General features: G+C 29.1%; 1 protein-coding gene across 3 annotated transcripts; it reads right to left on the bottom strand.

The window, feature by feature from the left end:
- Positions 1 to 6574: 6574 nt before the first annotated feature.
- Positions 6575 to 117904, bottom strand: LOC103580134 (brain tumor protein). 3 transcript variants are annotated; one of them, XM_014440720.2, is made up of 3 exons: positions 117490 to 117904; positions 76248 to 76330; positions 6575 to 13792 (listed from the first exon to the last, which is right to left on the bottom strand). In XM_014440720.2, exon 3 carries the CDS (start codon positions 13771 to 13773, stop codon positions 11419 to 11421), a length of 2355 nt encoding a protein of 784 aa, XP_014296206.1. In that variant the 5' UTR covers positions 13774 to 13792; positions 76248 to 76330; positions 117490 to 117904; the 3' UTR covers positions 6575 to 11418. The 3 variants fall into 3 exon arrangements, with proteins under 3 accessions (XP_014296206.1, XP_008560007.1, XP_053593432.1); XM_008561785.3 differs by lacking the exons at positions 76248 to 76330; positions 117490 to 117904 and adding an exon at positions 56619 to 57572; XM_053737457.1 differs by lacking the exons at positions 76248 to 76330; positions 117490 to 117904 and adding an exon at positions 35893 to 35907.
- Between the last annotated feature and the right edge of the window lie 9759 nt (positions 117905 to 127663).

Genomic DNA, 127663 nt, shown 5'->3' with positions numbered 1-127663 from the left:
ATTCAAGCGCTCGTACAATGTGTGAGTTATACTTTATTTTCTTTACAATTATTTTTTTAATAAATATTATTTTATTTTCTGGAGACGATAAAAATGCACTTGTATTTTAATAATTACTTTTCTTTTTTTAATTATTTTTATTCACAATCACAACATTCAACGATTAATAACACTTTACAAATATAACACGGAGAATCTATTGGAACGAGCTCGGCAGACTTTATTTTCATTTAAACAACAACGGCCATTTCTACACTTTGAATTTTTATTTTAGTTTTTTTTAGACATTTGTATCACGAGATTTTTAGGTACTGGTTTATTTTTTATTTTATTTTAAATTCTCTTTCATTGCCTTCTTTTTTTTTTTTTTTTTTATTTCTTTTAGACTTTATCCCTGAATTACTTTACTCATTATTTTCGTCCGAGTCACCAGAATCTCAAGCTTTTAATTCACGAAATCAAATGCTAGATTTTTAATTCCCAAAAAAAAAATTTCGTCCATTTCGTTGTTCCTTCTCATAAATTTTAAACATTTTAATCCCATAATAAAATTAACCAGATATTTTTTTCTTATATACTATTATTATTATTATTATTATTATTATTATTGATATTATTATTATTATTATTATTATTATTATTATTACTATTATTATTATTATCCTTAAATACTAATAATAATTATTATTTTTTCCACGTTTTCGCTCTAAATCTTGGTCTTACTTTATCCGCAATCTCGTGGACTTTTGACATTTCATTATTTTTCATCAAAAGAAAACATAAAACATTTACAAATAAATTTTTATTACTCCTCTCTTCTCCTTATCCCTCTTTCCTCTTCTTTTATTATTATTTTTCATAAGCCTCGAGCACAACGATATACAAGCATTAAAATATCATATATATGTCCGTTACACGGTTGATACATACAAATTCCTACAAATATTTCTGTTCCCAGATTTATATTATTATTATTATTATTAATTTTTTTTTTGTCATTTTTAATATTTTTGTCAAAATTTAAAAAAATACATATATCTAATCCGACAACGTGGGTCTACTGTAACAGATCGTATTGATTTTACAAATTCCATGTACATCGTAATTTTTTTTTTTAACACCAAGACCCACGTGTTTCTAACTATTCAAAAATTATCAAACAACGGTCATCACTTCTCACAACTGTCACAAAAATCTTTTTTTTTTATCACGACATTTTAATTTTATTTTTTTTCAGCCATATCCTAAACACTTTAGTAATATCCCTTCTTCAATTAATAGATTTTTTTTTATAAATATATATATATATATAACCTACAGTGATAATCACGATAATAGTTCAATGATTTAATATAAAATTATTATATATTTTATTAAATTTAATCAAGTAATAAATAATTACCATTTATTAAGGTAATAATAATTAATAAAAATGAAAAAATATATTTAATAACCACGTGGTCGTTAATGACGTGCAGAATAATTTTTTTAAATAATTTAATTAATTAATTAATTAATAAATAATAATATAATTAAAAAAACTAATAGTACATAATATATCGATCGATTGTGCCTCGATTATTTATTTAATAATAATAATAATAAAAAATATTGACATTAATCAACGTTAATTTAATAATAGTTAATTAATAAATATATAAAATTTATCATATTTTTTTTTTCTCAATAATTTTTAATGAAAAAATTTGACAACTGATAATTATAATAAATAATTATGACATCAAGTCATTAATTTATTAATTAATAATTCATAATTTTAAATTAGATGATCTTTCATATTTTTCTCCAACTGGTATCCCTGCACCCCAATTTGATATATTTATGACTTTTTTTTTTTATATTTTTTTAATTTTTTTTTTTTTTTTTTTTTTTTTTGTTTTTTAAATATTTTTTTTTGTCAACTATATTAAGTTATTTTGAGAGGCCATGACTAGACATTTAATCATACAAATAAATGTGCTTACAATTTAATAATAATTATGATAATGATAATAATAAATATTAATTATAACAAGATGACGGGCGGCATCACGATTATTTGCCACAAAAAATAATCGACTTATAAATACTACAACCCTACTTTCAATTTTTTTTTTTTTTTAATTTTTTTCAGTATTTTAGTTTTCATAACTTGGTATTATTAGATTTTAAATCTTAAATTAATTAACGTTATTATTATTATTATAATTATTATATTCTTACATTGTAATGCGCGTATGTTTTGTCCGTGAAATTAATTACAAATAAAATAAAAATTAATTAATAAATAATTAAAAAATAATGGAGAAATTTCTCCTGACTTATTGAGTTGCTTTGGGATCGTTTCATTTTTTATTTAAATATTTATTTTTTTTTTTAAACCTATTCTAATTATTTAGACTTATATTTCATTTAATTAACGTTTATCATCATGCATATATAAACAAATGCTATTCTATAAATGAATTTATCAGTAAATACGCTAAATTGGTTACAAGTCTGTACATACTTAAAATTATTGCCAACTTATTTAATTTTTTTTTTTTTTAATTTTCGATTCTCTTTGTTTAGTTTATTTATAAATTATAAATAATATATTTGTTGCTTGTATATGTAACAAGTGATGCAAATAAATAAACTCCTTAAAGTATTCCCAGGCAATTATTTATATTTTTTTTCTCTATTTGATTGATTGATTGTTATTTAGTGAAGCATTAAAGTATAACTTTTGCATTTTACCATTTTGTTAAAAAAATTTAAGAGCTGAAGTACTTCATCCCTTTTCATATTTACTTTGATTTGTCAGTCTTACCGAAGATTAAAGCATGCGTTTCTTAGTATATTATATTTTTTGTTTCATTTTTTTAAAATCACGTGACTCGCTTGTGTATTCAAACTTTCCTTACTAACCCATATAAATAATAATAATAATTAATTTACATTTGTGGCAACAATAAAAACATACTTAAGTAAAACAGTTCGTGCTAACAAATATTAAATGTTTTTTTTTAATATTACACTGACATAATTATATATATAAATATATATATATATATATATGTAGTCACGTGTCACCAGACAATTGACTTACGTCAAACAATTGTTTCGAAAAGTCTAAATATTAAAGCGAGTCACAGAATAATTAACTTTGATAATATGCCTAGGCTCTTAAACATCAAAGGGTATCGTAAGGACGAGGGTAGTTTTATAATTAAGGAGTAGGTGGATAAATTATTCAAGTGTGCGTGTGGCTTTGTGTGTTTCTGATATTGACGCTGTCTCACTCAACGCATGCTCCCCATATGTCATTATCATATCATATCATACATTTATAGATTTTTAAAATTGTAATCAATAAATAATTTAACCTCAATAATGGTCGTCAGTTATTCTTCCTGTTATCGCGTAATAAAATAATTAACGCAGAATATACTATACAGGGTGATACAATAATTGGTCGAATTTAAAATGGCCGCGGTCATAGTATTTGAGATAATATTTAACTTTAACGATTAATATTGTGTCGTTTAAAATGGCCGCGCTTCGTTTATTCAAAATGGCGGATACTTGACCACCGTAAGAAAAAATATTATCTCGCAATATTACGGAAAGCATTTAAACGTTATGAGATTATTTTATCATCAGATAAGTAGGTTTACTTACAGTAATTATTAAATGTTAGTATATATATTTTTTTCTATATATATAACCTTAGAGTCTATTGTTAACGATCCTACAAGCGATTAAAATAATATTATTGTTATTATTAATATTATTACTCAATCAATATTTAATACCGTTAATAGGCATCATAAATCGCTATACGATAACTAAGCATGCAACAATATGGAGCGGTACAGTTTAAAAATATTAATTCCAACTTATTAGTCATTATTCAATTTTAAAACCCTTTTATCTGTTAATCAATCGTGTAATGATAATAATCACTCTTATTTATTAATCCCGTTGAATTTAATTTTAAAATCACTCGACTCCTTCCAATCGTTATTTACTTTGTTTTTGTTTTTTTTTTTTTTTTTTTTTTTTTTTTTAAAGTACTTGGGCCCAGGAAGAGTGTAATTGTCAAAGAGATCGCCGCCCGTCGGTTATCAAGCTCCATTTTATTTATAATACGAGCCTAAAATGTCTCGGGTTTTATTTAATTATTAAAATTTAAATATTTTATTTTTATCCTACTTCTAGAGCTATCAACGCACGTCTTACAAATAACTTATCAACTTGTCAATCTTAATCCATCACTCAAATAATTATCTTGCAATTCAGCGTACTCGGTACATACACATGCGAACGTACAAAAATATATATGTCATCTATCCGAACGCTAAATACCTAAAAAACGTCGTTATAACCAGTAATTCATTTGCCGAGCGCCAGAATGCAAGTAGTTATTTTTTTTTTTTTTTTTTTTTTTATTATTAAGTTTTATTTATCCATTTTATTTACTTTATCATTATTATTAGAGATAAATAGTGGAGTAACCCTCGATCACCGCCGTTAATTTTTTTTTGCCTTATTTAATATTAAAAACACCTGCGCTCTACACTGTAAAAAGGCGGGAATAATTACGGATTTTTATTCAAATCCGAATTCACTTGGAGTTTTTAAAAAAATTATCCCGCGGAGTAAACAGAGAGTTTGTCTTGTCATCGGAATGGATATGATTTTATTTAAATTCCGATTACGAGTTTTAATATTCAAATAAACCTGGAGTTAATTTCACTCCGAGGAAATTAAATAAATAATCACCAAAATTTTTTACAGTGTAGTAGAAATTGGCGATACGCAAACTGTCACTTTATTTTTTTATGGTTAAATTTATCCCGAAATTTTGTTATTTATTTTTTTATTTTTCAATAAAATTTTCTAAAAGATCCTCATACTTTTATAAATCTCGGCTTGAGACTTAGACAGCTGGTGAAGAAAATTTTATCATTTTACGTTGCTAGGAAACACAAAGTGATCGTTGGACGTGATCGCCTATTTCGTCGCTTCCTGTTTTTTAAATTTTATTTTATTTATTTATTTATTTTTTCTTTCATTTTATTAAATAACGCTCACTCTTCTGAAAATATTTGTATAATAAAAAAAAAAGTAACGTTTCTTTTTTGAACCGAGCTTTGAAAATAAAAAGTTTTTAAAGCTGGTAAAAAAATTACTTGATCGTACTGTTTTTTGGGAATAGTAATTGATAATTAGAAAAAATTGTCTTCAATTAAGCCATTGGTTTTAATCGCGCCGAGATGTAGATTAAAGAGCCAAAATTTTTAATTATTTTATTTAGAAAAATTAATGAATTATTTCAAGTAAGAAAATAAGATTTCTTATATTTTATTAGTGCCATTGATATTAGTAATTAAATAATTATTCTAATTAAAATAATAATTAAAAATTTGGCAGTTTATCAGAATGTTTTATTGAGAAAAATCCCAAACAAAGAAAGCCTTTTTTTCTTACACTGAAAAAATTAACCATTAGTCAATTGATGTAAAATTGATGACAAAATAATCAGTAGTGAATAAAAGTTCAAATATTAATTTATTTGGTCATCAATAATCTATGTTTTTATTTAAAATTTATCAATACATATATTAATGGTCTTGAAGTCAGTAATGAGTGTAAATGTATCAGATATGGAACAATTAATTAATTGTAAATAAATAAATAAATAAATAAAAATAATTAAATTAAAAAAATGCGCGAACTGATTTTTCAATTATCTTTGTACGCATTTTTTTATTTTTATTCTACTTACATTTTATTTATTTATTCCTTAATTCAAAAAATCGCCAACTATCAGTTACATTCAAACTCGTAAGTCAGTAGACAATTAAAGATTCTGATTTTATTTGCAATAAATCGATTACAAAAAAATGCACATGTAAAAATTTTAAAAATCTATGGGTGCAATTTTTTAAAAATTATTTTTTTTATAACTTATCATTTTAAAATAAATCTAAAAATTATTAGACGTCAGCTAACAAATATTAAGTTTTCTTTTTTTTTAATATCCAATTAATTTTTAAAATTATTTAAAATAATTTTAAAATTCAAGGGAATACTTTTCTTTTAATAAACTCTCAGCATTTCATTATTAATTGTCACAGTAATTTAAAAAGTATAATTTTATCAGTGTAAACTTTTTTTGTTCAGGATTTTTTTCACCGGATATCGTTTATCAGTAGTGTTAATTAATAGTAAGTCATTAGTAGTGAATTAAAAGAATTAAAAGAAAATAAAAATAAGCTAAATACACTACAGGTTTACTTACTTGTCACTGGAATGGATTTTGGGTACAACACACAGCCGAGCAATTAAATAAAATACCAGCAAAATAATAAACTAATCTATTAAATAAATATAAGTATAAATATAATGCAAACTAAATATAAAGAGCTAAAAGTAAATAATCTATTGGAATGTAAAAATCACCACACTAATAATTTAAAATTCATTCCAAGTCAATGCATCTATAAATGCATTATTTTACATATTTCTATATATATAAAAAAAAAAAATAATTTGTTTACAATCGATATTTAGCTTTCCAGACAAATCGAAAAAATACTGGAGTTAGGAGAAAGTTTTGATCAAAGGAAGTAGACGGTTGCGGTAATTGGGTTGAGGTTCTGCACACACGTGGACAAAAAATATGCATTAAAAAAAAAAATAAAAACACCAAGATATGTAATATGAACTGAAAATATTATTAAAAAGCATTTTACAACAAAAAAAAAATAACTAAAAAAAACAAACAAAATACGATTTACATTTAAATTAAGAACAATTGAGTTGTATTATTTAAAAATAATAACATAACAAACCATACAAAAAAGAGAGATTGACATTCGTTGTAGTTTTTTTTTCTTAAATTATTCTGCATTTTCGCAAAGCTCAACAGTTTTTATTCCTCAGTATAAAACGTAACTATTATGATTTATGTACTTTATTATTTTTAATTCTCTTTTATTTATTTAAATCAAGTGAAACAATAGAAATAATAATAATAGTAATTATTATTATTATTTTAAAAAACGGTTGTTTTAATATTTTTAACTTCTCCTATCTCCTATTTTACATGCCAACCCCTAATGGGGATGATGTTCGACGGCTAGCTGGCGTAGGAAAAATTTAAGACATTCAATGGCTTTTTCAATTGTCATTTAATTTCCCATAACAATTTAGACCTAACTAATTAATACACAATAATATTAATAATAATAATAATAATAATAATAATAATAATAATAATAATAAAAATGACAATAATCAATAATTAATAACCAATAATTTCTCAACACTTAGACAAAATTCACGCTGCTAAATTAATAATTTAAATAATTAAATAAAAATTAATTTGAAATTTTACTTTTAAAAAATAATATGTAAGCCAAATAATTTTAAAAATAACTAAAATAAAAATATATTTAAGATTCAATCTTTGGCTTGACGTCAGCTTCTAAAATATTTTTTTATAGGCCGTTATTTGTTCTGAATTTAGTGTGATATTTAACGGACATGGATATGAATAAATGTTTTAATAATTCCAGCGTGAATTATGTAATTTTTTTTTATTTTGCTACTTAGTATTTTCAAAAAAAAAAGAAAATAGTAATTTAAATCATAGCCGTGATAAATAAATAACCGGATAAAAATATAAGTTTCAGATGGTGGAAGTTATAAATGTGCGATTACTCATTTTTTACGCTTATGAAAAATAATTATTAATTTTTTGTCTCAATTAATTAATGGACGTGATATGAAAAATTGCAAAAAAAAAATATATGTTTTATTAAATTACATGTAAGTGAAAATATGAATGGTTATAAAAAAAAAAAATTTGATTGTTATGATAATTGAGTAAAAAAAAAAAAAAATAAAATAAAATCTCTCAATTTACCGTTAATTTTTTTTCGCGCACGTCAGGGACAAGTCGCACATTTCAACATCTCCAATGGGATATTCAGTCAAGGGATTTAAAATTATCCCGACCAATTCACCGAGAGTCCTGACTCAAGGTCTTAACATCGACTCAGGACTCTCGGGGTTGCAAAAAAAAAAAACCTATTCCAATTTTTTCAACATTTCCCTTAACACACAAAAAAAGAGCCGTTCTGTCGACCAACGTCGTCTTTGAGATCCAACGACTCAATATCTATTTAACTTTTTTTTTTCCATCATCATTATTATCCTTTTTTTTTTTATCTCTATACTATTAAACCAAATGGAAAGCGTAAAGTTTTTTAGCCAGCCAGCCTCGCAGTCTTATTGATACCTTACGATTTTATTTATCTTTATTATTATCTATTATCTCAACTATTATTTTAAATCCACAAAATACCACTTAAGATTTCAAACTTTAAATTCATAAACTGAACAAAGTATTTGTTCATTAATTGTAAAATCGCAAACGGAGATTTTATTTCGTTAATTTTTTTTTCTTTTTTTTTTTTTTTTATATAATAATAAAAAATAATACAATCATAATAACTAGCAATGATAGTAGCAATAATAATAATTAATAATAATAATACATAATAATAATAATACACAATAATTAATAATATAATAATAATTAATAATAATTGTAAATTGTAAACATGCATGAAGTCAACGTGACAGGTAATCTCACATCACTTTAACGTGACTCATCCAACAAAATATATTAATACTATAATGGAAAGAAAAATAATAATAATAATAATAATAATAATAATAATAATAATAATAATAAACAGCACAATTTGTTCATTAATTAATATACTGTTGAATCCTGAATAATTATAAATCGCGGCAAGTTAATTGCTTGAGAAAAAAAAATTAATAATTTTAAATTCTCATGAATTATTTAATTAAACATTTAAAAATAATCGGCAGTGAAAACCGTAATTATTTATTATTAATAATTAATAACAGGGGTAAACATAATAATTAATAATAATAATAATATTTAAGTGCACAGAACAAACCTTAATTGTACTTAAAATTCACTACAACTACGGACTACAAAAAATAACACTACAGATAAAAAATAAAAATAAAAAAAAAACAATCAAACGATAGGTCTAAGCTTAGATGAGGAGAGACGATTGGAAAAAGTTATTTAATTCCTAGTGTAAAAAAATAATAATAATATTAATTAATAATATAAATAAAATGATAACAATTGTTATTTAATTTTTTTTTTACTCTAAATAATAATTATTTGGTCCAACAGATAATTTTTTTATAATTACGGTTAATTATAAAAATTTTTTGTCGTCACATCCTCAAATTATTCCTCAATTCAGACGCTTGGAAAAAGGTTTAAGTTAAAAAAAAAAAACATATTAATAGTATTTGAAAATAGAGAGAGATTGTCACGCAATTAGATACGAGAGTAATAGATTATATTTATTTAAAATAATAGTAATAGTTATAGATAATTAAAAAACTACTAACATTAACGTGAAAATTATTTAGTTTTTTTTCTTTAAATATTTTTATCTAAATGCAAATATTCGTACATCTCGGGCGCGAGTATCACCATCCGCATCCACGGGCTCCCATCCGAGGTAATATATTTTATTTAATTAATTAATAATTATCTATTTAATAATTAATAATAATGATATTAAAAAAATAATAATAGTAATAATAACGCGTAGAAAAAATGGAATAATTAACATGATTAATCAACGACTTGTGCCGTCGCTGGACCCTTCTCAGTGACTACCAACGACCGACTTGCGTCTTATTGAGGAACGGGAATTTTTAAATATTTTTAACTTCTAGGGCGCAACAAAAAAAGTAACAGAGGATTTTAACGGACTAATGGCGTAATTGAAGCTCGTTAATTAAATCCTTATTATTTAATACTCACATCTGTTTTTTCGTATAGTTTCTCACATTATTAACGTTAACGTATCTCGCGGGCCTTAAATACTTAATAATAATTTAATTATTGACAACAAAATGAGTCGAGATTTGGGAGAGTTCCGGCAAACACAAGAGCGAGCGTTAATTAATTAATTAATTATTTTTTTTTTTTTTTAAATTATTTTAATAAACAGAGATCATACAACGAAACGAACGACAGCTGATGACGAAGGCTCTCGAGGTTTTAGATAATCGGGGGCACGCTACGAAAATTAAATATTTCGATGATTAAAGGGGCCGGGGTGGGGGGTTGGGTTAAGGATCGAGGAAGTGTAAAAAAGACGGGAAGCTGAGGATAAAGAATTGAGTTTGTCAAGTGTACAGAGACCTGTCTCGGTCCATAAACCGCATCCATAAAATTCGAATCCTTGGGAATTTTGGTTTCGGGTAAAGTTTGAGTTTGGGTTTTGAAGTTTAAGGAACCGGGTCGAGTTATCAGGAAATTGGGGTAATAAGGGCTTAAAGGGAGTGACTAGCGGCGGCGAGCTCTACAACTAAACAACAACAACAGTATTTTCAGTTATAACAACATTAACAAGTAAGTTTCGCGCGTGTGTACGACGTGTGTCTCGGTCGTGTCCGAGTCCGCCTTTTCTTTCATCGTATTTATTATTATTATTTTTAAATTTAATATTTTACATAATTTTGTTTTAAATAATATACTTTTTTTTTTTTTTTAAATTGTTATTATTTTTTTTTCTCACATTTTTCACTTACGGAGCATCGTCTTGTGCGTCAGTCAAGGATACTCTCGTTTTATCTTCATACGCATTTAGTAGGCTGAGTTTAGCGCGCACGCTTTCTTACTTAAATATTGGACCAATGATGATGATGATGATGATGATAGATAATTATTATTATTATTACTCAAGATGATTATAATAATAATGATTATAATTGTGGAAATTAAAAATCGTGACGCTGCTAAGAATCCCTGGTGTCACTTCCACGGGCACGATGGCTAGCCAAGCAGAATTGCGGTCGTCGAGATGATCCTGATTCTGGGGATGGTAACGTCGGCTCGTCGTTGATAATACCATTGCTACGATCAAGTCGTTTTGGATCGTTGTCGACTCTAACTGGTAAACTGGACCACCGGGTCAGGTTTACAGCTGCGTCGGAATTATGAGTGCGTTGTTGTTGATGATGGTGGTGATAATGATGATGTGGCTGTGGCTGCGGCTGTTGCTGCTGCTGCAAATTTTGATGCGGTTGCGGCTGCTGCTGATGATGTTGGTGATGAACTCGATGTAGTCGGAATTTGTCTTGATTGATGTCCGTCTTGGTGATTAAATTCGTAGATGGACGTGCCGACGGTGTGCACGTATCGGGGCTGGACTCAACGTTACCGGTTCGCTTATCACGATTATTTTTTGACTGTGATTGTTGCAGCGGCTGCTGTTGTTGCTGCTGCTGCTGATGATAGTGGGTTTGATTAAGCGGATTCCGGTCGCGGTGAGTCGCGGCCCATCACCCACGGCTCTACATACCAATAGGCGGCACTTGAATGTACCGGTAGATGTAGAGACGATAATCCTTGCTGGCAAGTACTACAGATCCGTCATCCATAAGAGCAACGTCAAAGCACTGGGCGTGTTTTACTTTACTCTCCAGTGCGGATACTAATTGGCCTTCTTGTGTGAAGATTGTCAAGTTGAAATTATTGTGATTATCAGCGATAAGTATTTCACCAGCGGCATTTATACCAACGCCAATTGGGTAATTAGTAATACCTTCACCGCCAATTTGCCGTAAGTAAGTACCATCATAGCCAAATACTTTAACACAGTGAGCGCGATTGTCACTGATAAATATTTCTTGTTTGTCATTTACCACGACACCGTTTGGAAACTCGAGATGCTTTGAGCATCCAAATTTCTGAAGCACATTTCCAGTTTGATCGAATATTATAACACGCATTACTTTGCACTCGACCACGACGATACGACCCTTTGAGTCAACTGTAACACCACGTGGATGCTGAAGAATATTCGCACCAAATTTACGCACAAACTGTCCGTACTGATTGTATATTTGAATTTGATGAGTGGGTGAGCGTTCTGTGACAATTATATCACCGGAAGGACGTACAGCGGCAACACGGTTTGGGTAAAGAAGTTGTCCGTCGCGTTTTCCGCACTCGCCAAACTGAAACTTGAATCTGCCTTCTTTGTCAAATATCTGGATACGATGATTATTCGTGTCAGCAACAATAATATTTTGTGCATTGACGGCAACACCCGATGGCTCAGTAAATTGTCCCTCCATGACGCCAAACTCTCCAAATTTACAATGGTAAATCATCTTTTGACGTTTTATTTGTGACTTTGGTGGGAATACTATTGACGCGGACATTAATTTCGATGTAAGATCCAGGACGGAGTCTGCAGAAGTTGGACCACCACCGCCATTAGTGTTAGCTATTGCATAGTGATCATTTGCGTTAACAGAATAAGCATCACTGCCACCTCCATTGCTCCACTTTTCGTATGGATTATTCATGCCATTTAGATTTAGATCGGTGATTGTGGTGGAGAATGGCCCGAGGCTGTTTGCCGTGCTGAACCTCTTTGATATTACATTGCTCTCGAAGGACGAGGGTGAGGTTGATGCGCATGTCGATGTGGTTGACACTAGGCCATTGCTGTAAGGCCGATCTAGTAACAAACCGCCGAGAGATCCAGCACTGCCTGGACCACTGCTAGGATTGCTTCCACCGCCGTTCCCATTTGTTAGTGCCGTTGGTCGTGCTATTGGTGGCTGTTTACTGGGTCCAACACTGTTGCTGTCAGCGCTGCTGCGTACGTAACCGAACGTATTTCTCACACCCACTTGAATAGCCTGATAATTACTGACGAATTCCAAATCCGAATGGTTTGTTATTTCAGGCGAATAGCTGAGCAACTGTTGTAGTTTAGAGTCCAACAATTTTTTAACCATCAGTACCTCGGTCACGGTGGTAAACTTGGTCAGTTTGTCAACAAATTCACAAGTCTGTTGAATTTTGTCGACCATTTCATTGGCTTTTTGCGTCACTACACCCAGCGATATCTGTTTTGCGGAGAATACTGATTCCAATTCTTTAAGTAATTCTTGTTTACGTTCCTCCAACATTGATCGGTAAAATTGGAAGGTATCATTTATTTCATTTTGTGCTTTGTGATACTGAATTTGTAATTTAGCAACACCTTGATCGGCGGATTTTATTGCCGTACGTATTTCCGAAGCTTTGGCTCGACAATCAGCAACTGTTCTTGTCACTAATTCAAGTTGCTGTGATCCCACTTCAGAAATGTGACCGCAATCGTGAAGTGGTGCTGGATGGTCACTCACTGTGCACTCTTTACAAACAGGAACATTGCACGACCGACAAAAGTATTTAAGTGGTTCGTTTTTGTGACGTAAACAGCAAAGTGTTTTTTCACCATTGGTCGTTCCATTGCTGCCGTTGGTGATCATTAAATTTCCTCGGGATTCAGAATGACCCTCTAATTTTGAGTCACCGAGATTTAGAACCCGGTGGCCCTCGAAACAGTGCATAAATTGGTGTGCCATTACGCAATTGGGACAAAGAAAATTAGCACAATCAAAACAACGTGCTACTGCGTCTGATTCTGTTGATTTACAACCTGTACACCTTACTCCACGTCCGAGACGACAGTTACAAGTTCCGTCGCCCGGTTTGCCTGTGTCCAGGCAGATATCACAACTGTCGACGTCACAGATCGCTGAGTCACTTGCTGGCGGTGAGCTCCCGCTCACAGTCACCGGGGACAACGAAACCAGGGAGCCGAGGGAATTTGCGCGTGATTCCAACGAGGGTGTCGGGGAGGCCATCTTCAGTCAACCGGCATCCCTGAAACAAAAACATCATTTTTTAATTAGCATATTTTTTTAATAATTAACAATAACTAATTATTCATTCAAATAAATCCTCTTAAAAGATTTTTCATTATTATATTTTACCATCGTTTTGTTCATTCAATAACGAATGACAAGAATATTTTCATTTGAACCTACTGTGGTAATTACGTTTAAATAACTGATTGAAACATAATAAACTTTTTAGTATAGAAATTCCATTGTCCTGCAGAGATCAATTGTTTGATAATTTAAATAAAAATTTATTGTTTTAATTGAAATTAAGCTTCCTTTGTACAGAAACATTTAATTATAGATTAAAATAGCTTATCAATGACCATTTAAAGAATTGTTTTAAAATAGCTTTAATAACAAACCGATCGGAAAATAATTTAATAAAGTTTATATAATTTTATTGCACAACAAAATGAAGGAAAAATTAGAGGTAAAGAATTTTAAAAATTAAAAACGTCTTTCTCAATGTTTATTAGTTTAATTTATAATAAAGACAGAGTGTCCCTGGTATTTTGCGACGTTAGACAGACTAAATTGACTAGATAGAATTAATGTACAACTCAAGAAGGAGCAGATTCCCACGCGCCAAAGGACCTTCGTTCTCTGTTCGATACACTCTGCACCCACCAGCAAGGATACTCGACCCTTTAATTAAATCGCTTCAGCCTAGCCATCTTTTACCCAACCACTCTGACATCCTGCGAGCACAAGAGACAAAGACCCTGTGTCCAGGAGTACAAATCGAACGGAGAAGCACAAGAAAAATAAAAAAAATATAAAATAAAAATGAACGAGAACGAAGACGAGAAGGAGTAGGAGTAAGAGACGAAGAAGCGGTGAAAGACCAAGGTCACGAGCTTGAAGGTTATCGCTCCTTCTCCTCCCACAGCACTTCTCATCTCCATTGAATCATCTTGCACTCTCTCTTACCCACACACTCACACACTAACACACATGGCTGTCTACTCTGGCTAGAGCCCAACCCGGACCACTTGGCAGTCTTGGGAGTCCCAATAAATTTACAGTGGCGACGACCAAGAACGATGAACGAACAACTCCAAGAATCACGATTTCGCTTGCATCCACCACCTCATTCCCTCCACGTCTTTAAATTTTTTTTTATTATTTAGTTTTCTAAGAAATAAGGAAGCCGAACCTGACACAAAGACCAACCGCCGCGGTTCGTCTCCAGGAAGAAAACCACCAACATCAACATCAACATCACCGGCAGCGGCAGCAATAACAGCAGCAGCCTTTGCAACTTTAATCCAATGCCTACCCAGGCTCTTGCAATAAGATTCCTTTTCGCTTTTATACTCCAAGAACGATACCTCTTATATTATATATGTGTATTATGCTACTTGTACATCAGGGCTTTCGACCTTCGTGCAGGAATTTCGATGCAACATAGAGATACGCGGGGTTAACGTTCCATGCTTCGCGGAATACTCTTCCTCCTCAGTAGTACGTATATATAGAGAGAGGAGTGAAGAATGCACCAACGAGACCCCACTTACTTACTTTACTTTACTTACTTACTTACAATGACTTGACTTGTTGCAAAGAAATCCATCTCGCTCAAGACTGACAAAAGTCATCCACCCTTATTCAACCTTCACCCCTCTCTTCCCATCTCTTCCCAGCCACCCACCCACTTCAACATAAATTTACATTGGAGCAATTGTTAAACAGTGTCCGGAGTTATGACAAATGTGAACTGCGACCATCGAAAAGTTTTTATCAATTCAATCCAAGAGAATGCTGAATTGCAATTTATAAACCTGAATGTCCTTCTTAATAAAATTACAGTGGACGTAACTTAAACTTACTGGCATGACATCCGTTCCTTCAAAAGTACCCGACACTTGTATCTTATCTGTATAAAATCTTTGTATTTTTATTATATTTTTTTCCGGGCGAAATATATTTACAAGAGAAAACTGTTAAAGTTTCCTTCAGCTACCTGATCCAATAAGATTACACCATCCAAATAAATTCCGCTCCAATTACTACGATACCAATAAATTGTTATATTTATTTTTTTTATCAGACTAGACTGTCCGAAATTTATTTATTTTTTTTTGTCATCCAAATTATCGTAAATTCAAATAACAATTTTAATAAAAAATAATTTGTTTCGCAAAAGTGCTGGGTTTGTGTCAATTCAAAAAAAAAAAGTTTAATATTTCCATTTAGACTTTAGAGAAAAAACATTAAGCTTGAATAGAGACTAGACTATTTTCTCGATGGTTCATTTCATTGGATTTTTCCAGCTCTTTCTTGCATTATTTTCTTATTATTCTCTCACTTTCTTTAATTTTATCTTTTCAGAGTTTATATGGTGAATTTAACGACTCCATCTTGCCGCATCGCTTGGCATAGTACTTTGGGTGAATGGTGACTTGCTGGATCGCAAAGCCCTACGCAGATGTAACCGCATTTGGCGTGGCATAAGCTTTGCATAAACTCCTAGAGTGCTGTTGCTTCTTGCTGACGATATTTCTCTCTCTGTTACTCTCATTTGCTTTACTTTACTTTTACTCTTGTTCTCACTCTTATTTTGTTTTGCTAGTTGGTTGGTTGGTTGGCTGGCTGGCTGGGTCTTCTTTTGCCTACACGTCAGCTATTTCAGTTGTCTCTTATATGTTAAATACGTTTCAGCCTTTGCGACTGTACTCAAACCCAATGCTACTGGGAGCGACGCGAAACGAGATTAAAGTCTGCGGACAGGTACTTTAACTGGTTCTGTAAAAATTTCGAGATTTTGCTCTGGATGAAAGAATAAAAATAAATTAATAAAATTCTGTCTATAGATATATATAAAGAGACCGAGGCTTGTAGATAAAGATTACTTTTTCCAGACACCAAAAAAAAAATCTATATACACGCAGATAATTTTTTAGTAAAAATTACCTATGAAGTTTGGTACTGTGATGACATTTGCCAGTAACTAAATTTATGATAGTAAAGTTTGCAGGTATTCGAAATTAAACGAAATTTTTTTTAACAGATAAATAATTAAAAAAAAATATTTATAAAAAAATGCACATATTGAAAATTTCATAAACTATAAGTGCAATTTTTCAAAATGTATTTTTTAAATATATTTTTTTGTTAAAAAAAATAAAAAAATTTTTAAATGGCTGTTAACTTTATTGTCATACTAAATTTTTATTATATGCAGATAATTTTTGAGTAAAAATTACCCATAAACTTTGGTACTAAGGACATCTAGCCAGTAACTGAATTTCTACAATGTTGTTAGTAGATGGCACTTCATATATATGATATCGAGTAGTATATTTTACAATATGCATGAAAAAAATTTATATATTTACTACATGTCCTGGCAGTATCAAACTTTTCGGATAATTTTCACTAAAAAATTGTCTACGTGTAGAGTAGAGGTACCATTTATGGGCACTTCTCCATTTTTGGACATTAATACTTTATTTTAATTAATAAAAAAGTTAAATAAAATGACTATTTTAATAGTGTTCGATTATAAAAAATATAAATATATATTTTATACGAATTGTTAAAATGCTACGGGTTATTAAATAATTGTATAAATTTTAATGAATATTCGATAGATTGATGTATTTTTGTTATTGACGCGTATCTGTGCGTGACAAAAAGCCAGAGGCGATGCCAAAACTCGTTATTCTAAAATAGCATATCCGCCAGTTGTCGAGAGATTGATATTTTTTAATTTACTTTATTTTCATTTATTCATTTTTATAAAAAATATACGATCAATCTATTGCTAAATTTCTTTTAATACTAAAATAGCACTAGATCCCATCAATATTTTTATTGTTACTTTTTTTTTTATCAAGATGACTAAAACTTTTTTTCATAAATTACAACTCAAACTTGTAATACTTTTCAGCCATATATTTATTGTCTGATACTACTATCTCGGCAAAGTAACAAAATGATTTATAGTATTTATAATGTCAGAAAAGTTGAAATTTTTTTTTCTTTAATATCGATGCAATCAAGCAAATAATAAGCTATTGTTACTTTCAATACAACTTTATTTCCTTAGAAATGACATTAAATATTTAATCTTTTTTTTTTTTTTTTTTTTTTTATATCTCCACTAAACGAAGTCTACAATAAAATTACTGTTGGTGATATTAAAAAGTATAACCAGACGTACAAAAAAGCATACTATGTAATTACGATGAATAAAGTTTAAACGATATGTATTTTCTAGTCTTTTCTCGACCCTCCTGACGTCCTCGAGGACGTGGAACCTGGAATGGATCGATGAATATATGTGGGGAATATCTAGTGGTCTCTCATTCCTACTCCACCCTCTACCTCCTGCTTTAGCTTTCTCGTCATTCCCAGTTTTATACATATCATATATTTTCCATATTCATCGAAACCTTTATATTACTTTTTTTTTATTCTTTACAAATAAAAGCTATTATAAAAAAATAAATTAACTTTTACAGAGTTAATTTTCCAGGGAAATTTTATTTTCATTAAAATCTTTTTTTTTTTTTTTTCAATTATTTCAATAATTAGTTTTTTTTTTTTTTTTAACAAAAATAGACTTTATGTTTGCAGAAAAAAGTAATCGAAGTCAAGTGTAATCAGAGCTCATATATTTGCATGACTGTGTCCAAACATAAGAGCGAATATTACACTAACCTCGTGTGGATCATTGGGCTGGAAGCTAACGGATAATTTCGTTGAATTCATTGAATTAGGATATGTTAGAATACCATGGAATATTCAGTAACAATCTACATGTATATATATGTATATATGTAATATGTATGTAAATATTTGTTGAAGTAATAAATTTTCAAAATTACAATAGGAATTATTCAGCATTTTATATTTTAAATCAGAAAGTGGATGTAATTTAATAGCTCCGAGGAACACTGAGTACTCTGTTCAAAAGAGATGGAAATCTTTTGTATAATTTTTTTTTTTTATGGATAATTGTTTGAATAGCAAAGTAATCGGAGCTCTGGTGAAAATAAATATCATGGTTTGTTGTAAAAATAAATCTCGTATAGCCAACGTTGTGTAATCACTTTAGTCGTTTAAAAATTTTCTCTTTCCGTCATTACAACCCCCGTCCAGCAAACGCCATTTGGTGTAATCGACTTTATTATTATTATTATTATTATTATTTGTGAGTTTTTATTAGATTATCTGTGTAAATTTTTTTCTCTACGACCGACAATTTAATATCTCTGGTGGTCTTGTGTTACGAGATCTGTACGTATGGACGTGCAAAATTTTATACCCGGTTACGTTTTATTACGGTCTTTTTTTATTTTTTTTTAAAGTTATTTTGCTGATGTGAGATAACGTAAGTTTTTTTTATTATTTTCATCTTCTTTAAATTTATTGTTTTTTAAATTATATGAAACCGTTTAAAAAAATCCATATCATAGTCAAGTTGAATTTAACAAATCACGAATCTGTGATAAATGAATTTTAATATAAGGTTCAGATCAAGTAATAAATATATGTATATATAGAAAGTAATCAATCATTTAGAGATAACATTTTTTTTTTTTTTTCATAGACATCGACCTTGGAACCTTGAAAAGCAAGTGAGAACCTTGATACGTGGACCATAACCTCGACTCGGTGTGTGTTCTCGACATCGTGGTGAATTCGATTTTCGTTGGTTGTAGGAGAAGCTTAGCAGCAGCAGTAACCCCGGGTATACTGTTGTATATATTAGTTTGTTGTGTATGTCTATGTCGCTATAAATTTGTGTGAGTGAGTGAGTGGGTGAGTGAGTGTATGTGTGTGCGGAAGGGATGTTGGCAACCAAAGCACTACCGAATATAGTAAACGAAGAGGAAGAGAAGAAGGATGAGATGTGAAATGTATATAGAGTTTACGAATTGGAGAGACTGAGACAAGACGATTCGTCGAGCAGTGTATAGTCCCTCGCGATTCATCCGGCAATGGCTTGCACGCCTTTCTCCCTGATGGTTGAATGCACCCCGTGGCGAGGGACGACGCGTCTGGTTACCATGGCTACACCGCATCGACCGTCTCCTCCAACCCCCGCATTTTACCCCCGTGTTCATACTCTATCCAGCTATACAGAGAGAGAGAGAGAGAGAGAGGGAGAGAATATAACCAGGGTCGGTGGAATAGAACCACGCCGCGAACTGACGCCGGTGAACAGCAAATGCGATGAGAGGGACCACCGTCTATACTACCCTTCTATATCCCTTTTATCCCTTTCTCTTCTCTTCTCTGCTCTTATTTTCTCACTCCCTTGTACTTTCTCTTGCTATTCGTTTACTTGCTCACTCTTTCACCGCGACAACCCCGACAGTGCATCGCCCTTCTATTTCAACGCAACTCAATTGTGCGTTCGTTTGTATACTTGTCTACTGGGTGACTATTTTCTTGCGTAACACTTTCTATTCATATATAATATTTATACACATATATATCTACTTTTTTTTTATACACGTACGTTATTTTTTTTTATATGATACTAGAAAATAGTTTACATAAATAATATATATATAAATAAATAAACGAAAACTTGGAGAAATATAATCGATTAAATGTTTTCAAGTACTGGAGAATAATGGAATTATTAATTTAAACGATTTTATTAATTAATAGTAAAAAATAATAAATGAAATTGTTCAAGAATTTCTTAATGAGTTCAAGTGAGTGTGCAAGTAAAAAGTTTTTTTTTTTTTTTTTTTTTTTTTTTTTTTTTTTAAATTAACAAAGATAGAAAAAATTATTGAAAGCTTTCAGCGATGAAAAGATAAAAGTAAATTATTGAAATAATTTTTTTTTATTTTTCAATATATTTAATTGAACGTGAGTAATGGAATAAAAAAAATTTGTTGAAAACATTGAATCGAACTAAAGGGTACTCCATTTAATAAAGGAAAAGTATAAAAAAAATGTTATAAATTAATGAAATTAATTGAATGATAATTGAAAATCAACATTCGATATATTATTTAAATAAACGTGTTTATAGGTATAAGATGGGCATTAATGGAAGAGATTATTGTAGTAATTTGATCACCCGGTAGGTATAAACGCATTTCCGGCGACAAGCCAGAAAATCAATATCAAACGTCGCAATCATCAAAGTCATTAACGGCGCGTCACTCGACGATGCAGGCTAACCGAGGCAGTACCACAGAAATTCTAGATTTTACCGGTATGACCGATCAATACTGTATTAAAATACACGCACATGTACATTCACATACACATACACATATAAATATAAATACATATACATATATATAACGATCAATCAAAAGAAGATTTATTATACACCCGTTTACTTTCGTTTTATTATAACTACATAATATAATATCAAGTACTCTATCTTATGCTAAATTCTTATCTCTATTATTATTATTTTTTTAATAAAAAAAAGGGTAAATATATATAAAGCTTGTTATCACATAATCAATAGCGGTTATGATAATTTTATTTGACCGCGGATTATGTCCAGTGCGTGTGTTTATCAGCATAAAAAGGTGATGAGGAAAAAATATATAAAATAGTGAGAGGTCGGATGGAAAGCGAAAGGGTGGCAGTAACGAGACAACGGCTGTCGGGATCAATAAAACTTTCTGTGTACAGTAAAACTGTACATTTATTATATATGTAATTATTATTATTATTATTATAAAATAATAATTTTTGTAGAAAATAAAATGATAATAAAAATGTATATAAAATAATTAGTAAATAAAATGAAAAAATAATGAGAACCACGGAGAGTTGTCCCTGAATTTTCTATCGTCGCGATTCACAAACCGTGACCGTGTGAGTAAGCGAGTAGAGCGACTGGTTAGTATTATTATTATTATATATATGTATATGTATATGTAGAATATTATGTAGGGAAAAAAAATGTATTATACATACTGTACAGTGTATATGTTTATATCAGAATATATATATATATATATGAAGATAGTGGTTGTGTAGAGAACGTATGCCGCCCGCGACGACGTTTCCGGATGATGCTGTGCGGCCGTTCCGCTGGAGAAATTTTACGAGTTCGAGTGGTAGGTGAACTTGTTAGTTCGCGAATCGCGTCGCGGATATACCAAAGCGTGGACTGCGATAGAAGACTCTATGTAAAATGTCTGTCCGTGTCTATGGCTATGCAGTGAACGAGCAAAAGATAAAATGAAAAAAAAAAAAAAATATAATAATAATAATAAAGCGGACAAAGTGAAAGAGACAACAAAAAATGAGAAAGAGATGGGGCGTTACGATAAAGAGATAGGATTTAGAGTAAGAGAGATAAGAAAAAAGGTTAGATGGAGCGCGAAAACAGCTTTTATATGTATGTATATATGTTGCTATTATTATTATATATGTGGTATAAAGCGAGAAGAAAAATGAAATAACGAGTAGTGTAGGATACAAATGGAATAAGAGAATGTAGTTGTTGTGATGCCGCGAGAGGTCACTGTACTCTCTGAGAGATCGTGCAGCCACGCCGGTTACGGAAGGTCACCATCCGGACGGACCGACAGACCGACCGATGAACGAGCCAGTGTACTGTAGTGTAACTTGCATTCGTCGATTATCCAAGTTCGCGCTTACTACTCTCTACACTCTGCTCTGTTCTCTACGTTTTTATATTTTTTTCTCTCTCTGCACTCTGTTCTCTGTACCCTATGTACTTTGGTTGTAGTGATGGCGATGGCAATGTTGGTGGTGGTGTTGCTGCTGGGTATATCGATTCTCGAAGCTTCCGCTTCTCACGCCCTCGTTGACGAACCGGACTCCAATACTCTCGCCGGATATTATAAAATATTTGCATGCCAAGCGGAGCAATCTCCCATTACGAAATTCAATTACTGATGAGTTTCCTTTGCTCTTATTGAAAGCCAATTGCCAATCGAATCGCTTCAGACAGATTATCATTTTTATCTTATATATGTATATATTTTACTCAACTTTTTTTACTCATTACTTTGTCTCAAATTTATCTTTTTTCTCTTTCCGTAAATATTGATAAATTTACGTCAGATACTTCCGGGATTGTCATCAGTGAGTCATTGCACCCGTAATTTAATATATTTTAATTTATTCTGTATTTATAATTAGTTACGTAATTACATTACGTACTAATGTGACTTTTAAACATTTTGATAATTTAGTGAAGACGTTTTTTTTTTTTTAATATTACAATTGGAATAAAAAAAAATGTCAGTACATTGGAAAAATAAATATTCGTTTAGTGAAGTGGGAACTGCGGTTCAAGCACCGTTTGACCGGTCGCGATGACTCACTGACAAGAGAATCAGCACAAAGCCCGCCGTTATTCACAATTCCACGCCTCGTGTCTCGTTCAGTAATCCACCAACAATTTAATACGCGATAGAATTCTCACGCAAAATGTCGGATCCTTATCCTCCATTCATTGATTTTTTTTTTTTTTTTTTTTTTTTTTATCAAAAAAAAAATTTTAATCTCCGACTATTTTCAAATAATTAATTCCATATCTCTTATCTTGTTTTGTTGCATTATTAATTATTGAAACACTTATCATTGGTATTGGAATTGGAATTGTTGTTGCTAAATAACCGGAAAAGATTAATTTATAAATAATAAAAAAAAAACATTTACTCAGACAAGTTCAATTACATTAATAAAAGTTACTAATCAGTCGTGAGCCTCCGAGGTCAATGCCATTGATTAAAATTTTATTATTTTTTAAATATTTATACGGCTATCTTTATACTATATATACCATATAATTATGAGTAATTTAAAAAGTTCCACTTGAGACTTGATACTTGACGATTTATAAAAAATAAAATACCGATATTTGTTATTAATATTTATGGTTTATAGTTTTCTTAGCCTGTATTCTTCATCTTATTCCTCATCTTTATTCTGTATATTAGCTTGAGTGAATTTCCCACAATATCGCAAGCTATTGGTCCTCGCTCTCAAAGTGCTGAGGATTACCCAGTAAAGGCACTTGGTTCGGGTCGACGAGCTCTCGTGAAATAGAGACTCAGCGCACACCTGTGGCGTTAACGATTATCGTGAGACAAGAGAGTAAGAGTAGAGGACGAGCTTCGAGCTTCAAGTTTCTCTCCTAGTTGCTTGACTATTATTTTATACATACATTTAAACTTACATACATGTATACTTGTATTTATATACATATACATATACATATATGTGAAGATTAATGTGATAGTGAATAGAATAAGACGAATAAAAAGAGGTACAAGTCCTCGAAACGGTCTCTCGTACCCTACCACCCTCGATCTAAACCCATATATACCTTACTAAAGTACACACATATAAATATATACATATATATGTACCTTTACTTTACCTTCGTACTGTGTGTTTTCTATTCCCTCGAGTCACTGAAAATTTACTAAAGATCGTAACAAGATAAATTTACCCGGTAGTCACTAAAAATAATTGTTTACTTTAACTAGGATAGATGTTAAAAATACAGCCATTAGTCTAGTGTAGAATTTAGATAAACATTTTTTTTAAACTCGAAAAGTTTTATTACTGAAATTTGCTTGAGAATTAATTGAACCGTACGCGCCATCTATTTATAATTCGTACGGCTACCATACAAAATCGGGAGTGATTACGGATTTTATTTAAATCCGCATTCACTCCGATTCGGAGTTTTAATATTAAAATAAACTCCCCTTTGGAGTAAATTTCACTCCATACATAGTTGAAAAATTTGTGTTAAATTTAACACAAATCACATGTCCTAAATGATCCGCTCAGTATTTTGTGTTAATTTAACACATTATACTTGTCAAACAATAATACAGGCTTAAAACTTGTTGAGATCAAATGACACATTCAACTCTAGTTAAATTTACACTTGACGTCAAATAATTGACACAAAATATTTAACCATTGAATTTTTATACATAAGAACACAAAATTTTCAACTGTGTATTTTATCCGCATTCACTCCGAAAATTTTGACGGTGCATAAATAGGTTGAGATTAAATATTTATTGATAAAATATTCCGCGTAAGGATGAAAGTAAAAGTAAGAAAATGTAAATAACTATAATGTTGATTTTAATTACTAGCAAGTCTGACAATTACTTGAATAGTTGAATAACGTGTGCGGCTAACAATCCATTCATCGGACCCATAGTTTCTCACTGTAATTTTATATATAAATATATAGTAGCTGTGTGTGTGTGTGTGGGTGTGTGTGTGTGTATATATGTTGATGTGTAGAAAAGTGTATATATACATTATACAACTAGTACTAGTATACTCTTGGGCGATTGTAGTTGGGGTTTGTTCGCGCTTAATTCTACACCCAGCGCTCAACTACCCTCGTTGGCAACAAAGGACCCGGCTTTAATGGCCGGAGTAACGCAATACGGAAGCCAAGGCGTAAGAGGGAAACGCCATTGTTGGTGGCCCACATGCTACTCATCCCTCTTTAGACATATATACTCAGTTTCACTCACTCACTCACTCGATTTCTTTCTTCTTCTTTCTCTTGGGAGCTATTTCTTTACCGTTAACATGCTTACACTTGGCCAACTTATTGCTTGGACCCGCATGCATCCAACTAACCAGCCACTTTTGCAATTTTTTTTTTTTCATATTTTTTCTGAGGGTCCTTTCGACATATGTGTAACATAAGAACACTAGATTTGATCATATTTATTATTATTATGCATTCAGGATGAGACCTTTTGTAAATGCTAACAATGTTTGTATAGTATGGGGATTATTTTGTTTAAAATTGTATACTGTGCAATAAATTTTTTGTTGGATCAATTTACGTACGTTGTTTTGAGTTTTTTTTGACGTATATCTAATATGACGACGGGCGTATTGTAGACGGAGAAAAAAAAAGAAATTGTGGGGAATAAAAAAAAAATGTGAATTAATGGAGTCTGAAACTTATAACGGAGGATAATTACGCGAGGGGGGGGAGGAGTTCATGGCCTTGTGTCATAACTTGATCAATAACTTTGTCTCCAGATAAAATAACTTTTATATTTACTGAGTATTTAATGGAAAATTTTAGCTCTATTAATAATTTAATTTTTTTTTTCTGAATTGAAATTAAATTGATGATTTTATAAATAAAATTGTTGGAGGTTGAGAACAATGAAGTTGAAAGTTCAAAATGCTGAAATTTTATTAGTAATAAAATTTTAAAGATAATATGGCAAAGTAGATAACTATTATAATAATTCAGCATTCTTGGAAAATTCAATGAATATTTACGGTACATAGTAAGTATTTAGGAAAATAAATTTCAACTTTTATCATCCCAAGTTTTGTGTTATGGATTAAAAATTCATTTTACTTTCAATTACAGTACTTTAGTCTGTAATCAAAAATTCATTTTTTATTGGAAACTTTCAATTTTTTATTTTTTTTATTTTTTATTTTTTTTTTTTTTATTGCGAGTATTGAATCAAGCTTGTAAAATGTAAAGGAATAAAATAAAATTAAAAATAAGAGTAATAAAAATGAAACATTGATATGAAGAAAAAAAAGTGAATAGGGAGCTATGAAATGTATCAGTTATATATAAAGTTATAAAGAAAAATGAAATTGACATTACAGTTCCCTGTGATGCCATATGACGATTTGAATTGAAAAATTCAAACTTCCTGAAAGTCTTTTCAATATAATATACCAAAGAATTTTGGGGTTTTCCATTTGAGGTGACATTATATGTCGGGATTTTCAAGCAAGGGGAAATTGGAAAAGTAGTTGTAGTAGTGGTGGCAACAATAAATTTAGTAGTGATGGTGATGTTGGTGGCAGCAATACTCAACAGAATTACCAAGGCATCGATTTTCGAGTACACCAACCCCTTGGTTCGTATCTATCCCGAAGTTATGTTAGCAGCAGCATCACGTATCTGTAATAACTCTAGCTCATGATAAAGAATTTAAAAGATGAAAAAGTTATATATTATTTTTTTATCATGTGATTTTAAATATTTTATTTTTATCCCTGCTCAGAAGTTGGTAATTTGGGGTTGAAGAGTAAAATTATAATGGGTGGTTCAGTATAAGAAAATTTAACGATAAATCCGTGTCAAGTTCATTATTCCCTTGTGAGCATTCCCAAGTTCACCTTCACACGAGTGATGAGGACGCGGTCGATTGAACGAGGGGACAATCAATACCAGCGGGATATGTTCGGTGACGTTTAATTGGCAACCGAGATAGTTGGCACGCGTCAAGGTGCTCAGTAACTCGCGCCACATGTGGTCCAACGATTAAATTCACTTTCATAATTATTCTATATTCTTCATTGTGTTTATCCATTTAAATCTTATAAGCTCACATCTGCCGCTGCCGTTGCCGTTACCGTTGCCATTGTCACGACTGTTTACTTCTATTGAAAATTTTTATTTACTTCAGTTGAATCCATTTTCACAATAAATTCCAAGTCTTTACGAATATAGATCGTATTTTATTGCGTTTCAACACCAATACCCAAATTAACTCCGTTATTTTCCATTGTATTCAACATATATATTTTTTAAAGACGTGTCTCCACATCAGTATCACCCGATAAATTATTTTTTTCCTCAAGATTATTTTTCAATTTGTGGCCCACACGCGATACATAACTCACGAGAGGTGGTAGCGCTAGTGGGTGGCATAGATAAGCGGATATTCATAAGAAAAAATAAAAGGAAAATAATATTAAAGAGAAGGAAAAATATATTCTTCGTGTCCTGTGTATTTGTATATACATATATAGTACGCATGCAAAGCGTTTTTACGAATTATTCGTGACTTTATGATGACGCAAGCAATTTGTTTTAATTAAACCACCAAGTGCAACTAACCGTAAGCTTACTTACGAACCAACCTCCTAAAAATATATACATATATATATGTATATACTAATAGAACATCGTCTTTCATAGTCGACGCGGCATGTAAGCTTCGCATTTATATCATACTTTACGATCCGACGTTGACAGCTCCAGCAAAGTAGCATACAAATTGGTAAATTATCGCACGCTTCTATTATACCTTCATATATATAAATTATTCTTATTTTTTTTCAACTCCCTTCGTCTTATTCATCATGACGATTTTTTTTTTTTAAAAGTAATGTTTTTTTTTTTTTTTTTTTGATAAAGTTTACGTGAAAAGGTGATATATATATATATATATTTCTTTTTTTTTTCTTGTAAAATTTACTTCAATGAGGAAGAAATAAAAAAAGCAATAACAATAAATAAAATAAAATTTATGAAGGTGATAACGGTGACAATGATGATGATTTAAGTGTAGATACTATCGTGAAGTATATAATCGATTGTAGATAGTTACTTTTGGGTATGGATATTATTTATTGTGTATGTGGGTTGTATTTTATTTGATTACAGTATTGGTAGGGTAGAAGAGGGAATGACGAAGGTCTGAATCGAGTGTGAGCACACACAAACACACACACACACACACAGCACACATGTACACGCAGGTGACAAACCGGAAAAGAGATCGAGGACCGCCACTGCCGCCGATGACGTCCTCCGGCTGATTGGCAATAATTGGAAACGAAATCCCCGAGTGGGCACGACCCTCGTCGGACGCTTGTAAATAATTATTCCTCCACGCGAAGCGAAAATCCCTGTCGACCTGCACTACTGACTATATGCACGTTGCTACAGCTAGGAAATCGATTCTAAATACACAGACATATATTATATGTTTTTACATACTAGTGTGAATGTAACCGACAATCCATTTGTGTACTTAAGTAATAAAACATAAATAATAACAATGCTGTTAATATTTCAATAATAATAATAATAAAAAAAAAAAAAATGTATCCATTGTATTGATAATTGTTTTGTAAATAAAAATAAATTGGGGATGCATTAAATATTTAAATGAATAAACTATTGATTTAAAATAGTGGGTGGGCGAAAAAAATTGCATGCAGTCCAATGAAATATGAAAGATAATAAAATATTTTGCGAAATAAAAAAAATGTATGCATATATTTATGTAAACAAATTAATTATAAAAATTAAAGACATTTGTTTGCTGGGAGGTAAGGAGAGAAGAAGATGAAATGAATTTAAAATGAAAAAAATTTATCTGGGGCAAAATGATGTGTGGCGTGGAAGAAAATTTTTTGGTGCTCAATTTTTTCGCGGTCTCTTTTTTGCCCTGACCTCTTTGACGGTAAAATTGATAAATTTTTTATAAGAAACTGCACAAAACGACTTCTATAATATTTGTATTAGGAATATGTAGAGAGTTTTCGAATCTAATATTACTATTCGATTTAAACTCTAAATATTCAGTTCGGATTTCGAGTATTAAATTTTAAATTCACGTGTGATAAATTATAAAGAACTTTTTACTTTAATTTAATAGCTTTCAAAATTGAAGTTCGTATTTTTAGAAAAATTTATTAATAATTTAAAAACGCGAATTATTAACATGCCCTTAATTTGTGATCCTGAAGTGAGCAGACAATTAAAAATTTTTGAATTCTTTTCAACCAATTACAAAAAAAAAAAATCTAAAAATTTGCACATGTAGAAAATTTAAAAAACTATAAGTGCAATTTTTTGAAATATTTTTTTTTTACAATTTATCATTTCAAAAAAAATGCAAAAATTATTAGACGTCGGCTAACATGAGTATCATCCTTAATTTTTATTGAAAAAGTAATTTTTTCAATAGAAGCCATTTTGAAAATTATTTGATTTTATCTCATCACTATTATACTCGTAAATAATTCAGATAAAAAGAATTTAAATATTAATAAATAAATTAGTGAGTATAAAAGAGTAATAGTGATATAAAATGTATATATATTATGTTGGAAAGTAAAATAAAATGCATGATTGATTGATGATTTGTATACCCGGCGGGTGTGCAAGTTCACATTCACTCGACAATGCTTTTAACATATTATATATATGTATGTATTTCACAGAGATTTTCACCTCTACTCGCGTAAAGTAAATATATGTAACACGATTTTGTCTCGAGGAATATTCATTGTTGCAGCATATAGCAGTAGTAGGCAGTAGGTAGATTGTCCACCTACAATGCATGAGACGTATACTGCTGATGTAAACGAGAATACTTGATATTGCTCATAAATTTTCATTGTGACCTACGACGACGACCACCCTCTTTCTCTTCCACTGGCTCCTCCTCCTCCTCCTCTACCTTAACCTCCCATTCCTTTTACTCCTTTGGCTTTACTTTTACACAACTTTACTCTCGTACATTATCCAACTCCATCTATTCTTCAACAATAAATACATACATACTTTACTATCTTACTTTTACCATCCAGAGGGTCGCGAGGGTTGTCTTGCACATAATTTTTATCTCTATCCCTCTCTCATGTATATTTATTATTTTAAATATTCAAATGTATTATTTTTTAAATATTTTTCCTACTAAATTTTTCTTTCTTCTCATATTTATTAATTTTTTATTCACCCTTATCGAGTATATATATATATATATATATATATATATGTATGTATATTTTTTATACAAATTTTATTTATGACTACACTTTGTTAATATTAACAAGCGATATCATTAAATATTATCATAATAAAATATATAATTTATTCATATATATTTCGATACCCGAATTATCGCATGTTAATATTATATTGTGCTACTAGTTCACTGAGAATACAAAAAGTTTATCGAAAATAGTAATGATCGATTTATATTAAAGGCCAAAATAAAGAGGGAAATAGAGAAAGATATAGAAAATAGGGAAAGTATTGCGCACGCGATGATAATTTATGAAGAAATATATATATATTGTTGTTATTATTATATTTATATGAAATTTTTTATGCATAGGTATCACGCAAATATGGTGAGCTGAGTAGGGTTTATGTATTATTGTTGGGTAATTTAAATGGTGACGTGGAAAACGTAGATTAATTAATGCACGTAAACGTACAAGCGTTTATAACATTGTAGAGACATAATCGATGCTGTTAGTCTCTCACATTTGTGTGTTAATACTAATAAACCCGATGTGCATACATATCGAACAGTATATAGACATAGATTAACGTTTTATATATACATACATACATATATACATTCATATATACATATCTTGTGCTTTGTTTGCTTATGCCAGATATTTATACTGAAAATATAATGTTGTACTTGTGCTTTAATATTTACCCGTGTCAAATTCATATTCGTGATCCCAATATATATGTATTTATATACATCCATGTAAAATACAATTCACTTTATATAAATATTTGTATTAAAAAAAAAAATTTTTTTAAATATAGGAAACTTTGACATTTTAATTGCAATTTCAAAATTATAGGAGCCATCTGATTTTCCGTCTTCTGAAATTTTTTTTAAATTGAAAATTTTTGTTGTCGAGACGAAAATTTATTTTTTACGCTAATGTTAAAAATTTTAAACTCGTGTGTAATAAATTATAAAAAAATTTCAGCAATTATTTATTCATATTTAGAATTTTTTTTTAAAATTTGAAAACACAAATAATTTGATTTTTTTTAAAATTGGAATTATTAACGCGTTTATATAAAATATATATGAAGCTGGATATTTAAAGGGATAAAATTTTCAATCGGGTACTTTACTCTACAAATAATATTTTAGTTATTTTTGACGTAATAAATCTGTAGGCAAAGTGGATGTAAAAATAAAATAAAAAAAAAATGATACAAGTTCACCCACGACGAGTTACGGTCCAAGAAAATAGTAATGTGTAATGTAATACAAGAAAGCGAAGGAAAAAAAGAACCTAGAGAAGATAATTGTCCGTTTATACCATCGAGTATTCATGGGTTTTTTTGGTGCAAACGAGATACAAGGTATTACAGAGAGAATTAAAAATATAAACATATAAAATAAAAAACATAATCGTGTCTGTCTGGTGGGTATAGTAGACGGACATAAAGCAACGTCGTCTCGTGCAAGCGATAAATAGTTATCTCTGTCTCAGTTACTCTCGAATGCTATTACAGTATGGTATGTAACAGCTTGATGGACTCGTGCACGCGAGGACACCAAGGATATCCTTCCTTGTAGTCTTTGTGTACTTGTAGTCCCCCTTTGTGTGCGACCGAGTCATGCTTACCTCTTTAACTTCCCCCGTTTAGTTTCCACGACATTGCAATCAACTTCAAGTTAACTAAACCGAGAGACTTGGCGACGCCTCACGACCGTTTTTAGATTTACTATTTACATCAACATCAACAATAACCATTGCAATGAGTAAAAAAAATATATGTGATATTAAATATGCATGGAAAAAAAAATAAAAGGATGGCGCAATAATGGTAACAATAATAACCGTATGCCCCAAAGGCTTACGAGCTGGTTTGTATAACAGAGAAGAAACGCGTGGGAATTATCCAGCCACCGCGAGAAGATTTACCTCCAGGAATTTCTTGACGGTTATCAGCGGCGCGAAAATTACTACGCGAACTGTTAAGAACAAAGAAAATATCTTTGGTTTATTTAATCTATTTTTTTTTTTTTTTTTTTTTTTTTTTTTTTTTTTAAATACTTGCTCTTATTTAATTTGCTAATTAGTACATGTACTAAAAATTTATACTGCTTCTAGTTTTTTAATAAAAATTATTATTTATAATTTAGGGTGTTTTTATATATTTTTTAAGGTAACGTTGGTATTAAAATTAACTGGTTGTATGCATAACGTTTCTCTTTCGTTGGGAATGCAAAAAAGTAAAGTGTGTTAAAGTTCGCAGGGCAATATAATCCAGCTGAGGAATTGGCAACATGAGGAAAACGAGGCAAATTTATATGTATATATAAAAGGAGGAGTAAGAAAAAGAGTAAGAAGAGAATTAATAAAAAAAATATCATGCTGAAAGTAAAATAAAAAGAGTTAGGTCAGTAAATTTTGTCTTGAAGCCAAGAATCGAAGGAAAAATTTATTTTTTAGTTCAATTTTAAAAGCATTAATTTTTTAAATTAAAATATCTAGTAAAAAATTTGAATTTAATATCAGGTAATTTATTTAAATTTATTTAAATAAAATTAATCGATATATTTTTTTACAGGAATTGAATAGACATTTTTTTATTTTTTTATCTTCAGATCCAGGGTACGATGACTCGTAATATAAGACTGCGTTCAATACAATAATATACCGAAACGAAATTACATCTATAGAGATAAGAGAGTGTATTGACGTGTGAAGATACCGCATTCTGTCTTGAACACAAGAATCTTCTCATTCCATCGTCCACTTGTCCTCGATTCACGTCACCACTATCAACCTGACACTGACATTGCCAGCACCACAAGAACAACACCAACAACCACCGAATTACATTAGTACCAACTACTTTACTCCTGGCCACGAGTTAAGACATTCCCCGGAAATTAGGGACCTAATTACCGGCCACCGGAGACAAATTTTACGTCTCACTACCCTCTGGCATCCCAACAAAAGCATTCTCTCGTATCGCCTTTACTTAATACTAAATCCCTAACCATCGCTCTTAGTATTATTATTATTATTAAAATATTTTAAATAATAATAATAATACTCCCTTTTAAATGTCACTCTAATTTATGATTTATTGTTATTTTCTTTTTAAAATAATAACTTCGAAAGGTCTATATATATTTTCATTAAATCAATGTCATCCATTATTAAGTTTTCAAAAACAAATTGCTTTTTTTTTTAGTAAAAATAAAAATTAAGTAGTTAAAGTTTATGACATTGATTAAATTATTGGCTCGATGTACTAAATATTAAATTTATTTATCATTGTAATATCAACTATGAATAAGGTAGATATACTGTACATGTATACTTAAAATATAGTGGCATAGTTGGTGGTAAAAGGTATCCCAGTTGTATACACACAAGACATTGATTAATTTCACGAGGATAAACCGAACAACGTGCTTTAGTATACCAAGATGATAAACCTCATTCACCGAGCTTTACCTTATTAATTGTCTGATTAATTTACAATATTAACCGTCTACTGATATGTATGTGTATGTATATATTATAGGTCAACCGTATTGTTTGCTGTATTGAAAGCAAATATTTAATGTTTAATAACTCGATATATTAACGTAAAAAAGTAAATATTTGTTGTAAGAAGTCGATAAGCCGCTACCCGCTCCAGGATCTAAGTTATTGATGTTAGGGTCCATTAGATCTGTTTGAGTTTCCTGGTATGAGGATTTAATTTGTAAAAGGTCGAGTGATTTTTATAGATTTTATGAATAAATGAATTTTTTTTGGTATTGGTTATGGAAGAGATCTAATGGATAAATAGAAAACAGCGGAGCTCAATAGTTGTAATTGGAGGGAATAAAAAAATATCGCGATAAGAAATTAATGCCAGCAATAAAAAATTTTTTTTTATCTGTTAGCTATTAATTTTTTTTTTGTAATGAATTTAATGGGAATTTTTATCCTAGATTTTTTGGTTGTTTACGACAATTGCATTAAAAAATCGTTATTGATTTCTGAAGGAGAAAAAATTTCAAAAATCTTTCATGTTTTTGAACTTTCGGATTGAAGCCAGTGTAGTTTCAATTTGAAAATTTTGAATTTTTTAAAAATTACATTAACTTTTAATTTCAGGCTAATATGATTGTATGTTTGGAATTGAAATTGATGATCGATGAATTTTAAGTGATGGATTAAAAAAATAAATTTTTGAGAACGTTAAAAATTAAACGTTGAAGTAAAAATTTGTTTAGATAAATTCATAATTATTATTTTAACTTTTAAATTTTCAAAGAATGTAAAAAAAAAAAAAAAAATAAGAAATGTCAAATTTTGAAATTTTTCCTGATGAAAGTTTTTGGAAATTTTTTTTTTTTAAAGGAATTTAATTATAATGAATTTTTTTTTTTATCTAGTACCAAATAATTTAGTGAAATATCTATAAGTATAACTATATATAGATATAAGTGGCCAAAAACGATATATATTTTCTCATATATAATATAGTAAGTTTTAATATAATTAATTATATACGTAAGTTTATGAGTTAATACATATATTATATATATTTATTACATATATTCTGAACACAATGTTTGAATCTTATAACAGAGAGAGAAAGACGGAAAAGAATAAATTTTATTTATTCTTATATATATGGGGGGACTTATATGGTTCTATATATCGAAAAATATATAAAGTAAAATATATAAAGTAAACATTTATTTTAAATATATTAAAATTATAAGTTGTCAAATATATAAATAATATATTGAAGTTATACGGAGATATATGAAAGCATAAAAGAGAAACCACATATAAAAATATAATAAAATCAGCCAAAATCTATATAAAGTTCTATATAAGATTTCATGTATTGTCCCATATATAATTATATCTGTAACATATATTTTTTAATATATATTTACCATATATGATATATTTTCATGCGGGTAATTTCTACTATTAAAGAAATAAATTGCAACTCGCTAAAGAGAAATGACTTTAGACCGTATCCACTTCGCTTTACACGAATTTCAGCTCAACTTTTTGTTCTGAATTATTAATAACTCGGATATGAAAGCAATGACTAGCATATTGATAAGTAAATAAAAAAGTAAAACGTGTAGTAATTATCCGAATAATTGCACGACCGAAAGTAAACCAAAACTTGGGAATATAAAAAAGCACTTTGTTAATTAAATATTAACTTGGCTTCATAAGTTAAAATATATGGTTATTTTTCTAGATCATTTAACGCCGTCAATCATCTGGTAATTAACTAATTAACTCATAATAATCTTGTTTTACATTATAATTGAGTTTGTATCTTACAGTAAATATGAAACGCGATATTAAAACCAGTGCCGGTACTAAATAACAAAAAAAGTTGTCAAGTTAAAAGAAATATTAAATTTACAATAATAAATATTTTTAGCGATAGAAAAAAAAGAAATTTAATCTAAAGTAGCACACGCAGTTTTTAGATAACAGATTCTAATTAATTTGCTGATTAATTAATTAATTTCCTGAGACGTTTATTGCGGTTAGATAAACACGAGGGTATAAAGTATCATATTATCTTACCTCGTTACTTCCTTTCTTTCTTAATTAATTGATAAAAGCTTTTATTTTTATAATCAATTATTAATTTATTCTATAGACGTTTGTTTAAGTTGATGACAAACTCGATAGTCATGATCAGTATTAATGACTAAGCAGATGTAATGCCGGTTATAGAAGAAAAATGTTAACTCACCTGAAACAAATTATAAAAAAAAAACATTAGTATAAATTATATTAATCAAGTTGTTAAATTACATGTAGATATGTGCTAATAATTTAAACTTAACGAATTTTTCACGTATTTAATGATACTTTTATTTCAAGTTGCGATAATTTGGATTTCTAATAAATTACACTTAAAATTTTTACTTTGGAAAATAAATTTTTTTTTAAAATTAATTGTTACGAATTAAAATTTTTTTAATTCTTGCCTTTGATTGCGCAATTTATGTTTTGAAGTAATAAAAATATATAAAGAAATTTACAGTATAAATATCACGTCCTTAATTCCAAAAGGACTTATATTTTTGGGTGTATTTTTGGTTTTAGTCACTTAGTTCAAAACCAAAAGGACGTACATTTTTTTTTTTTTTTTTAATTCCTAATTATATTGTAGACTTTCTAAAGCTGAAAATTTTGAAAAAAACTTTCAAAAACCAGAAGAGCGTATAATTTAAGTTATATGTCCTTTTGGCTTTCAAAATTTTTTTTAAATTTTTTAACTATAAAAATATAAGCTCTTTTGGAATTAGTGTCGCGATATTTTACTAAAAAAAATTTACGCTCATTTTATTATTGACACAAATTCAAATTTCTCAATTCAATTTTTTTACAATCATTAGATTAGACATTTTTGAATTATTCGTATAAAATAAAATACTCAAGATGTGAAAAAATCAAAATCATTTCTCAATTGCAGAAAAAAAGTCAATAATTTATTACAAGTTAAAAACAAAATATTTGAATTTCGAGCCCAATAGTAAAATATTTAATTCGATTTAAAATCTCTAATTGTATGGTTTTACTTTTAAATAATTATTGTTATTATAATTATTATTGCAAGTAATTAGTAATTATACTGGGGGTTATTATTTATGTTATTATTATAAATAACAATTAAAAACCAATGAACTAGTGTTAATGCATCCGCATGGGAGCAATTAATGACATTACACGTGTGGTAATAAATTTTCACGAGTGACTTGTCGATATCGGCTATTAAAAAATAATAGTATGTATATATGTTGTATACATATGTATCCAGCATATAATTGTATTGCTATTTAATTGCGTTGTTATATTAAATGTATAAGTTTATAATGTAGACGCTTTACATGTTTTACGATAACTAATGTTTAAAATAAAGCATAACTTTACTCTACATATTACAAACTATACAACATTAGATTACTATTTTCTATGGACACGTAATTCATAACGATAACTTATGACTCAGAAAAAACTTTCAGACAAAGTTTTAAAAGAAAATATTTTTTCGCTACTTAACTATTAATTTAAACCTATAAAAAATACAAAGTAATTTTTATTGAAAAATTCGTTTTTTAATCTTTTTATATAGAGTATTTTTATTCATAAAAATATGAAAATAGAATAATGTCAGGTTATATATTTTTATTTTAAAAAAAAATTTAAATGCAATTTCGGTGATACAATCTTTGGAGTTTATTTTAAGCGTATATGAGGTAACGAGATATTGCTTGAGAAAATTTATAAAAAGCAATTTTTATTTTATGTTTATATTTTTTTTTATTTTTTAGTTTTATAAATCGATAGTAGAGAGTAAACACGATATCTCGATTAACGGAAGTTGGGTGAGACTTCCGGCGTAATGGATACCAGAGTTCTAGCCATCAACTGCATCCATACGACGACATAGTTTACTGGTGATATCAAGTAGCATATTAGTCATATTTGTGTGCACATAAAATTTAAAAATATCGAGTTAATTATTATACAATAAATAGCAAAGAAAGTATACACAGTAAAGACAACTGTGATAAAATTAATATAATATGTTTTTAAAATTGTACTTTAAATTTTTTAACGAATTCTTTCGAAGCCGGCGCTTGAGTTCTCAATGGAACGTTTTTCGCGAAACGAAAATAAAAAAAAAACCAAAATGAAACGTAAAAAATCTACTTCTGGAATATTTCGCACGTCAGCCAAAAATTGCAGATCTCTTCCAACTACTCCTCGAGTCAAATTATATAAATTTTAATCATTTCCGTTGCGCGATAAACGTCTTGGTAAGAAAATGGTGAGAAAAAGATTCAATTGAATTTTTAGAGGTCTACAGAAAACCAGCAAAATTTTGATTTTCATACACTTAACATTGAACTACATGAGAAATCAAAGGTTGTCTCTCTGCCTCTCCAAAAATTTAATTTAATGTTTTTCTTATCACTGTCTACTGATATGTCAAATTTCATTAAATTCTGAACGGTAGTTCGAAAACCTACAATACTATTGTAATACAAAAATGAAACTGAAAAATTTTAGTATGGTTATATCATATTATTTATAATAATAAAATATAATATGATGTCGTCGTGAAAGAACGTCATGTGTTTTGTGTTTAAATCGGTCATAAAAGACGCGCGTACAATAGCCTGGACAAAAAAAGCCGTTATGCAATAATAAAAGTCGAAAAGTAGTTCGTCTCACGGTTCAACGTATATTTTCTTATGCATAAAAGGTGATATATAACATAATAAAATATAATATATGTAGGTAAGTTATATATGAGAAGCACTAAGTGTTAGCGCGGGAAAATTCAGAAGTAAGTAATTACCAAAGTTGCTGAGCCTGAAATTACTTGAAGTAAACACATTTGAGTGGCGTGTGTTTGCTAATTGCCAGTATAGTAAAATGCTAACCGTTGTCGTTGTCGCAGTCTGTGCTGCTACACAACTCTATACAGTCGGAAATGTGGGAAAAAAATACATAAAAAGCTACACAGATGGTGTATTTGTCTGTCTGTCGCGCTACAGTACTAACCGACCAAAAAAACCATTCCAAAAGAAAACAAAGAGCGTTATTTATGTATATATATATATACATGTATGAACAATCGTTTGAACATGTCGGACAATTTTAGTGATTTTTTTATTCAACTTTTCAAATTTTTTCTTTAATGCGAACCCGAAATATATATTTTTGGCAGAAATATATGATTAGCTTTTGACAATTAAACTTGTATGGAACGAAATTTCCGTTGATTAATATTACTCTGACAGTACTATTGCAATGGAATGTATAAAATTAAAGGTAAAAGTAAACCACTTAACCGAACGTATTAAACTCAATGTCATCATTTTGACACTAGTATTTCCAACGGAATTTGATTAGTAAAGTTTGGTGTACTTCCGTAATAACTATAATCAAAAGTTTTGACCACATCGGTCAAGTTTCAAACCATAGAGAGAACAGAAGAGATTGAATGTTAGTCACAAGGGAAGGAAGTCTGGTATGGTTATACCGGGTTCTGGTTTAGACCTAGTGAGGCTCAACTGGCTTATATAATATTACTGAACAGTACTATTGTAGTTTGGGTACTTAATAATAGCAGAAACTACTAAAACTAGCAGTGATAACCTCAATTTTCCAGATAGTGTTGCGAATAAATAGAGATTGGGGTACAATGCATTTGGGATAAATACATAGATGGGAACAATGCATATACGTTAAACACAGTATTGTGACAGAAGCTGGTGATGCTGTTGCTATTTCTGGTTCGTGGAATCGAGTAACTTCTGGCATTGAAGGAAGGACACAAACAGGATACAGAACTGAGGTCTGAGGTCTTCCGGATGTGGGAAGAAGCCGGAGGCAATAGCAAGTGTGTTTGTTGGACGTTTCCAACTGCCTAAACGGTTTTCCTTGAATCCGTTTGAGGATTTCCTACTCCCATAGTGCATTCTACACTTGAGTGCGTTGTTCTCTTGTACGTGAAAACCTACGCATACGTATATATATATATATAAAGGGAAATAGAGATAGAGGTAGAGAGAAAGGAAATACATGATAGATCTGATGATAATGAACCCTTGAAGCAAAGTAGTCCAGAGCCTCGTCTGCAGTTTGCCTATCAACAAGACCCGATATGCCTGACGGATATAGGTACCTTGTTCAATCCCTCTTTGCCTCTGCGTATCAACCCTCAGCGCCGTTTACTCCAAGCTTAACGAGCATCTACCAAAGCACTAAACGACGACGACGACGACGACCAAGTCGACATTGGTGTTGTAGTTGTAATAGTACTAGTATTAGTGGCGTTGGTAGCAGTGATGCTAGAAAAGGAGCTAGTGAAATTCTGGCATGAATTTCTGTAAGAGAAAATGCCTCAGGAGACACAACCCAAATGTTTGAGATATCTGATATCACTACAGCATTTCATCAGATTCGCTTTTAGTTAAATACTATCTTTAAGTTTTACTTATACTTTTGAAGATATATATATATACACTCACGAAGATGAAGATGACGAGGACATAAACTTTCGGATAAGTAAATTGTCCAAAGTTTGCAGTGCGATACTTGTGTTATCTATTCAACATTAAGTAGTCAACACAATTAAAATGTTTGCATAAGTTTTTAATGACAATTATCATTAATTATTTTATTTGTATGAAAATTTTTTTAGATTTATTAATACTACGAAATTAGTAGTATAATTTATTAATTAATAAAGGTCGATGTAGTGATAAATTAAAATATGAAAAGTTTATATCAAGAACGAAGTAGGAAAATAAATAAAAATATTCAGTGTGAGCTTTCTCATAAAATGTCCGGAGGTTATTTGTGAGGAGTATAACTGAAAGTTCCATTAGATAACGTGGTCTTATCGACTTTGAGGCTTTCCTCCTCACATGCGACACACGTGTGTATGCAATGACTATATTTCACGCGTAAGTATACTTATATAGTCAGCTCTATACCACGACACAGTTATCTATAACATAGCCGGTATTCTGCAGTATGTATACATATATGTATTTATATTTATAAAGATATATACATAGATTTACATGTTCCAGAAACCTCTTGAATCTCGGCTGGGTCTTTAACTTCCTGCAGCGATACCGTCAGCGATTCAGACTTCCTTCTTCATCGCAATGACTCGGGCTGTTGGAAGGAGGAAACGCAAAATATATACAAACTTATGTATGCTAAAGTATATATTTAATAAAATATATATGCATGTGTGTATATATGTGTGTTTAAATTCGCCAAAGTTGCATGAAACACTTAAACTGTCGCGAAAATCATTCGTATTCCTGACGTATACGTCCCCGGAAGCTTTATGACGCGAAAAGTTTATAAATTCACCGGAGATGAAGAGCTCGTGGGTATACCCTATACCTTACTGGGAAACGCTGATGGTTATAAATTCGTATAAAATAGTTGTGAAATACTCGGACACTTCTTTATCGATCTATTGCCGACAGTCAGCACAGTAGATAAATTTGAGTATATATATATATATATATATATAAAGTAATGGAGGTTATTGTATCAAAAGGATATAATACAACATAAAGAAACTGATGGAAAAAGTTGTAATAAAAATAAGAAAAAAAAATATATATATAAATATATTTATGTGTACGTATCTGACTATAAATATGTGTATGTATATAATATGAAATAAAATAAAAAATTGAAAGGAAAAGATATAGAAGTGTAAAAGACGTATGGTAAAGTCGAAGTCTGCATTGAATACATGATGTGTACATTTATCACTTCTCTCTCTCTCTCTCTCTATCTCTTTTTTTTATTATTCTTCAAGTCGATTTTTCTCTGGCTTACATTTTCGAAAAAACCTTTTGACGAATCTCAATGTCCTCAAGACACTTTTCCAATTCTATACTATTTTTTATAACTTTTTTTATTTTAAACTCGGAAATAGAAATGAACTGCAAGAAAAACTCTAAGATAATTTATCACCATTTGTTTTTTATTGAAATAAAATTTTTAAAATGACAATAAATTTTTATTTATCAAAGACTTTTTCGAGTTACTGAGAAAATACTTTTCACTATATACAAAAAAAAAAACAATTTGAAATTTTAATTAAATTATTAAACTTCAGTGAAGTTTCTTCAAGTGAAACGAAATATTTCTTGTGGACACTTTTCTTTTTTAGAGTAATTTTGCATGCTTGCTATTATATAAACGAATGCTTTTAATTTTTCCGAGCAAAAAAAAAAATAATAAAAATAACATTTAGAAATTAAAGTAAATAGAGTCAGAGAAGTATAAAATATAGGTGGAGAGGTACTTTTCATTTTTTCATGTCATTATCATATATGCATGTATGCACATGAAAACATATACATATACATATATATGACAACTACACAACCCAGTAGTACATACTCTCTCCTATCTCTGCTTACACGTTGTGAATATGCACATGTACTCGCAATTATAAAGCAACTGACGCAAATTAGTAGCCATTCAAGGAATGATAGGGTGTCCTCTCCTCTTGTGCTCTCACTTTTGCGTTTCTCACGGCTGGTGAATTATTAAGCGGTAGGAGGTCGTGACAGCTGCTACGATTCAATTTTTCTTATAAAACGTTAATTAAAAAAAATATATATATATAATATAAAATAAAAAAAAAAAAAAAAAAAAAATTAATTATATTCTATAACAAATTACAAAGCCTTCTTGACCAACTTCTTTCAGATTAAATAAACAAAATTTAATTTAAAATAAATTTGAAATTTATAGATTGCACTTCAAGCTTTTTCATAAAAAAAAAAAAAAATAATAATTTAAAATTAATCCTACGAAAATTACTTGGGTCAGTTCAATATCCAATTACTTATTTTTTTTACCTACGAAAAAATCTCTATATAAATAATTTTTTTTTTTTTTTTTTTCATAAATTTGAATTTTAATGGCGAGCTCAAAATTTTAATATCGATTAATAATTTAATAATCAAGTGGTTAATTTTTTTTTTTTTTTTTTTTTTTTTTTACACTAAGATTCGATTCCAGGCTTATAAAATTACGTGAAAAAAAATTTTGTCAACTGTAACGGAAAAAAAATAGAAAAAAAAAAGGAAGAGAGAGTCTTTTAGTTGGTAAATCGAATTAAGCCAAGGTTACACCTGGTCGTTTTTTTTTTTCTTTTGGTAGTTATTTACGTACTCCTGGCGCCAGATGCCTTGCAAAGATACACTGTACAGTGTCCACATATATAAAATAATGTACAAACGAGTACATAAAATCCACGCACAGTATTTCTGGTTGCTTAGGCTTTTGATCCGCTCTTGCGTCCTTGGTGGTTCTCCAACATTACCACAACCGTTGAAGAAATACCGAGACCTCAGACCAAGTTCGGCATCAAGCCTTACATTACTTCATACCTCAATGCAATATTTCTTCACTCGGTTTACTCAACGTTACTTTACAATGTACACTAGTACATTTACAAATACACGAGCCGCTAAAATTTTCTTATTGTATCCTCGAGTAACTATTTAATCATCAGATGAAAAACAAATTTAAAAAACCTGAATAATTTATTATTATCGCAACTTTACTTCTATTATATGAAATAAGTTTAAACATTAACGCACACATTTATTAAAATAGCTCAAGACTAATTAAAATGATAATTAAATTGGTGCGAAATTCAACTCAGCTTGGCAATACGTCCAGAGGGAAATCCAGTGAATTTCGGAGCTAATGGAGCACGTGAATCTTTTGGAGAATACCAAGAGAGATAATAAATACGACGTTGAACACGTTTAGATAAGATACCGAGAGAATAAGAGTAAGAGTAAGAGTTAAAGAGCAAGAAAGGGAGAGTAAAGTCATTCGCTTCACTTTAATGATAGAAATGAAATTTATCGTCTAATTAAAGAACGAATCAAGCCTGACCTCGGATTATTTATTTGACGACATTACTCTAACTTACATTACCCAATTAAATGCATTACTAATTTTGTAATTACATTTAAATGTTTTAATTAACTATAGATTTTTATTAGACAATTTATATAAATGTCAGTTGGAATTTCAATTTAACAAATGAAATAAAAAAAAAAATAATAATAAATTAAATCGAGTCATCGTATAGAGGAATATGATTTCAAAAAAGCAATAACAAGAATCACAGAGTCACAACCAAAGAATTTAGCGAGACGGAAATGTTAATGGACGTTTGCTGAATGACAAAAGAGACTCTTCTGCTTGTCATCATCGTTTTATTTTATTTAACTGTTTTTTTATCTTCTTAGGTTGTCATCGTCCTCGGAGTAATTTCCATTTGCTGAATGGGTAAGAATTCTCACTCTCTATCTTTAACCCATCTCGTTTAAGGTGACGATGACGATGATTCATGTTGCGAACCGATTATGAGATTAAATGTACGTCTTTCTTAACCGTCATAACGAAAGACTTGATGCTATCGTATCATTTTCATTGCTATTACTATTATTATCATTATTATTGTATGTAAAAAGAGAAAACAACAATGAGTTAACTGGAGAAGTTTTTTATTACAACCATTTGTATAACCTATCACTCGATTTAAAATCGTACAGAACAATTAGCTGGACTAGTAATTCAACAGCGAAGTGATTGTTTGTTTCCATACGAAAAAATTTATAGGGAATATTTGCCGGAAAAATAGCATACATATAACAACACTAAAAATATAAGCTGGATATATACTATTTTGCGGTTTTTTTATAACGTTGAGCTCTAAATAAGTCAATAAAAAATTTACGAAACTTTGGGAATGAAATAATCGAATATTGTGTGATATGAAAAATTTTTTTCGTTTGAAATGTTATGGTGTCATAGGAAAGCCAGACCATGTTAGCTTTCTGCAGAAATTCAAATAAATGCAAAAATTTCTATGGCCATAATAAAATTGACAGCAAATAGGGTAGAAGTAGTATTTGTGGCTACTGCTTCTTTTTTGGACAGATAAAAGTTTATTCTAATTAATGAAAAAGTATAAAATAAAATTTCCATTGCAACAGTGTGACAAAAGTATCTTCAAACACATTTTCAAAATTATGCCATTACAGCTTTTACAAATCGCTTTAATTAAATTTTTCAAGTGTCCAAAACTGTCCATTATGTGGCCAAAAACGGTACCTCTACCCTACATCACAAATAATTGTAACCCATGTGAATTTTACTGTCGTCATAGTAATTTTTGCATGTGTTTATTTAAATTTTTTTCAGGTGGCCAACATGGTTCGACTTTTACTATGACACCATATCATTTTAAACAAGAACAATTTCTCTGTGTAATAAAAACAGACGATTTCATATAATTCTGTTGAAATTAGCTGTCAGAGCCAAAGGCAAGTGCTGCCATTACATGAAATTTGAAATTTTGTATTTAATCTAGTCAAAAACTATATTATTCATAATTATCTGTATCAAAACTCGAATTAAATGTCTGGAACTAATCTAAATGAGACCAATGGCTATATAATTATGCATAAATTCAACTGTCGTCTTGACTGGTTGACATTCGATTATTTTGAGCTGAAATTGAGTCAGAAGCTAATGCAGCGAATAGAAACTTTGAATTTTTGATCCCCAAGGATTAAATTGATGATTTTTATCAACTTGGTAATGCGCATTGGTCGGAAATTGGCTTGTTTCGATTGGCTAAACAGGCATTCGAACCACGAGTTTAAATATAGGCAACATCAAAAAGTAATTATACGCGCACGTATTTCACGGAACTTGCTAATATTTTAATAAAATTATATTTATAGTATTAATTAATATATTAAATTGTCATTAAGAAGATAAATTAATATTCTAAAAATAAAAACCAATTATTCTGTTTTTAAATTATTATTTTTATAAAGTTTAAGTAGAACGCTATAGTATAACCTATTATTATTTTATCTGACAAGGTAATTGTATTTGACGTTAATTTATAATAAAAAAAATCTACTTTTTACTTTATAATTCATTTATAAAGTTATATTAACTTTAATTGTGCAACAAAATTTGAATATGATAGAATTTAATTTTTTTTTCATCAAAAAAAAAAAAAAAAAAAAAAAAAAAATTGGAAAATTTTTATTAAGCTTTTATTCAAAAAATTGCGAATTATATAATTGTAATCAAAACGATATATATAGAGCAATTTAATGTAAAAAAAAACGGATATTAACCAAAATGAAAACACGACCTTGATTATATATAGTTACAAAATCCGTAACACAAAGTCATAATGAGGTGAAAAAAAAAGAAAAAAAAATGAAAGTTGAATAAAAGAGGTTTTTAAACGTTGCGCAATGGTTTGTAATTACGCGAGTAAGAAAGAAGCGATGCAAGAAATTTTTACTTTTCCTCTAATGCAAGACGGATATATTATATCTGTAGATGTATGTACGCTCCGAAAATAATGAATATATAATTTAATATTCTGTTAATGTATAGGTATCTAACGAGCGAAATGATAAAAAAAAAATAATGTAAAGATAAAGTAATATTTTCAGCGAATGTTATTATTTTACGTTTTTCATCAAAAATTTTTTTTCGGAGGAAAATTAAGTAAATTTTTGGTTTTGTAAAATTTTTTATTAATTTCAATTACCGCATATACTTTTCTTTCACTGGAATTAAACAAAACTACGATAATTTATCATTATTTTGAATAAAAAAAAATTTCATTTTTAAAAAATTTTTGGTACTCCATTTTACCGGAAGTATTTTGTGCCTCAAGTACTTATTTTTGCTCTGAAATTTATATACGCAGTGTAAAAAATTCAGAGTGATTACGGATATCATTTAAATCCAAATTCACTTTGAGTTTCAAAGTTTTTATAAAAAATTACTCCGCATACGGAGTAAATAAGGAGTTTATTTTTTCAGATGAGTGATTTCGGAGTGGAAAGAATTTCATTTAAATCCGTATCTACTCTGATTCGTAGTTTTATTATTAAAATAAACTCTCCTAGAGTAAATTTCAGTCATCTACTCCGCATTTACTCCAGATTTAATCCACGTTCACTCCGAAAATTTTCGGCAGTGCATGAATTATTTAAATGAAATCATGACTGATTAAAAAAAAATTTTGTCATTTCGCTGTGTCCCAGTTTCCCGTGTATCTCATTTAGACTAGATATTTTTCAAATTAATTGAATAATAAATTAATAAATAAATTTAAATGCGATTATGGTACATTTGGTTATTATGATGTTAAACAACGATAATGATCCCCAATGCGACGCATAGTTCACTAACGATTAGTAGTTGTATGTATTTATGTTATGTACATTTTATTAGTGGCTACGGCTATGCGATATGTTACACGGACGGTTAATTATGATTTTACAAATACGAGTTCAACCGCGCTTGAAATTGCTCTATACCATTGCAGTAAATGAGAAAATTTTGTTTAATTTCATCTCATGTGTGTTATTAATATATGACCGACGATCATGTTATTTTTTGTTTTTTTTGTACAAAGGACTTGATGGTAAAAATGATTAAACATAAATAAAATAAAAAAAATTGTTAACTATGTATAGATAATAAATTTTATGAAAATTCGATTAATGAAATATTTAAATAACATAAAACACATCGTCAATTTTCTAGCGTGAAGTATAAAGAGATCCCAATAGGTTTTAATCGGCGATAATCGCTGACTCGCGACGAGCTCTGATAACAGGCAGCTGGATCCGGTCGTACCGTATTCGTGCACCTGGCATATTTATGATCAATTCAAACGTGCACCGAACACAACTATTACCGCATCAGCGTTTTATTCAGTTGACAAAAACAAAATAAAAATAATAGAACAATTAAAGTCATGTAACAATTGTCAATATTTTTTTTTTTTTTTTTTAATTTATTAGTACTATTATTTATTTTTTATTTCAACTGGAAATATAAATTACTACTTTAGAAAAATCGAATTATTATCCGTGTAGTAATGAGTTTCAAGTGTCTGAACCAATTGTACGTTATTTCCTTTTGTTCGTAGATCTTTGCTCGCGTGTCAGCCAGGTGATGGAGAGCACGGAGAAAAGTCGAGGAATAACGAGCGAAGCGTGCCAAGGCCGCACCAGATCGTGGACCTCGAAATGTACCTACGTACGTACTGCTCTTGAAGATGTGAGTGTTTAATAAAATGAGAAGAAAATTAAATGAGTTAGTTGGTTCTATGGAAAATACCTCTAGGTATTAATATATGTACCAGAACCATGGGGGATTTAACAAAATGCCTGACGAAATTGGTTACACCACTAAATATCAACGTCAAAATTCTCTATGATTTTTAAAAGACATAAAATTCACTACAAATTTAAAATAATATATGTATTTGACCCTTTTTAAAAAAATTTTATGTGAATTTTATATCTCGTGGATATTTTCTCATAGATATTTAGCCGACGGTGAATTGTTGTAATTTTTATTTGCAAATTTTTTTTTATTTGAAATCTCGATTCGAATTAAAAAAAAAATTCGATACAAATTAAAATTTAAAAAAAATTTTCGCAACAATCAATTAAGGTAAGAGCCCCAGTACCCGATCTCTCATGTATTTGTATACCTATATTTACAAAATATATCTATAAAAATACAGGAAGTGATCGAGAACTAGGTCTTTTACCTTAAATATTTGAAAAAAAATCTCATATGTCCCATTACGAGTACAAAGTCAAAAAATATATAAACATATATCTCAAAATTAAAATGAGTAATAAATGATAACATTTAAAATTTTTCCACTGAAAATAAAAAAAAAAACAGGTAATAATTTAAGTATAATAAAAGGTAATAACTAAAGAGGAAGAAATAAAAAATAAAAAAAAACGAAGAAGGTTAAAGACCGTAGCGTCATCGTCACGCCTTATAAGCACGAGTAGTCGCGTCAAGATATCGATCTTCGTACACTACAAGACGACGACTACGACATATAATAACCATCGAATCGGTTTTACACACGTCATATGCCGCCCTATTTAGAACAACAAACACTTCACTATGTATACATTCGCACAACGCAACGCGTGTGCAATTTCCTCAAACTATAACAAAACTAAGTACACCACCGCATATATCACTGTTATCTATACCTATACTGTTATGTATGCAAGTACTGACTGCGTATCCAGTGACCTGAGAACTACGACTCAATACTCTACTTTGATAATTGTTTATAAAAGACTCATTCACTTTTTACAAACCTTCTTAATCTTCTGAGGCACATATTAGACATTACATATATATGTGTACCTACATAACGCATTTACATTTTGATCAATACTGTGTACGGATAGACATAGCAAGTAAGTTTGTTAAAAGTTAAGTGTATAATACGTCTTCTATTCAAGACAAACTTATTTCCTGCTCCGCGGATTCGAACCCAAACGATTGGAAAACAATTTTAAACTCGAATCAAACAAACTTTCAGCCAATACTTACAACTTTTGTTAACTATTATAAATTCACTGACTGCTCTATTTATTTCGTAAGAAAAAATTACTTAATGTAAGTATTCGAAGTCGAAATTATTTAATTTATCAACTATTTAATTAGACTGAAAAGTGATGAGTGATTGGAGAATGTAATGGGGAGTTTGAACAAGTAATTAGCGAGGTGAGAAAAAAAAAAGCTAAGAAACGTGGCACGCTTGAGTTTCAGTTGAGGTGTAGGTGAATATGAAGAAGCTTCGGGATGACAAGCGGAGTGTCGGGAAACTACACAGGGTCGATGAGACCCGCCTACTTGTCAACTGTTTTCTCATTCCTCTATCCTTTAATCTTGATCACTTTTTCTTCGTCTCGCCTTAACTTTATGTACTCTGTTTCTACTCTCTTTCATCGATCCTCATTCTTTTTCGTTTGATTTTGCTTCTTTATCACACGTCGCGATTAAAATATCGAGCAGTGCATTTTAATCAATCAACTTTTAAAAGCTTCCGCTCACTCGGTCATTTAAATTAAACTACTTTTCTGGCTTCTATTGACAGTTTATATTTATAAATATATGCTATGTAGTGAAGTTGAACATAAATGAGAGAATAATTAAAAGTACGTAAAATTTTTTAATCTAAAGTTGGCCCTAAAAAATTTTGTTTTAATAATTTAATTGAAATTTTTAGTTGATAATTGAAAATAAATTTCACATCAATAAGATGGAGCCAAAAAATAAATTCGATTAATTTTTTTCAATTCAAAATTAAATTTCAAAATATTTGTATGAAAAAAAAAAAAAAAAAATGATTTTTTTTTAAGGGCTCTGAGATACTGCAGTTAACTGACGTCTAATACTTTTCAAATTTTTTTAAAAGCAATAAATTAAAAAAAAAAATTCAAAAAATTGCACTTATAGTTTTTTTAATTTTCTATATGTGCATATTTTTAGTTTTTTTTTTTTTTTTTTAATTGATTTGTTAAAAAAAAATATCCGAAAATTTGTAATTATCTGCTAACCAGAATTATTGATACTGAATATTTATTTGACTAAAAAAAAATATATATTTTTTATTATGATATTTCTCCTTCCTTTTCTTTATGTAACATTACGTAACAAAATGATAAATAGGGTGAGAGTAATTTATAAAGATTTGGCGACTTAAAAAAGAAAAAAAGGAAATAAAGAGCAAATCGAATGATGTTTGCTTTATTTTTCTACACGATTTTCGTTTTATATTACTCTTATCTCACTGGTCAGACGTGTCTCCAGCGAACGAGATGAATCGATGGAATGAGAGAGAAAGGAAAATAAATTCTCCTGGGAGTTGACACACTACTATTACCTACGACACACATTATAGTATATATGTATATGCACACATATATTGTGCGGGTGAGTTTATTTCTTTGTTTAAAACCGACGCGTCGTCACTCACAAGCATGCGTATAAGGAGCAAATTCGAACTTGGATAATCACGTACGTGTTCAAAAGACACGTAAGAGTACAAGGCTGCGCTTACGACAGCAGAAAGTTGTGAAGAGAATCCGCACACTGACATATTATATTATATTTAATCATAAATTTAAACTCATATATATAATACATTTATATTTAAATATATGAAAAAATTAAATTTCCATTTAATTACATGGTAGTAAATTTTTCTTTCCGAACAATAGTTTAATTTTTAGTGGATCTATAGAATGTATTAAAAATACCTGAGTGTAAAATAATTGAAACTTTCGTATTTAAAGTCCTTTCTAAAATACTCGATTTTATTTTATCTACCGTCAGTTTTATTTACAATAAACTAAAGTACTTTCCCTTTCACTTTACTCTTGTCTGAACATAAACCAGATTGAATACGTTGTATAAAATTTTATTAATAATCCAAGAATTAAATAATAATCGCGGTTTATTTATAACACAGAATAATAAATTGCTTGATCTTGAAGATAACATTAAAGAAAAAAAAACAACAATAATAAATAGACTGTTATTTTAAGAATAATAAATTTAATTGATTATAATTATCATTATTTTTTATATTTTATCGCTTAATTATTTAAAAAAAAAAAAAAAGGTCACGCATACGCAGTATATTAGTGCTCTGTTATTTTCATAAGAACCTTCTCTTTCACTCTCATCGATTACGTAATTGACCACATGGAATAAGAGGAAGCACATAGAGGTAATATAATATAGAGTACAGTACTTTCGCTGATATTAGATCTCGGTATTAATTTAATCTGACTAATTAATCTACCAATAATAATAATTATTATTATTATTATTATAAAATAAAAAATATTAATTTTAAATTCTATTAAAAGAATAAAATAGATATTATATGATAATGATTTTCAAGCGTCGTTTAAATTTTAGTCAACAGGAAATTAGCCAGCCGACTAATAAAGAGGACAATGCGTGGGGGTTAAGTATGAGAAGCAAAAGTCACCTTTTATTCTCTCAATAATCAAGATGTATCGAGGCTAAATGAGTAACGCGGTAGCTTTCAAGGTAACCCCTCTAATCAACAGCAGTTACTCTGAGACGACATCGATGACAACAAATAGATGAGCTTGTCTTTGAACGTTTGATGGAAATCGATTAATATGTGAAGCGTATGTATGACTCACGTATCAACCACGTGAACAAAGATTCGTTTGAACTACAAAATTCCATTAGCCTGACGTTAAATATCAAACAGAAAATATTTCTCCAATTATTTTTCTTGGGTAAAAAAAAACGTTGGTAATAATAATAATTATTATTTGGGATACTAAATAAGGGGAGTAAAAGTTTTTAATTAAACAAATCATACAAATGAAAGTAAAAAAATATAACTCGGATTGTGATTCACTCTAATATAAATTCAATCATCTAACGAGCAGAAATTTATAATGAAAAAAATATTAAATTAATCACGATCTGAACAAACGCCCAAACGAATTCTATAACGAAACAGAGCTCATTATTATTTCATTCAATTAATTTTTTTTTCCATGCACTTGTACCGCCTTCATTTTTATTTTCTTCTTTCACTTGTAATTTTTTTTTTCTGTTTGTTTCGTTACCATCGTTTATTTTATTCTCTTCTTTACTGCTCTTTTTTTTTGTTATTATTACCACGACTACATTCGCGAGCATTTTTCCGGCGCACGATTTAAATTTACTCTCCAGCAAACGTGAAATGTATGAACAGACAAAACAAAATATAACGCGAAAAAGAAAAAAATGTAAAAAATTACTTTTCATTTGCTACCACAACTTGAATAAGCCATCGAGAGTTCATGGAGCTTTTATATTATTTTTGCTCAACGTTTTTATTTCAATTTTTAAATTTACAAACAAAAGTTTAACTTTTGATATTGATACTCGCGTAACATGATAACTTTTTTTTTTTTTTTATTATTTTACATACATTAATTACTCTCTATCTAAATTGTCAACATAACTTTTACACAGAAAAAAAAAGTCCCTGAAGATCAAAATTTTTTTCACGCAATGGAAATGAAAAAAATTTATACAATTTGACTACTTAAGGGGTAGTTGGGGTGGTCTGCAATTTTCGGCTGACATACTAGTACTTATGCGAAACATTTCAAAAGTCTAGATCCAATAGATTTTTTTTTTTTTTTTTTAATTTCCGTACCGCGGAAAACTCTCCGATTTTTAGGTAAAGGAAAAAAAAAATTCTTGGTCCAAAAAATTATCACTCAACCCAAGAAAATTTTTCCATACGTGTCTCAAAAAATTTTTTGCACCGTGAATTGAAAATAAAAATTTTCTTGAACCGAGGAAAAATTTGTGTTTTTAATTCATACTGCAAAATATTTTTTGCGTCATGAAATTATTTTTTTCTGTGTGTAATTACTTGGATAAAACCGAAATTAATTTTTTTTTAAATTATCAGAAGAAAATATATAATTTCAATTGAATCGTTCGAATTTTAATTAAATGAAAATTAAGTGAATGAGGGCTCGCGGAAAGGAGATTGGAAGAGAACAGACACGTTTGTATTTTATTGAAATTATACAAGAAGAGTAAGGAGTAAAGAGAGTATAAACGGTTAATTTAACTAGTAAAACGGAAAGCAATTAATTGCGGTCGCACAGCTTGAATCCTCGTATTGCGTCTTATCTTGTCTTTTCATGTCATCAGAAAAGCTCTCGTAATTTCCCTCAGTCACTCTTTTAATCTATACCACACTTTTAATACTCATTATAATCAACCGATAGCTATATCTATATCTTTTAATCAACCCCAAGTAAATTGGATTTTAATTTTATTAATTTTACTCATCTAAAATAAAAACTAACATCTCGTTCCATTTTACATCAACTTCTATCAATTTTAATTTTCCGTAAAAAAAATATAATTAATTATTAAAGTCAAATATTTACTCAGTGTCGGCATTATTGCAAATATTTTTAACTAAAAAAATATTTAATTTGTTATCAAATAATTTTTTGATATTAAGATATATATATATATATATATATATATATATATATATATAATGAAATTACATAAGATTACTTGGCATGAAAAAAATAAAATAGAGGCTAGTAAAAGTGAAAATGTGATTTCATCGAGTATAAAAAAAGTATAATGAGATAAAGAGAGACATATGAACGGAAGCAGCACATTTCTGTTTTAGTTTCGGCACGTCCTATGCGATTGGTCGTTCACTTGGTAGCTAGAACTCTCAAGTGCCTCGTAAATCTCACGTCTATGGGCAAACGGGAAGTGAAGAGGTGGAGGGGGAGGAGAAGGAGGATAAAAAAAATAATAAAAATGAAAGGAGAAAGAGAGTATGTACAAGAAAAAGAGAAACAAATCAAAGAGAAGGGACTTGGTCGTGAGAGGGCGTCAGTGTTCAAGTTCAACGACTAAACTTTTATTTTAACTACACTCTATACTTGACACACGTATGTGTATATATATATATATATATATATATATATATATATATGCTCATATACGAATGATTATTTGCTCTTTAAAGAATTCTCACGGTACAGTATTAGACAATTGAATTGGCAAATAAGATTATCTTAACCATACGTCAGTACATTTACTCAGTAACGTCTTTGGTGCATGAGAAAAAATTATATATAAAATAAATAACGTATACGTAATACATTTTGCAACATCACATTTTAAGATTGCACAATGTAATCGTCGTTGTAGCCGGTTACTTTCTCTTTGGTTAAATAAATTCCCATTAAAATTCTTTTCAAGGGCAAATTTATTGAAGGTCGTTGAGAATATTTTTAAAACCGATATAAATTCTAAAATATAAGTAAGCGCGAGATATTAAATTATTTTTTTTTTTTTTTTTTTTTTTTTTAAGTTAAATCTGAGGTAAAGGAAATGTACTCAGAGCGACGTTTAATTAACCTTCGTATCCATTTTCTGTCTATTTCACCGACACAATTTCACTCTACTTGCGGATTGTGATACTAACTCGAGTATGGACTTTAATAAAGAATGAGCTACTTAAGTAACTGAGATCTTTGTTGATTATAATTATTGATTAGAGACTCGAGCTGATATTTATTGATTTAATATTAAAAATTTTTGATCGTACTATTTTTGATAAGGAATTTTCGGCAAAGTTGTTTTAAAAAAGAGTAAAGTTTAAAAAATAACAAAGAAAATTCTTGGAAGATAAAAATTTTCATCCATTAAATTTCCATAAGTTTTCGCCCTCATGCTAGACAACTTTTATTCTTGTTTGAAACTGCCCAAGTTTCGATTTCCCTTCGGCCATTTTCTAAACTTTACCTCTGCACTTTCCTTTGTGGACAATGCAAGGAAAATATATCAAGATAAAAAATATAAAATACGCAAGCGAGAATTTGGTGACAACTTTACGGTATTTGACTGTCGTTAAAAACAAAATAAACTTTTTTTTACTTAAAAACTTATTCTTATTTAAAAACTCAGACATTTAATGCAAAATAAAATTTCATTTGTTTTCAAGACAAACAATTAACGTCAGACATTTTAATAAAATTTTTAAGTTATTTAAACTGTTTTAAAGTTACTAATTAAACTTTTAAACTTTTTGGAATCTGGAAAATATATAATATCTAATTATTTTGAAGTTGCAATAAACTTTCATTTAAAAGTTTAATTTTCCCGGGCAAATTTGATTTATTGACTGAGAAAAATTTAAAATCATTAAAGTTATGAAGAATAATTCGTCGGAAGATGGAAACAAGAGTATTTATAAGTTATTTTAAGAAACCCCAATATAATATACACCGGAACGTGCGTTTATACCGATCGGCTAATTTTCGCTTCTTCCAAGAGCAGCTGCTCGTCCTTGAGCCTGAGAAAAAATTCCACGCGTTCCCTGTCTGTCTCGTCGTTCATTTTTTTTACCCTATTACTCCGAACCCATCTGTAATCTGTCACGGTTTTATACACGTACGCACTTTTTAATATTTTTTCATTTATTTATAAATTTCAATTTTATTTATATATTTTTTCAATCTTCCTAAATTTTTCATCCATTTAATTTAATTGTCACCATAAATAACCACGTGTTCATTTCATGATACTGAAGATAGCCGATATTTAATTATTTATTTTTTTTTCAAAATAATAAATTACAAAAAAAATATTTTAAAAAATTGCATTTATAGTTTTTTTAATTTTCTACATGTGCATTTTTTTAAATTTTATTTTTAATTGTCTGCTGACTTATGATCATTTAATTTATCACCCTGAACTTAGAAGACAATTTAAAATTTTCTGATTTTTTTCGATGCCTCAATTTAAAAAAAAAAAAAAAAAAACTAAAAAAATGCACAGGTAGGAAATTAAAAAAACTATCATTGCAATTTTTTCAAAATTTTGTTTTTAATAATTTACCGTTTTGAAAAAAAATTCAAAAATTATTACACGTCAGCTAATTTATGATGAAGTTATAAGACAATGAAAATTTTCGAATTTTTTTTGTAACCTCAATTAAATAAAAAAAAAAAATTAAAAATATGCGCAATGCAGAAAAATTCAAAAACTATCAGTGCAATTTTTTTTATTAATTTACCTTTAAAAAAAAAAATTCAAAAATTATTAGACATCGGCCAACGTCAGTGTCATCAACTTATATCCTCAAAACTTTTAAAAAATTCAATTATTCCCGGAAAATTTATAAAATTAAATTATTCAAAAAATGATCCCACACATAAATATAATTTAAAAATATAACCAAGCACGTGTTTAAACAAAACAAAAAAATCCCTAACCTTCAATCGAAAATAAAATGAATAATAAAATAGACTCACCGTATATACGAGAATAATCCGTAGTCTTAGAAAAATTTCTCCTTCAAACTCTCGTCTGGTGGCACATAACACAAAGAAACCCTTGTAAATTATTTATATTTAAAATTATAAAATTAAAAAAAACAATTCACTCCTCCGAGCTAGTCGACTAAGCCCTTTTTTAAATAATAATAATAATAATAATAATTTAACTGCCACAAACACTCTCAATAAATCACAAACATTAAAAACGTAACCCCTTTTTTTAAATATTAAAATATATGTAATTCCAGTCCTCGATCCAATGACGTTCTTGTTTAAAATATCGATTAAATTATAAATAAATAATTAAATAAACTCAAATAAGCAGACACCGTTGGAGTCGAGATTTAAATAAAAGTTTAAGCAGAGATTGATAATTTGCAAGACCAAGACCAAGTCGAGACAACTCGCGTGTGTACCCGGCGTCTGTCTGACTCAAACTGGTGCTCCGAGACGAGACGGAGTTTAGGTTATGCTCGCCCTCGCCGGCACTAGCGCGGCTTGTGTTGAAGATCTGCGCGCGTCGCACCAATCCAGTACTAAACCGTGGCTTCACTCAGCACCGAGCACGTTTCAATAAAATTAAAAAAAGTCAAATATTAAATCGATCACAGAATTTTTTAAATTTTAAAAATACTATTAGTAATAATTATAACAATCAGCTATTAACCTCATGAATAACAAGAATGTTTATTTTTATTTCAATTTAATTATTTTTAATATCAACGTCACTTTAATGAAATTGAATCACGGAGTAACACACACGTTTTTTTTTTAATATTTGAAAACAAATATAACAGGTCGATTAAATATTTAATAATTAATTTTAATTGTCGATATTTTTAAATTTAAACTGTCAGGTTAAGCGTTTTTATGTTTCTTTGTTCGTTTCAGCTCAAACGCTACTACGTGACTGACCGCTTCCTCGGTTGAACTCGCCGCCGTTGGTTGCTGGCGAATATGCGGACAAGCACGAAAAGACACGAGAGTAAGAGCGAATGGAGAGAAAGAGAGAGAGTACAAGTTTAAGTTGCTTATGTATTATATGCCAACTATATACTATATATATATATGTATGTAGAGTATAGCAATAGCGAGTACAAGAGGGCGAATGGACGCGGAGTTCGAGGACGGTTCGCCGATCTGAAACTGCCCACGCGAGTAGTCACTCCTCTCTATAAACTCTCTCTTTCTTCCTTATCTCTTTTCTTCTTTTCACTCTCCCAGCTCCTTGAGATTATAGACTTGCTCTCTTTCTACGCAGCTCCTTTGTTCGTCGACTCGAATAACGAAAAAGTTATAAAAAAAAAAAAAAAAACAAAAATAAAAAAAAAAGATTCAAAAAAATAAAAGCGCGGGATTTTTTTTATTTTCAATAAAAGATAAAAAATGTCAGTAACGTGAACGTCACTCTTGCAATTTAAAACTTTTTTTTGGGCGGGAATATTTTTTTACTCCTCACAGCATGTCATCTAACAACTAACATTTGTCTCTCTCATTCGTGTATCTGACGCACACTCAACGTCACAATTATGTGAACGCTCGCGCGGTCTGTTGGTAACTAAAGTGTGTGCGCGTTACGGCGTCCCGACGTCGGCGTCCTAACCCCTCGTTCTTCTATTCGTTGGCTCCCATTCTCTTCTCTCACTTGCTCTTGTGCTTTCCTCATAAACGTCATCGTTCTCATAGCCGTTGCCGTTGCCGTACAGCGACCGTCGCGCCACTAGAGTTTCAGAGTACCACCACCACCACCAGCAACATCCGTAACGTCAGTGTGTATGGATATATAACACAATAGGTGGGGAAAACGACCACGAGCACGAATTCACCCTCTTCTATATATCCAACACTGGTTTAATACTTACACTGCAACAGTCACGACTCCCTTTTTTCGTTTCTGTTATATACAAGCTTCAGTGTCTGGACTGTCTACTACACACTGACGAAGACAAGTACAGATCGACCGGGTGTAAAAGAGTGAGAATGGAAGATAGAGGAGAGATCAAACCAAAATCTAACCTGGACCTAATATAACCCGATCTATCTTTTCATCCCCACTATTTCCCTTTTTCTTCAACTTCTTCTTCTATCCCTTAACTTTTTTTGCTCTTTTGCTCATTCTACCCTTGGCTAATTTTATCCCAACCCACAATCCTCTATCCTCGGGATCATGCACTCGTTGGCTCGTTAAAAAAGAGGATTAATGACGCTTCTCATCTTTTTCCTCTTACCACTCACCCTTTTTGCCCTCCTCCCTTCACTACCAAGATCATGAGTATTAAATATAATTTTTTACCCAGATAATTTTGTTACGATAAAACTTTCCTCGGTTCATTCATTATTTTTTTTTTTACCCACACTCCCAACTAAGCCGTAGGTAATTCACATTACATTCATACATAAATATATATATATAGAGTACTTGAAGCTTAATAAAATTAGTTGCTGAGTCGTCTGGTTTTTACTCACAAATATATAGCATAATTGTTAAACTTACAATTAAAGTTCAGAGTAACTTGATACCACATACACGACAAGAATAAATTATAGACTTGCTCTCTCCACTTTTACTCGGTAATATATTTGATTTCCCTCTTGACAATTGGCAAGAGACAAAGCCAGTGGCCCTTGTGCGTCAGACATACAACCCCAGGGACAAACTTGCTGGATAGTACATCAATATATACCCGAGTAGAGCCAAGAACCTCCACTGGGTATGGGCTGTATCATGGTACATTGCCATCGAATATTTTACCCACCTCATACAATACTGCACCTTCCTCAGTACTATGTACCATCATTATAATATCAACTATCTATGGAAGCCAAATATTTTTTCCCTCATTCTATTATAAAATTATTATTGTCCTTGTCGTCATCATCCTCGTCGTAGTCGAGATCGTTAGTGAATATCTCAAGGCAATATCAATTTTCCCTTATGTCATGCGTCTTTCTTATACATGCACATATTTGCTCGAGTAATTTATGAGAACAGGTGGTAGAAAAAAGTATACGCGTATATTACATCCACAAACTTTATCTGAGGTCAGTTTTTTTTCATATTTATAAGGCATCTGATGCTCTATTCGATATTAGTCATTTTTTAAAAATATTTATTGTTGTTATTATTTATAATAATTGTACTGGAATAAATAAAGATGTTTTTTGTTAGCAATGCAGACGGTAATGTATGGTAAATATCGGTATATCGTGTGTGCATTGTGTGGCTGGTGGATCGTCTTTTTGTCGAAAAATTTAAGTGAATGGAGCGAAGAGGTCAGTGGGATTTCTATGAAACCTCTTACTCTGGTTACTGGTCGTTGGCTATATAATATATAATATATAATATATAATATAATACTGCACACTAGCCAGACTGTCGATCTGAACATGAGTATGAACGGACAACTCGAATAGAAGGCGGTTCTGCCAAAGGAAACGAAGGTAAGAGTAAGTAGGTGGGTCTCCTCACAGTGGGGGTGACATGTGAGGGTGTGCATCCATGTATGAGTGTGTGTAAGTGTAAGTGAAAAAGAGGATGTCGAGAGAAAAGGACGAGGAACGTCGACAAGGCAAGAATAGAAAAAGATAAAATTATAAAGGAAACTCACGCTGAACAAGTATCCGCATGAGCATGCTCCTATTTATTTTTTTTATAATTTTATTTTATTCCTTACACTGACCTTCGTATGGATACTAACAATAAGTATACATTCTCAATATCGATGAGAAATAAATCGGTTTGAAAGTATGCATGAGATCCTTTATATTACAATACATTTTATTTATTCGTACTTTATATTTCATTTATCTACAGAATACTTTATTTTACGTTCCATTCGATGATGGGCTTTGAAGGAAAATGCTCCAACGATAAATTTTTTTTATGTTTAACAATATAAATACAATGATTTTACTATTCATTTTAAAATAAAGTATTTTATATCTCACAGTCTTTATTTTTATTTTTCATTTAAATAAAAATTAATTTCAATATTGATAAAACTAATAGAAAAATATGAAGTTTTTACTTCAACTGCTGATCTCAGATCGTTAAAAAACATTTAAAATTTTGATAAAATATGATTTAGTCAAAGGCTTGCAATATAAGATTTTTAGTGTGGAATAAAAAATAAATTTTTTTACAAAAATATAAAGTCCGAGAAGGAAAACTCTGCTAAGAGTCTCTGTTATACAAAGTCTGCACGGAAAAAATTATGTAATAAATTAAACTCTACAACTGTGGGTAAAATGGGGCGAGATCGAATCATTACTCTTCTGTTTCTAAATATTGTTTGGTTATGGAGTAAAAAATACTCAATTTTCAGTAAATATTAAACCGTGGATTACTGTAGTAGGGTTAATTTAAAAAAAAAAAATTCTCCGTATTAGATAAAGCAAAAAAAATTTTTTTTATTTAATTTAAAAAAATTCTACAGCCACAAGATTTGGATCTACTGCTGGAATTTTGAGGATCATCTTATTCTTAACTTCACTTAAAAAAAAAAAACCGCTGACCCGAGTGTCGAGAAGTAATGGATCTACCGATATATGCACATTGACATAATATTGAAAAAGTCGACAGAAATATTGAGTTGATAAATTCTTATTCTGAATATCGAGTAGTATTAATGCAATATCGATAATAAAATTCAGAGAGACGTAACATACTTTAAGAATTACATATATGTATGTACATTGTACTCACTATAAAAATATCGCTATGTACATTTAATATATACACTACTTATATGACGTACGATTAATATATACATCTCATATTATTTGTGTATAATGATTTATTTATTGTTGATCAATATGTGCATTGTGGATTGTAGTACACAAGTCATTTCTCATTATGGTCTTGAGTAAATATTTCATGATGCACAAATATGTACACAGTTTAAAATTAACAAGACCTTTCTAATGTTATTTAATCAAACATTATATTGTATAGTAGATTTAAAAGTAGATAAAAAATTATTTGGCAAGTGAAATTCTAAAATACATAAATTAGCGAACCGGATTTTAATCGGATAGCAACGTGATTTCCCTCGGCGGCCTTTAGTTCTCAGAACAATTAATTGTGCACTATTTTTCACGACTGTATGACTGTACAATTTACTACGTAGTTAAAAAAAAAAAAAAGAAAAAAAATTTATAAATTCTTAATCCCTGTTGACCGTCTGGTGCATGAAATGACTGAGGTCCTTTGAGGCCATCAACGGCTTCTCTATTCAATTAAAACATCCTCACAATAAAAAATTATTTCATTTTACTTTAATTATCTTTATTGTGAAAAAAAATAAAATCTCGTCTAGATTAAAATTATTAACGTAATTGTATAAAGAATAAAGAAGACATTTAATTAAGATTTTTTAATTCCACGAGCAATATATTTATTTATTTATTTATATTTGCACAGATATATAAATAAATAATTCATGACAAAGGACAATATAAAATTCGTCTCAATGCTAAACAAGTTGTCGAAAAAAAATTCACACGAAGAGTTTTAAAAAAGTTGGATGTTATTTTTTTTTTGGTTTTCGGTAAAAAAAATTAACTTTTTCGAAGAGATTAAATATTCACACTCATGTATATAATTAAACATTGAGAAAGCTAAAATCCTAAGAGAGTGTGTATTTTTATATGTGTGGATGGGTATAAATATGTAATGTATGTGTTTGATTGTACGTGAGTGTGTGAAATTCAAGAATGAAGTGAAACGAGAACGACAAGACAACGGCGATGTAAGTATACGTATAAGCTCGAGGTGAACTGCGGTTTCAGCACTATCCTATGTACCAACTACTTTAAAACTTTTATATACATATACATGTATATATTTACTATGTATATATATGTACTAGAACCGGGACTAGGGCTATAGGGTGATTCAGTTGATAGAAAAGAAAAAAAAGATTAAAGATTTAAGACCCCATTGAAATGTTTGTCTTGTATTTATTATTTAAAGCTAAATAATAATAACTCTGTAAAATATTTTATAATTTAAAATGTATGGTAGCTTATAAAATGACATGTACAGTGGACAGGTAGTACATATTTTAAGAGTTTATTCAAAGGGTCTGGGCTGTATTTTTAGACCTTAAAAATCAGTATAAATTTAGTCTCAATATGTTTGTATAGGCGGTGGTTGTTGTATTGGTCATGTCCTGGCGGTCGTCATGGTATCAAAAGTACTACTGAGAGTAGTAAACAGGGTTTTTTCGGTGAAGGGTGCGAGGGTTTGAGGAAGTCGTGGTTCAAGTCTCTTCTTCTCTTTTGTCCTTGTACTCGATCCTCATCCTGCTGACTCTTTTTATTTTATTTATTTTTAAATATTTTTTCTCTTTCACACACGTCCACACCCACAGTTTCTCAGCACATCATCGCTCTTCACTGTCGGCTATTTCCGGGCAAAACCAACCGGACAAGACCTCAGGCGATCGAAAATGTACCATCCAAGCACGAGTTACTTCTATTTTATGTATAAATATAAGGTTTCCTTTTTAATCATATACACATATATTGAGATTATTTTCCGCATGATATTTTGTTGCATAGATAATAATAATAATAATAATAATAATAATAATAATAATAATAATAATAATAATAATAATAATAATAATAATAATAATAATAATAATAATAATAATAATAATAATAATAATAATAATGACAAAAGTAATGCATCTGATGATATAATGAGTAATGTTTCGAGTTTAAAATTACCAATAAAAATATTTATCACTGGCTTGGAAATTAAAAAAAAAAATTTTAATTGTCAAAACATTTCCCATGAGAATACAAAAGCATTGGCGGCAATATACTAAAACTCGACTGATGTTAATTTTTACCGTGAACGAGTGGAGGTTAAGAAGCCCTGAAGGCTAACGACCGACGAGTAATTCAAGAAAAAGGGGTTAAGTGAACAAGAGAGAAGGATTGAGACGGGCAAGTAAAGACCAAGACCAAGACCGTTGAGAGTTTAACTCACTCGAAGGAAAAAAAACGCACCCTAGCACCCTGCGAACAAGTCGGGAACAAAAAAATTCACCTCGTTCCCTACGTCCTGTGTAGAGTCAGGACTAAAAATAATAATAATGAAAAAAAGAAAAAATAAATAAAGAAGGAATTTTATTTTCTCTTTTGTCAATTCTCAGGTATTACCTCATGGTGGTCTTTCTCACCCTGCTAATGAACTCGACTTTCAAAGTAATCCAGATACATTTTTTTTTCCCCTTTTAATTTTTTTAGTTCGAGACCTTTGATTTTTTAAATTAATCATTTAATTTTTTTTTTCCAATATTTATTATTTTTTTTTTTCAAAAATAATAAATTTGTTTATTTAATAGATCTCATATAAATACATATATATTTATACTAAGTAACATACATAAATAAAAATGAATGTTTTAAATATGTGGACAAATATTTATTTTAGCTTAAAGAAAGATAACGTAAATATTTTTGTAAATTTGGTGGAAATATTTTTTTTCGAGCATTTACTGCGTAGAAAATGTAGAGAGATTACTACAAATACAACTAAAAATATATATAGTGCATGAGCAAGTGTTTAGAAAATGTTGAAGATCTCCCCGTAGATCTCATAGACCCAAAGATTTTATAAAAAAAAAAATATACACTGTTTAGTATGTTCCTATTCTGCGGAAATCATGTGTATCTATATCGTGTGTCATGAGGTTTAGATTCTGGGTGCTCTGTGTGGTAGGATTAAAAAAATAAAGAAATGCGTTTTGAATGGACTTTTGAAGAAACTCAGTCACTCGACTACGTATTAAAGCTTTTGAAAATATATGAAACGAACATAATATCCTTTAAGACTTATATAAGTTTCTTTTATCATCTGGAATTACTTACACATAAGGAGAATAAAACGTAAATCTTGAATTTAATATCGGCAATGTTAACTGAATTAACTGTATAGTAAATAAAATCAAACATAATTAAATTACGATAATTTAATTTAAGTCGTTAAAGCTTTGCATCAGTTAAAATGGACTCGAGTAAAATTTACTCGATTCCCAAAAAAATAAAAAATAAAATAAAATGAGTGAGTGGAAAAAAAAAAATTACAGAGACGAAAGAGTGACGATTCGATTTCCGATAATTAGCGTCAGAGTGAACGATTTCCCGAACTCTATATTTTTTTTTTTTTTTTTCAATTTAGTTGTGTCTGGCGTGGCAATGTTGAGAGTGAGGACGAGGATCGCCATCCATATCCTCTTGGTCAGGCATTCTGGCTGCCACGAAATAAAACAGAGCCGAGGGAATGAGGGCTTTCGAAAAAAGTGCGAGAGAGTTTCAAAGAAAAAAAACATTTAAAAAAAAAAAAAAAAAAAAAAAAATAATAATAATAATAATAATAATAATAATAATAATAATAATAATAATAATAATAATAATAATAATAATAATAATAATAATAATAATAATAATAATAATAAAAGTGAAAGAGAGAAAAAGAAAAGAAATTATAAGAGAAGAAAAAAGGACAAGTTCAATAGGTCCGACATGGTTCTCGAGTGTCCAAAAGCCTGTGAGTGCATTTTCGGTTGATCGTTTTTTTTTTTTTTTTTTTTTTTTTTTTGTTGTGTATGTTGTGCACGTCAAGCAAGTTTCTCTTCTCTCTACTCTATACCACTATACCAGTGGTGTATTTCATCCCCTCTGACCTGATCCTAAAGCCTTGAAAAAGTCCCTTACATTACACTTTTAGGTTTCGAATTCTGCAGTCTACCTCTACCCTAAATATGTATATATATATATATATATATATATATATATATATATATATATATATAGTTATGAATGACACGAACTTATAACTTTTAACGACGATTTTGAAAACTACTTGAAATGTTTCGGAATTACTAGTAATTACCTAATGATATTTTTTTGGATTTTTATGAAAAAAAAATTAAATTACAGAATTTACTTTTATTTTGGTTTTAATTAAATTTTGCTTCTGATTAAAATTAAATTTATCGTGAAAATGATGAATATGAGATTTAATTTGTTTATTATTTTTTTAAAAGATAATGATCAAATTTTTTGACTTCACTTCTCATTTTATATTCTTACAATAATTTATAAAGAAATAAATGACGGGGATTTAGTCAATAATAATATTAAGCCGGAATAATTGGTACTTGAGAAATAATTAGGGCACTTGCACTATAAGTTAATAATTAACAATCAAACAATTATTACCATAATAACAATAAATTTATGTATACATGTATATATGTACCTATATATTAGTAGCCGTATTAATTCAATATTAGCCGAGTAAGTTAACCGGTGTAAAATGAGCAACCGGATGAAACTCGATAAGCCAAAGAGACTGACTAGTTTGTTGCATAACCCAAGTTTTTGCCACAGGTTAAACTACACCGGTATTAGATCGAATTAAATTAAGATTAAAACAAAAACTGTAAATAATTTTATTTAGCGTTTGTTTTTTTTTTAAACATTTATTACTAGTTTTTTTTTTTTTTTTTTAGGGTAAGCAATTTATCCAAACTCGTCTAATGAATTTATTGCAATCCAATAGTGAAATTATTGACCTTTTTAAATCCCGAAAATAAATGACTGGATTAAAAGAATCGACAACCGCAAATGTTAGTTATTTTCTATTTTTAGATTTTTTTACTCTATATATATATATATATATATATTATATATATAGAGTGATTCGAATGGTTAATGTTGAATGGAAGAGGGTAAAGAGCTTCTTGGTGATTTACTTCAGTATTTCCGTTTATTGTCAATGTGCGGAAAACTCGATAAAAATTATATTTCCATGTATTTTACCTTATATTTAATCATTTTCGCATCAATTATATTCGTCATATACTTATTTCCATGCAATTTAAATCTATTAATACACTGCTTTAAGAGGGGTGTTAAATATGGACTCAATTTAACACTGCGTGGTGTTGGAATAAAACAACACTGGCGTATGCAGTGTAATTTGATGGTGTTAAATCGGTGTGAAAAAAATCCACTTTAAGAAATTAGAACAAAAAAACATGTAATGATCCTGGAGTTAGCAGCTAATTAACAATTTTTGGATTTCTTTCTCAATAAATAAATTACAAAAAAAAAAAATAAAAATATGCACATGTAGAAAATTTTAAAAACTACAAGTGCAATTTTTTAAATAATTTTTTTTTTATAATTTATCGTTTGAAAAAAATCTAAATAACTAAAAATATTTTCAAGATGAATAAATATTTTAACACCGGTAAAGAATATTTACACCGGCGCGGTGTTGAAATTTAACACCGAAAATTTTAATACCTAGACCGCCTGGACTTACCCCGTTTTTTTTACAGTGTATGAAAATTTTCCATTTCTCTATTTATGAAAAAGAAAAAGTCATAAAGTATTAAACGAAAATATTGAAATAAAATTTAAATTCGCAATACTTGAGTTTATGGCTTACATTATTTTTATTATTGTAACTGCAATATAAAAGTATGTTTACTGTTTACTGTTACTTGAGTAAATATATAAAAACATGAAATATGTAATTTTTGATCTAATGTTTATATTTTTAAACATAAAAAAGCTATATATTCATAAAAGCACCTGCTTCACTCGAGGACGGAACGAAAAAACGTTACATACCCAACAACATTAGTATACAACTGCCGTGTATATTTTTCCCCCAAGTTATTCGTTCAGAGCAGCAACCAGGGATTCTCAACATCAAGATCATTAGAGGCTCTCTTTGAACCTAACTCACTTTACAACTTACTCGAGTAATATTTTCCAAATATAAGCAAAAAAAAAAAAACCAATTCAACTTTAAAAAAGTTACACTACAAGTTTTTTCTCATTTACGTTACAATAAAAAATATTTCAATTTTTCAAATAACAATAAAATAAAATTACCGATTCGGGTGATGTAAAGTAATTTCGTATTTTAAGAATTTTTTTAGAGCTCACCCCCATGAAAAAAATTTATAAAAAAAATGTATGTTGATATAAAAAAAAAGTATATTTTTCATATAAAAAAAACTATCAAAAATACATAAAAAATATATAAATATATATAAAATATGTTAAAAAAAATATATTTTAAATAGCTAACTTTTGGCCGATTTTCGTATATATTAAAAATATATCTTAGAATATATAAAAAATACATGTATAAAAATATAATAAAAATATATTTTTTCAATAATTTTTTTATATTTTTTTTACCTAGGTTGTTGGTTAAATTAAAAATATATTTTTTATGTAAACTTTTTTATATTTTCATAATTATATATTTTATATATTCTAAGCTATATTTTTAATATATACGAAAATCGGCCAAAAGTTAGCTATTCATAATATATTTTTTTCACATATTTTATATATATTTGTATATTTTTTTTTATATTTTATTTATAAATTTTTTTCAAAGGGGCAGTATGTCATTGTCATTATGTATTTTTATTTTTATCTTAATATTTCGAGCTAGAAAATATATTTTGCATTATGGAATTGTATTCTCTTTATTTTTTTAAATTTATTGCTGCGACTTCGTAACGTAAATGTGTTGGTGTAAAAATGAAATCATTAATAAGATGTAATAATTTTCCAGTTTTAAACAACTGTTACATTCGTTTACTATAAAAAAATTATAATTATTCAAATTTAATTTATAAAACAATACCGCTTTTTATAAATTTATTACTTACATCCGCAAAAAAGTTACAGTTATAACAGCTCGCGCTGCTGTTGTGCTTCCGGCCTGACCTGCTCAATTCTCACATTCGTTTTAACTGAATTATAATTATTTTTAATAATAATATTTAGCGCACACGAAAAAGTATACTTTGTTTCATAAATTTAAGAGTAAAAATAAAACTCAAAAAATTACCCAGTATTAAATAAATTTTCTTTTACCCATAATTTTATCTCTTCTTATTTAATTTATTTTTTTCTGTATTTTGTAATTGAAATAAAACATTTTTTTTTAGCAAATCAAAATTTTCCATAAATTGAAAAAATTTACGTTTAAATTTTTATTAAAGCGTTATATTTTTGAAGACCAAGAAAAATTGATTGGAAAAAAGTGTAATTCGAACCTATTAATTATAATTTTTTGATGACTCAGGCAATTCAAACCTCATTCCAACGTATTGAGAAAAAAAAAAAACAATCATAAGTTTCTCTGTAAAATTCACTTTTGGCAGACTTTCTTCTAGGAAAGTAAATCCGAATCAATTAATTTTAAAAACGTTCAATATAATGGGCAACATGAGACGGCCAAAAAAAAAAGATAAAAGTAAAAATAAAAAAAAAGCCGTTAGAGAAATGATGAAATTTATTGATGGTTCGGAAATTGAAGAAACCAGAAAAGAAGACCTACACTAAACTAAACCGTACACCATAAGTGTATAAGAAGGCATTAATCAGAATGGCGTGTGCCACCTTGTAAAACAGCTGACTCAACGTTTCTATCGTTGGTGGTGAAACAGCTGGCAGTAGTTGTGTAGTAAAGTATAATCAAAAGACCCAAAAGCACTCTCTCTCTATAACTTTTTATTTTATGTATGTATGTATGTATTTATCTTATTCCATATGATCCGTCTACACTACAGAATATTTTTCAGTTTAGGTTTAAGCCCCTCTACTTATACCATACTACATACCGACAGTCCAATAGTCCAGCGAATACAGATGAGAGATGAACAACATACCTGCTGGCTGGCATATAGCTGCCTGCAGTTGATCTAGCTCACAACCAGCATATCTCAGGTATATTTCCTATCTCCCCATCACACCGTTTTAACTAAATAACAGATTGATCTTCAGACTAAACGTCGGAAATTTAAACTCCTGAGCCCTGTAAATAAAACTCAAAGCCGGCTGTCAAAACCAGAAGTGCACATCGAAAGGTGACGGAAACTTCCTTACACTTTGGGGAATTTTCCTTCGATTAATATTGATTATGTTCATACATTGACTATATATAAATATATAAATACATATAGCGAGTGCTCAATTTACAGTTCGACTTGTAGAATTTTTCCTCATAGGGTAGTGCAACTGTTACACGCTTCGGCACGTGGGAAAATCGACCACCGTTTGCTTCCGCCCTGTAACGACTTTCGCTTTTTTTATATTTTTTTTTTCCATACCTCGCGTCTCACTCTTCCGATGAATCGAGTTTTCATGTACATGGGAATTTGCATCTGGAGATTTAATGCGCTTTTCGATAAAAGCTTTGAACGTTCATGTTTTTCCTGGTTTTTGTTATTATTTTTTTTATTATTCTTCAAAAACCATTTGCCATTTTTTTCATACACAAAAAAAATTAATTAATGTGTTTTTTCACATATTTATTTTTACTTCAAGTACTTATATATTTTTTTTATTTATATTATAAGATGTCGGTTCATATATAATGGAAATAATTGAATAGACGTAATTGACCTAAATATTATTTCTAGGTAATCAATGGTATCACTTGTTAAATAATTAGTATATTTATATCGTCAACCTTATATTACCAAACAACCCTTGTTTGCGTCACAATTTTCTCCCCTTTATTTTTTTTATCTATTAATATAACAGATTGATAGTAAACACATAAATATCACGATATAAAAAAAAGAAAATTTTCTGACTTATTATTTTCTTTTTGTTATCTCAGGCCATAATTTATCGTTTAATATTTTGTTTCATTTATGTTTTGTACATTTATTTATTTTTATGTGTGTATATATAAACATATATATGTATACATACATAAATACCCTGGATTTGATTTATATTAATGGAGAAGATGCTTCTGAATGTACATTAAGGCCTTGATAATGATGTCAAGGTAAAATATATCCAAATTTCTCCAGTAGAAATTTAAAAACTTTTTAATTTATTATTTTTTTTTTGTACTCGCTGTTGCTTTTTTTTAAACGTTTGATTTTTTTTTCTCACCTCGACCACATCCACACGTTCGCAAAAGATTTTTATGTCCACATGTACACACGTAGGATGTACGTATGTATGTCATACAAAGGGAAAAAGACGGTGAAGAATAATCGAGTAGAATTTTTGTGGAGAAAAGATATGGAGTGTAAAAGTAAGCACATCGTACATGGCCAACGTTTATTCAAGTCTGCACGCGGGGCCCTTACTATATATTCCAGGAGTGCCCACTCGACCTCCTTTTCTTCTACTGCCTCTTCTTCCTATCTATCTTTATCTCTCTCTTCTTCTTCCTCTTCCTCTTTTTCCTCCTCATCGTCATCCTTGTCTTCATTCTCATCTTCCTCTTCTATTGCTTTTAAGTCACGCGGTTTTGTTTATCATCGCGTTACGTCAAAAAAATAATAAATCATAATTTTTAAGAAAAAAACTTTTTACTTAGAACAAGGGGTAAGTTGGTCACTTCAGGTAATTGGACTCAAATTTTTAGTAAATAAAAAAAAAATGAAAATTTTAAATAAAATAAAAGTACAGGTAAAATGGACCTCTGTAATTAAAAAATCCTGGTCAAAATTTTTCAGTGGCTGTATTGCCTGGGGGAGGTCAATTTATTCCATCAACCCTTAGGTCGTAAATAAAACTTCTGAATAAAAAAAAAAAAAAATTTCTCTTAAACGGTGTCTCATTTTTTTCGGGTATAAAAGAATTACTTTATATTTAATAAATTCAAAAAAAAATTCTGCAGAATAAAATTCAACAAATGTAGGATTTAATGAAAATTTAAGTGTGCTCACAACTTATGATCTTGGGGAATATCGTAATAAAGTATTGATAACTAAAAAATACATGGGCGTGTTTTCTATAAAAACGAAACACGGTGAAAGAGGAGAGAACTCACCCGCGACTTTTTGACTTGTTTGGTATTGCCGTGAAACGGCATAACAACAAACAGTAACCAGCAATACTGCGATATGGCAACGACAACTACACAACCAATACTTGACCCCGATTGGGCTGTCATGGAGTACTTTGTTGATATTATATATTGGAGAAATTTTGTGTATATGCATTTGGATGGTGCATACCACTCGCTGCGAAAACGTATTCATTTCATCCTCGGACACTGTCGGGCGTAAATTTTACGGTTCGCGATGCATCCGATTGTTTTTTCACCATACATACAGATGCAGATATTAAGTCAATAATATATATATATATATACTCATATTTATTCATTTATATATACATATATATGTATGTTTGTAAATTATAAATTTGTCTCTTTCTCTTTTTGGCAATGTAGGTGCGGCAACCCAACCAGGAATTATAATTTCGGTGTCAATGTTTCGTTTAATGTAAAAAAGTCAATGAAAAAAAAATTACACTCATCGATAATATATTTTATTCCTTTTTTTATCAATTCGCGTAAAAGGAAATGAAAAAAAAAAAATTAATAATTCAAAAAAAACATAAATCAATATACAATTAAAATATGTATTTGAAACGTTTTCTTATTAATTTTAATGAATTTGAAAAATTTTATTTCATTATTACTTTTTTAAATAAAAAGTTGTAAAGAGCTTTGATAGCTAAATTTTAGTTGATTATCTGTAAGCACGGTTACATAAAAAAATTTAATTATCCACGAACTTTATGGAATTTCCACTCTATCTCATTACAGATAAGGATCTGTATGCTTACATTTTTTTTTTATTTAATCTTGTTTTTATTTTTATTTATTTTTCTCTTTTTCTTTCATTTCTTTAGTCATAAAATCTCATTACTTGTCAAACGCGCGGCAGACTCAAGGGGAACACAAGCGAACGTAATAACAGCCACGTCCTCGTGTACACTTTGCCCATCCTACGCGACTATTCCAACATCCGGATATCGTTGGAACGAGGAAATCCATTTTCTAACGTCGACGGAAAATCTCTTGGAAATTTTCTATCCTTACAGATCTACTACACGCCGTATATACATATATATATATATATACGTTTTTTTCTCAACCATCTTATGTATAAGATGTCGATCTTATAAACCGGAAGTGGGCAGATATAAATTTGATTTGAACGTGAGTGCATCAGCGAATACGAGCAAAATAAAATAAAAAATAAGACCCAAGTTTTATTTTTAATCGTAAAAAATACGGGAGTATATTCCATTGATGTATAAACTTTTGTGCTTTACTTGCAAGTAATTTTTATACGAAGGGAATTCATAGATTTATATTTGATTAAATATTTATAATTGGATCAGTAATAAATAAAACTCTCGGTTCATTTTTCAATAAAAAATTCTTGACAAAATTCCGTGTTTTATTTATTTTTTGTTCATAAAATAAATCTCTGATTAATAAAATGGTTTAATTAATTTCTAAAGGTTTTTTATTAATTATTAACAATTTTTGATTTAATAAATTAGTTGCATGTATTTTGTGGAAATGGAATTATTTAAATGAAATCTCTCGTGATGGTAAAGCTGATGAAATAAATTTTTGAAATAAATATTAACTCAAAAAATTGATTATATTGAATAAAAATATGTTTTTTTTTTTTTTTATTGAAACGTATTTATATTAAATATACATGTATTTTTTTTTTTAAGAAATATTTTCAAAAATTCATTACTAAATTAGTTTATTTTAAATAAATATTTCGTTTTTTCAATGTGTAAGTATTGAAAATTAGAGATAAGTGTATCTGATATTTTTCATATTTGGCGGGAATAAAAGTTTAAATAAAGCTTTCGCGTTTTAAGAAAATGTTACTCTCTAAAAATGAATTAATGAAATTCTCGCGAATCAGTGAATAGTCGCTATTTCTACAGCTGTAGTATACCACTAATTCAACCAGTGGTATACTTACAGATGGGTCCCAATGAATATTCAATAATTTGAAAAAATTCAACTGATTCATTTTTAGAGAGTATAATTCTGTGAAAAAAAAAAAAAAAAAAAAAAAAAAGAACCGGTGTAAGTACACACTATCGGCATCAACCCTTTAAACGGTGGTAAAATAACATCGGTAGCGGTGTTGATATTTTTTCTCGTGTTAAAAAAAATAATTTTATTTTTTAAGTATCAAAAGTCGAATCGTATTTCAAATAAAAAAAAATTTTTTACGGTTTCGAAAAATAATGATATGACAGATTTATCAATTTATGAGAAAATCCAAAGAATATTTATCTGAAATTACATGTTAATGTTATTGTATAAAATATGGAAAAGAGATTTTTATGATTCAAATCAATTGGTGTAAGTTCATTTCTCCTTTTTTCATAGCGAGAGCTAACTGTTGATAATAAAAATAAAAATACCAAAATTCATAGTCTATTTATTTATAAATTTCATTTTAAATAAAAAAATAAAATTTCGAGCTATAAAATTATTATTTCGAACCGTAAAACCCTTATGGGTTGCGAAAATCATAAACATGAATTGTTAATTCGTTAAAATGAGTGTAACAATTTTCTAAATGGAGCTTCAGGTGACATGTTAATATTTTAATACATAGTACTTTTAAAAAATAAATATTTTTGTTTACAAATGCAATTTGATGAAATTTTCGGGCTTATAATTCAAATTAATCCACATTTTTAGCAAATAGAATAAACATCACTGAATATGTACTCAGCAAAAAATTTTTAAAAAATTGTCAGCGGTCTAGAGAAAGTTGGATAAGTAATAAAATAAAATGCAAATAATTGACACCCATTAAATAAAAGGGACATTTGACCTAAAATTTTCAATAAATCTACAGTTATTAAAAATGTAGACTTTATCGTAATGATTTATTAAGAAAAAAAAATTAAACGTACCGTTATCAATATAAATTATTATTCGAATTTAAAAATATAAGTTAAGTACAATTGTAATATATAATAAAATATCTCCTCTGAAGCGCTCGAAATAGCTTGTAAATTTACTCGGTACTTTCTCCGCGGTATTAACTTAAATTACGACTGTACTTATTTATTTGAATTACGATAAAAAAAAAATAGATAAAATTTTGAATTTTCAAGAAAAAAAAATAATAAAATAGAATAAATTGAATAAACGAAACGAAAAAACGATGAATAGAACCGATATTTGGTAAATAAAATAATTAATAAAACACAATAAAGCATTAGTGATATATGACACGAAATTATAGGGAAACAAAACGCTCGTGGCAAGGTCATAGTCGTCACAGTAATAAAATAGTCATTGGAATTGGACAGCTCGTGTTAAACAGTGATCACCAAACTCTCGTGTTTGGAGAGAGTTATAATATATTATAATAATAATAGTATAAGAGTGTGCGCGAGTTTATATATATTTTATGGCACGATCGTTAGTAACCGTGTCCGAATAGAGTCATCGACGTATTCCCGGTGAAAACGGACGCAAGGTCGATTCTGTACAAGTGTGTGATTGCGTGAATCACCATCATAGTATATATATATATATGATTACACGATTTAATTTGACTCGCCTATCGTCAAGGACCATTACGCATGCGTGTGACTCCCTGTCTACAGATCTCGGTCGCCGATTCAAGATCTCAAGCTCCGATTATTATTTTTATTACTCTCAGATCACGTGTATGGTCCCCATTCAATATTCCTAGATAAACTTTGATACGTTTTCATTTAAATTCCAGCTTACGCACGGTTATTTTTAACTTTTTTATTTTCTCCCTATACAATACTCTGTCAATTTAAATTCAAATTTTTATGTACCTGATGATCGTAACGTTTTTCGCAGAACAAAAACAATAAAGCAAAGTGAAGAGTAAAAAATCTACTGGATCTAGATTTCTGCAATGTTGCGCATATGCGCTAGTATGTCATCCGAAAATAGCAGCCACTCTCAACTACCCCTCAAGTAGTCAAATTACATAAATTTGAATAATTTTATTTATTATTAAATAGTAACTTAAAAAGTAAACTAGACACATCAAAAAACGTGTATTTGAGTACTCTCTTAAAATTAATCAGTGGAAATTTTTGAAAATCAGTGTATGTTCATTGATTTAATTAGTGATAGATTTGAGATTTGTGGGCTCTTCTGTGACCGAGTGGTCCAAGGCGACGATCAGTTCGCACTCGAAAATTCTCGTACTCGATAAACTTGGGACTATTTTTGCACTGATCGGAGTACTTTTCACTGATTCATTATATGAGAGTATGTTCAATTAATTTTGAAAATAATAAAAGTTGAATAATATTTTGTGCATTAGTATGCTGAGCACATTATTTATACTGGGTCGGGTATTTAGTATAGATGTTAATAAAAAATTTTAATGCGCCGACTCTCTTACGTTAAGAGTTATGTTTAAAAAAACCACATGGACTCTATCCATCACCTCAAATGCGCATGTTGAAGAAATTAAATTTCTTTAGGCAGCGATCCCCAGCGAGACGTTTAGTTTTAAAAAATATATATATATATATATATAACATACATGTACTCACATTTATATAAACATACAAGTAGCTTTATAATATGCGAGTAGACTGACGCCAGAATTTAACATACATACATGGATATATATGTATGTATGTATGTATGTATGTATATAAATATATAAATACATGTATCCACATATGGTCTGAGAATATAACGCAGCATACACAGAGATCTCTCGCACTTGTACTACTCACCACTCTCGGGGATCCGGGGAAAATTTATTCCCGACCTTTCCCGCCAAATTGCCACGTACATACTCTGGATTCTATGTACATACCTGCGGGACAAACAGTAAAAAATATTTATTACAAGTGGTGAAAAATATGAAAAATAAATACAAAAATAACAACGAAATATAAAAAAATAAAAATTGTATGTCCGATGATGTGTAGCCCAGTGATATATATGTACTTTTTTTTAAGCTTTCACAATGCACAACACACCAAAGTATATATGTATATACATGTGTGTATTGAAGTAGTTTATATACGGTCGTGCATACGAATATTCCCTGCAACAATGTTGTTATTATATACTTTTAAAGCCGATAAAAACGAACGATGTACAGTGGGAATGTGCACGACATAAAAATATAATAATACTAAAGTTTTTAAAATATAATTTCATTTTTTTTGCTTAACCATTTATATATATAATCATTAAAATTAAATTATAACAATAAATTTATCTGATTTATCTTTTTAAATTCTATTTTACTGGCGGTAAATTTTTTCTTTATGGTTTTTTTATTTCACTTTTTGTTATTTAATGAAAATAAAATACAACATTTTAATCATTTTAATATAAAGGGCAAGTCGAACCCAAATCAGCCCTTCGAGAAATTATTTCCATCATTAATATTTTTAAAAATTATTTTTACTTTCTTTAATTGAAAAATTAATCATCGACTTTCTTGGATCTAAGAATTTGATTACATTTTTTTTATAAGCCCTTGAAATCTATATTTTGAAATCAAAATTTTCAATTCTTGTGGTTTGATAACTGCCTAAATAGATCTTGATAATGAAAGAATGAATTCTAGGTATTAAAAATTTTTTTCTCACTCAATGTTTTAAATAATTAAGCTGATAATCTGATCTGTCAATATTAATTATGTGCTATGTGTATAATGAGGTACCATAAAAAAATATCTATGTACCCATACACATATATGTCAACATATATTGATATTAAATAAAGTTAAAGGGTACTTTGACCCATGAATAATGCGGTATAATGATGACAAAATTTATTCGAGCGACAAAAAGCATCTAATGGCTCCTCTATAACATGTCGTTTTCTGTACATATATATCTATATGTACATCATGCGCCCAGATATTGCTGATGATGGCTAAACGAGGGTTGATGGTATGGTTTAGCAATGACATTCCCTAGAGCAGCAACTCTTCGAGAGCATATCCGTAATATTTGGTACAGTGGAGTTGTCGTAGTCCATAGTCAGTAGTCAGTAGTCCTCCGTGCTGGTCGTTTCCTAACTGCGGATAATAAAATGGGTCATGAAATACCAGTCTCTCCACTATGAATATAACCAAATGCAATACTAAACTACGGTTGGATTGACGTTGACTATTTTCCGCGCTCGTTACCTTCAATACTGAAACGCTAGATGAGTTATTTTTTCGGATAGATGGATGAATGGATAGATCGTCGGTTGATGCATGTGTCTGTGCTGATACATACAGACAAACAAATCTATCTTACTAAAATATATATATTTATTTATATATATAAATAAAAAAAAATGTAAAAAAATATGTTGAAAAAAATTTTATACCAAAAAAAATATACGAGGGATTTGCGGCGATGAAAGCGTGGAAACATCATATACTTTTTACAATTAATTAATGTTTACTTTCGTTGGTGGAAAAAAAAAAACAAAAAAAAATATGCATCACTGATAAAAAATATTTTTACAGAGCGAGGATTTTTATTAAGGGCTCAGGGTAGTATGTTATTCGACATTAGTCTATTTAAATGTTTTTTATTTTCTGTTCAACATTTTTTGTTATTAAATTTCATAAAAAATATTATTGCAATAAACTTTTTATCGGTTGAAAAAAAAAATTTAACGTTTTCATATATATTCTGATAACAATGATATTCCACAAAAGAAAACCAATTTCAGACGTAATTAACGTCGGGATGATATATATAAAATAAAGAAATAAATAACTTAAGTAAGGGTAGAAAGAGTCGAGTTTCTTTAGCGATTTAACGGTCGATCAGCAGAGTACTAGTCGACTTTCTACGGCTCGTTTGAATATCCAGAGAGTACTTTGAGCCCATTATAGGGCATTTAAACCGAGTTTACTACACCAGCGAGCAGTTAACGCATCTTAAAACTAAACTCTCACTATTACGATACACTTTTCTTTAAACTGGAAAACCGTGACTATACACTACTGTATCATCAATAAAATTAACAATCTCACGCAGTCGTAGAATAATTCGCGCGAATAACTTTTTTTAGTCACTTTATTTTCTTTCCTCATTACGCGCTAACAACTTGTTTTAAAAACTCGCTAAAAGTTTTCGCCCAAAGCGAGAATTAGTATAAAATGAATTTTAATTAAAATAAAAATAATAATTAAATTTAAATTGACATCAATATACAGCATTTTATTTAAATTACATATTTAAAGTTAAAAGCATGCATTTGTGTAAATTAAATTATCCTACATGTTCCCCAGTGTTCTAGTACCTTGATGTACACTCGTGGTTACAAGCTCACTTCCACTCACAATAATAATGATAATAATAGTAATAATATAGCTCGTTGTATGTCGGCACGATGAAACTTGTTTTTCCCTTTCTCTCAATTGCTCGCTATTTCTACTTGACTTTTTCTCTCTTACTCAATAACCAACATACAACTTATTCCGATACAACCAACCGACTGAGCTAGACTGTATCCGCGTAATATACAGCTAAGCACAACATAAAGAGTTTTAGTGAGAGTGAGAATGAGAGTAAGAGTAAGAGTCGAGAGTAAGAGTGAGAGTAAGAGTAATCTCGGTACTTTCGTTTTAATTCTCGTTCAGTCAGTACGGGTGATGTCATAAATATTACCCAGCTCCATGACCTGAAATAATACTTTACTACATGATTTTGTGTAGCGAAAGGCTTCTACTCTACAATGCGCTCCTTTCCTTGCCTTTCTTTGCTATACAGTCTATGGATCGAGAATCTGGAACGCGTGTAATCGCTCAATCTGTCTTGTTCTGACAAAACGATCAAATTTGTACGGTGTTAAAAAAATTTTTTTTTGGTTTTCAAGGATAATTGTTATGGAAAAATTAATTTATTTTATACGAATTTCGATTTTTTAAATGAATAAAAATACTTGAGCATAATCTTTAATGAAAATAAAATGTGACTACTTCAAAATATATGTTTTATGTGTTTTATCAAGATGTCAAGGTGGATTTTAATTAAGAAAATTTTTAAATACAGTACTCATTTTTTTTTTAAATATTTTGATGAGGTTTTGATAATTTTGAGTTTATTAAAGACTTTCTATGAAATTTTAACGATGAAAATAATTTTTACACATAAAAAAAAAGTTTTCAATGAAAATTATTATTTTTCAAGAACAATAACCTATAACATTGATATATTTAAAAATAAATTGACTTATGAACAATGAAAAAAATTATTTATGGTAAAAATTGTTTTATCAATAGAATGGAATTTTAAACATAAATTAACTAATGTAGATTTATATCACTGTGCATTTAAGGGAAATAATGTAACAATTTTTATCGATTGGTAACTCAGGGAAATGTTGTTTTCACGAAAGTTAGTTTTTTCTCAGTGAACTTATTAGAAACTTCAATTTGTCTTAAATTTCGAAGGAAAGTTTTAACAGTATTTTTAAAATTTTAGTTTTTAGATCGAAGCATTTAAAATTCTTCAAGAATATTTTCATTTATTAAAAAAAAAAATTGAAAATGTTCAGACAAAACGCTGTAGTCGATCTACGGTATGTTATTATGATAAAACTATAGTACAACGTAATTCTGCTCTATTTTGATAAAAAGCTGTACCTCCAAATCCAACATTTTGCCAGAACAGTGCAAAGTTTTGGTAATATTGCACTAAAAAAAAATTAAATATTGAATATTAATACTCTCGAGTTTTAAATTTTCGTCACAAAAATTCCATATTTTTTCAGGATGTAAAAACTATCATATCTTTCATTTAAATTTTAGAATTCTCGTTTTTTTTTTGTTATTTTTACCGCAAAAAAATCCGAACTTCTGTGAAAAAATTTCCAAGTTACTGTGAATCAAATACGGGCGGGTGATTTTTTATTTATTTAATCCTCTGGGAATAAAGTTTATATACTATTCATAAAAAACAACTCCCAAGAGTGAAATATGAGTAGTAAAAATAATAAATATTTATATAAATCATTTATTTATGATTTCATAAAAAAAAAAAATTTTTTTTTAATTTTACTAATTAATGTAAATTTATTTCAACATTTAAGTTCCATAATCAAATCGGATTTCTTACGCTCCCAATTTTTCGCAGTATAATTAAATTATCGTTATTTCAGTAATTATATATAATTAAGTGGCATTAAAAAAACGTATCCAGCATTTATCGGACAAAACAGTAAATCCCATGGTAGAGAACGTTGTGTCAAAACCACGCAGCACACAAGTAAACTGTAAATTACTGAATAAAAGTACGGAGATTTTATTTTAAATCGATATCTATATTTATTATGAATATGTATATGTGTAATATATATGGATATATGTAAATTAGTATAAGAGTATGTATGATGTGGAAATGTAGTAGACCTGGTTCTAATAGTCTGCTCAATGTGGTCTACTGCAAGTGTACTCTTTGGTGTTTGATGGTAATATATAATCGTGTGCACTGACGATACACGTTCATTATGGGAGAATAAATTAACAGATAACTATTCTATTATTATATGTACGTACCGACTAGTCTATACCACAAGAGTATAAATAAGATATAATATAACAGTACGTACAGAGAAAGTGAGCTGCTTATATTTACTATTGCGTTGCGTCATTCATCATTTCCTGCTTGTCAATATCACCGGAGGCAATTCTCGATAAATTTATATGTGAATTTATTTATACATGTCTGATGATGTGAGACTGTAACTAATATCTCAGACTTACGATATTAATCTATGGCTCATCGATTTTATCACTTTATCAACGGTATATTATTCATATTTATGATTATCATCAACATCTTTATTGGCTTGATTTATTTGTTATTTCATTAATTATCATATCAATTTATTTCACAATTAATATAAATTATTTTTTTATTGTTATTATTAGTTTAGATTTTTTGGCTGAACAAAATTTATTTTGAAGATAATTTTTGTGGTTGGGTGACGAAAAAGTTTAGAATAGGATTTTTATATAGAGACATTCAGCTCGTAAGATAATTTTATATAAATTTTTCGTGGGTCATTAGAATACCGGAAATTTTTTGAAAATTTTTATAAATGTTTGTTAAAACTTGAAAAATTATTTCATGAGTGTTTTTCGGTATTGAAATGTCTAATGACCCATAAAAAATTTATATAAAAATTTATTATTAATTTGTGAGATGAATGTCTATGTATGAGAATCTTTACACTGTAATAAATCGAGAGTAAATTCGGAGTGATCTGGATTTTAATTAAATCCGCATTCACTTCGATTCGGAGTTTTGATAATTAAATAAACCCTCCTTCAGAGGGAATTTTACTCCAAGGGGATTTAATAAATAAACAGTCATCCGCTCCGAATTCACTCCGCGAGTATTCATTGTATGTTGAATTTCATTCATATTGTGAAAATGAATTCAGATAAATTTTTCGAAAAAAAAAATAAATTCATATAATTCAAAATATTTGATCAATTAAAAAAAAAATTAACTCAATATTCTTTAATGATTCATTATGAAAAATTACTTTAGGGTTCATAAATGTCGTAATATTGAACTCAGTTAATAAAAATTAGCGGAGAATAATTTATTGAGTAATAAATTTATTTAATTAAAAAAAAAAATGATCAATTAAAAAGTAAAAAATCAAACCCATGTGCTTATACTTCTTATCACTTCGGGATCCCAGTGTTCTCGCGGCATTTTAATTTCAAAACTTTTTTAAACTTAATTAATTGGAAATTAAATTTTTCTCTGGATTTTTTCTCAAATTATTTTATCAAGTTATTCAGGCTATTAAAAAAATAAACTTTATTTCCGGACATTCCAATGAATTATTTTTAAAAAAATTCTAATTAAATTCAAAGCTTTATATTCGTATTATTTTTTTTCAAGGTCGGCTAATTCACCCCCGTAAATTTGAAAGCTAAGTTACAAAAAAAAAAATATAAAAAACAACCCCATTGGTAAATGTTAGAGATATTCACTCTCATTAATTGATTCAAAGGATAATAAATGATAAGAATAAAACGTGATTTGAGTTGCGATTTACTTTTTCAGCTCGACGAGCTGGTATTACGATCAATTGGATCCATTTGAAAAATTACCAATGACGGTTTGAAAAAGAGGGCGTGTCAAACTCGACTCTGTTTATAGAACCCAACTCTCTCAGTTCGAGTATGAGCATTTACCGATGTCATATATGTACATAGCTAGTAGTTATACTCTACTACATTCATATTAGATTTATATATAAATCCATATATAGTCAGTATAAATGAATAGAACTTAATGTAATCCCTTATCATGAATTCGTGACGGGATTGAGTGATCTATCAATCTATAAAACATGTCATGAAGGGTGTGTGGTTTTTCAAGACATGCTCGGAATTGAGACAATATAATTAATCAGCACTGAAATATTAATTTCAAAAAATCTTTCGAATCGATTAATCATTTAAGTAATAATTTGAATCCTCTCTTTTTTTTAATTTACTTGAAATTATATAATTTTTTTCTTTATAAATTATTTTTATTCGATGCACACTTTGAAAATTTTTATGTCAAAATTTTATAACAAAGTGTAAAAAGTCAAAATCTATAACTTTTGTATACCTTAAAATTATGATTCAATGGTATTGTAAAAACATTATTATAGTAAATTTAAATTATCATATGCCAATGAAACAGATAAATTATGAATTTTAAATTTCATTCAAAATTTATAATGGAAAGTAAAAATTAAAGGTTAAAATAATATATTATTGCAAGCGAGTATAAACTTGGAAGTACATAAATACAAAATATGATTTATAGAATAGTGTCTACCACTAGGTGGTAATAAATAATTATGATATTTATTTTTTTAAATTAAATGACAAAGTTGTTTTAATTTTGATTTTAATACGTTTTTGTCATAAAATTACAATTATTTCTTGTCAAGTGTTTTGACATTTCAAAAATTTATGACGGAAAAAATATTATGCAGAATGACTGTAGCTGAGTAAATAAAATAGAAACGGTAAAAAATTCAAGTGATTTTTTTTTCTGGTGTAAAATTGCGTACTAATTATTTAGTAATAGATAACATCTTAATAACTTTTTTTCTACTAAATAAAAGAGAAGAATTTTTTCGAATTAACTTTTATTTCATACGTTAATGCAACATTTATTTGAATTCTAGTAGAAAATTAATATAAAGACTTTATTGTACGTCACTGAAATAAAATGTATTAATAAAAGAATTTTAAAGTTAGCACTATCAGTAGTAATAGTCTACAGAAAAGTTCAAATTCTTTCTCAAAAATTGAAATGTTTTGTATAAAAATCAAAATTTTGAAATAAGGGATATAAATTTCCGTGTAGAAAAAATTTGTACGAAAAATTTTCGAAAAAAATTCATAACTGAACTTTCAAATTTGAAACAACTCTGAGCTTTGAGTTGATCATTTTTGGAACTTTGAAAAAATTCAAAAGTAAAAAAATTTTCAACTAAGTACTTTTTAGGAATTTTTCAACTTGAAAATTTAGCTGGTTTGAAGAACATTAGAAGACAGGTTTCGAAATATATTATCAACGTTTTTCGACTCTTTACAACTTCTCAAGAATAAGGTCTGAAAGTTGAAAAATTTTTTACTCGAATTTTTTTAAAATTCCAAAAATGATCAACTCAAAGTACGGAATTATCTCAAATTTTGAATTCATCGTTATGAATTTTTTTTTAACGAAATTTTTTTTACATTTTTTTTTTAGTAGACGGTAATTTTTAATTAAAAATTGAATTACGTCAATTGCCTATAGCTGCTATTACGAACTTTGTAACCCCATTTATTTATAAATACGCCGGAAAAAATTTTTCGAGCATTCTTACCAATTTATTTTATGCAAATTATGAATTATTTCCCAACAATGAAAAAATTGTATATCTTATAAATTAATCTTAAATTCCAATATAACTTTTATTAATAAATAAATATCTGATGAATAATTTCAATAGTCGCGTTAAATAAATTATGCAAAATTATTAAAATAATTTACATTCCTATTATTTATAATTGAGTGGAATGAACGTGAATTATCGATTAACATATCTATATAATAATAATAAAGAAAAAATGAATAAAAAATTCCGCGATCATCGATGCGTAAATCATGATGTAGATATGCGAACAAATAGACGCAATGGAGCGAAAATATTATAATAATACCAATAACAATAATATTAATAATAATCACAATAAAAAACAATTCCCTCTGAAAGTTCATCGATTGTTTTTTATATTCAATTTTTTTTTCTGTTAATGATTTACATATAACCACGCTATCAATTAACGTTTACTTATTGCTTTAGCACTTTCGAACTCTACAATTAGCTTATATGTAAATATTTATTTCCTCCGTGATGATTGATGATAATTAATTAACTCCCAATAATTTTTATTTATTTTTATTAAGTTTATGGCCTTGGCAATCGGTTTAAAATAAATTTTAAAAGTACATATATTTATATGTATACATATATATATATATATATATATATATATATATATATATATATATATATATATATATATGAGTTGATTATTAATTTTATGTAACTCATAATTCAATATGTCTATTAATATACTGTTAAAAGGTTTACGGAAAGGTAAAGTGAAATTACAAGATATATGCATGTATACATATCTATATATATTTATTTACGTTAGTATGTGTTACTTAAAAATTGGCTCAAGTTCCGTAACAGCAACTTTCTCACTATACAGAGATAGAGTATTGGATTCTTTGGCGGAAGTATAAGTGGGAGCAATTGAGGGCGAGTCACTTACGCAAGTTACCGGAAATATGTATATATTTAGTACTGTTCCTTTTATTCCATTAAAATGAAAATAAAAATTATATATAATTCAAATATTAAGACTACTTTGTAGCTAAATACTCAATTTAAAAATTTTTAGTAATAATACGGAGTCAAAAAAAATTCAAGGCTTCTGAACAGTTTAAAATTATTGAGAAAATTTAAAATACGTAAATTGAGAAAAATAATAAAATTCTAAAATAAAATTGATGATAGTGGAGAATTTATATGTAGAATAAATTAAACGTTGAATTTGTCCATAAAATAGTTTATGAGTCAGTGATTAATCTGAAGAAGCCTGAAATGTATAAGTAAGCTAGAGCAAACTGAGTAATTTGTATTTAAGATTGCTTGGGTAAGTTGACTTTTCTTAACTGAGAAACGGTTGAATTTAAAAGTCATAGCATAGCTGAGACGCTGAGAGTGCCGTGTAGACGAGAGTATAAGCAAGAAGAGTTTGCCAGTCCTGGGGAGCAACCAGTGGTTGCCTGAGGTCACAGTCAGTAGTTTATGCAGCTCAACGCTTAGCTGTCGTGACACAAATGCGCGAGCGATGAGCTACTCGTGTGTACATACTGGTGTTATATGTATCAGCCTACCATCTCAGTAATAGCGAAAAGATATAAAAATAATACACACTGAATTGACGAACAAGGGATGAAAAAGGTTGATACCAGGAGCTAGAGCCTCATGATCAATGGGATTGGGATAAAATTTACCCAAGAGTTTTATCGACTACTTTAAAAAGAGCTAGAGGTACTTGATATTGTAGATGACGACCCATACTCATACCCTCTAATAGTGGAACATATATATGTACTCCATCACATATTCACTGAATGCAAAGTCACGAATCCATATACTTTATACTTGGGTATATATATTTTACGGTACCGGGTTTCCGGCAAGTCGATATGCTACCAGCTTAAATATAAGTTGGCATATCCACCAGAGTATCCTGAAGAATATCTGCTTGGATGGCGCAAATGGGTTATAGAAAAGTAACTTCGCTTTTTTACTATTATCTACTAAAAAGAAAAAAAATTATTTTCTTTCTTCAGCACAAAAATAAACTCGACTATTTTTTTTTATCATTAAATCGTTTTATACTTTTAAAGAAATTTGATACTTTTTGCAGTTTTTTTTTTTTTTTTTTTTTTTTTTTCATTCAAATAAATCTGAGTTATTGGAACTTAAATTATTTTAATAATTCTATAGCTACATAGATTTTTTATTGCTACTCAAAATGTGTAATCAGAAGATAAGTGCACCATGATAGACGACTTCTAGATTCGGTAAAAAAAAAAAAAAAAAAAAAAAAAAAAAAAAAAAAAAATTATTTTCTTTTGAAAGTCAGCTTAAAAAAAATACTTCTCTATCTACTTCATTGAGCTCCAAAAAAATGTATATTGTAAAAATACTGATAGATAGTTACAGATTCGTTCAATATGTGATAAAAATATGAACAGTAATTGAAACGCAATAAAAGTTTTAAAGTACTATTATATATATGAGCCACAGACAAATTTCTTCGAAATAAATAAAAACCGTATGTTTAAATTATTAAAACCGATAAAAAGCTCAAAAAATATATGTATTGTACAATATCATTTTACATATTTAATATCACAATGCACTTCAATATTGAATAAAATGGATTTTTTTTTTTTCACTGAATTTATTATTTAAGTATATCGTAAAAAGCATAAAACCCCATATGTGCTAACAAATGTGTCCCTCGTGTATTAAATGCAATTACCTACGGTAAAAATCTATATAAACCGACATATTTGTCATAAATTTCATCAGACTGCCAGTGCAATAGACTTTTATCTATTATGATGATAATCATTTTTCTTATACCTACAATGATACATTATATCTTATATATATATATATATATATATATATATCCGAGTCAGAAAAATAATTTGATTTTGGCGTAATTTTAAAAAATTGAAAATAAAGTAAATCTAGCAAGACAAAACCAAGTCAAATTTAAAATCTTTTAGGAACAAATATAAAACATATTTTAAGATATGAAACCACATTCGGTTTTGACTAAATTTTCTTACTTAATACCGATTTACGCCAACTAAGTCTAATTCAGGTCACGGTGTCTTGAATTTTACTTAGTTGATTTAAATTTTTAAATTAAAAAGTCATATTGAAGTTAAAAAAAGTAAATGTGGCCAAAATCAGGTTGCACTGATAAAAATGGTGAAAAAAATGAGCTCAAAAAATGCTGTCGTCTAAACTTGAAACAGGAAGTTGAGTTGCCAAAAAATTATCATGCTACACTGAGAGAACAATTTATTTGAGCCAACTAAATAGATATATTTTACTAAACAAAATTACTTATTTCATTCAAATATATATTTGTTTATAGTTAACAAATCTTGGTTGAAAAAAATTCCACTACGGCTGAAATCATTATTTCATCCAAATAAACCATATCTTTGTCTCAAATAGATACTGATTGGGTTCCATTCAAATATGGGATTTATTTGCCTGAAACAAACCTCATTTAATTCAAATAAATTGTTCTCTCGGTGTACACTGTACAAAAACTATAATATATAGTCAAAAGTTATTGATAAATTGTAATGATTATTATTTGTCTAAATTAAGAATAATAGTCGAAGGTAAAAAATTTTTGGAGGCTGACAATAATAATTATAGTGCAGCATAATAATTTTTTGATAATTCAACTTCCTGTTTCTAGTTTGGTTGACAGCATAATAAATGTGTAACTAAGTCAGATGTAAGTCAAAAAAATTATGGCAGTAGAATTATCAATAAAGTTATTTTTTTGACCCGAGTATATATACTAGGATATAATCATTTTAGCGAGCACCAGTAAAAGCTACGCACGTGTTTAAACCGATCGCCAATAGGATTAAAGATTATAAATAAAGCATTAACTATTTTTTGTGTCCATCATCAGGATCTCGATTTATAAAATCTATCATCTCATAAATTATATCAGCGTGAAATATCTTAAACTATAAAATCTGTACACATAGTTTATATATTTTGATGTATCATCAAACCCAAAGTTATGAAGATCCCACTGACTGTGACTCTAGATTAACTGCATAGCAGCGTAAAAGAATCAGTGATATATTACTTATATATAGTTAACTTGGCGTGTAGTACGAGCAAGGGCTCTAAAGGTTCAACATTCTACAATAATAACAGCAAGTTAGGCTATATAATATCATCTTCAGTGAAGGCGAGTCGTAACGTCTATCGTCTTTTCTCTTATTCTATACCATCAACTACAACAACGATCATAGTGTAGAGTTTTGTGTAGAGCAAAACATAATATAAGAGTATATAAAACCAGATGAGAATGGAATGACGGCCGCGAGGAGAGACTGTATATATATATATATATATATATTGTATAATAAAATAAAATAATAAGAAGAGAAAAAGACTCGAGGCCACGGAGGTCTGCTTCGTGGAAGTCTCACACGTCCAGCAACCATTTTCTTCTTTCTTTTCTTATTATTCTTATGCTTAAGAACCTTCATTTCCCTTCTCTCTTTCTTCTTTTACATATTTACCTCATTCCTTATTTTATTCTTCCTCTTATATCTTTTTGCATTCGTCTAATACTTTTTTTTTCACATTATTCGCTTTCCGTAATATCTTCACTATTATCTTATTCGTATCGCACAAATTATTTACCGCGTTTTTTTCTATGGCCTAAAAAGTTATTTAGTTTCACGTACACTCATGGAAATGAATACTAATGCTCAGAACAGAAAAAAGGGTAAAACGGGTCTCCTAAAAAAATTTCGCGTTTTTTTCACTACTTCTTTATTTCAGTCTTTTAATAAGTATTTGGTATCAATATGAGCTAGACATGGAAAAAAATTTCAAGATTTTGGGCAAAATACTTCTTAAAAAAAAAAAAAAAAAAAAATTATATTCTTTTTGAAAGTAAATTTTATCCATGGCAAAAATAATCCTGACATAATATTTTGCATCAAAGAATTTAATAAAAAAAAAAAAATTAATTGATTTCAATTCGATTTTTTGGATCAATATATTTATGATAATTATTAAGAAATTAATTTCTTTGAGAAACATTTACCAGCCAAAGTATTATTTTCTCCAGTAATAAATAAAAGACGAAGAACTAAAAGGGCGAAGGCTGAAGGTTTATTTTTTTTATTCAAACTCTGCACACATTTTACAAACTACCGCCGAGATTTGCTATTCCCTTTATTCTTCATCTTTGTTGCGAGCTTCAATGCGATCTTGACATTCCATTCTACCTCTCACTCATACTTACAGGCATAAAAATCATCAACAGCACAACAATGTTTTTAAAATTTTATTTTTTTATTTTTAGTTGCAGGATAACTTTCTCCTTCATCTTCCCAGCTCTTTCATTCTTTATTAGGTAGATTTCTCATAGAAATCAAACTAATGTGATTGTCTTCATGATGTAACTTTTAGAAAATTTTGCCATTTTATGTCTCTATTCATCACCTAGTCATAAAAAAAAGAACCGCTGATTCAAAAGTTTATTTATATAACCCGCAATTTAGTGTCCAATGAATTCCGACTATCGTTTCTAATTGATTGCAAAGAAATTTTGTTCTTTTATTTTGTGAAGCAATTTGTACTTTACTCAAGTTAAGTTTGAATTCAAAGTAAAATTGGTAACATAGTTTACAAAAATTACTCTTTCAAATTTTATTGAATTAACTTTCATTTAATGATCTCAAAGTAACTCTTCAATAAAAAAAAAAAAGTCAAAATCTGTTACAAAATGAATTTCAAGCGTTCTTTAATTTTTTATGACCGGGAAAACCTGAAAAATGAACTTTACTGCGATTTCATATATCTTACAATTTGAAAATTTTTTTAAAAAGTGTATTTTTTAATAAAAAGTTATTTTAATTTCGTGAAATGTCTGTTACATCTCGTAAAACAAACTTTAATTATTTTTTGACATTTAAAAAAGAAATTTCATCTTTTCATTGGGGGAAAAGTCGGATGGGATAATTTTAAAAAATTGAAATTAATATTCATCATTTATAATTCATAACTTAATATGTATTTAATCGATGAAAGAAGTTTGTAGCTGGCAAAAAATATTACATAAAGAGGAAAAGAAAATGAGAATTGATAGGCGGAATTTAATGATCTCAGTGAGTTAAAATGGGGATTGATGTAACGACTACAGGGACGTTGATGGTTTGTGATGCCAGAATGTAAGCTAATGAGGGATCTACTAAGTAATTTAGAGAGATTCTTGTAGCACACTGTGTACATAAAGTTCAGGTGAATCTTAAAATTATTGGCTTTGCTGTTCTGTATCTGAGTAGGGACAACTAAACTACTGTGCAAGTACAAGTAAAAGGCCGACGGCTGGACTCAAACCATCAATCACTATCGTGAGACTGCATTTTTCGCTCGTCAAATTCTTTTATTACTATTTTTCTCTTAAAGATCTATACCTACCCTCTACCTATTTTCGACCTAAGGACAAGCTTCTAAATAGTTAATTCCACGAAAATATTTTTAGATAAATTTTTTTTTTCAAATTTTTTCTCGTTTGTAAATTTATCTTTTAGCTGTCGATATTTCTTTTACATAATCAACTAGCATTTATTTTTTAATCTAACCGGTTATTGTTAAAAATTCTTCAAATAGATACTAGCAAAAAAGATGAAAATTTTGTTAGCTGACAAAAAATTATAGGAATATTTTCTAGGCACTTATAAGAATGGGTCCCATGGAGCTAAAAATGGTTCCTATACATCATAAAAAATGGTACCATAACTATGGGAAACGTTCCCATAAATGGGAATAAATTCTAGAGCAATGTAAAAATGGTTCCTAATCGATAGATGAAAATGTGGCTGCTCAATTTCAAAACACAGCAACTGACAAAAATAAAATTTTTAAAATATATATGGAGTCATGTCCACAAGATTCTAGTGGAACTAAAAATACTTAAAAATCGATTTTTAAAAATTTTTCCCTTTCCTATAATATATATAACAATTCCTATAAAATTATGGGCATGGTTACCATACTTAATGGTAATACTTCCCCATAATATATAAAAATGGTTCATATAATTATGGACACAGATGTTTTCAATGTATTCGCCATGATCCCTATAAGTAATTGAAATAATTTAAAAAAATTTTTTTGTTTTTTCATTCTTTTAAAAATAAAAATTTTTTATAAGATTGAATATAAAGAGTAAAATAATAAATGAATAATTAATTTATTTATAAAGTAAAACGAAAAAATAAGTATGCGCAAAAAGCCAGGAGCTGAATAAAGCCTGAAAGAATCTATTAAATGTTAACGAGACAAAATGAAACAGGACGTGAGTTCGTGCCGTGACATGTTGATCCGGGATCTACTGGAGGCGTTTGCCGGATATTTTTAAGTGTAGAGAGTAGTCTGCTGTAGTGGATTCTCATTCAATATACATATACATATATACATATATATACGATACAGGTATTCTAGTAGTACTATACGAACAAGATGGAACGTGATCATTCAGGTTAGACTCGTGGGCTTGTGGGTTAGAATGGGACCCAAACAATAGAGACCGTTAGATACGGGCTCAAGGATATTCGTCTACTCGGCTTGTGCCCATACCCATGCTTATATACCATCCAATCCGATCCGAAGGAACCCTAAGTTTCTAAAGGTGAGGTATAACAATTTAGTCGTTTAAAAACTGAACGTAAATACTACGACGTAGAATCATAAATATACGAATAGTATTTATTGTAGGTATAGGTAGAAGAACCATGAGAATAGACCGATGGGCAAATTGGAATCCCTTAAGGATCATGTGGATTCTAGTGATCGCAGGACGTTGGAATAAGAATTTATTTTAGCCCAAGAGGGAGGAGAAACTGGTTTCTTGTACGTCGAATCACCAGGAAAATAATAAAACTTTAAGTTTACGCTTTAACAGTAAACTCTTTTCGCTTAAACTTATAAATATATTTATATTTAACTTTCATTTCTATGAGTAAATAAATTACTTGCTCAACTATGACAACGCATTTCTATTCTGACTCTGACTCTTTACATTAACTCTGACGGCGGGCGTTGTTCGGCAGAAGGTTTATAGTATAGGGTGCGAGGAATACGGTATGAGAGTAAAAGGAAAAAGAGTAAAAGAGTAGTCAGTAAGCTGAAAAATGTCGAGGTTCCATCAACCAGATAGCTTGTGAGCAAGGTAAGAGATTGAAACGACTAGAGCTAGAGCAGATGATTTTCAGTTATCGACTCTGGATTAAGATTGTCCTCGAAACTCACTCAACTTCACTAAGTCTCACTCGGCTTCTGCTCTCGTTCACAATTTAACTATATATGTATATATATATACAATATACTTTATACTAAACTCTGCTAGCTTTTTCGACAAATATTTTTCTTCAATTCGAAATGGTTATGTGGAGGTATACCGACGCTGATGCTCGACTCCCGAGGTCGAAATTCACATCGCAGGTGACACTCGGCTGACTTTTTTTTTTTTTTATCAATATCCATGATAGTATGAGAGCTCTACCAGACGCTCACTGAAATTACTCATTTTTTGAATCACATTTTCTGATACTGATGATTGATTTTTAAAATATATATGAAAGCAAATAGATATATACTAGCATATAAGAAAAGATTTTTTAAAATTAAATTTTCTAGAGGATTAAGAAATCCATTTAGATAATCCTTTTGATAACAATCAGCTAAATATATATTTTATTTTCGTATTAAAAATAGTATATTTTACTTGTTGAAAATTAAAAGCGATAAATTACTGAATAAATTAATAATCCGAGTAAAAATTTAACACGTGTAATTATAAATTTAAAAAGTAGGTATACATTTATAATTTTATTACCCAGGAATAACTAATGATCACTCAGAGTAACATATAAATTATGGTAAAAAAAAAAATAAAAATTAAAAGATGAATATTTAATTCTTATACTACGAGAACTCGAGTATTACCTCGAGCGTTCATTTTAAAATTATTATCGCAATTTTCAGGATAAAAGAGAAAAAAATTTTTTAATACACTATCCAGCAACTTTTTTTCCTTAATGAAAAAGTTATGATTTGCGATAAGAGCAACAAGGATGAGGATCTATAGTAAATATTTTTTCACCGCTAAGTTTATTAAAAAGAAAAAAAAAATATAAAATAGCTCAGACATTTTAAAATTAGTCAGGGTGTTAAGTTATTCATAATAAGATTGGCTTTGGCAACAAACTTTAATTGATTTCGGGAAACCCTAATGCATGTAAACTATTTAATGGAAGTATACAGATATATATATGTATATTAATATAATATTATATTTGGTAAATTTAGTGTAAATGTAAGGTATAAGCTAGGTCGTCATCAAAAGCTCATGACACTCTGGTGATGAGATGAAACTTGGGTGGGTACATAAGGCCGTCTCTTTAGCAAAAGCTAATACTGAACTTAGTAAAGCCGGTAACTTTGATAATCGTTTGAATACAGCTTCTAAACTTAATTTGCTTTTGAATCTTAAACTCTGCTTTTACATTTAATATCCCTTCATATCGCAATGGACTAGTTTAGCTGTTAGATCAGATATTTCATTACAGTGTTTAGTCGAGTGGTTGGCATCTCGATCAAGAAATACGGATCTCTCTAATTTTAAGAGATCGAGATAAATGGTAGTGGATATAATGATAGAAGAGTACGCAAGGAAGTAAATAGGGGTGCAAAGGTTACTGAAGAACAAAAAAAAAACTTTTAAGCCAAAGAAGTTTGAGGATCCTGGAAACTGGAAAGTAATGAAGAAAATAACGAAGAAGGAAATAATAAAAGAAAATAACCGGATTAACTGAGAAGTTTGATTAGAGAAGAGTGTACAGTAATAGAGGATGAATTCGTGAACAGAAAAGTTTGGATGTGTGTGTGTATCAAATACGCATCGATTTGATCATCACTTAATGGATATAGACGACGAGAACAGAAACAGAAATTTTAGCTAATACTTTTGTATCCAAGATGGTTTTAGGGATGAAGTTGATAGTGGGAGTGTTAGTAATCGTCGAGAACTCGGTCGAGAGTCGTTGAACTAAAAACTCGTTCACGATCTCGATAATTTATTTCTTTTTACTTATTCTTCTTAGTTGCTCTTTTTTTTTTCATTTTGTTGCTTTTTTTATTTTATCAATCACTCTTTTTACAGCTATTTTAACGATTGGAAAAGTGAACTGCTTGAGTTGATAAGAAATTTTAAAATTCGATTCTTCGTTAAATGAGATTTGTGACTTTGAATTAATATTATCATGAAGATCAAACTGTCAAGCGTTTTAGATATTCAATATGATAGAAAATTTAAAAAAAAGAGTCAGACAAAACGGATAAGTCTCGAGTACTTTAATGGAACAGAAAAAATAGTATAAGTAAGATAAAACCTATTGGAAGAGTTTAAAGTTAACTTCGACAAATACGACTTTTTTTTATTTTCGTAATTTTAAATCTGTTTTCAATTTCGTTTGGTATAGTTGTGCTACAGATTAATTTTAAAGTGATTAGTATTTTTTTTATTTCATGATGAAAATTTTAAAGTAATTTTTTTAATATGAAGAAAACATTGTAGGAACAGTTTCCACGTGCTCATAGGAAATGTTCCCATTGATGAAGAAATTGTTCCTATCGTATCATGAGAACTACCCCTATACCTAAAAACAGCACTATCCATATTGAGAAGTAAAAAATTTTCCTGTAAAAATATTATTTTATATATTAAAGTAATTAAAGTTAAAATTTTAAACATCCCATCAATTTGATGCTGAGTTTTAATGGGTACTAAAGTTTCGAGTAGAAATTTCAGCTCGAGTCGTTGTAAAGAAGGCCGTGACGTACTTTAAGTGTTTTACTACTTCGGTAATAGACGTAGACGAGAATCGAGGGTGGATGTGTGTATCACTTGACGGATATTTAGCACTAAAATGCCCTTAATACCTTCAGGTATCGGGAATAACTGTTTATAGAAAACAATACGTTGTGCCAGGAGCTATATACAAGCGAGCCTATATATTCACATCAATATTAGACTCGAGCTAAAATGATGTTGCCAAGTTATTAAATGAGTGTGCGAAGCACATTCTGGTGCTTGTGTGTATGCCAGTTGAGGGAAACTTGAGTAAAATTAAATCATTAATTTGTCTCAAGATACACTTTGACGTCTATTCATACAACCTTGGGCGAAACATTAAGAAGTAAAACAAGAGATAGATATATAACTTGTACGATGGTGTGTATATGCAACAGCACGTACACCATACAACAATTATATTGATGTAGTAATTAGAAATAATGGTAAGTGTAGGCAGTAAAGATTAGTTAGATTTAACAGAGTGTACCTAATAGTAATAAGTGTCAGAACGCGAATACAAATAGACGGTGAATAAATTTACCACTTTACATCAACGTGGATTTAGTTGCTGTTGTTGTTGTTTGAGTGTACGGAAATTTTCTACGCTACCAGTATATATGTTGGCAGCATTGGTGTGTACACGCAGCCATTTTAAGTGGCTCCACTGTCGGCATTATCTACGATTTAAGTGTTGTAATCCAATTTTACCACCCCGTAATTATCATTACCATCGCCTATTTGTAAAACCCAACGACATCATAAACGTTTCTAAAGATTGCTATTCGTGATTCGACTTTGTGTTAAATCGATCGTGGTCTTACTCGCGCTGTACAATTGCCAACTCGAGCTACTGTGAACTGTAAATGATAAACCAAAAAAAAAAAAAAAAAAGCAAGAGCTCAATGGAATCCCAAAAAAATTGAACAAAAATGTATCAAAGTGATGTCTGTATAGATTGAAGCAAAAGTAAAAAATATAATCTGCGATACGATTCAAGCGTTAAAAAACAACTGTCGGGCACTTTAAATTGTTAAAATGAAAAATTACGGCTATTTACTATTTGTAACAAGAAATTTTTCTTTTTTCGTACTTTGACGTTTTTTCAAATAATTGGAAAAAATTTTTAAACTTTCTATCGCAATATTTTTTTCAGCTCAATGATTTTTTATATAAAAGTAATTATTTATTTTTATTTTTTTTTATATACAACGGAAATATATTGATGAAAATATATCGCAATCATGGTGAAGCATCCCGGAGGAAATGATTTGTCTAGTCTAAAAAAGTATATCTGAGAGAAACCGTTTTCGTTGATCGTTATACTCCTGACTCATTTATTCGCTCTTGGAGTCCATTCCCATCATGAAATTCGATAGATTCGCAATTTCCGTTGTTGAAACCCAAGAGACTAACGCGTATTCCAAATAATATATATCTATATATGTATATATATATATATGCTCCGAATTGTAGAGCTCATAGTGTATTAAATTTAGCATTATTAAATAATTCAAAATCACTTGTCGCAATTTAAATTTATCGCAAAGCAATTTCAATTATCAAAGCTTAAAAAAATATATCATGTTATAATCTTATTAAAAATATAACTGTATTCAAAACATCCAAATAGTATAATAACGATATTGTTATTATTAAATTAACTCATATTATAAATGTTATGAAATAATATCTGATGAATCCGCAAATAATTATCGGTTCAACAATAGCTTTTGTTTTAATCGAGGTCGCGATGAGCTACTTTCCTCCTCGTTCTATTATTATTTACCAGATATGTATTATATATTTTATAATTAGTTTAAACATATTAATTAATTACTATTACGAAAATTTATGGACAAAATTTACAACCGAGTTTAAACAATTAAAATTCAATTGATATAAAATCTATATTTTAATTAAACGCCTCTGTCGTTACTTTAATCACCGGCATTGTAACAGTTAATAAATTAAATTTAAAAATTACTGTCACGCGCTCACCTACATAATTAATTGTTTATTTAAATTATAGCATAATAAAAATAACAGTCGCAGTTAATAAGAATCTAATGTTACCCTGTACATTATATTTAAGTAATCGTTTATTTATACAGCTGTTTATCTAATGTATTTATTCACAGTTAATATTAACTCTCAGCTGAATACACAAAATCGTAATAATGTACTTTGGTTAGGAAGTTTAATCAAGTTCCTTTTTTTTTACATAACTCTCAGCACCTTTAGAGCTTTCTATTACAATTACATTACATTCTCTATGTGTATGTGTATAGTATAATATATGCAATACAATATATATGTATGTAAACAGAGTACTAAGAGAAGTTTATAGTAAATGTTTATAAGCCAAGTGTATACGCATGAGTCAACAGCCACAGTGTTGTAGAATAATATATATATATATATATATATATATATGTAATGCATAATGGAAATATAGGCATACTGTAGAGAATATAATCATGATGTGTACAGCAATATGGTAGCAGCAGTAAAGAAGAGAGTTGAAATATATGCATATATATATATAAAATATATATAAATAGCAGGATGGAGAACATCAGAGTGCGGCAACAAAACGCAACGGCGTATATAACATAAGCACACCTTGTCGGCAGCGCATTGCCGCTGCCCCAGGCTGGCATTTTGCGGTTCTGCGACTGCTGCAGTCTCTGTATGAATGTATGAGTATAAGTTTAGTTAAGTGATCCTACAAGTGGTTGACCCTGGCCCACAGTCTGGCATCGTGCCTCGTTTGCTGACGCATATGCCAACACATAAGGCCCCAATGTCCGTTGGTGGATATCCCGGCGTCTAATGTGTGCCACTGTTACGTGTGTCCATGGACCTATACCTTTACCTCTTTAACTTGTATGTTTATCATTGAGAAATAAATCAAATACCCGATACTCAATAGTTTGTCGTTATTCTCGACATGTAGAGCTCACTGTGTCTTAAATACTTCAACGGTCACTTTCTGTACGACTTGTTATTTTTAATTGTTATTCAAACCCATTATTATTATTATTTGTTTTTGAGATTTTAAAATAAAAAAATTAATTTCTTAAGTGTAATTGACGTTTTCGTTTTACTGCAGTATTTAAGTTTTCGTGAGAAAAACAATTATAAAGGAGGCCAAGTTGGCTGACACAATTCAAAAGACGTTTTTTTTTTCTTTCTTAGTTGTTTTTACATCTATGTCTATAGATATATTTATGACATGTATAACATATTCTGACAGTAATTAGTTATTTACTCATTTACTTACTGAATATGTAGTTTGGTTCATGCTAGAGTAGTCCAGTAGCGAACTATGTATACTATTTAGTCACGCGTGCTGTGCCATGCACGTATAATGAAATGTCATATATGGTCACTTCTTAGGATGTAGTTTCTTAACTGTGAGAAAATGCATAAAACACTAATTCTTATCGTTACCTAGAAAATTATGACCTCAGATCCCTTGTGATGTTTGCCATATTTATACGCAGATCAGCTAAATTTATATCGTCGTAAGTATATATAATATCATTCTTTCAATTTAAATAAAGTTTTATTCTTGTACTGTTGTAAAAATAAACAATTGAATAATTTATTATTACACATCTTAAAAGACAAACGATAATGTGCTCGAGTTCTTTTTTTAAATATTTCGCTGATCCACTGTTTAATTTAATCTACAGTTTATACCCACCATTAAAATGCTGTATGGACATATTGTTTTCAGCTTCATCTCAGACATTTATAATCATAATGAAGATTTAATTTTTGATACTTTGCTAAGAATATTTTCTGATTCGTTGCTTTTAAATTAAAATTTTTAATCTCATTGACGTCAATCGGTCTGTTTGTATCAACGTGCGTAAGCGATATCCTTCGAATGATAATGAGTACATCTGATTTTTTTTTACATTCTTTAACATTTATAGACAATAACTCTGATAAATATGTTCAGTTTTCTAACTTACGGTTAGAAAATTTGGTTATTTTCACTACCAAGTACAAGTAACGCCACGCATGGATTTTGAGAGAAATAAAAGTTTTTTATGTTGATAACGTAGAAATTTTTGATCAATGTAGTACTTAGGAAAAACATATTTATATAAAGTTTCAATTTTTTCTCGAAATAAATAAAAATTTTTTTGAGTTTAAATTCCATTAGAGCAAATTTTTTTTTTTATAAACACTCGTTTTTTAAAATTTTCATTCCCGCTTTCTATAAACGTTAATTATAATTGAAATAAAATATGGATATTAGTATCGGAGGTTATCTTCAATGAAATCATGTGTAAATGAAGTGAAGATTTAAGAATTTTTGCATTTTTAAAAATATACATAACATTTTTGCTATGGTATGAGCACATGAAGTGTGTACTTGGGGACTTTCGAAAAAAGATTTTTTGCGACTCATTTATATCGTAATGTCATAACATAAATTCAAATGTAATACTGGTTGAAATGCTAATCATTTAAAATTAGTATGTATGCATAAATGAGCAAAATAAATAATCATAGCTTTCGACGAAATTCAAAGGCAATCTCTAATTAATTCATACTTTCTAATTTATCTATTTGTCTTGTTAAATATTTAATAAAAAGTTTTGAATATAACCATTGTGAATGTTTACTACTAAAATATATATATTTATATTTTTAGTCAATATTATGCGCAAAAAAAAAAATGCAAACAAGAGAAAATTTACCAAGTAAAAAATTAAATTACAAATGGAAAAGTTGTTAATTTTATAAACATTTTTATAATGACATTAAAAAATATTCAAGTTATATTAAAAAAAATCTTAATGATAAATTATTTAACGAAAGCGCGAAAAGTTGTGTATTTAAAAATTAAATGTGCATGTAAATTTTCTAAAGTAGTCAAAAATAAAACAAGTTATGTATTTTTTATTTATGCAAATTATGGAATGGCGAATGAGTAAAGTGAAATCTGGAAAATGTAGTATACGCAGCTCGAGTTTTAACAAAATTTGAATTTTGTCGTGTCGAGAAATCACGTCGTTAGGCAAATTATCAACTAATTTCATTTTGTATAGCAGAGAGTAGTGCCCGAGTTCCTGGGTTCCTGGTTTGCTGATGGAGAGATGGAGTATTGCAACAACGGACAAGAGGAAATGCTTGTGAGTTAGAGAATCGTGAAGAGGATTATGCTTCCCATGGCAATGCAATGCTATTCCACCCCCTTGCAGTTCACTATTGCATCCACCTGACGTGCCATTCGAACTTTCACGACAGACGTCTAGTTATATTCTACACGTATAACTCTGTGGCAATGTTACCAATGTAAACTACTACTTCAATCATATATTTATATACATATATTATAAATTAATCCATTTAGTTTTCTTTGCTACAATAGAAGCTCATACGAATGTCATGTTAACTTCTTGACAAAAATATACGTAAGGAAAAGTGGGGCAAAATGTAACGACTCAAAATTTAGTGAAAAAAAAAAAAAAAAAAATATTAAAAATTCTTTAGCTCATAGATATTAGATTTTATTTGGAATTTTGAAGTGGTACGAAATATGTACTTAGGGTAAAATGGGGCAACTAAAAAAAATTGATAATTTTTTTTTGATTAGTCTAAAAAAAAAAAACTATTTTTATCAAAAAAAATTAATGAATCATCACAAACATTCGTTTACTATGAGTGAAATAAAAATATTTATTGCTATGAAAAACAGAAATGAAAAAAATTTTTTTGGAATTCTATTGCAGTCTGGGTCTGGAAAATAAATTTTACTAGCTATATTTTATCATAAGCTTAATTATTCAGACAAGTTTCCTACGGAATTTCAACATTAATTAATTATAGTAATAAGGATAATTTTATCAAATAAATAAAAGTTTTTTGAGTGGCATTTTCACACTCTTCTATCATTCTATCCCCATTAAAAGCATTGAAACAGCTTTAAATAATTTAAAGCACCACGATTCGGTAATATATGTTTACGAATACGTTCAGATTCTAATCAGCATGAGTCTAAATGAATCCAATTAATCTCCCCAACTAAACGCTGGAATCTACGCTCTGTGAATAAATTAGTATAACAACTGAATGAAAAAAAACGAGTGAAATAAAATGAAAGAAAATAAAACTACCGTCAATTTGTTTAATAGTAAAGTTCGAAATGTGTCTTGAAAAATTGCCACAGTTTCCCGAGCAATTTCCATGCTAAAAAAAAAAAGAAAAAGGCTAGCAAAAAAAAATTAAACTGTCTACTCAACCCGTTCAGCATCACTCCACTTTCTCATTCCTTCAGTTAAATTTTATCTCTCATCTACAAACTTGAAAATATTAAAAACTTTACTGGCTACTATTTTACAAGTGTTTTCTTCTCAGTACTTGAGGCGTATATTATAAATACGACAGTTTTAAATTTACCTTGTCTCATTTTATTTTCCATCTCTTATTAAACTTTTTTATCTCTCGCGACCCACCTAGCCCACCCACTTTCTATTGCTCATCGTGATACTGACGTTAAAAATTGCACGGATGTCTGACCAAATTGTATCAAACTCCACATAATAAAAGCCAACTTACTTACAATAAGAAAAAATAAAATAAGTACAAAGACAATAGCAACCGGACTTGAAAGCAAGCTTTAAAAAATAATAAAAACAAAAGTATAAATGGAGTCATAAGAGGTAAAAGGTAAAAAATCTAAATGTAAGGTAAGAGGCCAACTGAACTCTTTATTTTTAACAATAATCCTACAACAGTGAACGTCAGTAGTGTTGTAAGGACTCTCATTCTCCTTTAGAGGTTCAAGTGAGTTTAGAGAGAGTGAGTAACCGAACAAGTGAGTGAGCGAGTGAGTAAGTGAGTGGGATAGTTCGAGTACCAACTAGGGTCTAGGGTTATGTACTTGCTCTCATCTCAACGACGACGAACGAGCCTCCTCCCTATTACTACTGCTACTTCTGCTACTACTCCTACTGCTACCGCCATACTTAACTATATTATATATATATATATATACATATACAGCATTTCACTAGAGTACAGTAGGTAACCTGACGTACGTTATCGATTCTACCACTAAGTGCATTAGACCGTGAAGGGTGCCCAACATCGACAAAGGGGCTACATGCCTTACCCACTCTCAACTCTATCAGAGAGCGAGATGCATCTTTTACTCAACTCGCGCTTCAGCTATCGAATATAACCTCCACTGCACTGCATCGCTTCGAAGAGTAAGAAGCCGTGTGTCGGTTTATGCTACAGACCCTCAACTTTCAACTATTGCCATCAATTTACCTCATTCTCATCCTCCTGTAGATACTTTTCTCAGACATCTCTTTCGTTGTTACTCAAAACTCCTTCCCATCTACTTCAGCCTCAACTCCTCATAAGTGTACGTCGCTTATTACTTATCTACTAACACTCTACGCGATGCGGATTTAATAGGCTGTTAATTTCGAACTAAATCTGCTACGAGAATTACCAACATCGTCAACGTTTTACACTACGTACTTTTCATATTCATGTTCATCACGAAATTCTACTCTAATGCAAGTGCAAGCTGTGTATTACAATCAGAACTATCTTGATTGTTTTTTTTTTCTTTTAACTCCTTTTTTACTTACTTTTTTTTTTCATTTTTATTCTTTAAGCTAAAAAGTTTTGAGGACTTTTAAATAGTTTGTTTACAAATAAAATTACATATACTTTAAAAAAAAAAATGTTAAAATTATCTCGAGTTTGTTTTAGTTTTATTAAACTTTTCGAGAGTACTTTTTAAAGTTGCACAGCTTTTGATACTAAAATAATATTTAATAACATAAGTTGTTAAAAAAAAATATTAAAATATTAAGTAACATAGATTTTTGAGTTATGAATTTTTTTTTATTAAAAAAATTCAATCCAGTAAGTGGATTTTTTTGAGTAAATAATTTATTAAATCTGTCTTGTGTAAAATAAAGAGATGAATTTTTTTTAGGTTGTTTAGTGGTATTTATCACTATTTTCAAGCCCATAAAACATTGTAAAAATTTTTTTACTCATGTGCACTTTTTCTTATATTTTGATGATTTAAAATTTATTTATTTATGTGCTGGTTGTTGATGTATCCCGTGAGTACGTACACGAGTAAGTTTATAAAATTTAACGTGACCCAACATGACCCGCAGGAAGCTCGGCGGAATTGGAAGAACGCGGAAACTGGTGCACTGCTACTAGAGTTTACTGAGTAGAGCAGCAATAGAGCATCAGTAGCAGTGGCATCATGACCAACCCGCTCCTATAAATAATCAAGTCCGGGTGACGCCCCATCATGAGCACTTGGTCCACCAGTTTATGAATTTAATCCTCCTACCTCTACTACACCCATAATTTTATATACACTCATATGTGTATGTACATATATAAGGCACTTTTGAAATCCTAACTAACGATCAACTCGGAACATGATTTCACGCGAAACCGGACTTTCCGTTCCATATAGATACCTTCAAGACAAAAGGCTTTTTATGAGATAATAAAAAAAAACTGACCCTTCACTACCTCTGCCAGTTTTCACAATGCATTATTACTCTCTATTGTACTCTCTTGATGACTTTAATTATTTTTTTAATTTTATAAACTTTCACGTTTATTTTAAAAATAATAATAATAATAATAATAATAATAATAATAACTTTTCTACAGAATATTATTTAACTTCAAATTTATGAGAGGATACATTTTTAAATAGAATATGACTAACGAGAGATTTGTATACAACGACAAGTGTCAAAATAGTGTGAAAATAACAGAGTTGAATCGTACATAACAGCCAGGTTAAATGAATGAGAACGTCAGCAAGCAGATAACCTAGCTGGTGAGATCTGTCCGACGGTATTCGTGTCAGCAAACCGACAGCACGTCATGACGAGGAACCGCCGGGAAACGAGAACAGCTACAGTAGAAACGAGCGACGACTACGGCGAATACGTCGACGACTGGAATCTCATCATACTGTAGTAGCATATCTCACTATAGTCTTCTATCATCTATATATATATATATATATAGTACTACTACTACTACTACTACTTCTACTACTACTATTACGCAAGTACTATTCTGCTCAGACAATTTTTTTCATCCTCTAGTAGTGTTGGTCCATGATTACGTCATCTCAACGTTCCACAGAATAACGAGCATTCCAAGCTCAGTTATGCCCTCTATACTACTAATACTATGTACTTATACTTCCAAGCTTCCATTTTCCATTTCTTACTAAAAACTACTTCTATGCTTCTGATGCTTCGGTTCAGTTGACCCAACGACGTCTCAGAAAATTCAGAGACTCTGATATAAGAAAACTTTTAACGTTCTAAGACCACTTACCATCTTATCGTAGACCCTTTTAACACTTTTGGATATAAAAAAAAAAAAAATGTTCATTCAAAAGTTAAAAGTAAAATAAAATTATTTTTCAGTTCATTGTCCGCGGGCACAATGAATTTGAATAAAAAGTATATAATAGATTGGAACAAAACAAAACATTATCAATTAATTTTTTTTATATTTTTAATTCACCGTTTATTTGTAGACTGAATAAATAAATTTAAACATGGTTTATTTTGTATTTAAATTTTAAATGGATATAGATGAATTTTATTTAAGAGTAGAGTATGAATAAGTTAATGTTAATAAACTGATTCTTTGGCTGATTTTTATGAATAGATTTATCAATTTCATGACGAATTACTGATACATTTAATAGTATAATTTTGTTATTTATTTTTTTTATCAGAGAAAGTTAAATAATTGTATTAATTTTCATTGTTTGTATAAACGAAAAAATTTAAAAAGAAAATCTATAGTTTTTTGTGTTTGCAAGAGTTGAATTTATATTATATGATATACTTATATTATAAATTCGTTCCACTTATGGTAAAGTGGAAAAAGACATTATAGTTAATTTTAAAGCCCGGTCAATGATCTACTCATTATTATAATAATTTTATCTCTTCCTCATATTTATATAAATATGTTAAGGAAACTAGAACCTCAACAATAGTGAATATATATGATACAGGAAAATGTAATGTAAAATTTAAAAAGAATGAACAGTTAAAACTTTTTTTTCGAATTATGCATATTTTAGTAGCAATTATGTCATTAAAGTTTCAAATGTTATGATTATTTAAATTTTCACGATTTTTTTATTATTCTATTAGCGCTGAATCATAGTTTGACTCTATCAGTATTTGTTTTTTTATCAATTTAAATAGAAATGAAAATAATTGACTTAATTGTCAACAAAGATAAGCATACATACATTTAAAAAAAAAAAAAATGAAAAGCTTTTTCTACCAAAGCACAAAAGCAAACCTATTGACTATTGACTATTAAGTGAATACAATTACCAATTGTATGTAATATAAGTAGCTCTAATTATAGAAATAATCCTGGCATTGAACGTCAGAAATCCAATTAGCTTTCGAAAACCCTCCAATTAAAATTATCGACCGAAGAAGTTTATACAGAGCAATAAGAAGAAATATATATATGTATATATATAGAGTGAAAAAAAAAAAAAAAATAAAGTAAAGGACAACAAAAAAAAAGTTGATTGCAAGCACGCGTGATATGTTCCAGTTTGATGATCATCTGGTGGAAATCCTCACACAGTTGGTTTGCGTAACATTTACCGGCAGTAACGGGCAGTCATTGAGACTGAGAGAGAAGGAAATAGTTAGTTTGGTATAAACCGGAGATTTACTCAGTACAGTAGTGTGCACAGCCGAGCGGCGTTTATCCCCTTAAGGCTAGACTTTCTCTCGTGCGAGTATTGCGTGATCTCGAGTAGACTTGTCCAGCAAAATTATATTTATCACTATGAGAATCCTTTTTTTTTTCATACTTTTAATCTCCACTTTATTAAAATCTCCATTTCATTAACATTCACAAACACATTTAAACTATTTTATTTTAAACGCTTGAAAAGCTTCCGTTTTATTTTAAGTACAACAGTAAATACTATTGTACAGTTGGCAAGAAATAAAATATATACGGAAGAAAATAATCAGTGGAGACTACTGATAATCAATACTGAATTAGATTCAGCTAGGGCTACTGATTAGAACAGTTTCGGTAACTAATTCACCCGATTAAACGTATTGACTAAGAGGGTTGTGATTCCTGATGTGTCTTCATGGGTTTAGAGACATTCCGTCAATAATTATAACCGATTTCTAACGAGTAATCACAACCGACACAATCAATAATTTCAAACACTGCGACCTTTCGTCCCTATCAATTTTTAGTCAGAAATTGTTACTGATCGCTAGGGCCAGGACTTTAGCTTTGACTTGAAAATAACAATTAATAGTAAATGGTGTCAAATTTTTTATATTACGACGGAAATATTGATCATATAAAAAAATTTTTCAAACAAAAATTGTAGGAAATTTAATTTTCCAAAGAAAATGTCTCTTATCATTTTTTTATATGACCAATATTTTTGCCGTAATGATATCATTTGAAGCATTCATTTTTAAATTAAAGCAAAAATCTTGTCCCTACTGATCACCAATTTATAGTCTCAACTAACTTTTTTTTTTCTTGTATAATAGTTGGTGATTTCAAGTTTTTAAAAATTTTCAAGTTGACTTGTTCTACTCTGATGAGCCATTTTGACTCTTGTTCGAACAAAAGTGACATCGGAAAGTATTTGAGTTTTTTATTTTTAGAAATAAGGAGAGACCTGTTTGCCGAATTTTCCAATTATAAGAATCTACAATTTCTAGATTGAAACTATTTATTAATACCAATTATTGAAAAAGTGACTTTACAATTTAAAAAAATTTCAAACATTCAGATTTATATATACTCAGAGTGAAAAAAAATATATTTTTTTTCTGAGTGACTATTTCGCTTGACCCTTGTCTAAAGTAACTTTAGATTTATTACTTCTGTTTAAGAAATAACTTCTGAGGACTAAAACATTTGACCAGTTATTTGTGAGCGATATCAGATGATGAATGATAAACATAATAACTGAGAGTTATTTGAAGCATATTCGAAACTTTAAACTCGCGTACATCAAATTCTGAACAATAGTTTCAATATTATTTAATGCCTGGAATCTGTGTTTTATAGCGTGATTTGCAATTGTTATGAATACTTTATTTAAAACGATTGTTAGTAGTAGAATTTTATTAACATAAAATTCTTTATGCTTTTAAATTGAAAGAGGATCAAAATATTGATTAAATGAGAATAATTAAATTAGATGAAGCTTTTTAAATTAAATTTGAATCGATTATTCATGCATCGAGTTTGGACATACAGCAAAAAAATGCATATGGATTCAGTGAGGTTTGTTGGACTGGTTTTAACATTTTTATTACGAAAAATATGAGAGAAATTTGAATTCATAGAATCATAAAGTTCTGATAAAACTAAAAAAATATAAAAAAACAATTAGCTGAGTTACCCGAGAAACTTTTTAAATGAATTCGATTCGCCTATTTTTACACTATCCAATTTCATCTTGAAAAAAACTTGTCATGATTCCGTCACGGAATGCATGCGTTTCACATTAAAATGCAAATATATCGAGATTTTTAAAATTAACTTTGATAAAAATTAGATGAAAATTTTTCGATACATAGAATGAACACCTTCGTTGTGCTATTTTGCTAGTACGGAACTTATGAAATTTTAAACAGGAAGTTAAAATAAATCCCCGATATATTATTTGAACTTAGAGGTACCCTGAGGGTTATTAATTTTCGTTATCATGCACCATGTGTTTTCAATTATAATAGCTCATTTATTAATCATTTATGTAGATAATTAATGAAAATTTATATTTATAGCAAATCATTATGTATGTAATTTTATATACTGAATCAGTAACAAGTACTTCGATAGATTAAATAACAAAGACTCGAACAGATATATTAAAAAAAAAAAAATTTTTTTTACGGCTCACTCATGTATGTTCAAATTTAAAGTAATGGATGTTATGTAACATTACACGAGTAAAATGAACAATAAAATCGATGGATTTGCCTACAGGCACCAACCGGTACACTGACGTTAAAATAAATCCACGCACAATAAATGAACACATCCAATGGCAAATTTGTTTCACTATTTTTTACCCAACCTATTTTGTTGATTAAATTTTTTTCAATAGAAAAAAAATCTATCATTTGTTTTTGAATTTTTTTTTTTTTATTACAAATGGATTTGCTTTTATGGCATATAAATTTTTTACCGTGTTTTGATTTAAAAAAAAAGTTTTTGTGGTCTAAGTGGCGACAAACTGACGTATAGCGTCAGAGTATTTAATTTTTGGCACGAGTTTGTATTTTCATGGAAGTGGTTGAAAGTAAAGAGTATGTAAGAAGAGTAAGAGAGATAAAGAGAAATGAAGAAACAGGATAAATAAGCAAGGACAGGAATTAAGCTTTAAACCTCCTCTCCTCCAAGCAAAACTAAATTTTAAAGTTAAAGTAACTCGACAATCTCCAGATGGAGACGCGGATGGACTATTAATAAAAGATATTCCTGGCACCCGCAGTGTTTACAAGCTCAAGCTCAAGCAAAAGCCTCAGCAGTTAACGGAAGTCGAGGTGATTCACTTGCGTGAGTAGCCAAGTGTCGTGAGTCTAAAGAAAATTATACGCCATATTTTCATCTCTTACTTACTTACTTACTTTCTTACTTAACTTGATCCTACATATTTATGATTTAAATATATTTATCGTACTTTTAGGAACCAGTTACATAGCACCTCTACTTTAATAATAAATAAATTCATTATTCATTAAGGCGACCGAGACAGAGTGTGATAATATCTGGGGCAGCACAGCGGAGCACCTCAAAAATTTTATTTAAAATTATTCAGTTATTTTTAATTTATTATAGATTTTTAATAAAATGGGACAGAAAATTTAAAGAAATGATTAATTTATTATTCGTTTTTTTTAATCATAAAATTAATATTTATTAAACATATATTATGTGCACTGTAAAAAAATCGGAACTGAATTCGGAGTGACGACGGATTTTATTTAAATTCAAATTCACTCGGAGTTTTTAAAAAAAATCACTCTGCATACGGAGTAAATAGAGAGTTTGTCTTTTCAACGGTCTGGATTTTATGTAAATTCGCATTCACTTCGATTCAAAATTTAAATATTAAAATAAACTCCCCTTCGGAGTGAATTTCACTCCAAACGGAATACATAAATAAATAGTCATGCGCTACGCATTCACTCCGCAAATTTTTAACAGTGCACATAATCATACATGTATTTTTAATAAAAAAACTATAATTAAACTTTAAAAAAAAATTATTGAAGAAAAATAGTCGAAATTTTTTTTAAAAATACATGACAATTTTACTGAATACTTTAAAATGATAAATAAGCAAAAAAAAAAAAATATTCAATATTTATTTTGGAGGTACCCCGTTTACTTGTTTAATGATCCCGTCGATCTCCGATTTCTACTATCAATTAAAAAATTTAATATGAATAAATTGAATAATTAATTTTTTTAATACTGACAATTAAAATATATTATAATAATTATAAGATAAATTAAATAAATGGTCTGGGTCGAGAGAATAAACAATTTATTCATCAGCTATGCAGATATGATGGATAGGATATTAAAAATAAATAAATCCTCATGTCTCAAGGTGTCTATCTCAGTGGGAATTTATTTAAATTGTGTACTAATATAAACAGCTGTTGAATAATAACAATGTATATAAACACTGACAAGTATGATTAGTATTCTTGGCACGAGGTAACACCATTCGGATAATTAATAATGCCTCATGCAAAATCGAACCCATAAATTAACACATTGAGTAAAACTACTCGCTACTCATGTGTTGTCAGCTAATATCTATAAATATCTTCTATTTCAGTACATGTCCATACTATGTATTTATTTATAAATACATACAATATTGAATGTTATCGGAGAATGTGAATTAATATTTCGATTCATGATTTTTAAAATAGTTTTTTGTTTAATAAAAAAAAATCTATTGTTACTTTTTCAAATTTTTGTAACTTCTAAACTAATGAGAGGGAGACATAAATTTTAAGAAATTTTCATTCGATTTTGTAATCTGCCAAATTAATAAATTTGATCATAAGAATGTATTGATCATAATGTGCTTTCAGTTGATAGCCGGCATGTAATTGAGCAAAAAAAAATTCCTGCCATAAAAAATTGTGATTCTTTCGAGCATTGATCAAATGGATTTCATTTCTATGCCAAATTTCGTAATAAATAGTTCAATATTTTAGAAGATATTTAACATTTATTGAAAACGAGAAATAGAAATCCCAGCGGTCTTACAACTCGAAAAAAAATAATTTAGATTTAATTCAAATTATCAAGTCACCGTTGATCTTATTGATCTATTAGATTTATACAGATCTCAGATAAAAATCTTAAATCTAACAATTTTCTAAAATTTCTCTCTTTACGATTTCAAAATCAAAATTGCAAATTATTAGTTTGATAATTTCCCCTTTCTTTGCTTCAATCTACTCAAATTTATCCTATAGATCATATTGATCTAAACAACAAAAAATTTGATTTTCATGAGCCTAGAATTTGGAATTTCGTTTTCCGTACACAGAAAAAAAGGATTTTCTGGCACAAAAAATTTTTTCTCATGCAGTGTTCGATTACGACTACATAATAAATAATGATAACTAAATAAACCGACTAATATAAAGTGCTGAGCACAGTATTGGTCTTTCGGATCATTTCAGTAGAATTTTTTTTTATTTATCTCGTCACTATTCAAAATTTGTCCTATCTACAAAAGTGTAGACTCTTAATCATTTAGTAAAAGAAAATTATAAATATTTTTCCCAACCAAAATAATTTTTTTTACAGCTCAGGCTCTTTTACATAAAAAAAAAGTAAACAGACAGTTTTTAAATCTGTTTACTTGGTTAATTGTTTATAATATTAATAAAAATGAAACTTTGAGCCGTTATTACCTTACACCAGCCATGCGTCGATTTGTCGTTGTTACACTCGCGTTGTTTACCCACGTGTGTCTCACACTCGGATTGTTGTGTCACGTTGTTATTACGCATAAATGTTACACAAAAAAATTGTTAATTATTTAGTTTATACATTATATCATATTCAATCTCACCAGAACAATTTATCAACAGTAATAACTTCAACGTTTATTAATTATTTTTTAATTACATCTACTTTGTTTTAAAACTTATTAAAATTTAATTTAATTTTTTTGCATATTACAACGTACGCGGTTTAATCATCTTTGTGTATACAATACAGCGAGCAATCCCTCATGTACTAGCATTCACAAAGGTCTTTGAGTACCAGTTTTCAATTATTTTCCACGACATGAGCGACTACTAAACTTGACGTGAATTCCTCTTTAGAAAAGCTCCCGAGCGTTATTACCGGGGATTATCTTTATAGTAAACTCGCTTTCTTGTAACCACGTCTTCACTTTCTTATTTTGCAAATTGTTTCACCATTAAGTATCAGTATATTCTCAAGTTTTTTATATTTATTAAAATAAAGAAAAAAGAGAAATTTTTTTTATTTATTAAAATTGTATGGACAATTTTTTTTAAATTAACCACAACAAATTATGTATTAATTAAATATTTTATTTCAATTGTTCTATTTTAATTAATTTAATTCGATTCACGCGTCGCAATTGTATACAGCACCGAATATATTATTATTATTATTATTAATAATAATAAAAAAACAATATCCACTAATTTATTATTTAACCGATAGGTCACAAAAAAAATTCGATGTTTATTTATATTAAATAAATAAATAAAATAATTATTAAAAGCAACAATTTATTTTTTTATTCGTTGATAATGATAATGATTAATAACTAATTTTCATAACTGTGGATATATTATTTAACGCTATGATAGTGTCAACACATTTATGACAAAACAATCCTATGTATTGAAACATGTATATGTATATGTGTATATATACATACATATGATAGAATATAATTTGTATAGTAGTAGAGCGCGGGAACAGTAATCGCGTCGCGTGCGACGTCCTTCTGACAGTCCGTGCGGCGTCGCGACGTCGGTCGTCGTGGTCGCAGTAGGGAACAGAGAGAGAAAGATACTGACACGAATAGCCGAGGTAATGTGATGGTATGGGGGGTGAGATGAAAGAGGACGAGAAATGGGGAAACAACCTACAGCGCAGGATCCTGTGCGAACTATATATAGTTATAGTTATATATTATTATATTATATAGTGCTGCTTTTAATCTGATAGTATAATTGCTAAAAAATTCATTACACTTAGTACGTTAAATCTATTATTATTAATCATGACTCGTAACCATTTGCTATAATGATAAGCGAGTTTATAACTTATTTTTAATTTTGAGCGATCGATTACGACGAGGCTTTATAATTAATTTTTGAAAGTGTATTTATTTGAAAATTATTTTTTTTTTAATATGGGATCTGGAAAACCGGAAATCTTTAAAAAACTAACTGAAAAAATTTGGATTTTATTTAAAACAAGCATGGGGTAAATTGGCCAGCCCGAACAGTGCGGGTAATTTAAAGTTTTAAGTAAAGAAAATTTTTTTTTAAAATGTTTGTCACTGAATTTTATTATTGCGAACTGAAAAAAATTTACTAAAGAAAAAAAAGCCGAAGATGATTTAAAGAAAAAAAATTAATAAATTTATTTAGTAAATTTCACAATATTAAAAAAAATTAACTGTTTTTTTTTATGTTAATAACAATAATTTAAATTTCCAAGACAGTTATTAATTTTTTTTATTGAAACCACATGTAAAAAAATTTTAGTATTGAAATAATTGTTTCACTCGCTTTATCTGAACTATCAATACCCCATTTGTTTAATTAGCCTAAAAAATTTCATGAGATCTCAAACTCTTTTGATTTTTTCGCAAATATCCGAAAGATATTTTCAATCTAACATATCTTTTTCCTCTTAAATTTGAAAATCACTTGGAAGTTTCGGACCCGGCCAACAGTAGGTCAATTGCCAGACTTGTGTTGACTTGGAAATTGAGAGAGCTTAAATTTTCAGAATCTTAATCTCAAACAGAAGCTAAATATCCTTAAAATATAAATTAAATGAACCCAGTGATTCAAAATTCTCAAGACCTGTACTTAGTCTTCCCCTAAATTAAAATGTAAATTTAAATAAGAAAGTTTGAATGAAAAGTTTAAAATAAATTATTTAGGGTGAAAAAGTTTGAATATTAATTGAAACAGAAAAATAAACAATGGATTCAATGAAAGAAAGGAGATAATATAAATTAATATATTAATTAATAACGTAAATATTTAGTAGTTATTAATTTGTTAATTTATCGTCAGCGTAACAATAATTACCGACGAAATGTTCACACGGTATTAATTAAATGTATATTACATATAATAAAATGATAAATTTCATCACGAATATTACAATGTACGTTTATAAATAGATAATAAGCCTAGTTAAATATTGTTACGGAAAACAATGCTACTAGTTCAATGTCTATTATACTAAATTCATTATTCATTTCTGGTAATTTTGGTGCCGTCAAATATATAAGTCTACAGCTTTGTTCAAAACTCGTTAACAAATGCATGACAGTTTATATACTGTCACAAAATAATAAAAAGGTTATCTCTATATGTATATACTTTTTTTTTAAAGAAAAAAAAAAAATAATTAATTATTTACCAATTTAATAACCGAAAATTTTTTAATTGAAATAAAACTCGAGCACAAATGAGGCTGGGAAATGATTTGAAATTTAATTAATAATTCAATAAGTAATTATATATTAAGTAAATATAATATCCATATTTTAAAATTAATAAACATGAATATTATATATATTTCAAAATTAATAATATAATAATTAGCATAAAAATTAATTCCTATACGTGATCACTGTTTTATCAAAACGATATAATAATATACTGATTATATAATGTAGTAAACATATTAATTTTGCAATATGTGAGTTGAAAAAAAAATTAAATATTACAAGTCTCAAGTTTGAATAAAAAATATCTCCGAGAGAAAAACTTTATTTGTCAATGTCAAAGGAAACTTGTAAAATTAAACTTGTCTTTCATGTACAGAAACAGAGTATTCTTATTTTGAAATGATTAAAGAATGTTTTATTAATTTTTCATTTCTTTTATCCGGTATAATTTAAAATAATAAAAAAAAAAAATTGAGATTTAAATAAAATCTAAACCGGAAAATTATAAATATTCAGGTAAATTTAAATATTTTAAATTAATTAATCTTTAAAAAGATTAAACTAAATATATATATACAATATAATAAAATAGTGATTGTGTTAAAATATTCGAAATCTTTTAGTTATACCAACAGAAACGAAAGCTTACTTATTCTAATTGTTGAAAAAAAAAAAAAAAAAAAATCCCTATGAAAAAGCTGGGTAACCTAATGAATTTATATTTGACATCGTAAATGCGATTTCTTTGTTCTCTTGCAGCAGTAGAAAGGTTTAATTTCACGAGGATCTTTCTATATATATAGATGATAGATAAAATTTGCGCTTGCGTGAAGGTATTAAGCTTACGAGATACGCGAGGGAGTATGACTCAGTTGGTACAGAGGCATCTAGGGGTTGCTAAATATTGACGTGTCGCAGGGTTTAGCAAGTGGTGGCCTGATCGAGTGAACTTAGGGCCAAGATGATTATACTGTTCGTATGAACGCCCGGAACTGATGAAGCCGGTCGTTCAAACCGCGAGAATAAAAGCTTTTACAAAAAATACAAACAACAATGGAAAAAAAAAATTACTTTTCAAGCCAACCAATTGTACGGCAATAAAAACAAAAAAATTTACTCTCTGTTAGCTGTTTTTCTTTGTCGCGGTTACGTTTATACGCTTGTAAAAACAATTGAATGGTTTTTTTTATTGATAAACTCACAACAGAGTAGAGAGAATGTTTCGATTTGTATGACAGCCTTTTTATGCTTAAAAAATTTTTCTCTATTAATTTAGTTTTTATAAGTCTGTGAGTTTAAATAAATTCAGAACTATTTGCAATAAAAATAATCACGAGTTATTTTTGTATTTATCCATTTTCTTCCGAGGTAATAAATTATTAAGCTTCTTGTAAACCCATTTCATTTTCTCAGCTCAAGCCTATATAGAGCCAACAAGAGCAAAAACGTCGTAGAAAATTTGAGCTTGCGCGGCATGCTACACTACAGCACTATGCTACCAAACTCTCTTTTATGTCTATATACATATATATATAATAAGAGTAAAGAAAATAAGAGAGAAAAAGTGTTTTTAGGAAGAGTAAAGAAAATTCCATGCTAGGGTTGTCTTCTATATTCCATTGTTTCGCTTGTAAAAGCGAGTAGAAAGACTTTGCCTTCAACTCGACTATAACACCAAGCACCTGGCATTTAAACATATATATTTATATATATTTAATGCCTTGTTTTTGCATTATATAATTTAAGACCTTATTATATTTATACTTGTTACAGTTTCGTAGAAGATTTTGCCGTAATATATATTATAAATATTTCATTGTTCTGTCACCACAATTATTTTATGCAATTATAGCTTCCACCAGTATTTAATATACAATTCAAAAATTTGTAAATTAACTTTCATTATAACTATAATTATTATTTTAAATATAATTAATGTCTTGTAAAATTTTTTTTTTTTCAGTTGTCTACTCAGTATTTCGTTAATTGCCTCAGGCTTGGCTGTAAGAATCTGCTTAAACTTTAGATATCTGTATCAAACTTAAACATAGTCATATACTTTATCTACTTGATAATTTTACAAAACTTATGAAGAACTTTTTAAAATAACAAAATTTGTTGTTTATTAATTATAACTCTTAGTTGTACTTAACTATTTAAATAAAAAAAAAATATTGTTTTTTATTTTAAAGTTTAACTTTTACTAAGACTTTTTTTTCTGTTTTATTAAAGTGTAGAAAATTAAAAATTCCAGGAAATAGCAAATTAATTTTCGATATTTGTACAGTTTATATTTTTGATTTTTTTTTTAATTTGACAGTAGATTGAATAGAAATTTAAATAAAAAATAGTACCGAATGTAGATTATTGATATGATCATTTTAGCAAAAATATATCAATGAAAATAATCGATATATAATTTTTTCAACAAAAAATTGAAAATCCTTCCAAATGAATACCAACATGATATAATTAATTTCAATGGTTTAAAAAATATACATGAGTAATTCATTTGCATGAAGTAAAATATATGTACATATTATGAATTATTAAAAACAAGTAAGTCATATTGGTACTCGTTTGAAAGGATTTAAAATTTTCTATACAACTGCGTATGTTTAAAAGTTATCACTTATGAAATTTTTCTTTTCAACTAAATTAAATTCATCTCAAAGAAATACTTGCATACATATTTATTTTTATGATCATTTAATATTTGTATATATTTTTATTTGGATAAAATAAAGTATATGCTTACATGTTGGAATTTTTAAAATAAGTAACACTTGTTGGTACTCGTTTTAAAGGATATTAAATTTTCCTTTCATTCACAAGTATAAAAGTAATTACTTTCAGTTTTGAAAAAAAATATACAAGACATTAATTATTTAAATTATAATAATTATTATTACGGTGGATACTCCATAAATTGAAAATAATTATGAAGTGATTGTGATATTTACTTACATTAATTTTATCAATAAATTTTTTTACATCAATGAATTTTTTTTTAATAGCCAGTAAGTCAATAAATAATTTTCTTAATTTTTTAAAAATAATTTCCTTTGGTTATTGACGTTAATAATTGTTATTAATTATTTTTTATGATCCATACTCAATTAATTCCATTAATTGATTTTTGTCAGTAAATTATTTATTTTTGCCCAAATAAAAATAAACAAACTTGTCAGGTTAGTTTGCAATTGCGTCATTTTGATGAGAGAGCCATCTCTCAAAAGAAGAGAGGGAATTTCAAATTTAATTTTTCAGATAAACTAAATAATTATTATTTTTTTTTTCATATTATATCAATAATAATGATAATAAAATTCTTACAGAAAATTAATTACCCATTAAATTTATAGGTAAAAACAATTACAATAAAAAAAAAAAAAAATTAAAACATTTTTTTGAATTCACTTACTCTTCCCGCCATTTCAATGCTCTGCTGCAAGTACTCGTACACCACCGACACACAAATTAACAAATTAATTAAATAAACACTCACTAAAAAAAATAAATTAACACAACTACACAATCACTACACTACAACAACCACTTAAAAATAAACTTTTTTCAAAAACTAAGATATTTAAATACATTTATTTGTATATTCAAATTCCGACAACGAACATGGCGTCACATAACGCGAGAGCTAGCCCGGCACTGAAGTTAATTTATTTCAAAACTTATGATGACTAACACACACAATTTATTATCACAAAATATTCCTCAAGCAACAAATAATGATTTAAAAGTAACAATTTATTTAAAATCGAGCAACACAATGATTAAATTAATTATTTTAACGTATTCGATATCAACGATAATGAAAGCGTCGATGCAGCGGGAGACTAACTGACGCCGAAAGCTTTCTGCGCAAGCGGCCCTCAATTTCATCTCTACTGCGCAGGTCATTTGAACTGACGCTATTACTGCGCAAGTATTTGGGCCCAACTTCAGGTTGCCTGCCGCCATTACAGTACTCGGGCCGCGTCTAGCTCGTGATTAAATAAATAAATTTTCTGTTTTATCGTTTAAGTAAATTATAAATCGCGTTTCTAAACATTCTCCACCACCAATTGAACATTTTGTGATAAAAAAATAATCAGTAGTTAAAAAATAAATACTGGGAAACAAGGATTTAATTAATTATGATACTGAAGTTAGCTGACGTTTAATAATTTTTTTTTTTTTTTAAAACTTTATAAAAAAAAAAAAAAAACATTCAAAACTTCAAGGTCATAATTAATTCGTTGCATCTTTTCCATTGTCGAGCTACTAGCGTAAGTTGTTCATTTGTTCGATTTAAAATTTGTATAAGCAACTTTTATTGATTATTTAGAATTCATAGACCAAAGTGCTTAGAAGTTATCGGTGCCCATAAGTGTGTGATTGTGATTCTTTATTAGCTAGTGATTAATATAAATTTATTATTTTTTTTTTTTTTAATTATTATACGCCGCCATTTTAAAAAATTTTTTTTATGTGATTTTTTTTTTTTAAGTCGCGTTACAGAAGTGACAAGTGTTTTATAATTAATATCAGTGTCTAGTGTATGTGAATAATTTCAATCAGTGGACAGTATTGTAAACAATTATTTATTTATTTAAACTTCATTTTTGCGGTAAGCTTTGACTCGGACTGATTCATCACAAAGCCGAGAAATGTAAGTTTTTATTTATTTATTAAAATAATTTATGGAAATTATTGATTTATTTTTTATGTTTGAACCACCATTTATTACTAAAGATTATTCATTAAAATTATATGATCCTGAAATTTGTAGACTATTAAAAATTTTCGAATTTTTTTTCAACAAATCTATAACAAAAATAAAAAAAAAAAAACTAAAAATATACGCATGAGGAAAATTATGAAAACTACAAGTGCAATTTTTTAAAATATTTTTTTTTTTTCACAATTTATTGCTTTGAAAAAATCCAAAAATTATTAGACGGCAAATTTCAATAAGTGTGAATGTAGCAGACATCAGACAAATTTAAAATTATTAATTAATAGAGTAAATAATTAATAAAAATAAAATTTAAAAAAAATGCCCATTTGAAAAATTTTAAAATTAATTTACTTGAAAATTTTTAAATTTGTTTGATGTCTGCTACATTAACATTGGTTAATTTCAGTATCATTAAATTAGTATTAAAAAATATTTAATGATACTGAAATTAGATGACGCTTAATAACTTTTATTATTTTTCAAAACGATAAATTATGAAAAAAAAATATTTTAAAAAATTGCACCTGTAGTTCTTATAATTTTCTACATGCGCATATTTTTAGTTTTTTTTTTTAATTGACTTGTTGAAAAAAAAAAAAAACCGAAAATTGTTTATTGTCTGTCAATTTCAATACCACCAGATTTTTTTTTTTTTTTAAATCCGAAAGCAAAAAAAATGAAATTCATAGGATTTGATTAATTTATAAAGATTCAACAATGAAGAGATATCTTTTGAGTGTCAATTACTGTTTCTGAAAGTCCAATTAGTCCAGAAAAAATTAATATAATTCATATTTATAATTAGTTTTTACTCTCAATTATGACAAGCTGACCCCTTAGTAAAATTTATTCCATTATTTTAAATGTCAAGGATTTTTTTGACAGCACAGACATAAAAATTTTAGTATTAAAAATTCTGTTTGGCGCGAGTTAAAAGACGTCCATATTGATATGTATAAATATATAATCTGTATATATTAACTCTTCTAATTTACAATATTGAATATATTCTCTTTGAGTGTCATAAAATGTAACGCAAAATATCAATGTCACAAAATATCAGCAGTCAGTGTTGCATGTCACCCGGTAATGGCACTGCAGCCAGAGATCACAAGTATCACTTTTCAAAGGGATAATATTCACATCCTATAATACTATTACATATACATTTATATGTATATAATAATGACGACCCTTAGTTTGATAATTAAACCGCATCGTTATATGAACTTATAAACGTTAAATCCGTTGGCTTCTGTGACCTTCATGAAACGATAACAGAAAAGGGTTTACAAGACAATCGTTTCAAATTGACCTACGTCAATGTCGAAAACTTTTTCTGTCGCTCAACAAATTCTTGATGATTTATTATACCCAGCTCAGCGACTTTTTTTTTTTATACTGCACTTTATTTCTCATCAACTTTTTAAATAAACTTATTACTCATTCAAAATAAAAAATAAAAAATAATAATAAACTCATTATGTAAATAATAACATTTTTAAAATACCATTTTAAATATTTTTTTTTTTTACCCGCTACGATACTTCACTGAAAAGTGATTAGCTGTCAGTCAACCTGGGTCTCAATTTACACTTTAATCTAAAAATAAAAAAATTCTTATGTCATTCTATCAAACCTCGAGTAAATATTTTTTATTAATTTAAACTTTTTAAATCGACTCGACTATAAATATCTAAAATAAAAAAAATTATTTTATTAATGAACTTTCATCTCGAAACGTAATCCAAGTAAAAGCAAAAAAAAAATACTAACTAATTTGTCATTACATCAAAAACAAAAGTAAAATAAAGCATAAAAATGAACTATTACAAAGTTATTGAAACTATTAAGAACATTTAATCTCTGACACTAAATTCTGCTGACAGAATAATAACAGTAATAAAAAAAAAAAGTAAGTTGAATAAGAGAAAAAGAGTAAAAGTATATTATAGCTTCATTTACTCGGAAGTCTGACAGATAAAAGTTATATTTGGACTTTGGCGTTGCCTCGAGCAGCCGTTGATCACGTATATTCTTCCTGAGGGCCAAAATGATGGCAAATCCCGGTGTTCTTCTGTCCTTGTCGGTCCCTATACTCAGCTTCCGGTAAAGATGTCACGTAAACTCACGCCAATTTGAGGGTTGAGGGCTCTGCAAGCCACCCTAAAAACCAACATACCAATACAAAAACTAATAACAACAATAAAAAACTAAATGACGAAAAAAAAATAACAAAATATAAAAGGTGATAGTGAATTTTTTGTTCGGTTGTATAGATTTTCCACTATTCAATATTCGTTTAAATTTCATCTTTATTTATATCTCGTTCTTTTAGACTCAATCTATGGACCTCAGTATGTACCAAGTGTATTTCATTTATATAATACATATGTATATATATATATATATATATATATATATATTTATATATATTTCATATAGATATATACATTTATATAAATATAATATAGTAGATTTGTCGGAACATACCCAGAGTAATAAGGACATGGAAGCGGAAACCGAGAGAACCATGTACAAATTTCAACGGCTCACGTACGCGCGCCAGCGTAGATTTATCGTGCAAACAGAAATGCAATTTCTGCGATGAAACTGCATAGTTACGGGTAACAGAGTTGACACCCCCGTGAACTCACCATGTCGTTCTCGTATTCTCGCACAGTCACTCACTTTCTTTCTCTATTTAAGCTCCCTGTGTCTCTCTTCAACCCTTTCTCGCTCTTTCCCCGGACTCGGTACGCTTCCGACGCCATTTCACATGGGAACAAGTATGTTACAACCCGGTGATTTTCTGTTTATGCATACGTTCATATGTACTCTGAAGTTATGCTACTGATACTTATTCGCTTTGTGCATGCACATCTATAAATAACTACAGCTATTTTCAAAAAATAACTGTAATTTTGAAAAAATACATTATTTATTTAATGTTCCATGAAAATATAACGCCAGTTATGCTTTTTATACGTCAATTAGACAAAGTCCCTATTTTTAGCACTACTAGAAGTATGCTTGAGTACCTAGTTACCTAGTAACTATTTACCTAGGCACGTAATTACACGCGTCGTATCTTATAATTTCATCGCAATGCATCTACTCTATCCTAGTTCTGCGATTCTATTTTTTGTAAAAATACCTTTAGCTCGGAAGAGTTCGATATCAGTCACTTTTAGTTCCATTTTTTCCCTGGAAAATCTGGATAAAATTAATTTTCATCTGATTAATTTTTTAAATTCTAATAGATTTGCATTGATATTAATAGATTTTTTTAAATCTGAAAATTAAAAAAAATTTTTTTTTTTTTGTATAAAGTTCCAAAATTTTTTGAAATCGAAGTTAACTTTTTTTACTATTTTATATGTAATTTATTTTTTGAGCGATAATCGCCGTAAATCTACATAGATCTACATGAATCTTAGTAAATCTAAACATACCTATTGATATTAAATAAAAAAAAGTAAAACTGCATTCCCCGGAATTCCGCAAACTCCAAAGATTATAGAAAAATTTTAGTTACTTTTAAAAATTTCAATAGAAGTTTAGTAAATAATAAAGCAAAATGTCCATAGCCGACACTTTGTAAATAGTTAAATCTTCTGACTCATATATATTTTATTGTTAACAGTTCATTTAAATTTATTTAAACAAAATAATTAAATTAGATTAAATAATACTTCTGGGTGATTAAATAGCAATAGAAGTGATTTTCAGTGCTCTATTGTCAAATGACCGTAACATATTGAGGTAAATGTGTCGACAAATGCACTATGTACGTTAATGTTTGCCGCACGTATGGTGTTGTAGTCTAGCAGCGTAGAGCGTTGCTACATTTGGTTCACGTAACTCGTAGAATGTGTGTATACATATATATGTCCAGCATGCAATACACAATGAGCTCTACAATACTACTACTTAGATACTCAGTAGACATATATGTATATATGTATATACATAGGAGTAGTAGTAATAGTAGTAGCAGTAATATAGAGTATATTCGAATAGAGGGTGCAACATACGGAGAGTAGAGCTCCCTTAAGTTGGCGGGGAAAATTCAATGTTTGGCAAATTTTTTCTAGCAATTCGTTTGTTCGTTGATTGTTCGTCAATGTTCGCTATGAATAATTATTCGTTCGTTTTTTGTTTTTTTTTTTAAATAAACTTTTAAAAATTTATTTCAAGTTAGCGATGACTATACTCATTTTCTATTCTTTTTATTTTTTTTTCATTCATGTTGATTTGTGTGTTGATGCCCCACCAAAAATAGGGTTTGTTTGTTTGTTTTTATATTTATAATTAATTATAAAAATTTTAATTATGCCCGTAGATCTAATAGTAGTGTTGCGCGTGCGCAAGTGTCTGCTCTAGGTTTAAAATTTTTTATTGTTTTCCTTATTATTTATGTTTTAATTAAATGAGTAATCTTGTAAAGTAATTATCAAATCCTGTTGATTATTTAGCACTTCATAAGAGTATCCAGGTATTTAAGAGAGTAATGTCAATCAGCCACAATAAATTTTATTTAATAAATTTAAAACCTAGAGTAGACATTTGCGCATGCGCACAACTACTATTAGAACAACGGGCATAATTAAAATTTTAATAATTAATTATAAATATAAAAACAAACGAACAAACGCTATTTTTGGTGGGATATTAACAACGAATCAAGATAAATGGAAAAAAAATAAAAGAGATTGAAAATGAGTATAGTCACCGCTATCTTCGCATAAATGTTTAAAAATTTATTTAAAAAAAAATAAAAAACGAACAAATAATTATTTATAGCGAACATTGACGAACAAACATATTACTGAAAAAAAATTTGCCAAAAATAAAATTCCCTCCGCCAACTTAAGGGAGCTGGAGAGTAGTGTTTCATGAGAAGATATTACGCCAGCGTATTGGTGCGTGAATACGTGTGAATATTTTTCTATTTTTTTTTTTATAAAATCGAACGTATATAATGTTTTTATTTCACTATATAAGCGGTCTATATATTTTCTCCGATACAATAGGCTTGAATTTACAGCTATATTAGAGGAAATGCATAAATTTTATTTGTGTGAAGGAAAAAAAAGTTAAATAATACCAATAAAGAAAGGCGAGATAGTACCTTATATAAATTTCTTGAGAGGGTTCAGTGTGACATGTATTGCTTTTTATTTTATTAAATTTTTTTTAATACTTTTTATTATAAGGTCGTAGTAGCCGGTCTACTCAAACTGTCTATAAAAGTTATATGGACAACATGTTTTTACTTTCTCACGTTCGATTTTCTCACTCACATAATTCTTCGTACCTCGATGGCGATGGTGCTGGTGGTGTGATACATAGCAGTTGCCGGTGGATTTCTTCTTGCATCCATCAACACACGACGATCAATCCACGGGAGAGTCGAACAACCCTTCGACACGCCAATCCACTAGATCGACGGTTTACTTGGGGTAAAACGGATGAAGACGACCAACTCTTATAAATATACCTCTAACCGATCACGCGACCTCTATAGGCCAATCTTTCACGCCGATCTCCCGTGACCGAAGTCTCTTCAATCTTATATAAAATGTCCGAGATACCTAGTTTATTTTTCATCCTGTCAAACTTTTACTTACTTACTTCATTTTTTTATAAAATTTCAAACTTTTAAAAAATCTTTAATTTTACGGAAAAAAAAAAATATCACTTGTAGGGTTAAACATTAAAAAGTGTAGGGAAAAATGGGACACCATTTTGTAGAAAATTTTTTTACTGCATCTAAGAAAGGATTGGGTATGTTGGCTACTCTAGGCTGCATAACAAAAATTTTTAGAAGTAAAAAAAAACTTTTTTTATTTTTCAAAATCATGCCTTATTTTGTCCCAAATTTCCTAACACGTAAAAATATTTTTTCACTCTAAAAAAGTAACAAAATTTGATAACATTTTTTTTCCAATCAAATGTTCCAGTAGTACTCTGAATTGTCTAGTATAAAATTATCTGCATATAAACGTTATTTTTCCAGTAAAAAAAAAAAATTTATGCACGTACATGATAGCGTGTATAAAAAGAGATTAAATTTCCGGTAAAATGTTTACGACTAAATCGTCTACAAATACGTCAATGAAATGGAAATGATCCGTCAAATGTTTCTGAGGGATAACGCAATCGGCGTTTCATATTCATCTACTTGATGATAAAATCGTCTACAATATACATTAGTCTATACATTTGTATCTATCTACATCTATACATGTGATACTGTGTGTAATTTATCTGTCATTCTGTGTATACAATTGTTGGTTGTTGATGCATTAACTGTTCTTGACATTGAGGACAAGACACAAGAGGTGTAGGGTGAATAGTAGACATGGAGACTAACCTATCCCAGTCTACACTAGTGGTTGAGTGTCCTAACTTACCCTGCCACATAGCCGCTCCCTATTACTCATACATGCTCATATAAACTGAGTAGAGTAGAGTCTGTTTCTGAATACGATCCTCTGAGAGAAATGCTGAGTCCCATACACATTGATATATCTTCCATTTGTATTGATATGAATATATCCCTGAATGTGTAGAGTGTAGATACTATAGTTTATACTTATATACATTCAGTATAATTGTAGATATATATATATAGAGAAAGAGAGAGAGAGAGAGAGAATATAGACGGTATTGAAAAACAAAACCCAAGTTTTACTTACTCAGTTTTGCTGTGCGTGATGTTGGAACGGGGTTGGACTGTTCGGCATAACTACCACCGCAATGTCCTCCCCTGTACTGTCAACTAATGGCATAGCTGTGCGAGGGTGGAGTATACAAGTTAAGTTCTCTTGAGAGATAAGAGAGTAAAATAGAGAGAGGGTGACTTAACAGATCGCTGAGGCAACTGACATTCACTGTATATACCTTTACTTCTTATTTTTTCACTTAATACTTCAATGTCTTTCCACAATAATCACGTCTAAAGAGTCAACATGACTTTCATGTTTTCGACACTCGTATTTTCATTTTCATTTATTTTTTTCCTTTCATTATTTAACAACCAACGACGATTATTTCACGATAACTACGACTAAGTTTTTTATTTTTACTCTTGGTTATTATTATTATTATTTTTATTACTGATGATGGTAAATGTATATACATGTATGAGTATATAGATATTAAGTCATTGACGTATGTTATATTTGTGTTAATTAACGTAGACAGTTTTTCAATTAATTTTTCGATTTAAACGTGATTTAATGAAAATCAACAGGAATGTCAATGAGTGAAAATAGAGTATAAATGAATTGACGAAAAAGAGGGTATTTTATAACATCTGCTTTTGCAATACTAGTGAATTAACAAATAATTTTCATCTGAACCATTATTATCATCGGCAATGGAATTCACTTTAGATACGCATATAAAATATTTTAAATTTTGTATTTCTCATATCATATCAATTTCAAAGGAAAAATTTTTCATTACTTTGATAAATTTAATACTCTATGTATTTATGTTATTTTATTTTAATTGAAGAAAGATTAATAAATATAAATCCTTTGTTAATTCTCTAGCATTCCATTGTATTTTTCCATTTTGATAAATATTAATATATTCTCGTATTCAACTTGCTAAAAAAACAAAAATAAATTTTTATCTAGAGTTTCATTCGCCCATTGTTCGGGAATAAAAAAATCGGTCGATATAAAAAAACAATTTTCATAGACATATATAAATAAAAATCCACGACCTCTCCAATTAGTTAATAGTAAAAACTTTCAAGGTCATCGTATGAAATCAGTGAACGTCATTGTATAATATAAATTGTACCACCCCAATCTGATCTATCGTATAGCGAACAAAGAATGTCAGAGAGTCGTCGAGTCTCTTTGTCGAGGGCACGTATTTCTTTGTTCACATCGGTTCGCAGTAGACTCTCATGAGTTTCACGAATACGAAAGCTTTCCCCACACTGTACACTATACATATACATATACATTTATATGTACATATATATAGTACGATACACATAGAAGGGATGCTGCGAAGAGAATCAAGAGCGAGAGATAGAGACAGAGAGAGCGAGACAGTAATATCAGAGCGACGGATCGATACAGCCCCCAAGGGGTCACATTATGGGGGAGATGTCGCTGAAACTAGCCAACAAAACTAGCAGATCAGTCAGAGAGGTATTCCAGGACTTTTTGACGTGACTGTACCAAACGGGGTTTTTTCTAGACGTAATATCGGACTCAAATTGAGATGAAAATTTTAGATTATCTACATATTTTTGAAATTATGAAAGTCAGCAACGATGTTTGATTAAAAAAATTTTTTTTATTATAATTTAAAAGAACTTAAAAGCTCCCAGATTTTATCTAATCCAGGCCCAGATATCGTTGGCCCGCGTCGACTTAGGGACTTAAAATTTTAAGAACATCTCCAGGAATATCCTGAAGACCGAAAAAAAAATTTAAAAGTCCAGCGACGGAATTTTTTCAATTTTTTTTTTTCAAAAAAATGACGGTTTCACCGGACATCAGCTGATGTTTTAGGTTTTTTCAGAGCTTTCATTTTCTTACTATGCTTTTAAATTAATTCTGAACAATTTTACTGTTTTAGTTAGGTCGTAAATTGGTTAAAAATATATAGATTTCAAAGTTATACGCATTATGGGGGAGGCTGTGCGGCCTGTACGATACATGGGGTTACTCTTTTTCTCTTTCCCTCTTCATTCGCTTTTCTTTCTCCCTCTTTTTCATGGTGTGTTGGCATAACACATAATGTACAGCATTCTCTCCCTATACACTATTACTCACAATTCGTCATCCATTCCTTTCTCTATCTCTGTCTTCTTTCCTCTCATATT

This window comes from Microplitis demolitor, chromosome 1 (genome assembly GCF_026212275.2).
Source record: "Microplitis demolitor isolate Queensland-Clemson2020A chromosome 1, iyMicDemo2.1a, whole genome shotgun sequence".
NCBI lineage: Eukaryota > Metazoa > Arthropoda > Insecta > Hymenoptera > Braconidae > Microplitis > Microplitis demolitor.
Note: the sequence above shows the minus strand (reverse complement) of the source record. Positions and strands in the feature narration are given on the sequence as shown.

Bases quoted from the DNA above. Each gene is read 5' to 3' on its own strand.
- LOC103580134 (XM_014440720.2), bottom strand. From the start codon at position 13,773: ATGGCCTCCCCGACACCCTCGTTGGAATCACGCGCAAATTCCCTCGGC.